Source organism: Geotrypetes seraphini, chromosome 15 (assembly GCF_902459505.1).
Source record: "Geotrypetes seraphini chromosome 15, aGeoSer1.1, whole genome shotgun sequence".
NCBI lineage: Eukaryota > Metazoa > Chordata > Amphibia > Gymnophiona > Dermophiidae > Geotrypetes > Geotrypetes seraphini.
The window spans coordinates 60,822,838-60,967,016 of record NC_047098.1 but is presented as its reverse complement, the minus strand read 5'-3'; the positions used below and the strand labels follow the sequence as shown (position 1 = coordinate 60,967,016).

Genomic DNA, 144,179 nt, shown 5'->3' with positions numbered 1-144,179 from the left:
CCCTCCAGATGCAGTTGGAGCTCATCGGGGAAGAAGATGAAGTTTTTTTTTGGGGGGGGCGGAACTGGGCAGGGCTGGAAGCGGAACAAGCCGGGGATGAGGGTGGAATGGGCAGGGTCATGTCCCCCCCCTAGAATCAGAAGTGCTAATTACAATATTCTTTTGTTTACATATAGAGTGTGAAGAAAAAACAGAATTTAAGTGCTGTTTCGTAATTGATGGCTCCGGAAGCATTGCAGGTTCAGACTTCAGTACCATAAAAGATTTCGTTAACCACGTCATGTCAAATTGGACTATTGCACCAAATGCAGTGCAAGTTGCTGCTTTTCAGTTTTCAGATACAACAAAAATGGAATATTCATTTAACAAATATTCTGACCTTCCTTCCTTAATAAATGCCACTAATAATATTTCCCAGATGAAGAGTATAACTAACATGGGTAGCGCACTGTCAATTGTAAGTGACAAGATCCAGGAGGCTGAAGCTGAACGGAATGTCTCCACAATTGTTGTGGTAATAACAGATGGACACCCCACGGATGATTTGGGGCCAGCTATTAAGAAGCTGAGGGAAATGAATATAACGATATACTGCATTGGAGTTGGCTCTGACATTAACACAACAGAGCTGCTTCTGATTGCTGGCGCAATGGCACGGGTCATTCTCATATCTGACTACGAAGTTCTGAAAACTTTTGCAAATCAATTTACGCAGCAAATCTGTACTGAAATACCTGCCACAGCTCCTCCAGGTAAGAATTTGTGTATTTTGTCCAAGCTCAGTAAAGGAGTTTGTCTTCATAAAGCCCATCACCATTACCACAAGCAACTTGTATGGGAAAACAGTCACATATGCCCAAGAAAAGATGAAAAAAACATGGAAAATGTGATCGGTAAGTCCATCAAGGGCTGGATTCTGTAAATGGCAACTAAATTGGTGGCGTCTACAAACATGGACATTGTTTGCCTGCCAATCACACTTCGGCGCTGTTTCACAGATTCGCGGCTAAGAACGCCTAAGAAAGAACTGAGGCATCTGCAATCTAGGCCAACACTGCAAACGTTTAAATTCTTTAGTGAATCACGCCCGTGTCGAGCCCCACCCCCTAACCACGCCCGCTTAGTTGTCATTACGCATCCTGCCATAGACACCTATCTCTTATAGAATCGGGTAGGTGCCTAGTTTTAATTAAAGCTCATAATTGAAGCTATTAAGCTAGTTTAATGTAGACCCCTAAATTGGAATCTAACAGCGCTTAACGCAGGTGTCCTCTATAGACTATGCCCCAATTGTCTAATGAAAATGGTCAAATAAATCCTCATAATAGAGGAGTGTGTGGCGCAGTGGTTGGATCTACAGCCTCAGCACCCTGGGGTTGTGGGTTCAAACCCCGCGCTGCTCCTTGTGACTCTGGGCAAGTCACTCAGTCCTCTATAGCCCCAGGTACGTTAGATAGATTGTGAGCCCACCGGGACAGATAGGGAAAATGCTTGAGTACCTGATTGTAAAAACCGCTTAGATAACCTTGATAAGCGGTATATCAAATCCTAATAAACTTGAACTTGAACTTAATAATGAGGAGCAAGTCCAGACACCCAAGAAAAGGCAATATAGAGCAAATACTGAACAAACAATATTGGGGGAGGGGGAACCTCTGTGAGGTCCTTGTCCGTCTGCACAGCTTTGGGAAGCTTAGGGAGAGTGAATGAAGCAAGAAGGGGTTGAATATTGCCCTGCATCACCCTCCCTACAGTCAGACAAGCAGCCTGAGATCAGCTGAAATCGGGAACTGAGAGTAGGCTGCAGCTGTGAATCTCAGACAGAACGGTGAGCTCGACTGGCAGGCCACACGCTTCAAGTTATGCAGACTATTTAGATGCTGATGGACTTACCGACTCATTTTTGGGTGCGTAGATTCCACACACACATCTGGTCATAATAATTATATTGCAAACAGAAAGTACATGAGATCAAATAGAGGGTCATAAATATAGATCTGGGAAGCTTTTTCCACTTCCTCCAACATTTCCTTCTTCCCTATGTTAACCTGTCCCCCTAGCCATAAAAGCATTCATAATCTGTGTACACACTAGCTGATGTCTCCTTCCTAGCCTCCTCTCCCCTCTGAAGTATGTGCAGCTTTTCTACCTGTCCAGTCACTGTCTGGCTTACTCCACTTTTTTCTCTTCCATGGATGTGCAAATTCATTAGCATGCTTTAAAAATGTAGTACACACAGAATTGATTTGTTGCCATTGATTTCTTGCAATCTATTTGTACACACTAAGCATTTCTAATGCATGCTTAAAATATTTTGCAGAGCATGTGAAACAAACAAAAATTGAGGAGAACTTGGAAAAAAGGCCAAGTTTTCTAAAACTGAATCAACATGTTTTGCCTGTGCTCATCACTCCCCTCTTCCTTCTCCTCTCTGCTGATACAGAGCCGTATCTGCTGCAGCTCAATGCATACATGCATGAAATCTAGACACTAGGATCACCCAATGCCTAGGTGTATCTGACATACGTATAGGCACTTCCAGGGATGGTACTTAGATGCAGAGGCGTAGCTAGACTTCAAATTCTGGGTGGTCCACTGGGCCCACTGGGTTTCCACATCCCCCCTCCCCTAGGCCAACTCAAGCCCCACCATCTGCAAGGGTCCTCCGGCAGTACAACAGCTCCCTAGACTGCTTTCTGCAGCCTGCGGCTCTGACAATGTGCTGCCGCCACTGCCCCTGCCCTTCCCTCCCCATACATGCTCAGTTTTTGCACATGCGTGAAGCTAAGCTTGTGTGACAGAGGGAGGCCAGTACTTGAACAGTGACACGTGCTAGAGCAAGTGGGAGAAGTAGCAATTTGTGTAGCTGGTTATCCAGGTACAGCACTGCAAATTAGCCATATCCAGGTAACTTCTGGATGCCACCAAACTCTTGTATATTCGGTACTGACACCCGGACAGGACTGGCACCAATGTTCCCTCTATGTGGGAATCCTCTATGCATACTGCTGCCAGTGGGGTGCAGTGATGGAAGGGGAATCTTCAATGCAAACCTCCCACGTACCTGTTCAAATCTTCTCCAGCATTGAGTAGCATCTCTAACCCGTTATTCATGCCGGTCGCAGTGGCGTAGCGCCCCTCCCTGCCCTCTTCTCCACCCCCCACTCCCAAATTCCAGATGTGCTGCGAGATGCTGGCGAGGAGGTGAGGCGCTGGTGCCAGTTGTAGACTCCTCTCCTCGCCGACACTTCTGCTCCTTCTCACCTCTCCTTCTGGCACCCCCCCCCCCCCCCCCCCACACACACACACACACACCGGTGGCAATAGGAGGCTCAGAGCCACAGCTGAAGGACATCCGCGCATGCGCAGACATCGATGTCATGATCATTGGGTCAATGTCCACACATTTCTAGGTGCGTTTCAGATGTGGCCCTGAGATTAGTGTGCTACGGCTTAAAAAGTTTACAATGCACTGTTTTAGACAATTCTACTTCTGCCTGTAAAACCTTATTTTGCTGATGGAAATCCCTTTCATTAACAACCCTCCCAGTTTGAAGGGATAAGTTCCAAAACCTGTTAAGTACAAAAAGCTGATTTCTGAATAAATGCAAGTTTTTATTTTCAAGAATTCTTTAGAAAATACTTTTTTCACTAAATATCATATACCTTATGAATAAATGCCTTTTAGCACAAATTTTACACATCCAATGGCTATCTATGAAGGCAGTCTGTTTTCAGTATGAACTAATTTTGGGGGGAAATGTACTTGATAGGTTTTGGAATTAATCTCTTCAGTTGGGAGAAAACCTTCATGTGCCAATTATCAGCCTTGTGGCCACCGTTTAAAAGTAAAACATACCTGGCTTTCTAAAGTGGTAAGAAGCCTCAATGGCATGTATACACAAGAACATAAGAGTTACCCTACTAGGTCAGACTATCCCCCTGTTTTAGCGCACATTTAGCACGTGCTAACCGCGACTAATATGCACGCGTCAGCGATTAGCGCACGCTAAAACACTTAGCGCACCTTTGTAAAAGGAGCCCTAAGGGTCCTTCTAGCCCAGTGTCTTGTTTCAACAGTTCCCAGTCCAAGTTACCTGATAAAAAAAGAGTCTTGAAAAGTGGCAACTTAATCCCAAGGCTGTGGAGTCGGTACAAGAAGTCTTCAGCTCCGACTCCTCTATTGTTCTACTGTCCAACTCCAACTCCTACTGGTGTTAGGCTTTACGGAGCCTTTCTATTAAAGTGTAGTGTGTCTACAATTTGGGTATGATTAATTTATGCATCCAGTTTAATTGTGTAACAAGCCAATTAGTGCTGATAATTGGCTGCTAACGATCAATTATTGGCACTAATAGGCAACAACTGAAATTTATAAATTCATCTTCATAATCGCTATTCTACAAAGAGGCACATGTAAACATTTCTGCTAGAATTTGAAAAGGGGGCATGGCCAAGGGAGGGGCATGGGCAGATCCAGGATCTAGATCCCTCCTTACCAGCTAATTTCCGTCCTATCGCTAACCTCCCTCTAATATCAAAACTGACCGAGAAAATTATTCACAACCAATTTGCAGAATTCATCGACAACACTCATGCCCTCCATCCACATCAAACCGGTTTCCGCTCTTCCTAATCTACTGAATTATCATTGTTAGGTCTTATTTCAACCATTTACTATTTTCTTGACCATCAGAAATCTGTCCTTCTTATTTCCCTTGATCTGTCTGCAGCATTCGATACCATTGACCACTCTCTTCTCATTACTCGACTCAAAGATTGCGGCCTCACAGGTTCGGCTCTCTTATGGTTCACCTCCTACTTTACCAAACGCAGTTTTAAAGTTCATTCAAAGGAAGAAACTTCTTCACCTATAACCCAAACTTATGGGGTTCCCATTGCCATTCTATCGCCTTTACTCTTCAATATCTTTATGTCACCTCTCCTCACTCTAGCCCAATCTATTGGATTCACTATTTTTGCCTACGCGGATGACATTCAACTACTACACCCCGTCAATAGCTCTAATATTACAGAAATACAAGAAATTAACAATAAACTAGATAAAATAAGCGACTGGCTTCATACAAATAAACTCTCTCTTAACATTGATAAATCATGCTGTCTCCTATTCCCAACAAAAAATAATGAATCTTTATCGGGGAAGATTTTTATCAAATCCTCCTCAATAAAAATGGAAACAAAAATAAAATTACTGGGAGTAATCATCGACAAAGATCTTATTTTCCATGATCATATTAGCTCAGTAGTTAAAACCTGTTTTTATAAGCTTCGCCTCATTCGTTGTCTTACCTCTATTCTAGACACGGATGCAATTACAACTCTGGTTCATTCCTTAGTCATCTCACATCTCGACTACTGTAACTCCCTATATAACGGAATTCCTCAAAAAGAAATTCGACGTCTACAGTTAATCCAAAACACAGCTATTAAACTCATCTTTAAATTAGGGAAATATGACCACGTTACCCCCCTCCTGAAAGAAGCCCACTGGCTTCCCATCTCTCACCGTGCTACTTATAAAACAATCATGCTGACCTTTAAAATTTTACTCTCCCATCAACCCTCCTACCTCGATAGGCTTCTCATTCCACAACGCCCTACAAGGTTGCTTAGATCCGCAGAACAGAACCTCCTTTCCATTCCCTCCTTAAAGGATTTCTTCTACACTAGGAAATCAAACTTTTCAGTAGTTGCCCCTACTTTATGGAATGCTTTACCATCTCATCTGTCAAGAAAAACAGCTTGATAGATTTAAGATAAGCTTGAAGACTTTCTTATTTCAAGATGCTTTCAACTGCTCTTGAATTATTTCACTCTCATTCAACCAACCGCTTCTATGAAGCGATCCCATTCCTAATGTTTTATCCTCTCCCCCCATTTTCATTCAACCCCTTTTTTTTTTTTTCTCTCCTCCCCACTCTTTTTTCTTACCTATTATGTAACTTTACCCCTCCCCTTCTCTTTTATCCTCACTCTCAAGTATGTCCTGTTTATGTTATTAATTGTACACCTCTATTACTTCTCTTTATAAGTGCTACAATCCTTTATTCCTATTTTTAATATTTTATTGTAAAGCGGCTAGATACCAGTTGATGGTCGGTATATTAAAAACTAATAAACTTGAAACTTGAAGCTTAAACATTTCTGCTAGAATTTGAAAAGGGGGCGTGGCCATGGGAGGGGCATGGGCAGTTCCGGGATGTTCCTAGAATGTGTGCACCATGTTACAGAATAAGGCGAGATCTATGCCTAATTTACGTGCAAGGATTTACACCAGGTTTCCCTTGGTGTAAAGCCTTACACCTTGACGCAGCCCAAATTACTTCCCATTGCCAGATGTATCACGTTGTCTCTTTTGCGACTACAGTGACCAAAGTAACCCACAAATCATCTGTGAACAATGTTCAGAAAAACAGTTTTATATTGGGTAACTCCAATGACAGCAGAGAATGTTTTTTTCAATACTGACCTTGCAGTACACTCTCTTAGATTATGCATGTATCGGAACTGCATAAGTTTTGTTCTTGAGGATCACAAACAGGTCACATTTTCATGATGCTGCTTTCTTTTGATATTACACAAACAGAAAGTGGTTAGCAATGCGAGTCCTAATCTGGAGACCATCACTAAATATGTAGGTTTGGTTGGCCACCAGAACTTATCTGGCTGAGCTGATACTGAGTGCTGGTACCCTGATATTATCCAAGTATCCAGCAAGTTATGATTATTGCTATCGGTGGATGTTATCAGGAAAATAGTATATAATACTGCTCATACTGGACAATACATATCTGTATTAGAGGCCCAACATACTTGAAGGGCTCTGGCCTCAGAATCGGAGCCTACGCACAGCAGTGAATCACAAACTGAGAAGATCCGCGTAGTTAATACAGCTCCTGCTCCAATCATTGGCCAGTAGTTTAATCTTTTTTTGAAAAAAATTTTTATAAAGCAATTTAATGAAGCTAAAACCCTTTCAACTTTAAAGGGGTATTATACATATGTAGTAGCCAGGATTTGAAAAAAATGTGAGACCAAAAAGACTTATCTCAGAACTTGACATGTTCAGTCACCAGTGTCTAATTTGCTGACGCGGCCACGTTTTGGTCTGAGATAAGTCTTTTTGGTCTCACATTTTTTTCAAATCCTGGCTACTACATATGTATAATACCCCTTTAAAGTTGAAAGGGTTTTAGCTTCATTAAATTGCTTTATAAAAAATTTTTTCAAAAAAAGATTAAACTACTGGCCAATGATTGGAGCAGGAGCTGTATTAACTACGCGGATCTTCTCAGTTTGTGATTCACTGCTGTGCGTAGGCTCCGATTCTGAGGCCAGAGCCCTTCAAGTATGTTGGGCCTCTAATACTGATATGTATTGTCCAGTATGAGCAGTATTATATACTATTTTCCTGATTATATTATATGCTGCTGGGGTAACTAGTTTATCGGTGGATGTTGCCATTTACATGCTGCTTTGAAGTACTGCTGGCTTTTTTACATTACTCTGATTTTATATTTCTCTGAGGAAATTCTGTGATAGCCCTCTAATCCAGCACTTTGCAGGGGCGAAACGTGGTCCACATCAGGCATTTTTTCTATGTGAGACTTCTTGTACGAAATATATATCATGCTCTTTCATGACATATGATCTGCTCCTTTTGTACACTGGTCAGTGAGATATACCCAGTTAAATCCTGCTGAATATTGGGCCTGGAATTTTTATGTTTGAAAAAAATGTAATATATGACAATTTTCTTCAAATGCCATTTTAATATGATTTTCCAAAGTGTAAGATCTTCATTTAATAACATGCATAAACACTTCTTTTGGGGTTTTTTTTATACCCAATGATTTTCAGGGAATGGTTGTGAATGTCCTGTATGCAAAAAAGTCAAGAAGGAAAACATCTTTTTCTCTTGTTCTGATACCTGTGATTCGGACAAAGAGTGCACCGGTGGTCGGAAGTGCTGCTTTGACGGTGCATATCATCGCTGTTTCACTGGAAGAGAGAAAATCTGCATGGATGGAGAAGACAACTCAAACCCCAAACCAATCACAACAGTAGCCACAATAACAACTCCAATGCCGACTACAGAGCCGACTACAAAGCCAACTCCAATGACAACTACAAAGCCGACTACAAAGCCAACTCCAATGACAACTACAAAGCCGACTACAAAGCCAACTACAAAGCCAACTACAAAGCCGACTACAAAGCCAACTACAAAGCCAACTACAAAGCCAACTACAAAGCCGACTACAAAGCCGACTACAAAGCCATCCATAACAAACAGGCATTAGAAAGGCGGTAACAGTCGATGAAAAAGTGGCAACCTGTCCTATGAGATGTAATCTTAATAAAGTAGAAACTAGCAAACCGTATTTTTGTTTAGATTTCAGTATCCTCTTCTACAGGGAACAGAATTTCTCTAAAATATTATTGGGGGGGGGGAGATTGTTGCTCAGGGCTGTTTAGTTTTGAGCCTCTTATAGCAGGAGGTCTATCAGAGAGTGAACGCACAGTGATGTTACTCCCATTCATCTCGGACCGATCTGCTGATGTGCTTCCAAACTTCTCTGCTTAATCTACATGGCACAGTCGCTTTTTCACCACAAAGAATAGGTTGTGGCAATTTCTTACTTTCTGCTTTGAGCATCCAAACTGATTTTAAATGCAAAAAAAAAAAAAAAAGAGAGAGAGAGAGAAAGAAAGAAAGAAATTAAATAGGTGTTCATTAGATGAACACTGGCAAAAAAAAAACAACAACCCCAACCCTCCTCCCTGCTCTTTTCTGTCTTCTATTCTTTGTTCAGTTCCTAGGTCTTTCTACACTGACAAATTCCTAAGTACATAAATGGACATATTGGATTCCACAGGAAATGGTATTCTTTGGCATGAAAATGCTGATTTTTCTGTAGCCTCAAAGATCTCCAATTAATTGGAAAATAAACACCTAGTTTTACACGCTCTGATATTTGTCAGGACTTAATCTAAATAGAACAAACTGCTACCCTGATATGACCAACTGACCAGGTCATGTCCAAATAATTCTGCAGCACTGAATATCCGACAGGGTTGGAGCAGACCTGGCACTGGCAATATTAAGAGTTGGTACAATTACCATATATGTAAAGAGAAAAAAGAGAACACATGACCCTGCCCCACCCCAGCCCTGCCAAACTCAGCCATATGCCAACACCAGTACGTCAGGTGACTGCAGTGGCATACCTAGTATATTTAAGATGATAAACACTTTCAATATAGATTGCTGTAGTGTCCTAAAGTAGAGTGTAAGGACAGCGTAGGCTGCATACCAATTAAAAATGAAGGGAAAAGCCTCAGAACAGGCCCTCCCACCTCCACCGAAGTGGTTTGCAAAAGGTGGTCAAGTGATAACCTCACTGGCAAAAAACCTTCAAAATATATTGGAAACTTGAGCCTTGAGCTGTGCTTCACTTATAAATAAATAACTGATAGAAGAAAATATTCAACTTATCTTCTGCTGATCAGTAACACCAACGGTGGCCAGCGTTTCACAAATAAGCTGCCTCAGGGTGTATCCCGACTGATCAGACTTCTCTCAAAAAGGAACGCCAAACTATCTCACGCATCTAAAAATGAAGGTTTTTTGCCAGTGAGGTTATCGCTTGATCACCTTTTGCAAACCACTTCAGTGGAGGTGGGAGGGCCTGTTCTGAGGCTTTTTCCTTCATTTTTAATTGGTGTGCAGCCTATGCTGTCCTTACACTCTACTTTAGGACACTACAGCAATCTATTTTGAAAGTGTTTATCATCTTATACATTTTGTTTTCATGATATCTGAGTCTTTTGTGGCTATACCTAGTATATTTGATACCCGGGGCCAATCATTTTTTAACACCTCCCCTTAAACACAGCTACGATACTACTGTATCCTAATACAAAACAAAATTTTATTTTTTACCTTTGTCATCTGGTTTCTACTTTTCTAATCTTCTCTTCACTATCTTCCTTCCTCCAGCATCTGCCCCCCCTCTCTCCCTCACTTCCATCCAGCATCTGCCCTCTCTCTCTCTGTTACATCTAGTTTTTGCCCTCTTTCTATTCCGCTTCCATCTACTGTCTGCATTCTCCTTCCCTCCATATGGCATCTGTCTTCTTTCTTTGCTCTTTCCATAAACTGAATACCCTTTTCCCCTTCCATCCAGCCTGTGACCCCTCTCTCCTTTTTACAATTCATTCCAGTTTCACCCATCTCTTTATATTTCTCTCTCCTTTCTCTGTCATCCCCTCCTCCCATGTTCTGGCATCCTCTCATTCCTTCCAAATCCCACAGTCTGGCATCTCCATCCTCTTCCCTTCCATCTCTCCTTCCCCCGGACCGAAGCACTGTGCGTGTGTCTCTCAGGCTGCTGCATCAATGCCCAGACAAAACAACAAATTTGTAAAAATCACCTGGACACCCAACAGAGCGCTGAAAAGGATGCTATGTTGGGGAAAATCTGAACATATGGTAACCCTACCTCTGAGTTCCATCCAATGTCTACACTGATCTCCCAACAGTCCCATCCATGTTCTGCTCTGTTCCCCCATCCCAGAGCTCTATTCATTTCCTGCTCTTTCCAGGATTTCTGCCCCCATTTGAAATTTCTTCTTCATCCATGCACACAATCATTCCCTCTCTGTCTGTGTCTCTCCCCTATACTCAACATCTGCACTCTTGTATCTATTACTCCTGGGTGTTGCTATCCCTTCTCTGAGCAGCACCGTCTTTTTTCTTTCATTTACACTAGATTCATCATTTCTCTCTCTCTCTCTCTCTCTCTGTCCTTCTCTCCATTTTTCTCTGCTGAACCCCTTCCCAAGATCAATCTCTTTCTCATGCCTCTAATGTCTCTCCCAATTTTTCAAAATTATTGGGGGTGCCCAATATCTACCCCTCCCCGGCCACCATCAAAAAATAGTCTTACATTTTATTGAACTTGAAGGTATGGAGAGCTCACCTCAAACTGGGATGATACCACAGAAATCCAGCACACTGAGAAGCAGCAAACTCTTACGCTGATGGCCACAGTATCCTGAAAAAAACACACTTAAAATCTATAAATCAAGCTTGTCATGCTATAACAGCGGAACCTGGAGTGACCCGCTTCCCCATAACAATCTACCTCCCATCCAACATACCTCTAACCCCTCCCAAGGAGACAAATACTCTTTAGTTGGTAAAAACCTGGCCGCAGCCCTGTTTATTGAACAGTAAACATATTCATATAACATTTAACATAATTAAATATATATTAATTAACAGCCATAAATAATACATTAACCGATTACCCAGAACAATGGTATCACCATTGTGACCTTGATCCCAAGCTACCTTAACAGATGTAACTGGCCCCCGACCCCGCCATCTAAGCAAGGGTCCGAGGGGTGGCATGTCCCACACATGCCCCATTATCCAGGGTCATCCGACCCACCAGGCACAGCGCCTAGCCAGCCCACCGCTCATCCCTTGATGAGCCCAGTAGCCAGTAGCTCGGGATACTGCAACTCTATCATTCCCATTCACCCCCTAACCTAAAGGACGGGCGGGCGGGAAGGCTGCCTTGGAGGACCGAAAACCGTTAGGGTCCTCCAAGAGCCCTTCTTTTAACCCCTCCCACCCACAATCCTCTTCAGCCGCGATGGACCAATCGAAGGTCGATCTCTCGACAAAACGACTTCCCCCAAGAACTTCCTGCTGCCTTCGACCTACCTACCCCCCCTAGACTTCCTAGCCCACGGGCGACTCAGCGGGCCACCCAGCTCCGCGTTAAAGTCGCCCATCGAGACTAGCTCGTGGGCTTTTTATTACAGAGCTGAAAGAGCTGAAACAGTAACCCTGTCTATGAAGAGGCAGCAGTTCAATAATTATCACACTGAGGTCTAGAATAACAATACACCATCACCTCCTAGGGCAGTGTCCCTCAAACTTTCTCGAGTCAGGGCACGCTAAAGATAGTAGCCATGGCTCGAGGCACTCTGAAGTGTGGAGATGTCACGCTTGCATGACATCATCACATTGACGTCCACATGTGCAGAGGCCCTCTAGATGAGTCCTGAGATGCCAGTGGGGGGTGCTAGCAGTGAAAAAAGGCCATACAGAAGGAGAGGCCCTGGCACTGGCTGATGCTTACCTATGGTACATGCCTCTCACCGCTAGAGGTACGTCCTGTAGGCAGTCAGCTGGCATCGGCAACTCTCCTCCTCCCCAGTGCGCCACTGCACACAGTTTACGATACACTGTCCTGGGGATAAAACAGCATAAGCTGCACTGCCACCAAACAGATTCTCAACAAATAAGTAACTAAAAATTTTAAATACAAATACTGTATACAGACAAAACCTGTAGCCCAGAAGACTAACCTTCTATTAAGTAGAACACTGGGGAAAAAGAAAACAGGAAGGTTTTGTACCTATTCTTCTTGTTTGAACAATAATTATACTTTTTTTTCAAATTCAATAAAACTGACCTACAACGCTTTTAGAAAACTCATAAAAACTGCCTTATTCGACAAATATATCACCTAAATAGAATCTTCACCGAACACTTCTTTCTTTTCTCGTTCCCAATATACCCCTCTGAAATCCTAATCAAACCATATTTTGCAATTCGGGACATGTCTTCTAATATGTCCCCCATGAAAAATTCTTAAACTGTATATTGTAATTTTCGATGTATTTTTTTGTAATTCGTGACCTTTTCCTAACAGGTCCTCTCGGAAATGGCTTAGCGTACTGTACATTTTATATTTTTGCATTCGTAAAGTTGATGTACTCTGTATTTCCTCTGACTATCTGCATATTGTAACTCGCTGAATGTCCAGCTCTCTTGAATGTAAACCGCCTAGAAGACGCAAGATTGTGGCGGTATAGAAAAATAAAGTTGTTATTATTGTTATTACCTTGTATATTTGACACCCGGGCTTGATCTTTTTTTTTCTGCTTATTGACCAATGGAAAGATAATATGAATAAAAGAAATAAAAACCCTGCTATTCAAGAAATCCTTAAAGACAAGCTAACACAGCAAGAATCATCTCAATAGCAACCCGCTCCACTATGTAATACCACCAAAACTGTCCAGATAACTCCTTTATGTAATCTGCCTTGAACCGCAAGGTAATGGCGGAATAGAAATCACGTAATGTAATGTAAACTATTTGCCTTTTCATAATGGATAAACTCATGTGACAGAAACACTCAATTCACATTTTGTCATTTTTATCACAAGATCTCTTTTTAGATGTAAATATTCAACAGCTTTCAGTGGGGTTTAAGACTACAGTCCATCAGAAAAACATTGATAAAAATACTTTTTTACATGCTTCAAGTTGTCATCTGAAACATAGGAAGCAGAGTAGCCCATATTCACAGTTTTGACGATATTTTTTTGACGATATTGCTGCATCTGTACTGACATTACAGATTTTAAACATCAGTCAGGAACGTTATGGGGTGAACTTTCCATGAGAGAATAGTGGCGGGGCAAAGGGTCAGCCGAAACCAAGCCCTGCTCTCAACACCGCCCAGCTGAGCGGTAACTGGAGTGAACAGAGGTGGGAGTGCTACCCAAAGCAGTCCAAACACTTTATGTCAAAACAAAAGTTCTTTATTAATCCCATTCATCGTTATAGAATCAAAATGACAGTTCATCAAAGCAACAATTCTTCCACAAAAGAAAAACACGTGGAGGGACATAATGAAAAAAACACATCTAAGTCACCAAGGCCCTAGGCGCCCAAAGTAGGCAGCAGGGAAATGTCTATTCTCGAAAAAAAAAAAAACCCACTCGAAATGTGGGTTTTTTTTTTCGATAATTGCCTACCTGTACATTCAGAAGTTTATTTGCTCAGACCGCCACTACGTCTACCTTTAAGCCCTATTCTTGAAAAAAAAAAAAATTGCTCAAGTCCCAAACACTCAAAACAAGACCGTTTACGCCTGGGAGGGACCAGTCCTTCGCCTAAAGCCACGATTCTCACGGCGTCTGTAATGGAATCATGGAACTGTCCCCCCCACCCCCCTGCAATGATCGCGGCAGGAGGGATGCCCAGTCCCTCCTAACCGGCACTCGCTACGACTCCCCCCCCCCCCCCCCGCAACATTCGCAGCAAGAGATGCCCAATCTCTCTTGCCGACACTCCCGAACCCCCCCCTCCCCCTGCAATCTTCACCAGCAGGAGAGATGCCCAATCTCTCCTGTCAACACCTGCTGTGAATCCCCCACAATGATCATGGCAGGAGAGATGCCCAACTCTTCTGCCGACGCTCACCCTCCCCCCTCTCCTGAAAGTTTGCCAGCAGGAGGGATACCCAGTCCCTCCTGCCAACATCCCCCTAAAAGTTCTCCCCCACCCGAAAGTTTGGCATTAAAACTTTATAGGTTTGCATTCACACACACATCCACACAAACATATCCTTCAGTTCCCTGTTTCCCAACTCATATCTTCCCTTACTTGAAAAACCTCAAACACACTCTTACATTTACTCTGCTCAATGGACATTTTTGACTCTGCTAAGCTTTCTCCAGTTTCAGATAGCATTTCTTCTATAAGCTATTACCTGACTGGCTTAGTCTTTGATAAGTTTTATCTGCCGGAGCTTGCCTGGTCTGTCCTTCTGCTGCATGCCTGGAAACAGTGTTCCTCCTTGCTGCATGCTGGAGCTTCTCCCTGTAGCTGGAGACTCTCCCTAACTGTGAATGAACTGTCTATTCAACCTGAGACAGCAGTGATTCTCATTGGCTGACCATGAGATTGCTTAATTAATTTTCTCACTGCTTGCTCTGTTGTATCCACCCACTCCCTCTGTAGACTGTGTTAGCAGCAGTGGGTGTCAAACCTGTCTTTGGATGTTGGTTAGCAATATGCTTGTTTAAGGGCAAACAAACACCTGACCCAGGACTATTTCTGTCCCCTGAAACTTTCAGCCTTGTCTTAGGGCAGTGTATCGCAAACTGTGTGCCACAGCTCCAGGGCAGGATTAATTCTTCGAGGGCCCCTAGGCACACAAGTACACTGGACCCCCTATCCCTGCCCCACCCATGCCCTGCCCCCAAGGAAGAGACAAGTTAATCTAATCATGTATTTTTTAATGGGTATAACATATGGACAGACTGGATGGACCGTTCAGGTCTTTATCTGCCGTCATTTACTATGTTACTATGTTAAACACGACGTCCCTCTCTGCAGCCAGCGTTCCCTAGACAGGAGCAGCACCTACCTGCCTGCAGCTCCCACCGTCCCCGGATCCCATGACATAATCCCTGGGCAGAGCCTCGCTTACCTGCAGCTCGCCTCAATCTCTGGGCTGTAACCAGCCAAAGATACCACCGTGGAATTCACTTTATAATCTAGTCCTCCCCAGAGCAGCCTGCGGAACTGCGCCCTGTGCCACTTCCAGCCACCGCCTCCTCCTCCTGCCCCACTTGGCAGCCACTTCCCCCTTCTCACTGCTGCTGCTCAATGGTATTACTAGTTATTATGTTTTATTAGTAGCACAGAACGAGAGAGGGGAGACACTGATGTCACAAGTGTCATTTTTTTTTTCCAAGGGAAAAAGCAAAACCCCAGCACAGTGGCATACCTAGCATATGTGACACCCAGGGCCCATCATTTTTTGATCCCCCCCCTTTAGTATGAAAAACATGAGTTTTAGTAACAATCCACACGTCGCACAAAAGTGTACCTAGGAAAAGGCAGCATCTTACATACTGCAGTGAGCAGTACATCAATACACCCATTGTAAAACTAAACAAGCCAGACTAGTACAGATCAATCCTGCACAGTCAATCTTAACACAAAACCATGTCTTTCGAACACACAGAACACAGAAAACACCTTTGCATAGTATGAAACATGTAATCACAAATTAACCCCTCCCCCTTTTACAAAACTATAGTGCGGTTTTTAGCCACAGTGGTAACAGCTCAGACGCTCATAGAATTCTGAGTGTCAAAGCTGTTACCATCATGGCCAGCACTAAAAAATACTCTATGGTTTTGCAAAAAGGGGAGATAAAATAGAAATACATAGACAAAGGTTAAATTGAATCACCAAGAAGCTAGACTCTGCATACAATGCAACACCACAGAAATAGCGATGCATCTCTCCTAAAGCAAAAAAAATAAATAAATAAATAAAAACATTTTTTCTACCATGTCTTCTCTGGTTTCTGCATTCCTCATCTTCTTGTAACCCTCTTCATTTCATTCACTGTCTACCCTCTCTCTGCCCCTTCTATTTGGCATCTTCTCTCCCTTCACCCCCATTGGTCTGGCATCCATCTTCTTCCCTTCCCTCCTCCAGTGGTCTGGTATCTCCTTTCCTTCCTTTCCCTCTCCCACATCCCCATGGTCTGGCATCTCTCTCTCCTTCCCATTCCAGTGGTCTGACATCTTTCTCTTCCTTCCTTCTGTCTCCAGAATCTGACATCTCTCCCTTCTTTGAGTCATCTCTCCTCTTTCCCAGTGTAACATTTATCCTTCCCTCCTCTCCAGCACTATCATGTCCAACAATTCTCCCTTTCCCCTTGTATATCATCTCTCTTTCCCTTCCACTCCATACACCTATATCCAACAATTCTCTTTTACTCTTCCCTCACCTGCCAGCAGCATCTCTCTTTCCCTCCCTTCCCACTACCAAATCCATGCATCTCTCTTTCCCTTCCTTCCTAATCCCCATCCCATGCAGCATCTGTCCTTCCCTGCCTTTCCAACCCCCCAGCCCGAGCAGCCCAAACCCCTTCCAGTTCGTGCAATATCTGTCCTTCTTGCTTTCCCATTAAAGACGACATTGTTAAAAATAAATTACAAATATTATTTATCACAGAAACCTGGCTTTCAGAAGGCGAGGAAGCTTATCTTTCCTATTGTTGTCCCCCTAACTACAACTATATATTTAACCATCGTCATTACCGAAAAGGAGGAGGCATTGCTGTCATCTATAAGAACAATACTCTAAAATTATGTGATCAATCCCCAAAAGCTGCTTCAATTGAATTCCTTCACCTAAAAGATACCATTAATAACCAATTCGATTTTCTCTTACTTTACGTTCCTCCTCCTATAAGTTCAAATAAACTTTCTCTTCTTCAAGATCTTTTATTTGATTTTTCCTCATCAACAACCAACCCAATTATCCTAGGTGATTTCAATATACATTTTGATGACCCTTACAATTCCAATACTAGGGATCTTCTAAACATTCTCACACCTCTCAATATAAAACCACAAATAAACTCCCCGACACACAAAGCTAATCATACACTTGATAATATTCTTGTCACGTTTTCCCAGCAACCGAACATTTCGAATCTTTCAGTTCTGCCAATCCCTTGGTCTGATCATTACTTCATAACCTTTTCTTATTTTTTACCTAGAAATAGTCCAACACAACTCTTACCGAAAAACAAGGTCATTACAGTCAGAGATTTTAATAAGCTGGACAATACAGACTTATCTTCATTTTTGGACTTAAATATCATAACTTCTCTTCCCGATTCCATAGAAGATCAATTAACGGCCTGGAACTCATCATTGACGTCTCTTCTTGATATAGTATCTCCATTAATATCAAAAACCATTTCACTTCGTAAAATCATCAACCCTTGGTTTACAGCAGATCTAAATATGGTTAAACAACAAGTACGTTCGCTAGAAAGGAAATGGCGACAAAATAAAACATCAGATAACTTACAAGTATATAGGGAAAAAGTTTCACTTTATAAGACAAAAATAAACCAGGCAAAAAAATCATATTACTCCAAAAAAATTGAAAAGGCAAAGAATTCTTCCATTCTTTATAATATTCTAAAAAGAATTGATCCAAAAAATACAATAAACAGTTCCATTCAAAGATCAACTTTAAAAGCTCAAGAACTATCTAATGCTTTCATACAAAAAATAAATAATATTCGCAACTCCTTTTCCCAAAACACATTAATTAATTGCATTACTACTGACCAAACAGAATTCATACCTATAGCTAAATGTTCAAACTTTAAAATCCCATCCCTACAAGATATCAATTCATTATTACAACAAGTAAACTTAAAAAATTCCCAATCTGAAATCATTCCACCTTTCTATTTGAAAAAACACTTCCTACATTTCGGTCCTTTCATACTGTCACTCATTCAAAAGAGCCTTCTTACTTCTACAGTTCCACTTCAATGGAAGACTGCATATATCACCCCCATTCTTAAAAATTACAAAAATGGTATTGATGATTTATCCAACTATCGTCCGATAGCTAATATACCTTTTATAGCCAAATTAATAGAAAAATGGATCTTCAATCAACTCTCTGACTTCATTGAGAACACAAACGCTTTGCATCCAAATCAGACTGGTTTCAGAAAATTTCATAACACTGAATATTCGTTATTAGGTTTAACATCCAATATACAATACTTCCTGGATCATCATAAATCTGTAATACTATTTTCTTTAGACATTTCAGCAGCATTCGATACCATAGATCACGAATTACTCATCAATAGGCTTGCAGAAAAAGGAATCACCGAGAATGTTTTAGCATGGTTCAAATCGTATCTTTCCAACCGTTCATCCTCTGTTAGATTTAATAATGAAGTTTCCGCCCCCCACACTTCCACATTCGGTATACCCCAAGGATCAATTTTGTCCCCGTTACTCTTTAATATTTTTCTTTCACCGCTATTAGAAATTTGCCAATCCATAGGCTTTATTCCATATTCATATGCTGACGACATACAATTAATTCATCCTCTTGATCCAAATAATACCACTGAAGTTTCTTCCATCAATTACAAACTTGAACAAATACAAGACTGGCTTACCTCAAATAAATTATCATTAAATATTAACAAAACCAAAACTATGCTATTTAATTGGAAAAAAGACATTCTATTATCAAAACCATTTGTACTTAACAATATTACTCTTAACCTAGTATCCACTGTGAAAATACTCGGAGTTTTTTTAGATGATAATCTGACTTACCATGATCACATCTCCCACATAGTCAAAAATTGTTTCTTTAAACTACGGCAGATTAGATCAATTTCCAAATTTCTAAATTTACCATCTGTAAAGATTCTAATACATTCTTTTGTTATATCGAAAATAGATTACTGTAATGCATTATTTCTTAATATTACACAAAAAGAAAAAAGAAGATTACAGACCATCCAAAATACTGCTATAAAAATAATATATAATGCAAAAAAATATGATCATGTCTCCCCACTACTCAAAGACGCTCACTGGTTACCTATAAGTCACAGAACTCTATTCAAAACAATGCTTCTCATCTTTAAGACTTTATTATACAATGAACCACAATTTATTTCAAAATCATTAATCCCTTACACAACCCAACGTCCATTACGATCATCGGAACAAAATCTGTTAACAGTACCGTCACTGAAAATCATAGGTACACGAAGAGCTGACACGTTTACAGTAATGGGGCCACAATGGTGGAATGCAATTCCCCAGTATATCAGAATGGAACAGGATATCACAACTTTTAAAAAATTGTTAAAAACGTATTTATTTAAAGATGCTTTTACTTCTGACTGACCTAAAAACGCTTTTTAATATAGGCTTGAAACTTATTGTTTTATCTTTTTTAAATTACTTACTCAAAGAGTCTTTTGATTTTTATAGCGTTTACTTCCTTTAAAGACAGATTAGCTTGTGTTCTGATATAGTTAAACCTACCCTCTTGTTTTTTTCCTTTTTCTCCGAACCCACAGTGTAACTTTATGCTATTCCTTACCCCTCATGTAGGTTTTATATTAAGTGTAATGTGTAATTTGTCAATATTTGTTATATTTTAGTCTCTTGAATACTTTTATTTTGTTAATGTACATCGCCTAGAAATTTTGTAATAGGCGATTAATCAAATGTCCAATAAAACTTGAAAACTTGAAACTTGAACTGCCCCCCCCCCCCCCATGCATCATCTGTCCTTCCCTCATTCCCAACCACGCCTCCTCTCCTCACCTGGATTCTATGGTACGACTTCTCCCCAGTTCCCAACTCCCCCACCTACCACCTCCCCGCTGCTATAATTTAAAATCTTCGGACAGCCGGCTGCACAATGAAGCGAGCCTCCTGTAATTTGCCTGCCACGGATGTGTTCTTTCTGCAGCACTTCCTCTTCCTGCGTAGGCAGGACGCTGCAGAAAAAACACTTCCAGGGCAGGCAGATGGTGGGAGGCGTGCTTCATTGTGCCACCAACTGCCTGAAGATTTTAAATTACAGTACAGTACAGTACTTCTTCACCGAAAGGGTAGTCGATCATTGGAACGAGCTACCTCAGCAGGTGATTGAGGCCAATAGCGTGTCAGATTTTAAAGAAAATGGGATATTCACATGGGATCTATAAGGGAGTAAAAGTCAGGGAGTAGGTCATTGGTATGGGCAGACTCGATGGGCTGTGGCCCTTTTCTGCCGTCAATTTCTATGTTTCTATGTTTAGTAGGTGGGGAAGTCGGGAGAGTCATACTTCTGATTGCCAATTTGGGGGGAGGCCATGCCCCCCTGCCCTACGTTCCAATGCCTATGGCCCCTCGTATCTTAATATCATCTAAAGCAGGGGTGGGGAACAAGGGCAGCAATCCAGTTCGGTTTTCAGGATTTCCCCAATGAAAATGCATGAAATCTACTTGCATACACAGGAGGCAGGTCATGCAAATAGATCTCATATTCATTGGAGAAATCCTAAAAACCAAACTGGATTGCGGCCGTCTTCCCCCACCCCTGATCTAAAGTCATGCCAAAATGAAATAAGCCAATGCTACCCCATTCTGATTGAATTCTTTGGCTAGACAATTGGATTGAGGATGTGTGCTAGGTATAATAACTTAGATTTCAGCAAAGCCTTTGACGCGGTTGGCACTTGCGCTTGTCTGTCTCAGAGCTGCTCACAATCAATGTTCCCTCCGAGGATTGACAAGATGTGTGCAAGTTGGGGGGGGAGTTGTGTTAGTAACAAGTTCTAAGAACCAGATTTCAAGTATTTTTGTGAGCAGCTATGTAAAATCTGTGAGTAGTGCTCCTAAAATGTATGAACAATTGCTCATGCGCTCTACATAGCTCACAATGTCCTCCTCTTGTTTAAGATGCACAGCTGCATTTCCAATTCAGCTCTTGGCATTCCAGTTCAAAATCCCCATTGTGAGCAGCTTTGAGAAATATATGTGCTGTGATGGACTTGGGGCAATTCACTTCTTATTCCTAGGATAAGCAGCATAAAATATGGTTTACTACCGTGTTTCCCTGAAAATAAGCCCTAGTGCGTTTTTTTAAATCCAAAATTAATATAGGACACTGTCTAATTTTCGGGGATGTCTTATTTTTTTCATGTACAACAGTCTTCTCTCCCTTCCTCTCCTCTACCCCAATTCTTCCTCTCTTCTTTCTCTCCCCCCCCCCTCCCACATGTGCAGTATCATTCCTCCCCTCTCACCCAGACCCTTGTGCAACAGAACCCCTCTAACCCTCCCACCGTGAGACTGACATACCTCCACTCAGAGGCCTCCTAAAGCAGCAGGGGTGGGGGTTGCAGAATTGACGAGTCCAATTTTTTCAGCAAATCAGGCAGCAGTAGTGTCAGGGACATTTGGGGGGGTGTCTTCAGGGATCGATCATAACTAGGGCTTATTTTTGGGGTAGGGCTTATATTAGGAGCATCTTTAAAAATCATGGAAGGGCTTATTTTCAGGATAGGTCTTATTTTCAGGGAAACAGGGTATTTGGGATTTTGCCAGGTACTTGGGACCTGGGTTGGCCACTGTTGGAAACAGGATGCCGGGCTTGATGGACATTCGATTGGTCCCAGTATGGCAACTCTTATGTTCTTATCAGTGAATGCTCTATGCAATTTTGCAGAGTCACTGTTGGTTCGAACTGTACTGTTTAAATTATAATTACTTGTTGAATTTATTTATTTATTTATTTGCAATTCTTGATATATTGTAACATAGTGGAGGGTTTTTTTCTCTCCTGTGATGTGTTGTTTGCTGTAAGCTCATTTAAGTGGATATAGCCACACAAGAGCTCTGCAGTATGGTTTGTTAAAGTTCATGGAAGATCAAAGATTAGTTCTTACCTCAATGGCTATCACATTGGAAACAATTTGTATTTATTGGAGGAAGAACAAGAGAAGATGGATCATCGCCATCATGGAGGTAGGAGAAGAAGGGGCCTATTATTGAGTTCTTTGCCAGGAGAGAGACAGAGAGGCGAGTTTAAGGAGCCAGAGGAGAAAAAGATGAAATGGAAGGCACAAAGAGGTCTGGTGTTAGGGTGGTCGAACCGCTGCCGAGAGTCACTTCATCCTGCGGAAATGGGATGTGTTGATGCCACTGAGCCTCTCTTGTTCTTCAGAACATTTACTGAATTCCCAGTTGTGTCACCACACACCATCAATTCAAAGTGTTCTTAGAGACATTGGGGCTCATTTTCATAAAAGAAAAATGTCCAAAAAGTGACATAAAGGGGCAGATGGATGGTTTTCTTGCCAAACTCTTCCAATTAACTATTTTCGAAACCCATTTTGTACACAGATTTCTATGGTGGTTGCAGTTCATCTAAATCTGAAGGAGGCATGGTTTAGGCACAATTTGGATGTTTGGGTCTAAACCTGTTTTCACAATGAATAAGTACCAAAAAGAAGCTCAAACTGACTGGATGACCACTGGAGAAATAAAGGCATGAACCCCCTCTACATTCCCCCAGTGGTCATTGACAACCCCACCCACCCCAAAGATTGAGTAGTGGCACTGACAGCCAGGAGGTGGTGTGGTATGCTGTACTAGAATGGATAGTGTGCAAGGAAAAAATTTGAATACATTGTAGATTTTTTCTACATATAAGCTACCTACTTTTCATATGATCCTGGGTAAATCTAGATAGTAATGCACATGTAATAGATAAGGCCACGCCCAGAGATTAACAGAAAAACGCTAGGGGGTACTAGGGGGAAAAAGTATAATATTCTCTGTATGTACTTTGCTGGATTAAGCAAGATCATACGAGAAATCAGGTATAGATATACATAGCACACTTATTAATCTGATTCCATCTTTCTGTCTTTCTTTGTGTCTTTGTTTAAAGTACTGAAGGTTTCCCGCTTAAAAAAAGCCTGGGTTTTTAGTGTTCTTTGTGTGGACTACCATACCCAGGGGGATCGGAGAAACCTCAGGACTTGAGTGATAACACATGTTCCTGGTATTCCAATGCTGGGTAGAAAAGCAAATCTTTCTTGAATATATTCTAAAACAGGGGTGTTCAACCTGCGGCCCGAGGGCCGCATGCGGCCATGTGAAGTATGTGCGGCCCCAGTTGAGGGCAATGCAGTGTTTTCCTCTGCTGCCCCAGGGTGTTTACTGTCTTACCGGCTCCCTCCTCTGTCTTGCTGCAGCGTTTGCACATTTGTGCAGCCCCAGAAACATTTTTTTCAGCCAATACGGCCCAGGGAAGCCAAAAGGTTGGACACCCCTGTAAAGTATTGAATATGAATGAAATATGATGTGTGGTTGAGGGTGACTGAATGGGATCCCATCTGTGACTGTGTACAGTATATGTGTTTGGACATGAGAAATTGTTTGCAAACTTTATTTTTATATATTTTAAACCTGAAGAAATCCTGAAAGGGAACATCTGTAGTTTGACCTATCTGACCTTTAAGTTAGGCAACTCTCTTAACTCTGTGACATTCCAGGAGGCCTGTTGGCTGTTTCAGGGCTCCTTTAAGCCTATATTAGGAAATTTTCATTAAGGGGGGTTATCTAGGTTTTTCTTGTGTGTGAATGTCAGTGAAACTTGAAATTGTCAGTTTTCTCCAAAGAACGAGTTCATGATAGAGAGCTGGGTTTGGATTCAAACTTTTCCTCTAATGTGTTATACATTCAGAAATTGCTGTGTATAATTTGTAAAACTTTTCTTTGTGTTAAAAGGAATTTCTTTGTTCAAAAACACACGGCCAGCCTCTGTTTGCTAGTTGGTTGATAAGGAGTGATGTCATATTAGTCACTGCGAAAGTATATATGTGACCCCAGTGGGAGTGATACTTTGAGTTTGTATTGTCCAGGAAAGATGCATTTTGTCACGCCTGGCTATATATGGCTCCATTGCACAAATGCCTTTTGACTAGAGATTTCTGTTAAATTTCAATAAACAATATTTGATTGGTAATATTTGTGCAATTATCATTATTCCTGAACACCTAAGGGCGTGGCTAGTGCAGTACGCTGCTTAAGATGTGAATGAAACAGTACATACCTGCCTGTATGATAGCTCCAGATGTTATGACCAGTCCGAGTAAATCAACAAGTAGATTCCTAGAGTAGCCTAGTGAGCAGTGCAGTGACCCATAGATATGGGTACTCAGGCTAACTACCACACTTATGGTGGAATAAGTGAACCCTCCAAAACCCACCCAAATTCTACTACACTTACATATAGGTGACACCTGCAGGCATAAGGGCTGTTGATGTGTTGTACAGTTTGGTCCAGTAGGTTTAGGGTAAGTTTTGGAAAGGGGTTATGGTGAGATAGGCCTTTTAATGTAGTTCACTGCAGTGCCCCCTATGGTGCTCCACTGCTCTGCTGGGGTGACTATGTGGCCAGTCTACTAAAATGCTGGCCCCTCCTACATCCCAGTGGCTTCTTTTGTGCATTTTTCTGTTGGATTTTTTTTGTTAATGGCTTGAAAAGATAGGCGCACTGAGGACAAATACATCTGAGAAATGGCCATTTTCAAAACAAAAAGATGTTGTTTTATTTCACAAATGGTCACTTTCATTACTGGATTATTGTGCATCTTCCACAAAATGTCCACTTGGATTTGGACATCAATACCTACTGTCTCCCATTCATTCTCCATTTTCTTTTTATGAAAGTCTATATCAGACAGTGCCCTGCCTTATTTAAATTCCTAGTCTGTAAACCTGAGAAATTTGAAATACATCTCTACAAAATTCACAGCAGGTGTCTGATCATACATTCTCCCCTCGATGATTGTTGTGTATCTCAGAGGCTGATTGCAGTAGGTCCCTCACTTCAGTGAATAGTAGATTTCCATCTCACTCTCCAACTCAGGAAGGGAATTTAGAATGGAATAACTACACCAAACTATACAACAAATACTCTAAATCTCACTGCGTCCTGGACACTTGCCCCCCAGAGATTATGAAAGCAGCGCCATCAGAATTTAAACTATCACTGCTACACTACCTAGCCCACAACCTAAAAAATGGGAATTTCCTCACTAACAATGGTCACATAATAATAACCCCTATCCCAAAAAAACGAAAAGAATCTTCAGCTCTAATAACCAACTACAGACCTATAGCATCTATCCCATTTGTTGTAAAAATCATGAAGGGATTGGTTCACACCCAATTGATGGAATATCTTAATCAATTCTCCATCCTGCATGAAACTCAATCCGGCTTTAGACCTTTATTCAGTACGGAGACGGTTATTGCCGCTATCTTAGACTATTTGCGCCTACTATTTAGCAAGGGCCACAATGCCTTGATCATGCAATTCGACATGAGCTCCGCATTCGATCTGGTAGACCACTGGAAAATGCTACAATGCCTAGACGCCATCGGTATCAGGGGCGAGGTGTTGAACTGGTTCCATGGCTTCCTTACATCCCGTACCTACCAGGTACGCTTCAACCATGATCACTCCGATACCTGGAGCAACTCATCCAGGGTGCCACAAGGGTCACTGCTTTCCCCATTGCTTTTCAATGTCTACATGTCCTCATTGGGCGGGCGACTAACCCAATTGGGAATAAAATTATTCAGTTACGCAGATGATTTTACGATCATCATCCCATTCACCGACTCTATTTCGGATACCATTCCCAAGGCATCCGATGCCATAAACGAGATGGAACAATGGATGACAGATTTCAAGCTCAAACTCAATCCAGAAAAAACAAAATTCTTTGTTGCCTCTCCTCACTCGCTTGACAAGAAAACCTCACTAAGCATCAACGAACTCAATTACCCTATTCAGCCTACCTTAAAGATACTAGGGGTAACCCTGGATTAAAGGCTAACCATGAAAGATCAAGTGGACTCCGTAATCAGGAAGGGTTTTTTTTTCACTCTCTGGAAACTCAGATCCATTAAATCTTATTTCGATATGTCAACATTCAGAATCCTAGTGCAATCCCTCGTCCTAAGTCAACTTGACTACTGCAACATAGCCTATTTAGCAATCTCCCAAAAGAATATACGACGTCTTCAAATGATGCAAAATGCTGCAGTTAGACTTATCTTCGGGCTGAAGAAATTTGATCACGTGACACCTTACTACCGACAATTGCACTGGCTGCCGACGTAAGCACGAGTAAAGTTTAAATTCTCCTGCCTCTGCTTCAAAGTACTATATGGACTAGCCCCCAAATACATAAATGACCTTTTCTCCTTTTCCACCAACAAACATAAGAGAAGCACACATTCAAACTTTGTTTCCCCTCCAATCAAAGGTTGCAAACTGAGAAAACACCATGATCACTTTCTCTCACACCAAGCAGCCTTATGGAGTAAAGACCTAGATCAACTGCTTTCGCTCACTACCTACGAGGAATTTAGGAAGCGCCTAAAAACACACCTGTTCCTGAAATACCTAAACAACTGACCTCTCTCCTCTTCCCTCTCTCCTCAATAACGGTCCTCCCAACCTCTTACCCTTTTTCTCTCTCCCCTCCTAAGTCCACATAGAACTCTTGGGTCTATGATATATACAAATTGTTATTATTATCATATCGTAATTTTTGCTGTATTTTCAGATTTGCACATAGAACTCCTGGTTCTGTGATATATATAAATTGTTATTAACGTAATTTTCGCTGTACTTTTTTATTTTCACGGCCTTCTACTAACAGGCCCACTTGGAAATTTATTCCAATCTGTATACCTATACTCTCACTCAGCAAATTGTCTATCTATAATTTTGCTTCCTTAATGTTTCTGCACTCTGTATTTCCTCTGACTATCTACACATTGTAACTCGCTGAATGTCCAGCTCTCTTGATTGTAAACCGCCTAGAAGTCGCAAAATTGTGGCGGTATAGAACAATAAAGTTATTATTATTATTTGGGTGTTAACTAGAATAGAAGCTACACACAGTGATCATTTTTTTAAATATAAACATCACCAGGTAAATGACAGTAGGGGGGGATTTATTTCCATTCTAGCTGCAAAGAGGAAATAGAACCAGGTTCAAAGAGGTGCCAAGTCAGTGACCTGTTAGAAAACCTCCACTAACTGTACAGAACTAGGCCTGACCCTTATGTAACTTCCATAGTACTGTGTATGTCTAACAAGGGGTGTGAAGGCCAACAATGTGAGCTTTGTTTGGTTTCCCAAGCTGTCTACGGGATTTTTTTATTTTATTTAGGGGTTTTGGGGTTTGTTTTTTTTCACTTCGGGGGTCCATGCCTTTTGCTCAGTAATTTAAGCTATTTTTCAATAATACGTACTGTACACACTCTTAATGACACATGTCGCCGTACATGAAGAAGGACATGGTACTTCTCGAGAGGGTCCAGAGAAGAGCAACCAAGATGGTTAAGGGGTTGGAGGAGCTGCCTCTTCTCCCTCGAACAGAGGAGATTGAAAGGGAACATGATCGAAACATTCAAGGTATTGAAGGGGATAGACTTAGTATATAAGGACAGGTTGTTCACCTCTCCAAGGTAGGGAGAACGAGAGGGCACTCTCTAAAGTTGAAAGGGGATAGATTCCGTACGAATGTAAGGAAGTTCTTCTTCACCCAGAGAATGGTGGAAAACTGGAACGCTCTTCCAAAGTCTGTTGTAGGGGAGAGCACTCTCCAGGGATTCAAGACAGGGTTGGACAAGTTTCTGCTGAACAAGAAGTGCGCTGGAAGGGCTAGTCTCAGTTAGGGTACTGGTCTTTAACCTGGGGGCTGCCGCGTGAGCGGACTGCTGGGTACGATAGACCACTGGTCTGACCCAGCAGCAGCAATTCTTATGTTCTTTTGAAATTTCAGAGTTTTTCCTGTTTTATGTTAAAATCCACATGAAACAGCATTGGAAATATCACAGCCATTTCCTAGGATTCAAACAAATGCACTTCTTTAATATCAGGTAGTTCCATATAAATGATTAGTAATAGTAGCAGCTGAGTGAGACATTGCCCAAGTGTATCTGGCTGATCCCATGCTGGATCTCCTGATCTGAGGCCATGAAGACAGCGTGAGGAAATGTTTCTACTGCTACTAATCGAAAGCCAGTAAAGCATTAAATAGCAAACAAAACCTTCTCAACATAGAGTAAAAGACCTCAGCTGCCCAGAGCCATGTACTTAAAGGGCCTGATTCTCAAAATGGTGTCCTGATTGTAGGCGGCGATAGGCATCCTACTGCCATCTAATGCATGTTTTTTTTAACTGTTATGGCGAAGGACGCCTATAATGTAGGCATCTGATTCACACCTATGGAGATGTCTAGGTATGCCTAAGGAAAACTAAGGCTGTTATAGGTGTGGCTTATGCAGGTCATAGACAGACATCCATAAGCAAGCCTAGGATGCCTTAAATGTAGGTCTGTAAAATAAATAAATGTGATTCTGGATGTGGCATCTACCGGTAATTGACACACAGTAGGCAGGCATTTTGCAGGTGCCTACTGTGGCGGGCGCCGTTTCCATAATCAGACATAAATTATCCCAAATTTTAGGTCCCAAAAGTTACCGCTCAACTAGGTCAAAAACCTCTAGGAATCACCTGTTAAGATAAGTGCTATCTTTTTACCTCCTACAAATGTGTTTAGGGGGTGAAGAACTTATATGCTCGACAGATGAGCGGGACTTGGGTGTGATTATATGTGATAATCTTAAGGTGGCCAAACAGGTTAAAAAGGTTTTGGTGAAAGCAAGATGGATGCTAGGTTGCATAGGGAGAGGTATGACCAGTAGGAAAAAGGAGGTATTGATGCCCCTGTATAAGACTCTGGTGAGACCTCATTTAGAATATTGTGTTCAATTCTGGAGGCTGCACCTTCAAAAATATATAAAAAGGATGGAGTCGGTCCTGAGGAAAGCTACTAAAATGGTACGTGGTCTTCATCATAAGGCGTATGGGGACAGACTTAAAGATCTCAATCTGTATACTTTGGAGGAAAGGCGGGAGAAGGGAGATATGATAGAGACATTTAAATACCTATGTAATGTAAATGCGCATGAGTTGAGTCTCTTTCATTTGAAAGGAAGCTCTGGAATGAGAGGGCATAGGATGAAGTTAAGAGGTGATAGGCTCAGGAGTCTTACATTAAACATCAAAAAAAATTTGGATGTCTTATAAGAAATTATTGAAAAGACATCTGTTTTGTTGTATGAAATACACAGTAAGAGATGTTGGTCGTTGAAAACCTGAGGTATATTAGGTTGCTTGAGATTGATTTTTGGTATAGGAGAAATGATTGGTGCCGTTATTGTTGTCAGGCTGGTATTTTATTTTGATTTTATGCTGAATATGATGTATATTTCTATTTTTTTGTAAGATGTCTGAACTGTGTGAGTTGTACTTCGCCTTCTAAAAGGCGGATTATAAATAAAGAAACCATAAGGAAATACCTTTTTACAGAAAGGGTGGTAGATGCATGGAACAGTTTCCCGGAAGAGGTGGTGGAGACAGAGACTGTTTCTAATTTTCAAGAAAGCGTGGGATAGGCACGTGGGATTTCTTAGAGAGAGGAAGAAATAATGGTTACTGAGGATGGGCAGACTAGATGGGCCATTTGGCCCTATCTGCCATTATGTTACTATGTTTGTATACTCTACTTTTGTATCACAATCCAAAAAATATTTATATATATAAAAAATATTCATATAAATTATTAAATAGTGCTCAGACCCACAACCATAAGTGTTTAAGTGTATAAAACAAAACAGGTTGCCATCAGACCATCATAGCACCATCATTATCTGTACCATCTAATATCTTTATAAATACATTTGTTTTAAAAAAAAAAAGAACCAAAATGAACTTATCTTATATGGTGGTAACTTTGCATTCGAAGGTCATGTGACAGGCAGCTCCGTGTTATAAAGTGCTTGTGCCAATTATAAAAGACTCCGGGAAGCCATACAATACAAATCTTCCCTTCTACTTCCTCAGGAAGGGATATATCTTAGTTTAGCCACCAGGGAGGGACCAACCCATACTGCTCCAACTACACAGGCAAACAAAGCAACAATGGTAGTGCTATGATGGTCTGATGTTTTGTTTTATACACTTAAACACCTATGGTTGTGGGTCTGAGCACTATTTAATAATTTATATGACTATTTTTATATATATAAATATTTTTTGGATTGTCATACAAAAGTAGAGTTTTAGTATACTATCACAATTATAGATTCATATCTATCCCTATTGGTAGTAGTAACTATGTTTCTATAATCATAAAGTTCTATGACATCACAATGCAGGTGTAAAGAGCTTTAGCCAATAGGGAGAGGAGGAGATAGTAGATGCTGTGGATGGACTATTTGGCCTTTATCTGCCATTATGTTTCCATGGATTTCTGCTAGCCCAGTTGAGCGGTAACTTATGGGACCTAAAATTTGGGACATTTTGAGCACATGACTGGGCATCCAAGATCTTTTCTTCTATAATGGTTTTTATGAAAATAAGGTTGAGTTTGCTATTTAAAGTTTCACTGGGGGGGTTTTTAATCACTATGTATGGGTAAATTTTATGCATTTTTGTTTTAATAAGTTTAATCTACTGCTACTAGGTCAGGAAAGTAAGGCTAGGCGACTTCAATTGCTTTGAAAAGAGAAAGGACACTCTCAGCTCCTTCTAAGGTTTATTGAACATCACAGTTTGTTTGCTAAGACAGATTGGTGCAAACTATAAGGGCTAGGCCATCTGAATCTTTATATCTAATTGCTTTTGTTGTGCAGTATGTATTTGTTTTATCCTGAGGAAATCATATGTTGCCTGAGGTTTAATTTATAAGTCAATCAAGCATTCAGTGTGAAAATCTGGCAAAGCAAATATTCGTTGTTAACTCTGGTTGACTGAGCTTTCTTTAATTTCTTTCTAGGGTAGCCACAGACACCAGCAGTTCTGGAATCATTGGGTCTCTGCAGAGTCCTGGCACCAGGACGGGTTGAGTGGAGATAAAAAAAAAAAATCAGCTGTTTCGCATTTCTTGTTTTGTTGATCTCTACAGTAAAATGGGGACACCAAGGAGCTGCGTTCTGGCGCAGTTTCCAGACTATCCCTTCATGTATCCAAGACATGGGTTTTTGGCTCCATCATAACTCATGCAAGTGTACATACATCCATTGAAACAGCACATTTGGCCATGGTCACAGTCGATGTCTGTTTTGCACGTAGATTCACATGCAACCAAAGTTGGAACACTGTCACAGTTTGGGCAACCAGGGTTTCCTGAAAAGGAAATCCAGAAACACTGTAATTTCACAGTAACACAACTGACACAGCATTCAATTTATCACAACAAGGTTTCTGTTATCGAGTTTGGATGTTTTGTACCGATTTTTACTATTGAAATCAGCTCTGATTCTATTCATAGAATAAAATACCAGTAAACGTTATTGTCTACTTTCCCAATATGCAATTAAGAAAATAGTGCATGCTGCTTAATACTGAGCCTCTAGACTTGAGCAATATCTCCTTTAGGGCACCTCATACTCATTCCAGCAAACTAATCAGATGGCTTAGAAATGGCAACCGAAAACAGCGCATCTTGCTTAGTTTCAGTGCTTTGTCATAGTTTGCAGCCTTTTGTCCTGTCTTGTTGCCTCTGTTTACTGTGGTCATACTGGACTTTTGGTTCTCTATCTCCCTTCCCCTTACCACCATTGTACCTTCCTTAAAAGGCTTTAATTTAGTCAGTATTTTGGATACTACCACCATTGGCATAGCAAGGATGAACTGTGCCCAGGGCGGTGGCACCCTTCTCCCACCCTCTTTCCCACCCTGCTGTTGCGAGGGGGCGCAAGCAGCCCTGAACTTGATGCCCACGTCGACTTCAGTGCTCTCTGATCGTCATTTCCTAGGCGTGGGATCCCGGAAGTGACGTCAGAGAGCGCCAACGCTGATGTGGGCAGCAAGTTCGTAGCTGCTCGCGCCGAAGTTAGAAAGGTATGGGGGAAGGGAAGGGAGGACTGGGAAGGGGGAGGAGAGTAGGAGGGGTGCCGGTGCCTCAAGGAAGATCATGCCCAGGGTGGACTGCCCCCTTTCCCCCCCCCGTCCTTACTATGCTGCTCTACTACCACTTCCACTGATAGGCAATTCCAGAAATGAACTATAATCTCAGTAAGGTAGGATATATCCTGAACACTGTTTCTACGTAGTGTTGCGCAGAAATCCATTATGACTCGCCATATTTATCTAATTTATTCATGTTTTTATTTCGCCTTTTTGTGAAAAAGCCACTGAGGAAACAGGACCCGCAACAGAACAAACAATACAAAACTGTGTATAAAGCTGCAAGCCTATAACTGGGAAGGTTTAATCTATGAGGGGCAGATGAAAAGTTCTCAGTTGGGGCAGTCTTCACCTTTTTCGTTCTGTTGGAAAAATACGGAATGAAAAAAAGTGGAAAATTGTTGGACTTAGGCCCAGATTCTCAAAATGATGCTGGAATCAGCTGGTGCCTGAAAAAACGGCAACAGTCGCACATCACTCAAACTACAGGACCGTTTTGAGAATCGCGGTCTGCGTCAATAATAGGTGCCAGAAATATAGGCCAAGGTTTTACAAGGCCCACATTTCTGGCGCCTATCTTCAATGTAGAATCACGCGTAGCAGCGTCAAATGTCATCTCCGCCTGTAAACGCGCCTCTTTTGACATTTCGCACTGGTAACGGTAGGCGTAGACGTGATTCTGGTGCTTTTATTTTTTTTTTGGTAGATGCCTCGCGGCACCTGTTGGTTTTTTTTTCATAATTAGTTTTTAATTGGTTTTTAACGGCACAGTCAATTAAAACACTTAGGTGACTTTTGGGTACCTACTGGCGCCTTCTGAACAGGCCTTGATGGAGACTGCCCCAACTTTGTTGGTTGGACTGAGAACTTTTCAGCGGCACATTTGCTGTGTGTACTGCAGAACACTTAACAGGATACAACTAAACCTCCCCACAACAAAAAATCTCAAGTATAGACGAATATTTCACTCCATGATCATCTTCCTGGGAGTGAAAACCTAGAATGACCTTACAGAAACAATCGGAACAGATGAGAACTATATCTCATTTCGGAAGAAACTAAACACCCTTTTTTTGAGTACCTGAATTCTACATGAAACTAAGTCCACTTCTGCTACAATCCCTCCATCTCTCCACTTTCAGAATATTCATTCTGTTATGACTAGGTCTTTCCTAATCTCAATATCCCGCTAAAATTCCTCCTACCATCCTCCCTGACCTAGGGTTGCCAGATTTTCCTTTTGGAAAATCCGGATCCCCCTAGCCCCATCCCCAGGCCCACCTAGTTCCACCCATCCCTGCCCTAATCCTGCCCCCAAGCCTTCCCTAGCCCAATACAGTTTTTCAAAACCTGGACAAAGTGCCAGGTTTTGAAAGCCATCCGACTCCCTGGATCTGTTCTCAAAAGGAGGACATGTCCAGGGAAATCCAGACGTCTGGTAACCCTACCCTGACCCTCTCATGTTCTAATGTTCTTCCTTTTTCTTCTCTGTAAATCGATTTGAGCCTATACAAATAACAGATTAGATTAGATACTTGAATTTAGGCAATCACATGTACCTAAACACATATATATCAGTTACATTAGTGCCTCCCATAGGTACTTGCCTATGTCTTATAGGAAACCTAACCCACACTGAATGAATCAAAGAATTATAACAATATATTTAGACAGAAAAATGAATGCCTGCTTCGTCTTTCACCTGTGGGACAACACTGCCACCTTGTGACCAGAGGTTAGTAAATTCAGGAAAACAAAATAATTGCTGAGAATTTTTGGAATTAAGGAAGAAATACAAATAAAGCATAATCTCCCTATTACATTGCATTACATTAGTGACTTTTATTCTGCCATTACCTTGCTATCTCTATATATATAATAGCAGAAATACTGTTTGTTCATGTAAGCAGAGTGTGGGCACATGAGTCAGGGGTCAAGCTCCAAGCACTGAAATGACAAGTTCTTGCACTACCTTGGGGAAGGAGCAGCGGGGTGGGAGAGAGTGTCCAAATCCCAGGCTGGGAAAATGGATTGGAAAGAGATACACATTAGTTCATCCATCATTTCTTAAATACCACATAATCCAGACACCCTCCCTCACCCATCAACCATCCACTACTCTACACTCTACATACACCATACACCCACCTTCACTCATTTCACATCTACTGTGTTCTGCCCCCATATTCATGGGAGCAGATTGGTTGTAATGAAATATGTAAAGAGTTTGTGTTTCATTAACTCAAACTCCCAGTGTGCATTGCTGTATGCTTAGTGGGCTTATGCCCCCCCCTCCCTCTTTTCTGCTTTTCTCCAGTCTGAGTGCAGAGAGCAGATTCCATTTTAGCTAGCACATGGCCATTGCTAAGTGGGATCCCAACAATTGGAAGGACTTTGTAAAAAGTGAAAATCCTTAAGATCAACCAATCTGTGAGTTTATTTATTTCTTTGTTTTAAGTTTTGTATTTAAAAAGTTTTATTTAAGGAATTCAGAGTCCAGTCTGTTAATTTTACTAAGCTGCAGGTTCAATGAGTTTGTGCTGATTGGGATCCTCTGGGAGAGAGTCAGTGACACACTACATACTCTGGATGCATTCATCTACTTTACCCCCACTGTTCAAGCCACCACTTAAACTCCACATTCAATATACCCCATTCCTTAACTACCACTACACCTCACCCACCATACAACCTCCCTCACTGACCACACACTCCATGCACCTCTCTATTCACTGCACATGCCACACTCCATCCACCTCACATCCCATGCATCCTGACTCGTTCATCACGTACTCCATGTAACCTTTCTTCTTGCTCCCTCACCCATGTTTCACACATAACCCTTTAGATCAGGGGTAGGGAACTCCGGTCCTCGAGAGCTGTATTCCAGTCGGGTTTTCAGGATTTCCCCAATGAATATGCATGAGATCTATTTGCATGCACTGCTTTCAATGCATATTCATTGGGGAAATCCTGAAAACCCGACTGGAATACGGCTCTCGAGGACTGGAGTTCCCTACCCCTGCTTTAGATAGTACATACCATAAACATTCATCCAATTAGCACAAATTCCACCTTTACGTGCCATGCACAGTGCATACCCCCTTCATCCACCACTCCAAATAATACTCTACCCCTACCCATAACACACATACACCTAAACACACTACAGGCCTTGACCCATTTATCAATTACATCCACCATATACTCAACACACTGCATCCCTCATCCTCTACTTGTATCCTACCAAACTCAGCACCACACATACCATGCAGCCTCCATCCTCCAGTCCCCACTACACACCCTACCCCCATTTACCACATGACACATCTTCTCTCATCACCACACATCCCATGCATCCATGTCCACTCACCATACACTGTACACTCATACATATCCACCACACACAGCAGCTCGCCCACTACATATGCTAAATGTTGCCTATCTAGCACAAATTCTACCATCATACATCCTTCATGCCACCCATCTACCAAGCATACCTATAACCTTTTTCACTCAAACCAACAGCTTGCTCCCACCCATTTCACAAACCTACTTATTCCCCCACCCTCATAAATATGATACACATTCATTCATCTACTGATGGTGGTAATTGTATTTTGCAGAATATAAGGGGCCCCATAACAATATAGATTAGATACACTTTTAGTTAGTGCTTTAAAAGACACTAATATTATAGCTGAATAAGAGCTCCTTCAGTAACCTGTGACAAGTGGCAAAGTATAAACAGAATTCGCAGAGTATATATTTTTCCTTCATAGCGCGAAATATTATGGTATAATGTCTGAAACAGGATGCTGGGGCCATAACATATCAGGCCCCTGCTAATAAGCTAAACGTCACACTGATATTGTTTAGCAAATGAAAGAGTTTCTGGAAAACATGTTGTCTCTTCCAGTAGTTGTTTAGACGGGTTAAAGAGAATAACATGTCTGTTTATGAGAACATAGTTTTCTTCCACGAACATAATTAGGGCAAATATTGATGAGCTGGTAGTTATAGAAAATCATGTGATTATTTCTGTAAATGAGATATTCGCAATAGAGAGCAAGGGTCAGCGTGACCTCAGTCTACTTCCTGCTATGGCTGACAGAGGTGAGACAATAGCATGTGACGAGAAATCTGAAGTAACCAATAGAATATTGCAATTTGTAAATGGATTGTAATTGGACAATGCACCAACTACATATGTTTAATAATGAATTAATTAATGATTTCCATTAAAATGGCCAGTCCACCTGTATTGGGTAAGTCTTTCTGACATCTCATTATTTTGGGGATGCAGAAACGCTTCTCAGAGCTTTCACTGTTACCTACACACTTGCGTGGATTTCTTTCTCTGATCTTTCCAGAAATAGACCAAAGAACTGAGAGGTATTAGGAGGCAGGTAGACAGCCTGAGTAGATGGTTAGTGCAACCAAACACTATCACATACCAGCTTTCATTCACCAAGGCCAGCTCAAAAGGTTCTGACACCCCCATTTTGAGGCTCCATTCCCTTACCCAAACCAGTTCTCTTCCAGCTGGCTTCCCTTGCCCACCTGCATCAGAATCCTTCTACTCAGCTTCCTTCTCCACCTGCCCACAGACCTGCATGTATGCGTCATATCTTTGCCCTTTACTGCCTCTTGTACCATTACAAGTTTAAATGCACGAGCAGGTACTTCCTGTGTCTTGTGAGAACCTAATCCAAACACAAAGAGGATTTGGTTTGCTTCTAGGCTTGGTACCTTCTTTTCTCTTCCCTATATACTCTTGAGAGAACCTGAAGTACCTGTTCTTGCATTTAAACTTCTAACTATTCTGGTGGCTGCACGGGGACAGTGGCAAACAACAACAGTGAAAGCACAGCAGCACACTCTTGCCATATTGCAAGGTGAAACAGAGAGACAGGCTTTTGGTGCATTTCAGTTTTATCATTCTGAACCAGAGCCTTACCTAGCCATTGCTTTATGTTTAGGTTTGCCAGATTTTCCAATTGGGAAATCCAAACCCCCCTAGACCCGCCCCCCAGGCCTGCCCAGTTCTACCCATCCCCGCCCTGTAAACATCCTAATCCTGCCCCCAGTCCCACCCTAGCCCCGCCCCTTGCTCTTGTTAGGCAGAGAGGAAATTCGCACATGCACGGATTTCCTCCCAACCCAACTTGATTTGAGGAGGCTTTTCAAAACCCGGACAAAGTGCCGGGTTTTGAAAAGCCATCCGGACCCCCAGACATGTCCTCAAAAGGATGACATGTCTTGGGGAAATCCAGACATCAGATAACCCTACTTAAGCTGGCCCTGGCTATCTAACCCACCTCATAACCAATATCGCATACAGCTTCCCTCCCCCACCACAACTGTCCCTTATCCACTGCATATTCTATATATCCTCTCAATTACCCTCCAGCCTTCATGTGTTTCTTGCAGTCTCCCTCACCCTCCATCACATACTGCTCTTAACTTCCTTAGGACTCAAGATTGTTTTGTAGTGTCTTCCCAGTGGAAAGCTCTCGAGCAAATCCCTCCACTGAGAGACTGACTACTCACGGGAGAAAGAAAGAAGCTGACTACTGAAATTGAAGAAGGGAGAATGAGAGAAAGAAAAGAGATAGTGACTGCTGAAGAAAGAGGCATGACTGAGAGAGCTGGGCACAAGAGTTGATGAAAAGAGAGAGAGAGAGGGTGCTGGGAATTGGGAGGAGAAGGCAAGGTTATTGAACAAGCCTCTCCAAGGGATTTCAGCCAGCTTTCTGTCTTTGCTAGTAGGGTGTATTACTCCTCTTCTTCGCCTTTAAACCACTTTGACCTTCTAGACTACCCTGGTAATAGAGCAAGGTTTCAATAAACATGGGGGCCAATATTCAGTACAGCTACCTCCCACAGTTGGCGTTGAACCCAAATATCCAATCTGGCCGCCAGCATTGAATTTCTGCTTCAGCGCAACTACGTCTGACCTAGCCGGCCACACCGATATTCATCAGCTGGCTAAGACCTAGTGGCCAAGAGAAATACAATGAATTTTGGTGGTGATATTGCCAGTCACCAGCCAATCTGTTGACCGGGATATTCAGTAGAAGATAGCTGGCTCTATCCTGATAAATTATCAGTGGCTAACCGGCTTAGTAGGATTTAGCTAGCTGGGATCCATTCCCGGTCAGCTAAATACCAATGAAAATTGGGCAGATAATGACAGTTTCCCCACATTTCACTATTTGTGCTTCCTTCCTTGTTCTATCCCTGTACTTTTTATTCAACCTGGGTGTTAATTAGTATCTGTGCTCACATTTTTTAATATAACTTTAATTGAAGCAATTCACCCCTATTCATAATCCACCCTGTTTAGTTTCTCCCAATAAAGGCCTTATTGCTATAGTGTCAAACCTTCTATTTGTTTTTCAGAGTCTTATCTTTTTGTCTTGACTAAATGATAAACTCAGAGACCTGTGGGCTTTTTTTGGTGTGTCTCTATACTATGTGACTATATTAAGAGTAACTATACTAATACTATGTGACTGTATTAAGAGTAATTATAGTACAAATACTAATTATGAAAAAGTTGCAAAATTCTGGCAAATCCAGCTGCGCTCTGCAGACAAAACAGGTTTTGCATTTTGTAAGAAAGCCAAAATTTGTCAGTGAGCCCCGCCCCTAAGGGTTGCAGATTAGCAACGATTAGTCAACTTTGAAACGACTGATCCTGGATAGGAAAATTAGACCAAGAAAATATAATAGTTTTAAAAGTATACTGTTGCTTGATCCACAACAGTTTGGTGACCTTTCCCAATAAATATCAGGGGAAAAGGGAAAGGGGACTTGTACACCGCCTTTTTGTCACTTTGGCATTTCAGAGTTGACATTCAAAATAGTGGGCACTGGAGGATTAAGTGACTTGCCCAGGGTCAGAAGGAGCAGCATTTGGATTTGATCCCACAACCTCTGGGTGAGCCACAGCCCTTCCTTCTTTGGATGTTTACTTAAGAATTTTTGCGATTCCAAAACTGGGGACTTTTTTTTTCTGATAAACAGGAATATTCTATTAACCACCCAGTGTCGATGTCAAAACCAGTATTCAGATCAAAAATTCCTCCTAAGTTGTGGATTTATCTTCCCGGCATCCTGAGGACCTGTTCTTAATGATTTACATTGAAGCTATGAATTATTTATCTAAAATTCCAGTTCTTTACTTTTATTATTCTTTATTTTTGTCAACTTTCATTGGGTTTGGGAGGTTTAGTATGATTCTTTCAACAAAATGTTATAAACTAAATTTTGGGGGAGGATAGGGGGGAGAGGTCAATTGGGAAAAGGAAAGGGGGGAGGATATTGAGAGATGTAATGGGTATTTTGGAAATATATTTTGAAGAAATGAAAGATATTTGATGGAAATTAATATGATGAATTTTAATTTAATGACTATTTTATTGTATTATATTATTGTATATTTACTGATTTCTTCAATAAAAATGTTATAAATTAAGAAAAGACCAAGCTATATGTTGAGGCCTTCTTCTGATTTTGCTCTGCCAGTTAGTCTGGATATTTTGAACTGTGATTGAGATGATTTAAGGTAGCATTGTTTGCTAATACACGGCTTCCCCAGTTTTTGAGGGAACAAACTTCCGGTGCAGATGGTCAAGGCCACCAGCATGCTCGACTTTAAGAATAAATGGAACATCCACGTGGGATCCCTACGTGGGTCGAGCTAAGGATCTGGGTCATTAGCACTCAGACTTGATGGGGTGGGTCAGAAGAGTGGGCAGACTTGATGGGCTGTAGCCCTTTTCTGCCGTCATCTTTCTATGTTTCTATGATACTGCTAATATGATTGTGCTGTAATTGAAGATTTTTTTAAAATGTATTTTGTCAAGAACAATTGTGAATGTTTTTACTGTTAACCACTTAGAAATAGGCGGTCTATAAATTTTAGATATAAATGAATATTTTCTGTACATAAACTTATACACAGATATTCCCCAATTGTTTGCTTTATGATCCCTTCCACTACCATCCCCCCCACCACCACACACACATACACACACTCACACACTCCTACATCAGCGGCAATTCTTATGTTCTTATCACACTCACCTGTAGTATATCACTGCTTTACCAGTCAGTGAAATGGGTTTAGTTAGAAGTACTGTATTATATTTTGAAATATCTGATTCTATGAAATATGAACATTTAGACATCTAATATGATGAAAATTATCTAACTCTGATGTGACTTACCATCCGACTGTAGATGTTCAACTCGTTGCTTCTGAAAAAGAGTCCAACCTAGGGTTACCATATCACTCCAGAAAAAGGAGGATGGATTGAGACAACCGGGTTTTACTCCCATTGCTTTCAATCCCCATGTCTCAATCCGTCCTCCTTTTTCTGGAGCCCTAATCCAACCTCCAGCAGATGCCTTAGCAAGTCTCTATAGTGGCTGTAGTGAACTCATCTGAACACTTTGCTCTGTATGTTCAGTTACCTTTTACTTGGCTGGACTCAGAGCGCAGATCCAGACAAAGAATGAAGCAGGTGAGGAGCAGGAGGGTCGCTGTGGCCTTCATGGTTCTGCCGCTGTCTGAAGAGCTCTAGCCGAGGAGAGAATTTTATACTTCAACACTGGGGTGGAGACATGACCTTTCAAGCAGGATTTGGAAAAGTTATGATCGCTGGATTGCATAATATTTTGTCATTATCAGGTTTAGCCAACGTCTTACATAATTATCATATATTTTGTTTAATGTGCAAATAAGCTCAAACTGACATTCAAGTCAAACAAGTTTAGAATTTTAAAGGGCACTGTTCATGAGTGCCAAAAGCTTTTCTTTACCACCCTCTCACTCTGATCCAGCTTTCCTCCAATGTCTCCTTTGTTTCTTCTCTTTTCTCTTCATTAACTTCTCAAAATGCTGGCCTCTGCAAGACACTGGCTGCTCTGTCTAAACAAAAAAGTTTCCAAGTTTTCTTTAAAATTTGATGAAACGCTTATACAAGTCATACTAGACTAAGACAAGACTACCACTGACAGGAACCAAAAGGAAGGAGGGTAGAACTACGATTGAAACCATATACAGTAAGGGCAAAAACAAAAGGAAGGGTAAAATAATAACCTAAAAAGGCTTGCTTATCACTGTGGAGAAGTTAATTAATTCTGGGAAAGGGCCCAGTGTTTGCCATTTGCTTCAGCTCTCAGACGCGTCATTAAACAGGAAACTTTTAACTCTCGTAGGGTTGGTGAATTTCCTAACACATGTTTTTCTGATAATGAATAATCTCTTGCTCCTTTCTATAATCAAAGCCCGGAATCTGTTACTAGGTATTATTAGTTATTATGTTTTCCTATTTGTGATGTATTCTGACATTGCGGACGAAACAAAGTTATTCAGAGTAGTGAAGACGCTGGGGGATTGCGAAGATCTACAAAGTGACATAATCAAGCTCAAGAAATGGGCAGCGACATGGAAAATGAGGTTCAATGTGGATAAGTGCAAAGTGATGGATGTCGGTAACAAAAATCTCATGCAGGAAAGAGACTTGGGAGTTCTGATTGACAAGTCGATGAAGCCGTCTGCACAATGTGCTGCGGCGGCAAAAAGGGCGAACAGAATGCTAGGAATGATAAAGAAGGGGATCACGAACAGATCGGAGAAGGTTATCATGCCGCTGTACTGGGCCGTGGTGCGCCCTCACCTGGAGTACTGCATCCAGCACTGGTCGCCGTACATGAAGAAAGGGTCCAGAGAAGAGCGACTTAAATGGTTAAGGGGCTGGAGGAGTTGCCGTACAGTGAGAGATTGGAGAAACTGGGCCTCTTCTCCCTTGAAAAGAGGAGACTGAGATAGGACTTGATCAAAACGTTCAAAATACTGAGGGGAATAGACTTAGTAGATAAAGACAGACTGTTCACACTCTCTAAAGTTGAAAGGGGATAGATTCTGTACAAACGTAAGGAAGTTCTTCTTCACCCATAGAAACATAGAAACATAGAAAGATGACGGCAGAAAAGGGCTACAGCCCATCAAGTCTGCCCACTCTACTGACCCACCCCATTAAGTCTGGGTGCTAATGACTTAGTTCTTTAGCTCGACCCTCGTAGTGATCCTACGTGGATGTCCCGTTTATTCTTAAAGTCGAGCACGCTGGTGGCCTTGATCACCTGCATCGGAAGTTTGTTCCAGTGATCCACCACCCTTTCTGTGAAGAAGTACTTCCTGGTGTCACCATTAAAGTTCCCTCCTCTGAGTTTGGTGGAGAGTGGTGGAGAGCTGGAACGCTCTTCCGGAGTCTGTTGTAGGGGAAAACACCCTCCAGGGACTCAAGACTAAGCTGGACAAGTTCCTGCTAAACTGGGACGTACACAGGTGAGGCTGGACTCATTTTAAAGCACTGGTCTTAGACCTGGGGGCCGCCACGTGAGCGGACTGCTGGATACGATGGACCACTGGTCTGTCCCAGCGGCGGCAATTCTTATGTTCTTATGACAGTACCTGATATTCTGTACAAGGTATTTTACATGGAATTTTTGCTTAAAAATTTCAATATAGAAAATAATTTTTTTAAAAAGATTTGCATGTGTCATTTCTTCATAAAACAACCAAGCTATAAACTGGCATCACAGGTTTAACATTACTGTCCAGAAGCCATGCGGCTGCGCATTTAATTTTCACATGTAGCAGCTGTGTGTACGCAGCATAATTAAATATTTTTGGCCAATTCAGCGCAAGATACCAGCACGTCGTGGGAAAACTTAGTTTTAAAGAGCTCCAAAGCAGGGTGTGAGTGGGGAACTCCCCCACTTTACTGCATAGTGTTCGCGATGCTGTTGGGGGGGGGGGCTTGGGGGGTTGGAACCCTCCATTATAGAGAAACGGAACTTTTTCCGATTTATTTCGGGAAAAGTTCCGTTTTCTCTATAATGTGGGTGGTTGCACCCCCCCCCCCCATGGCAGCGCGAACAGTAAGCAGTAAGGTTTGGGGGTTCCCCCTCACCCCCCCTGTTGGAGCTCTTTAAAAGATTGTCGGCGTGCTGGTGTCTGGCGCGTGATTGTCCCGTCATCCTGGATCTATTGGTGACCCACTGGCTGCTTTAGATGCAACAGTGAATCCGGTACAAAGCCCACCCCCCCCCCCCCCCGTGTCAGTTAGTAATATTATACATTCTGGTGAAATAACGAACAGAAATTAGGAAGGAATTTCTCTGACTTATATATGGACAATGGTGAGAAGATCTGAATCAATATTAATCTTAACAGCTTTGCAATTTGCAGATTTCACCAAGCTGACTTCTGAGAAACTGACAGAACTAGATATCAGGATTAATAATAATAACAGTTTAATAATAATAATAACAGTTTATATACTGCAATACCGTGAAGTTCTATGCGGTTTACAAAAGATTAGGAAGATACAGAATAGTTGGACTTAAGTGGGGAAAGAGGGAGTGAGTAAGAGGTCAGGAGGACTGTTATTGAGGATTAGTAGGGTGGAAAACCATTTGATTCATATTAACAGACTGCATTTAATTAAGTCTGCATTTATATAATGAGAATTATGTAATAACATTATATAACATCTTATATAACAAATAACATGAGAAGTGTAATAAGAACAATTAGGTTGAGATGATAAATAACATTTCAAAGCAGACCATTTTTATCAAATTTTTTTTAAATAGTTTTTTTAGCAATATAAAATTCATATCTGAAAGCTAAACAAGCCAAATTCCACCATTTGTCATAGCTTATTTTACCCCCCGCCTCGCTCTTTTACAAAACTGTAGCGCTGCTTATAGCGTTAGACGCGGCGGTAACAGCTCCAATGCTTATGAATGTCAGAGCTGTTACTGCCGCAGCCAGTGCTAAAAACCGCACTACGGTTTTGTAAAAAGGGGGATTAGAAAGAGCTTTCCAAGAAGTACAAAGAACTTTTATAGCAATGAACAATTATGTTCTGTGCATCAACTATTGAATCTCTTCATAATCATCATCATCATAATAATAACAGTTTATATACCGCAGGACCGTGAAGTTCTAGGCGGTTTACAATGATTAAAAAAAAAAAAAAAATGCTACAAATTGAGTAGAACTTACATAGTTGGATATTAGTGACTAACAGTTTATGAGATCAGTTGTTGTGGGAGAGATTGTGCAGATCAGCTTCCAAGGTACATCAAGAACAGATATGTTTTTAGGTGTTTCCTAAATTCACCATATTATTTGCGTGCATAAGTAATTTTTCCAGGTCTTTGCCCCATAATGCTGCTTGATAAGAGAAAATAATGGCAGTTAATAAATCCAAATAAATAAATATTTAAGATAGTTATGCACTGCATAAGAAGGTGGAAGTAGAGAATGACACGGGGACAATTTTTTCCTTGTCCCTGCAGGAACTCAATTTCTCCGTCCCGTCCCTGTGAGTTTTGTCACTCTCCATGTCCCTGCCCCATTCCTGCTCTGCCTCAATTGCACAAGCTTTGAACACTTATGATTTTAAAGTGTTTGAGGCTTGTGCAGATGAGGACAGAGCTTGCGGGAATGGGGCAGGAAAAGAACTCGCTGAGATGGAGAAAATATTGTCCCCATGTCATTCTCTAGATGGAAGCAACTAGAAAATCATTTAAGACCTAAAAATCTGAGACATTTGAATTTTCCAATATGCTACCTTCTGTCTGCTGAGATTTTATTTTCAAAATAATTGCAGGAAGTTTTGTTGATTACTAGCGCTGGGGCTAGAGGTTTATAGCACGGGCCGGTTAGGTAAATGCTCTGATGCAAATCTCTACCGCCATTTAGTAAAAACAGCCATAAGTCAAAAGAGATTTCCTTGTTTCCATGTTATTTCTTGCCTGCTAATTGGATTCAAAAGGAGAGGCAAGAAGGCAACCTAGATGTTATGGGACAGAGAACTTCTTTTAATCTTAAGTCAGTTCCTTGAAACATCTGAGGGTGTGATTAATTCTAGGGCTACTCTTCTGGTTTCTTTCTTTTCTGAGTCCGATATCAATTTTGCAAGCATATTTTAGAAAGAAAAATGTTCCTTTTCGTGGTCAGTCTATTCAGATTTTTCCTGATGTGGCCATCTTAATTTTTACATCCAGGGCCCAATCAGTTCCAGCAACTCCACTGGCATCCTCAATCCAGTTCTCTGTTCACCCATTGGCACAGTGTTCCTTTAGTATGTTTCAAGCTGGTTTGGGGACTAGCTCCTACCTACCTGCTACCTCACTTCATACTATATAGCCCTATAAGACTAACCAGAAACTGCAGTCTATTTGCATACCCAAGCGTTACTGGCTGGATAGGACTTTTATGTACCAAGCAAGCAAACAGCAAGCTTGGCTAGACAACTACATTAACGGAGCTAGATTGACCTACGACGCTTTTAGGAAAAACATAAAAACTGCCTTATTTGATAGATTTATCATCTAAACCAGGGGTGTGACCTCAATGCTCCTCCCTCCCCCAAATATGCTTCCCTCTTTTTTGACTGCTGCAGTCCTATATTGGCCTCAAAGAACCTTATGCTCCTCACAACAGAAGTCATTAGTCATTCCCTCATTTAGACAACTTTTCCTGGATTTCCATAGGAATTCAACATTCTGTGTTATGGCTCCTACTCTCTGGAATTCTTTGCCTTTTTACTGTCGTTCAGGGAAATCATTTGTAATCTTCAAGGTACAATTAAAGGCTTGTAGCTCTTAACTTACTTCCTCTTGATGGCTGCTTTTCTTTTGTGTGGGCAGAATTAAATCCAGTAAAACCTTGGATTGCAAGTGTTTTGCAAGACAAGCAAAACATTTTATTAATTTTTAACTTGATTTACAAGCAATGTCTTGCAATACAAGTGCATACATTGTACACACACATCACAACTGAGCCGGTGGTTCTTCTCTTTTTGACGCTGCAAGAGCGTAGTGACTGTTCTAAATGAGCAAAGTCTTGCAATACGAGCACATACAGTATACACGCGAAACATCATCGCAACTGAGCCGATAGTTCTTCTCTCTCTGATGTTGCAGGAGTGTAGTGACTGTTGTAAATGAGTGAGGTCTTGTAATATGAGTACGTATAGTATTTTGTATTAAAGTTTTTGGATTGTGGAATGAATCGACTAAGTTTCCATTATTTCCTTTAGGGAACTTCGCTTTGATATACAAGTGCTTTGGATTACAAGCATGCTTCTGTAATGTAATGTAATGTAATGTAATTTATTTCTTATATACCGCTACATCCGTTAGGTTCTAAGCGGTTTACAGAAAATATACATTAAGATTAGAAATAAGAAAGGTACTTGAAAAATTCCCTTACTGTCTGGAACGAATTATGCTCGCAAACCAAGGTTTTACTGTAGGGAAGGGGTAAAACGCGGACCTCACAGACCTGACGGACCTCGCGGATCTAAACCCGTACAGCCTTAAAAATCTGAGGTCCGTGTCGGTCCGTGTCCCTGCCGCTTGTACTTTCTGTCGCTGACAGACCTTGATTGAGATTTGAGCGCAGACGGATCCGTCTCAGCCTAGGGAGGGAAAAGTGTTAGGATCCATCAGCGCTAAAAATCTCTTCGTGGTCTGTCAGAGCCAGAGACTAGTGCTGGAGTTTGGAGACTTCTTTTCCATAACGCACGTCCAAAACCTATGTCCCCGCTCTCTTGGCTTCTGCTCTGCCGCTCCAGCACTAGTCTCTGGCTCTGACAGGCCTCGAAGAGATTTTTAGCGCTGACGGATCCTAACACTTTTCTCTCCCTAGGCTGAGACGGATCCGTCTGCCCTCAAATCTCAATTAAGGTCTGTCAGCGAGTCTAACATGCTTCCTTATAGAGTTTCTCCAGTCAATCCTAGGAGTACCCCCTAGCCAGTCAAGTTTTCAGGATTTCCACAATGAATATACATGAAATTAATTTGCATACACTGCCTCCATTATATGCAAATCTCTTTCATGCGTACTAATTGTGGATATCCTAAAAACCTGACTGGCAAGTGGATGCTCCAGGTCTGAATAGAGAAACACTGCACCTGCTCAGTAGATCAAAAAGTTTACACCTGCCTGTGTAGTTGATTTATTTATTGCTTTTAAAATTGACCAAGACCTCTTGTACAGAATATTGAAAAAGAAATTAAAGCAAAATGAAAATATTAAATAACATACTGTTCTTAATCAATACTATTAATCCCAAATAATTGATCCATGAATTTCTTGCGAGTGAAATATTAATAAATCACATCACATTAAGAAGAAAAGCAAATATCTAACCGCGGTAGTAGGAGTATTTCTAATTACTTTAAGTCGTTGTTACATTAAGCCCCTCAAGGCGTTTCATGGTGAGAAACCCTGTTAGCTGTGATGGATCAAAGAATACATATGTATTGGATCTATATTTGACAATACATTTGCAAGAATATCGCAAAAGAAAAACACCTCCCATCATTGTTACCCCTGGTTTAAGGAGCAAGAACTGTCGTCTACGTTTTTGGGTGTCCTTAGTCACGTCTGGGAACATCTGTATCTTTAGTCCCAAAAATTCTTTGTGTCTGTTTTTAAAGAAAAGCTTCAATAACCATTCTCTATCAGGTGATAAAATCACCGGAAGTATAAAAGTAGCAGTTTTACTAAGTCCTGTAATGATGTTTCCAAGATTGTTGTAACATCCATTTGTAATTCCATTTGGTTTTGTACTTGTGGAAAGGACTCTTCTTGTTCTTTCGTCCGAAGATTAAAATACTTGTGCAAAAGGAGGCAGCATGTCTTCAGAGATGTTCAATGTTTCAATAAGGTATTTTTTTAACTTTTCCTTCGCGGACATCATTGAAGTTTTTGGAAAGTTCAATAATCTGAGATTACTAGAGCGAGAGTTATTTTCAAGATTTTTGACTTTCCTTCTCAGATTAGTATTATCCCTAATTAGGGTAGTCTGCACTTGTTTCACTTCTAGAAACTCTTTTTCAATTTTTTCCACCTTAGTTTTCGTTATGGAAGTGTCCTGTTTAAAGCTTTTAAATTCTTCTTTTTGCTCCAATACTCTTTTTTCCAATTTCTTTATTTGTGGCAATAGTGACTGCCCCAAGCTTACGACTAGGTCCCACAGAGAATCCAGGGTAGCATTGTTGGGCTTTGAAAGAAGAAAAGTACCTGGCTGTATTGACTGAATTCCCCCAGTCACAGGGTTACTCTCCCTTCCACCTTGTCCTTTTGTCTGCTCCAGTGCTGTTTCCACCGCCGGCTGTGTCTTCCGAAGCCTGGCTCAACAAAGCCTCCCGGGAAAACGAGTCTACCTCTTTGGATAGACTGTCTTCCTTAGGTAAGCTGGCTCCCTGCGGTTGTGGAGGCAGAGTGCTGGCGTCGGGGCTCATAGTCGCTTCTAGCCCAGGAAGGTTTACTACGGCTTCACTCACTGCCGGACGATTCCCCGGCGTTGTTCGGCTGAAGGCGCCTCAAAAATTAATCTATGGTTACCAGAGAGATCTCCAGGCGCCATGAGGCTCCAAAAGTGCTCTTACCCCTCTTCTTCGGCATTTTGCAAGTACAAGGGAAAACTGGGGAAAACTTTTTGAGTGCGTCTCTCCCAAAGTCAAACAATCGTAGTCATCTTGGATCTCCTCCCAAGGTTCTTCACTTGCATGTGTATTTTATAAAATGCATGCATAGTTCAGGGCTCCGTCGACACTACTGTCAAACAGTACCCCTAATGCCCCAACATATAAGTTGAATAAAAGCATGTGCTTGTCACTATCCTTACTTTTCATGGGCATATACTGTACTGTGAGGTAAATTTTTTAAGCTGTTATAAAAAAACCAACCCCCCCCAAAGAGTGAAACAGCCAATAATAGCGAAAATCCACAATAAAGCTGTTTTAATCAAAGGGAGAGCACAAAATAGAATATTAACCACAAAACACAAGCACATACAGAGGAACAATGTGGAGAAAACCCTCAGTAACACACTCACAATAATGTGAAAGTTTCAGAGTGAGTAATTACATCACTTGTAAAAAGAAACCCCAAAAAAACCCCTTCACATGCTCTGAATGGCCCAGATGCTTAAGCTCCTCCCATAGGAGGGGCTTTAAACAACTTGGGCCAGAGCCTTAGGCCCCTCCCCAGTGCATCCCAAGATGCACCGGAAAGGGGAAGGGCCTCCATTTTGAAGAGGCAGGCCTGCTGGCTGGAGGGATTAGGCATCCCTCCAGCTGGCCTTCATAGACAAGGGGGGAGGGGAAGGGGGCATCAGAGGCATGGGGGGGTTGTCAGGGGCACAATGGCAGCAGCAGGAGGGAGTGAGCATCTCTCCCACTGCCAGGGGGGCGTCAGGGGGGTTGCTTGGCAGTGGGAGGGAGTAGGCATCTCCCGCTGCTGGAGGTGTGTGTCAGGGGCATTTGCTTGGTGGCGTGAGGGAGCGAGGTGTTGGGGGTGGTTGCTTAACAGCAGTGGGAAGAATAGGCAGCCCTCTTGCTGCTGGGGGAGGGGGCTTTTATGGTGGGGGCTGCTTGATGGCAGCAAACATTTCTGGCAGGTCTGAGCTGTCAAGCCTTACTTTCCTGACAATGTCTGAGACAATCAGCACTCAGGTATTGACCAGAAAGTAAGGCTAGGGGAGCTCAGACCTGCAGGAAAATTTTGCTCACAAATGTAGGATAGCAAGGTTAGGGAATCACCCGGTGATAATAGAGAATCGCCCAGAGTGCTTGTTTAAATATTAATGACCTCATTGTAATACATTTGCATGGCAAAGTCGGAGACTGCTAGGAAGGTCAGAAAAGACCACAGTAATCCGTTTTGATAATCTATCGCTAAAAATAGGAACCGGTTTAGCGACCACATTAAAGTTTTGAGAATCTTCCCCTCAGACACTAAACTATATGATTTGAGACCGTAGTCACTTTTCTGATTTTTGGAGGTAAGAGGGTTAAAATATACCAGAATGATTGCTTCCACATTAGCTGCTAAACTTTGGAGAATCTTGTCCGATCAGATTAGTTTAATGAGTGACTGTAAGAGCTTTAAAAAGGCCTTGAAAACTCTTTTGTTTAAGGAATATGTGTTGAGCAAATTGCAATCTCTTCCTTGACGTTTTTAATGTATTTACATACCGTTCTATTTTTTTGCATGTTAACTGCTATGAACTTCTTTGAGGTATTTGCGGTATACAAATAAAAATTGTATTGTAGCCCCTCCCTGATTAGGAATAGGATTCATCTGTCTGTTGCGACAGATTTCTCCGAAAATAAAAAGTGTGCCCCTTTGTGGTGCAATCAAAAATTGGGATTGGATTTTGTTTACCTGCCCTGTGGTGACTATTTTTTTTTTTTTTCTCCCTAGGTCTTTGGCCCTGGGGAAACCTCTGGCATCATTGTGGATGGCTGTTAAATGGTTGGAAACATTTGTGAAAATATTGCTGCTAATTACTGTCTTTCTTCTATAAGTTGTTGACCTCGTCAAAAGAGGAGAACTGATCTGTGAACTGGGTAGACAGTTCAAGTTTCAAGTTTATTAGGATTTTATATACCACCTATCAAGGTTATCTAAGCGGTTTTTACAATCAGATACTCAAGCATTTTTTCCCTCTCTGTCCCGGTGGACTCACAATTTATCTAACGTACCTGGGGCTCTGGAGGATTAAGTGACTTGCCCAGGGTCACAAGGAGCAGTGTGGGGTTTGAACCCACAACCCCAGGGTGCTGAGGCTGTAGATCCAACCACTGCGCCACATACTCCTCACATAACACTGACCAATGGCTTTGATTTGGAAAACCACATCCTTAACTGTACTGACAAAACATATCTTTATTGTAACCCATGTACTGACTAAATGTATCTTTATGGTAACCCACCTGTATCCCTTACACTGACAAAATGCACCTTGATAGTAAACCACTTGTATTGTAACCCACTTGCATCCCATGTACTGACTAAATGTATCTTTATTGTAAACCGTTTCGAACTTCACGGTATAGCGGTATATAAGAAATAAATTATTATTATTATTATCAACCTCTTGTCACTGAAAAGGTTACCCTCAAGCATGGGCACAGCCAGCAATTCACGTTGAAGGGGCTCCAGAGGTGGACTCAACCCCCCTCCCCCAGGATCCAGCAATGATCTCTGCTGCTGCATGACCTACCAAGGATGTCAGTCTCAGAGCAGATTTTAAAAAATGATCATAACATAGAACAAGCAACAACTTAGAAAGAGGAATAAAAATAACATGTCCCCCTTTACATAATACCCAATAATATGAAATTCTGTGATAGTGTGATTTTTAGCGATAAGATGGGCAGTGTCGTACTTTTCTCATTGAACCTATCCTGACTGTGAAAGTGAGGTACAGACCTGGCCAGATGACAAAACTGGTTAATGTATTAAGAGTAGATTTCAGTAAGAAGCTTTGGTTTCATTAACTCAGTCAACATTCACATTTAAAGCTTTTATTCTGAAAAATAAAATACCAAAGATCAATTTTACAGGTACTTTTCCCTCCCCCGACTCTTCTGAAATAGCACAAAATGATTTTTTTTTTTTTTTAAATAATAACAGGAGAGAGACATAACCATATCTACACATCAACAGAGTTCACCAGACAAGCTGCTACACAAAATACCAACCAACAACTCCTAGATTTCCCTTTCAAATTAACTTTTAGAAATCCTTTTTAAAATTATGGGTTTTGAAACTTAGGTCTACAACCAGACTGAAAAAAAATGTTCAATACACCACATTTGTGGCTTTGCTGGTTTTTTAATTGTACTCTGTATGGGCAGTTTTATAACAGAGTGTCTACACTTCGGCAAAATGGCGTATAAAATACTGTCATCTAGAGAATGACATGGTGACAAAATTCATCACCGTTACAGTCCCCATGGATAACTGCAGGAAACTGTCCCCGTATCATTCTTTAAGGAGATTTTGAATGGGCCCAGCCACCGACCCTCAAGCCTTGTATAGAAGAATGCTGGTGTAGAAGGACTGAGGTTGAGATAGATACTAGAGAATGCCAGTCTCTGGAATCCAGAGCAGATATTGTGATGTCATAATGTGTCATTCCACCAATAAGAGCCAAGCATATCAGTGATGTCACAATGGCTTCATTAACTTATACTTGGCTCACTTAAGAATCAGAGTACGAATGGGCCCAGCCACTGACCCTCAAAGGCTTGCATTGAAGAATGCTGGTGTAGAAGGACTGAGGTTGAGATAGACACTAGAGAATGACAGTCTATGGTATCCAGAACAGATATTCTGATGTCATAATGTGTCATTCCACCAATAAGATCCAAGCTTATCCATGATGTCACAATGGTTTCATTAACTTATACTTGGCTCACTTAAGAATCAGAGTAAGAATGGGCCCTGCCATTGACCCTCAAGCCTTGCATTGAAGAATGCTGGTGTAGAAGGACTGAGGTTGAGATAGACACTAAAGAATGACACAGGATGGTTTTCGGCGGGGAAGGGAACGGTGACGCATTTTGTCATCATGTCACCTTCATGGGTAAGTGCACACTCAAGTGCTTAAATGGCAGTAAATCAAGTAACGGCCTCTTTTACAAAGCCGTGCTAACGGCCCCCGAAGCCCATAGGGATTTAAAGGGCTTCGGGGCTGTTGCCACGCAGCAGCTGCTAGCATGGCTTTGTAAAACAGGCCGCAAGTGTCAGTCTATAATTGTGCGCATAAGTGGCAGATTCTACAAATAGTGCACAAATTTCCATAACTAAATTGGCTAATGAGTTAATTAGCACCGATAATTGGGGGTTAACAATTATTGGCCTAATATTGGTGCTGACAACAATTTGGATTTGTGCTATTTTGTAAAGATTTGCACACAACTCAAAAGGGGATTTGGACCTGGGGGGGGACGGGGCCATCAACTAAAGATGCGCAGTATTACTGAATTCTGGGGATCGATGCCTAGCTTAAGCACCACGATTTATACCAGGTTTCAGTTGGTACAAATCCTCATGCGGAAAGCTTGACACGGAAATTGGCTATAGTCACTATTCTATAAACAGTGTGCAACTCAAAGCATTCTTTACAGAATAGCACGCCGGGTGGATTTGGTTTGGCACCATTTACTGAATAGTTTGCCTATGTAAGGGGGCTTCCATACGTGTAGAGCGTGGGAGGGGCTGCCACCTACACATGCAACTTATAGAAGTTAGGAATTGGAAAAGAGGCACACAACTTATTTAGATATTAGAGAGAGAGGCAATAATATATCGCTCACCCTAGTATATATGATCTATACACCATATATCCTCATACCTCATTCACTCCAGTATTTTTAGAAACCATTCGATCCTCAGCAAGGCCACCTTCCCACTCAATATATATTCATAGTGGGTGGCTTCATACCTCAATTCGTCATTGGATCACTTATACTTTTATTCATTTATAAAATTTCCATTTTCATTTCATTCTTATCTTGAATAATTTATAATTTATCATTTTTAACCATGTTTAAGAATTATAAATTATTCAAGATAAGAATGAAATGAAAATGGAAATTTTATAAATGAATAAAAGTATAAGTGATCCAATGACGAATTGAGGTATAAAGCCGCCCACTAGGAATATATATTGAGTGGGAAGGTGGCCTTGCTGAGGATCGAATGGTTTCTAAAAATACTGGAGTGAATGAGGGATGAGGATATATGACTTATAGAAGTTGCACACCTCCTCTGAGAGCACCCAAATTTTAGGCATTGCTAATGTCAGGTTATGATGGAATTCTAGGTACCCAGATACCACTGCAGCATCAGAGTGCCTTAAAAGGGGGGGTGCCCCCTTTAAATGCTCTGGGAGAAATGCTCTAGAAGTGCCTGTGCAGTTTCAATAGTCACACTGTATTGATCTACTAATTTCAATTGAAAGTTAATATTTCTGTTTTATTAGTTATAAAATTATACTGCACACACCATAAATGCTCCCCATAAAGTGAGCCTTTAATTGTGATTGCTTTCGTCCTTTTGAGCCCACAGCAAATCTTTTGGAGAGAGGAGCCAGGTGATCACGATATGAGAGTGGAAGGGGGCAGGCTTAAAGAAGAAGAAATATATAGATCAAAAAAACAGTGTTCCATTGAGAGGGAAAAAATTCAAGAGAGCATGGGACAAGTCTAGTCGATCTTTAGGAAGAGGGCGAGAAAGAGGAGAACAAAAGTTGCACATGGATCATATTTTTTATGTTATGTTTGATAGATCAGTCTCTGGAGATATCAATATACCTATATCGTGGCAGCTTAGCGTAAGGGAGCAATCTGCCTTTGTTATCAGTCCTCAAAGCGAAAGTACCTGTGTGCATTCACTTTAAAACTTTATCTGTGGGTGAAATTTTGCGGGAAAAGTGTGTGCAAAGATTTGAAAATACAGTCTCAGCATGTACTTTGGAGTACAGTGCTCCCCTGCGAATTTACGGTCGGCGGTTTGTGGTATTTTCCGACCGCGAATCGTTGACCAGGAGAGGACAGCTGGAGAGGCAGGAGAGAGCAGCCGGAGCGCCGGTGAGTGAAGGAAATCACTCGCTGCATGCTCTGACCGCCTCTCCCTGACCTAAACATGCCTCAGGGAATGTCAACTGTTTATGTGGTTAAGGATTCACACATTCTTTTTACATTTTTAGCGGTATTGAGGAAGGGCAAATTTTTCAAAACAGCAAACCTATGGCAGTAAAGTGCTTTTTAGCCACATAAATTACTTTGAAAACTGACCTCATAAATACTAATAGCAGCAATGTGGGTTTTTTTTCCCCCTAGGGAAACCAGAGACTTGCAGGAGAGTTGTTTTAATCTACTGTTTTATATTTTATACTGTATCCTGGGCTTTCACAGTGCGTAGATTGCATATAAATTAGCATGAGATCAGGGAACTAAGTATATATGGGACTTATATGGTGGTTAAATGTAGGACACAGGAAGTCAAGGATAGCAAGGTTTAGAAAGCACCCCTGCCCCAAGAGCTTACAAGCTATAGGAGGAAGTGATAGCTGGATAGTACATATGGATGGCTAGATAGGCAGCACCATGGAGAGTTGCTCAGTTTTTAAAATGTATTCAACTGAATTTTAGTCACATATTTCAGGTTGGTATTACTGCTTACTCCTGAAAGACTGCCAAGGGCACAGCTACGCATCTTTTTTGAAAACAGACAAATACAATATTACATCTCCATCTGCAGACACATTTGGGCCCTCAAAGAAAGTCCTTTTAATTGCATACTGCTGCTTAAAAAGTGCTCACAAAGACACAAAATAAACAAAAGGGAAAGGGAAAAATGGGAACAAAATACAGTCCATGTGCTTCTCACTGCCATGTGCCAGGGGTTCCAACAATGCCCAGTCCATTTCAAAAAGCCAGATGTTCTTTCCTGAAAAGATAGAAAAACAATTAACTCATTAACTAGTGTATATTAAGTTAAAGTACGGTGGGATTTTTTTTTGACCTGGGAGGTTCCTTTTACAAACGCCCAATTTGTACAGAGAGAAAAACTATATTGCCTATGTCAGGGCTGCCCAAGTCTGGTCCTTGAGATCTACTGGAAGGCCAGATTTTCAGGATATCCACAATGAATATGTATGAGAGAGATTTGCTTACACTGCCTTCTTGGTATGTAAATCTCTCTCATGAATGTTCATTGTGGAGATCCTGAAAACCTGGCCTGCCAGTAGATCGAGGATCGGACTTGGGCAGCCCTGGACTATGTGGTTTATGATGCAGATCAAAGCAATGTCATTTTTCTTTAATCTGACACTCTCAAACTACCCAGAACAACAGGAGGAAAAAACCCAACAACTCAGATCCCCCTTTGCCACCAGTAAACTCAAAAGGGAGAATCCTCATTGGTTAAAAAAACCCTTCAACCTCCTATTGATACTCAATATTTAGTTTTACTTTTTTCTTTCCACTTCTTCTTCTACTAGGGCAGGGGTAGGCAATTCCGGTCCTTGAGAGCTGGAGCCAGGTCAGGTTTTCAGGATATCCACAATAAATATGCCTGAGATAGATTTGCATCTCAAGGAGGCAGTGCATGCAAATCCATCTCATACATATTCATTGTGGATATCCTGAAAACCTGACTTGGCTCGGGCTCTTGAGGACCGGAATTGCCCTGGACTAGGGCTACAGAGCAATTTGTTCTTTTCACATGCTTATATGTTCAGCCATCCCCTACCCATCTAGCCCACCACTCTAGCAATACACCAAGGCCAAAGGCTGTGGACTAAGATTTCCTTCACCTTGACTCTGCCCACTGTGGCAGTGATTTCGTATAAGCATATTCTGTGTGTAAAGCATGTTTCACAGGCAAAACATGTAATAAATTTGCAAGCAGGCTATACATACTTGTAAAAAGCAGACAAATTGCAACATTGTTCCTATTTCTAAGCTACATGCAGGCATTCCTGGAGGCATGGTTTGGGAGGGGTGGAGTGAAGTGAAGTGCAGCTATAATGTATGCGTGTACTCCATAAATTATGCACACACACACACACACCTCTTTGGAGTACAGTGCTCCCCTGCGAATTTGTGGTCGGCGGTTCATGGTATTTTCAAACGTGAACTGCCGACCAAGGAGAGGACAGCTGGAGAGGCAGGAGAGAGCAGCCGGAGCGCCGGTGAGTGAAGGAAATCACTCGCTGCATGCTCTGACCACCTCTTCCTGTACTAAAGTCGGGCCTCACCAATCAGGAGCTACTGCAACTACCTTTATCAAGCTATTAACTAAAAAGAAATCTGAAAACTTCAAATAATACAAAACACAGCAGTTAAACTCATCTATAAGGCCAAAAAATACAGTCATGTCGCTCCATTCCTAAAAAAACGCTCACTAGTTGCCCATATCTCACCGTATCATTTTCAAAATCTTACTCATTGTTTTCAAAACAAAACAAGAAAACTCTCCGGCATTTATCGACAGACTATTACTTCCTCATACTACTTCAGGGCTACTTCGTTCATCGCAGCAAAATCTCCTTTCAATCCCATCCATTTGTCATATAGTTTATGACACCACACACAAAGCCATTTTTTCTGTTGTTACTCCTACCTTATAGAATGCCCTTCCAAGCCATCTTGGCCAAGAAACATCCTTACCAATATATAAGACGAATTTAAAGACCTTTCTGTTTAAAGATACCTATACTATCTAAGAAGTTCTTATTCTCTATCAATACAGAACATTAGCTATATCTCCTCCCATCTGTGTGGCCTTTTCATATATTTATTTTTTTAATATTGTATTTTTGTCCCTCCCCCTTTTGTCTCCGGTCACTGTTTCTTTTGTCGGTGTATTCCAGTAATGATGTTTTCTTTTAATCCCCTGGGGTTTTTTGTTATTTTTAAATTTATTGTAAACCGCCTAGACGTAATAAGTGGTATGTCAAATAAATAAACTTGAAACTTGAATACCAACTTTAAATTAGGAGACATAGATGTAAAACCTGTAGGTCACGTCAAGTCTTTGATTCAATTTTTTCCTGAAAGCATTTCTCAGTTCATGTTCTAATAAAACATTTTTATAACCTCTCTGGAGTTTGAGTAAAAAGCCTGTCCACTCTTCTGAACCACCAGGATTCTTTTCAACTGCTACTGCTTTCTTTTCTTGCCACTAGATGGCTATTTGCTTTTTCCAAGTAGGAATGGTGCCTTGATACACTTGGCCCATATTTTGGAGTTACCTAACTACAGAAAAATCATCCCGTAAACAAGGGCCCTCCCTCTAGCAGAATGCTATTTTACAACATAAAGGCATCTGTTCTGCTGGAATATGCTTAGGATATTAATGCTTGGGTTAATGTGTATATCGGAATTTGCAAGAGCACAAATCAACACACTTTTGACTGGATTCTGGAAACGGCACCATAAGTTAGGCGCTCGTATGCGCCTGGGTCACGCCTACCAGCGCCTAATTTAATTGCTTTCATTGGTGCGGTAATTGACCACACCCTTTAAAAACTTGTTAAAAAATAGCAGACGCTAGAATCTTGCCTACAGCAATGCCCAAGGTCAAAGCAGGCATGGTTAGGGGTGGTGATGACCTTAGGTGTCGCTCTGCGTGATTCTCTGTAAAACTTAGGCGCTAGAAATGTAGGCCTTTAAAAACATGGCCTACATTACTGGCACCTGTTTTTTTCTTAGGCACTGGTAGCTGCAATTCTATTAACGGCGCCTAAGCGTGATTGACATGTGGCCGACGCTGTTTTTGTAGGCGCCATTTACAGAATCCGGGCTCTTATGCACAAACTGGCCGTGACCAGAACACAAGTTGTACCAGCTTTCCAGACGGCAGTGTTACCTTTTGTGTAAGAGAAACAGAGAACATCTGATCCACTGGTTTAGTCCTGTTAAAGAAAGCAACATAGTCAGCACTGAAAGAAAGGTCATTATGTCTGGGTTATTCTTACATAGCAATAATTTTAAAGAAGAATTTTTAGAACTAGGTTTGGAGCTTATGCTTTATTTTTCATGATAACTCACTCTGTACCACAAATGAGAATTAGCCCCAGCCTTGGGATTCAATTTCAGATACTCATTCTTATATACTGTTTATTATTATTTTTTTTTTTTTTTAATTCTTTATTGATTTTCTAAACTTCAAAAGTGCAATACACAAATATATATCATCATATAATAAGTTAATAAAAGCACATTCAACTTACAAATATGCATAACCAACCATTTTCTCCCACCCAATGATTATTCAATAAAACACAGAAACATAGATTATCCCAATAATCTTACCCTATTCAGATTAAAAATATCCTCCCACCCCGGGTGGACATACTCAAAAGTCAAATTAGGACAGAAATATCCCCCCCCCCCTTTTCTGGATGTGTACGAAAATAAACAAAAACTGACTCATAATCAAAGACCTACTATAGTGAGGTAATATATGATGTCAACGGCCCCCAAACCAGCTTAAATAAATTACTGTGCCCCCAAACTATTGGTATTCATTTTTTCATATCTATAGCTGGAGCACAAATTTTCCCACCAGAAAGGAAAATTTAGGCGGTCGTAGTTCTTCCAATTTCAGGTTACCATCTGCATGGCTATCCCGGTCATGACAAGAAAAAGACGGCATTTATAATGATCCATAGGGGGTTTAACATGTAATAAATTGGAGTAAATTGGAGGTTCTTCCGCTAAATATACATTGTCCAAAAGGATTATTTGATTCATTCCCCTTTCTTTGGAAGGAACAGGGTATAAAATATTTAGATATTTGGATTCATAAAACACTGGAAGATACAATGAAAGTAAATGAAAAATCTTTATTGCTGAAGGTCACAGAAATGTGTGAGCAATGGAACCCATTACATCTGTCTTGGTGGGGGAGAGTCCAGACGGTTAAAATGATGATCTTGCCTTTGGTTTGTTACCAAATGGGTATGTTGCCAGTTTATTTTCAGGGGTCCTTTTATAAGAAATTAAATAGTATTCTTACTAAATTTATTTGGCTGGGCAAAACTGCTGGAATTGCTTTAGTATCTTTATAAAAACCAATTGCGGCGGGTGGGGTAAATTTTCCCAATTTTTATAGGTATCATCAGGCCTATATACTGCATCAGGGTATGTATTGGATCCTCAAAAGGTATAAGAAGATGATAGTGAGGTAAATAAACCTTGACAAGTCCAAAACTCCACCTCACAATATTCAAGAAAGAGATATATGGCTGAATCCATCAACTTAGAGCAGCCACCTCCAATATATTGCACATTCAAAGTTCAGATAAAAAGTCTTCTTCAAACCATATCAGAAGTAAGACAAACCAAAAATATGGAATAATCCAATCATTTATTTTCTTCAATACAGCAGTAGCATGTCCCCGACGGGACCCGTTTCGCCCAAGAGGGCTTTTTCAAGGGTTCACAGTGGGCACTCTTTCTTCAGCGTCCTCACTCTATGACTGCTAGATCTGCCGGGAGTCTGATATGGTTTGAAGAAGACTGTTTATCTGAACTTTGAATGTGCAATATATTGGAGGTGGCTGCTCTAAATTGATGGATTCAGCCATATATCTCTTTCTTGAATATTGTGAGGTGGAGTTTTGGACTTGTCAAGTATATATTGGATCCTCCCCGAGCTCATGGAACATCTCCCTGATCGGTTATATTTAGAATGGCAATTGATGTCCCCGTTACGACTGTTTCAAGTGTTGAGTATCAGATTACCCAGACATGTTAAGGACAATAGTATTATATTTGACACCTGGAAAACTTTAAAATGTATTAATAAATTAACAGATGTTCTGGTAGAGAAATCCACTTATCAATCCTTGTGGTTAAACTCCAAGATTCAAATAGGCGGATCTGGGATCACCTGGAAGCACTGGATGCAGGCAGGCATAAGTATACTAGATGATGTTCTATCAAATGGGAAAATGCTTGATTTTTCACGACTGCAACAAACATTTGGTATTGCAAAGTCTCAAAATTATAAGTGGTTGCAGTTGAAGCACGCCATTCAGAAGGGGTTCCCCGATTGGCAAAATCTAAAAAATTATTACAGCTTGCAAGTCCTATGCTTCCAGATAGATTCGTTAGGACATCAGGCTGCTTGGTGGTATAAATTAATATCTGATTTCTTGAATAAAAAACCAAAAAATGGTCTTAGAGACATTTGGAGCATTGAGATTAAGCAGTATATTTCTGCATCTCGATGGCCATGAATTTTGACTTGGAGGATGAGATGTACAGCGTCAGCATCTATGAGACAAACGTGGTTTTTTTCTGTTACATAGATCTTTTTGGACCCCTGTTAGGTTACACAAGTTAGACAGTTCCAAATCTAATAGATGTTGGCATTGTCATTTAGACATTGGGACACTGGATCATCTGTTGTTCTATTGTCCTTTGATACTTAACTTTTGGAGGTCAACATATTGGAATCATCCATTCCATTGACATATGAGGCGGTCGTATGTGGAACATTATTACACGTTATATATATTATGTACTGTTTAGATATGCTGTAGTTCTCCCTGACCGCCCTTCCTCCCCCCCAAATAAGGGTATGTATTTCTATGTAAGAAAAATGCTAAAAATTTCAAACATGATCGAAACATTCAAGATAATGAAGGGAATAGACTTATGGCCTCTTTTACAAAGCCACGCTAGTGGCTGTGCTGCGCTAATGGCCCCGAAGCCCATAGAGATTTAAAGGAGGCAGTTAGTAGATAAAGACAGGCTGTTCACCCTCTCCAAGGTAGAGAGAATGAGAGGGCACTCTCTAAAGTTGAAAGGGGATAGATTCCGTACAAACATAAGGAAGTTCTTCACCCAGAGAGTGGTGGAAAGCTGGAACGCTCTTCCAGAGGCTGTTATAGGGGCAAACACCCTCCAGGGATTCAAGACGAAGTTAGACAAGTTTCTGCTGAACCAGAACGTACGCAGGTAAGGCTAGTCTCAGTTAGGGCACTGGTCTTTGACCTAAGGGCCGCCGCGGGAGCGGACTGCTGGGCACGATGGACCACTGGTCTGGTCCAGCAGTGGCAATTCTTATGTTCTTATGCAGAATAACACAGATCCCTGTGATTTAAGAGACGGTTTGCAATGACTTACCCCTCTTCCACTTCTTAAATTACAAGATGCATGTTAAATTTACAGGTGCAAATTTCTGAAACTGTTTCATGTCTGTCCTATTATTAGGTTTCAATTTGCTGTTTCCAAGTTTACCTCACTGATTGTATTTGGCTTTATTTGATCATTTTACTATTGTGCTGTTAATAAAACTGTAAGTTTTATGTTACACTGTACCTGCTGTACACTGCCTTGGGGTGAACCTCTTCATAAAGACATTTAATAAATCTCAATAAATAAAATAAAAATAAATATTAATTATCTGCTGTTAGTGGTTATCTCATACACATAGGGGGTAAATTCTATAACAAGGCACCTGCTATAGGCACGGGTTACAATGCCTATTTTGAGCCTATTCTATATAAAAATGGCATCTACATTTCTAGAATACTAGTACAAGTGGCAGAGAATGCATGTATATTTAGTTGATACCAGCCTTATAGCTGGTGGAAATGCCCAAGCCTAGATGCAGTGGCATAGCGAGGGTAGGTGGTGCCCTCCCCCGCCTCCCTGCTCCTTCACGACCACCCCTGTGTGCCCCCCTTCCCTTCCCCTGTACCTTAATTTTCCAGGCAAGAGCAACAGCTGCCCACGTCATGTCGGCTATCCTTCCGACGTCACTTCCTAGGTGCGGGCCCGGAAGGGATGTCAGAGAAAGGTGACACCGATGCAGGCAGCAAGGTCATAATGCTGTTCACGCAGGAAAAATTCAAGAGGTATGAGGGGAGGGAAGGCGGCAGGGGAGGGCAGGAAGGAGGAGGGAGGATAGGAGGACAGGTGCCTGCGCCCTCTGGAAAGACTGCGCCCGGGGCAAACCATCCCCCTTTTACTATGCCAGTACGCTATCATTTTCGTGCATACATCTGCACTCTGCCCAAGCTCTGTCTGTGTGCATGCCCAACAGCAAAGTATGAATCATCAACACATAGCATGTACTTATCCACTAATCGGTTTTCTATAAGAGGTTATTTACCCACATAAGCACCCACTTAGGCATGTAAATGAGTAGCATACTGTCATGTATGTGTGTTCTTTAGACGGCTCTTTATAGAATTACCCCCACAGTACCTATTTTATGGAAGCAGCTGCCCTGGGATACTTGTGAAACACACTAATTGTTGGCCAAGTTGAGTGGAAGCTCAAAATGTGCCATTTCCTAAAGGCTTATGGGTCTCAGTATGCATGGGGTATGGTAGGATGAATTTTACTGTTGATTGTAACCGGGGAATATATTGGAGAGGGTGTAATGTTTTTAATGTTTTATGACTGCTTCTCCATCAAGCACATTTATAAAATTTGCAAGTAATAAAACAAAATATATAAAAAGATATTATGTACTTACCCTGGTAAGCTCTTTTCCAGTAGATAGGTGAGACATTCTAGATAGGAAGGTTATTTTTCCACAGCCGTGTGCTGCTGCAGAAGGAATCCACTCCGGATTTTTCACTCTGCCTCTGTTATAATTCACTGGGCTCTCTAGCTCCACCTTCAGTTAGTACTCCAGCATGTAGAGCCACCTAACACACGTGAAGTAGAGGCACCTGTAGCAACAGGCTTAAACAAATTGTTCTGCTCAAAAAGTACTTAAACAGTACCATTAACTGCCAACACAGGCTTCAAAGGAGCTCAGAAACTGCTCCCCAATAAATTGAAACATATACAAATTCTTTCCAGCCCACAAGGGCTGACAGGCATCCAAGAATCAGCTTGGAGAAGCATAAATAAATTGATAATTGTAAGCAGGCACAAGAAGGACAGGGCGAGAATCTAGAATGTCTCACCTATCTACTGGAAAAGAGCTTACCAGGGTTAATTACATAATCTCTTTTTCCAGTGCAATAGGTGAGACATTCTATCTAGACAGTAGGGACACACAACAGCAGTCCCCCCAAAAGATAGGGTTGGGCTTGCTGCGCTGCTCGAGGACCCTAAAGCAGAGTCCTGTCTTGCCACCACGTCCACTCTGTACAACTTGGCAAATGTGTGGAGAGAAGACCATGTTGCTGCTCTGCAAATCTCCTCAGGAGCGACAGCTCTGGCTTTGGCCCACGAAGAAGCCACACTCCTGATAGAATGCGCCTTGATGGAAACAAGAGACTGTTTCCCAGAAGGCTGACAAAATGGCCCTATGGATCCATCTGGAAATCGTGGTCTTGGAAGCGGGAGCAACCCATATAACTGAATGAGTCAGTACAAACAAATGGTTAGAGAGACTAAACTCTTAAATGATCTCTAGATATGTAGAAGAACTCTGCGCACATCCAGTTGCTTCAGCAAACGATCATGCGTCCTGGAACCAGTAGGCTGAAAGGTGTCAAACGTACTTCCTGATTAACATGGAAAGCTGAAACCACCTTCGGCAGGAAGGAAAGAACTGGAGGAACGGTACTCTGCAAGACAGAGCCTTGTAGGTCTGACACATCATGCTAAAGTAATGGCAATCAGTAAAACGGATTTAAGCATCAAATCCAAGAGAGAAGTATCTAGAAGAGCTCAAAAGGAGCTTTGGCAAGGCTCGACAGCACTAAGTTAAGGTCCCAGGAAGGGAAAAGTAGCTTAATCAGCGGGCTGACATGAAGAGCCCCTTCATAAATCTAGTGATATCAGGATGTGGCACCAACAAGGATCGATGCTCCCGGGATCTAGAACAAGAGAGCCCGACCTCCTGGACCCAAAGAGAAGCCACAGTGAGGCTGTCATTCAAACCAGCCTGAAGAAAGGCAAGAATCAGCGAGATTGGTGCTGAATAAGGGTCCACCTGGTCCTGGGTGCATCAAAGTAGGAAGGCTTTCAATGCCTTAGCGTAAGCCAAAACCATTGATGACTTCTTAGACTTTAGAAGAGTATCAACAACCATAGCAGAATATCATTTGTGCTCTAAGGCTGCGCGCTCAAGAGCCATGCCGTAAAAGCAAAGTGACCCGGATCCTCCATGGCCATTGGACTCAGCAGGAGGAGGTCCGGATAAGCGCTAAGCCAAAGGACACAACTCCTGCACAGACTTATTCCTTGTACTTATTGTACTTATTGCATGTATTTTCTGCTCCCTTCACTTAAATTGTAGATGTATAACCAGCATGTTACTTTTATAATTGCCTTGCTCATTTTTGTTGTCAATTTCAACTGCACTATTTGTACTGAATCTATCTGCTGTGAACTCCCTGGGTATGGCGGTATACAAAATAAAATAAAATAATTATTATTATTATCAGAACAACGACCTGCAAGGCCAATCTGGAGCCAGTGTCAAGCCCCTCAATTCTGAGCTCGGATCTTCAATTAAAGAAGCGATCTGCTTCTTATTTCTTGCCATGGCCATGAGGTTGAAGCGGGCCCAACTCCAGCACCACACTATTGCTCTGAACGCCACTGCAGACAGGGCTCATTCGTTCAGATCCAAAATCTGTCTGCTGAAGACTACTTGAACATTGTCTACTCTTTTCCATGTTCACTGCCATCAGCGCCAGATGACGTTCCACCTAAAGCAGGGGTGTCAAAGTCCTTCCTCGAGGGCTACAATCCAGTCGGGTTTTCAGAATTTCCCCAATGAATATGCATGAGATCTATTTGCATGCCCTGCTTTCATTGTATGCTAATAGATCTCATGCATATTCATTGGGGAAATCCTGAAACCTGACTGGATTGTGGCCCTCGAGGAGGGACTTTTTTCACCCTTGACCTAAAGGAAACGAAGGCGAGCTTTCTGAGCCAGAGGAGTGCACTTGGTCCCTCCCTGGTGAATGGCATAGTCTACCACCGACGCAGTGTCAGAGAAGACCCTGACTGCTTGACTCACCAGAGTCTTCTGCAATCTCATCAAAGCTAGCTGAACTCTTAACTTCCAACCGGTCAATTTTCAATTTTCCATTTTCGCTGAGAGGGCATCTGACTCCCCTGAACAGGACGACGATTGCAATGGGCTCCCCAGCCTATGATCCAGGAAGCAACATGTCGCGGTATGTCCCTGCGGAGCGAGTGTTGGAGAAGCCACCAGTCCATGCTTGTATGGGCTTCCAGAGTACAAGGCAGATGGGTCTGCAAGGCCTCAGTATGCGGAACCTAGCAAGAGATCAAAACATGCTGAAGAGGATGCATGTGCGCCATCACCCAAGGAACTATATCAAGTATGGCAACTATAGATCCCAGAACTTGAAGCTAATCTCATGACGAAGGAGCCGGCTGCTCTAGAGGGAAAAAATCTGGGCACACAGCTTCTGCTTGTGGGCTTCTGGTAGATAGATGTAGACCGCTGCCATGTTGAAAACGACTCCTAGGTATTCCAGCGACTATGTGGGCATCAGATAGATCTTCTTGAAGTTGACAATCTAGCCCAGGTCCTCCAGTACCTGGAGCACCTGCTCCACTGAGTGCCATCTTTGGTCAGCGAGGGAGCTATGATCAGCCAGTCGTCCAAGCAAGAGTGAACCTGGAGACTCATCTTTCACAGGTAAGCTGCCACTTTCACCATCACCCTGGAGAAGGTCCGGGGTGCTGTCGCCAGCCCAAAGGGCAGAGCTAAGAACTGGTAACACTGTTTCAGAACATGAAAATGCAAAAATTAGCGGTGGGTCTGAAAAATGGGAATGTGCAAGTATGCCTCTGTGAGATCCAGAAAAGCAAGAAACTCTCCTGGTGCCACTGCTGCAATGACTGAACACATGGTCTTCATTCGGAAGCGGGACATCTCGAAGCTGCAATCACATGCTGACTATCCAGAATAGGCCTCCAATCTTCCGAGCCTTGCTGTGGCATGATAAAGTATATGGAGTAACTGCCTGAGCCCGAGAGGTCAGGAGGTACGGTCACTATAGCTTGAATATCCAGCAAGCACTGAATGGTGGCTTAAACCCTAAGTGCTTTATCCAGGCGACCTGAAAGAGAGTCAACAAACCAATCTGTCAGATGTCGAGCAAAATTCCAGCTTGTAGCCTGACCAAATAATATCCAAGACCTATTTGAAGAGGAGCATCTCTTGGCCTGGCGCCACTGTGCCTCTTCAACAGGGGGCGCAGAACTGAAGATGGAATGCTGGGAATGCCTGAAGCCATTATACCATCATTGGTAGCCCTGTGAAAATCTCTGTGACGTGGCACTTATCTACGTTTGGAATTGCTGTGAGCCACAAAATTAGAACAACCAGAACCTCTGGAGGGTCTGGGCCTGTTATCAGGCACAGTCTCATGGCGATGGCCATCTCAGAATCCATGAGGTCGTCCAGACCTCTGTCAAACAATAACTGCTCCTGAAAAGGCAGTCCAGCCAAAGAAGCCTTGGAAGTGGAATCACCAGCCCACTGTCTGAACCAAAGCATTCTGTGGGCAGAGAAGGAGGACGCCGACACCTTTGCCAAACTTGCATAAGGTCATACAATGCATCTACCATATAATCTGTCCCTGCTAAAATAAAGTTGAGGAGGGGGAACCACTTCCTCACTCCCCAGTGTGCACATTTGAGAGAGACAGGCGCATGTGACAAAAAAACATTGCCTAAGCAGCTTTAGTGCCTAAAGCAGCTGCATCAAAGAGCTTCCTGAGGGCCACATCCAAACAGTGATCCTGCATATCTTCTAACAGAGCAGGGCAGCATTCAGGGGGAAGATCAAGAACAGGGCAGCATTCAGGGGAAAGATAGAGCAGGGCGGCATTCAGGGGGAAGATCGAACAGGGCGGCATTCAGGGGACGATCAAGCAGGGCGGCATTCAGGGGGAAGTAGGCAGGACAGATTGCAGGGCTTTCAGTCAGAAAGACGTTTTCAACCTGTCCCCGGTAGTCGCTTCTTCAGTTGATTGGCCAGCCCAGTTGGAAAGAATTGATTGTGTTGTGAATCGCTGCCTTCCCTACTTTTGAACATCCCTCCCCCCATTTGCATGCGCGGATCGGAGGATGGTCGGCAGAGAAGTAAGTGAATCGGGCCAGAGGGGAATTTGGTCGCTAAGGGGATGCAAACCGATCGATACACGATCGTTTTGTATGACAGAGTAGTTGAAAGGAAGGATGAAACAGTGGTGCAGAGGGTGTCGGGGTCAATAGCCTGAAGGTTTCTAAACGTACTGATAGTGATTGCCCAAGTCGGGGTTGGGGGGGGAGGGTGATAAATTATGAACAGTAACAGATGATGATCAGAGAGGAGAAGAGATGAGGTGAAGAAATTGGTGATAGAGCAGTAACATGTATATGGTAACTGTTAATTGGTGCCAATTACTGCTAATTAGGGTCAATTACTGGCTATTAATTTAAATTAACAGCCAATTTTGAATTAAGTCATGCACACAACTCAAATTCTACCCCTTTAGCAGCTAATTCTGAATGTGTAACTGTGAATACAGCCAGCATTACAATTGGTCGGGAGCAGAGATCTCAAAGTCCCCCCTTGAGGGCCGCAATCCAGTCGGGTGTTCAGGATTTCCCCAATGAATATGCACTGAAAGCAGTGCATGCACTTAGATCTCATGCATATTCATTGGGGAAATCCTGAAAACCCAACTGGATTGCGGCCCTCGAGGAGGGACTTTGAGACACCTGATCTGGAGGGACTTTAAAAAATAGTTCTTGTATATTCAGCATCAATATTAAACCCTTAAGTGCTTTTCACTATCAACATCGTATATATTTTATATCATGCATTTTTTATGTGGCTGTAGATATGTATGTGATGTTATAATGCAGCTGACAGCCCCCTCAAATGTTTTCCCTTGACCCTGAAGAAAAGTTTCACTTGAAACATGTCGGGAGAGGTGAAGGAAAGTTGAGTGATAATCCACTATAAGTTAAATTACAATATTGAAGAAAACTGAAATAATTTTAAAAAAATCAATAATAATTGGACTGATGCAGATGATAGTAGCAGGAAGCTTGTAGTGTCCGGTCTAGACCAGGGCTGCCCAAGTCCAGTCCTCGAGATCTACTAGCAGGCCAGGTTTTCTGGATATCCACAATGAATATGCATGAGAGAGATTTGCCCGCACTGCCTTCTTGGTATGCAAATCTCTCTCATGCATGTTCATTGTGGATAACTAGAAAACCTGGCCTGCCAGTAGATCTCGAGGACTGGACTTGGGCAGCCCTGGTCTAGACAAAAATTCTTTTTCATTAAGTTTGTATATTCTATCTTCAGAAACAGGTGTTTATGAGTAGACACCAGAACTCTAGAGTTGGATAAAATAATTGGAGCTACGGTGTGAATCAATTGCATTGATAAATAGCAGTGGCAGCAATATACAAGACTGCAACAAAACAAAGACAGGTAGCTCTAACAAATTGTTTCTTTTAACAGTCTACTAAATTATCTACAACAGGGGTGTCCAACCTTTTGGCTTCCCTGGGCCACATTGGCCCAAAAAATTTTTTTGGGGGGGCCGCAATAACGCGCAAACGCTGCAGCAAGACAGAGGAGGGAGCTGGCAAGACGGTAAACACCCGGGGGCAGCAGAGGAAAACACTGCATCGCCCTTGATTGGGGCCGCCCAAAATACTTCACGGGGCCGCATGCGGCCCTCGGGCCACAGGTTGGACACCCCTGATCTACAACTTGCTTTGCTGTTAATTCTGCTGCTTTCAACATGAGCGTGGACCTGCAAAGCAGACAGGACAGCTCTTCAACATGTTAGACAGCAGGCACTAAGTAGCTAGAAGCTTGGTTAAAAATCACGTAAGTTCATCAGAAAGATTAGATGAGCATGCCTACAGGTGTGGGATATAGCAACACTGCACACAAGAAACAGACACCACAAATGTACCCCATGCTCACTTTATCCTGTCTCAGGACTTTTCTTCTATTGTCTTCTTAACTTTGGCTAGAATAGAAGAAACCAGAATTGGTTGGGTTTTTTTCCCCCCACAAAAAAAACATACAACTTGTTTTGCATAAGAAACAGACAGACTGATCTAAGGAAGCAACTGGAGAGCTCTTTAGTAAGTCTTTCTGAACCTCAGCGTGTTCCAGAAAAGGCTGGAGCTATGCTATCAACACAACTTCAGAAACACGTGGCTTAATTTATCCTACTCTGCCACAGCTTGAGGAACTTAGGGCTCCTTTTAGAAAGGTGCGCTAGCGTTTTTAACGCACGCGCCAGATTAGGCGGTAGCGGCTAGTGCGCTATTCCGCGCATTAAGGCCCTAGCACGCGTTTGTAAAAGGAGTCCTTAATTTCCAGTGGTTTCTTTCTTGTGTGACAGCACTACTGAGTGGTACCATCCACGTCTAGATAAGCAGGACCCAAGAATGATTATGTGAATGCAATGGTATGCAAAGCTCAGATGGTTCTTCTCTACAGCAAAATTGTTCACTTCTGAAGAGTTGAAACACCAGTTTTACAGCACACCTACTGAATGTGTAAAATAAATTAGCTGACTTAGTACACTTCTCCCTCCGGATTTGCGGGGGATAGGGGCAGAGCCAGACCGCAAATATCTTCTGGTCCGGCTCTGACCCACCCCCGCCTCCCTCCCACCTTCCCCCTGGCCTTACCTGGTGGTCTAGCAGGCTTTCGGGGCAGGAGCGATCTACCTACGCTCCTGCCCCATGCAGATTGCCAATAGGAAATGGCTGCCGTGAGTTCCCGTAGTCTCTCACTGTGCCTATCCTGGCAATGTGCTGCGGCCTGCCTCAGCTCTGTATAGTAGCTGAAATGAAAAGAAATTACTGCCTCATGCTGTGCCACTTCTTCAATGCTTATCTTTGAGCTGCCAGCCAGAAACGGCATCTGACCATATTTCCACCCCTGCGGACTAGCGTATGCGCTACAGAAAGGGGGAGGTGTAAAAATGCAGCCGTCACCCTGTGAGATACTGCTGAGTCACCTACAGGTACCTTACAGCCTGTGCTCAAACCCCTGCTAAGCTGCAGGTGAGGGGGGAAGTGGGGATGGCCCCATTCCAAAAATACATTTGCAGGCTGGCTAACAGGTACCACCAGGGATTGGCCTGTCAGCTGCGGTCTGTTTTTTCTCTAATACTGAAACTGGAAAGCTCTGAGCAATTAAACACTGAAAATAATAATAAAAAAATATCAAATAAAATAAATAAAGGGGAGAGCAGAATAGAAACACTCCTTTAGGCTCGTGTGCAGAAGAGAAAAAACTGCAGGTGGCAGTAGAGCTCCTAGTAAAGCAAGAGTGCCACAGAAAAAATCCAGAGTGAATTCCTTCTGCATATGGTTCACGGCCATGGGGAGACAACCCGCTTGTCCAGAATGACACGCCTATTACACTGGAAATTATAATAGAAACAGGATACCTGTTTCCTTATCAAGGTCATTTTAGTAACCTGGCACTAATTAAAACAAACTGATTTACCAAACTAACTCACCGAGTGAAATAAGTACATTCAGATAGAGTTCTGCTTGGCTTGCTGTACCACACACTGGAGACACGTTGTCCTTTCATTTTGTTTTCTGCATTTAAATGGTTTAAATTTTATAAATGCATTCTCCCCCCCTCCCCCACCCACATATGGCAGCATATGTACAGCCAGAAGAACATAAGAGCAGTGGCTTGAGAACCCGGGGAACTAGGTTTAATTCTCACTGCAGCTCCCTGCGACTCTGAGCAAGCCATTGATCCTTCCATTGCAACTCAGGTACAAAATAAGTACCTGTATAAGTACTTTGATTGCAACCACAGAAAGGCAGTATATCAAATCCCATCCCCTTTCCCTTTATAAGATTTCCTAGACCAAATGTCCATCAAGTAACATAGTAGATGACGGCAAATAAAAACCCAAATGGTCCACCCAGTCTGCCCAACCTGATTCAATCTAAAAATTTGTTGTTGGGTTTTTTTGTATCCAATACCAGGCAGGATCCCAAAAAGTAGCTAAATTTCATGCTCTTACTCCCTGGGATAAGCAGTGGATTTCCCCAAATCCACCTTAACAATGGTTTATGCACTTTTCCAAGCTTCAGCTCCCTCAGCCACAGAGATAGCCTCTATAATAAAACCCTCTATAATAAAACCCTAAGCGCGCATGCGCACTTAGGATTTTGTGATCCCTGACAGCGTGCTGTGTCCTTCCGTGGCCGTATTCTATTTTGGTGCACAGCGGCTTGAGGCTAGTGTGGCGGCCTGCGATGGCTTGCAATGTCTGTTGGCACGTGCAGGCATTTGAGCGACGGTGGCGGTTTCAAGAGGAACGTCTGGAGGGTGTCGTGCGGGTGCTGCGAGGTGTCCCATGCTGGTAAACATTCTCAAATGCTCAGGGAAGTGGAGGGGGAGAGGGAAAGGGGGCTTCTTTGGGGGGAGGGGTGTGCTGGGGTCAGACTGCAATCATGCTTTGCTCTGGGGGGGAAGACAGAAGGGAGACATGGAGAGACAGTCAGGCATGGCACAGTGCTGGACGGGGGAGCAGGGAAGATGTGCTGCTGGACAGGGGAGGGTGGTAAAAGGAAGGGAGAAGGGCTGCTGCTGGATGGGGGGGGAGGTAAAAGGAAGGGAGAAGGGCTCCTGCTGGACAGGGGGAGCAGGCAAGGGGTGGTGGTGGATAGCCGAGGAAAGAGAGAGAGAGAGAAAAAGAAAGAAAGACAGACAGAAAGCGGCCAAGGAGAGAGAAAGAAAGAAAGACAGACATACACATCTATTCTTGCACCCATTAATGTAACGGGCTTTAAGACTGGTCAGAAAATAAAGTCATTTAGACATTCCTGCTCTATTTCACAATCCCTTGATCACGAGCCCTTATGTTCCTGTAGCAACATGTCTAGCAGACTTACATTGGGGTTCTTTTAACGTACTGGACTGGTTTCAGCTTAAAATTTTATACTCAAAATAGTCCAGATCATCTTGTTTATTAGATTCTTGTTCTTCTTCGGTTGTGAAAATCTCTAGCCTTACATTTCAAAAAGATTTTTTCAATTGGCTAAATTATAGTCTGGCAACAGGTAACTTTCCAAAAAGTAAAGGACATATTACGATTACTCCACTTGTTAAAAATTCAACAATTCCCCTGTCAGATGTTAGTAATTACAGGCCGGTGGCTTCGATACCTCTTTTTTGTGAAATTAATGGAGGGAATAGTATACCATCAATTATTACTGATTACTTGAATTTGTTTCACTTTTCTACATGAATCACAATCAGGTTTTCAACATCTCACTTTTGAATTACAGTGATACCTTGGAATCTGAACTTAATCCGTTCCAGAACCCCGTTCGAGTTCCAAAGCGTTCGAGTTCCAAGACAATTTTTCCCATTGAAAATAATAGAAACTGGATTAATCCTTTCCTGGGTCCCACAAACTCAAATTTTAACAGGAAACACAATGGATTTTAAGGTAAAATATTAACAAATATTCCAAAGCAGAGTTCGGATTCCAAGACAAAATTTACTCCAAATAAAAGTTTGGATTCCAAGATTTCGAGTTCTGGGGCGTTTGGATTCCGAAGTACCACTGTATTTATATACAGTGGTGCCTCACACAACGAACTTAATTCGTTCCAGGAGCAAGTTTGTTATGCGAAAAGTTCGTTATGTGAAACGCGTTTTCCCATAACAATACATGTTAAAAAAAATTATTCGTTCTGCAGCATAAAATATGCTAAGATGACATAAAAAAAGATAAATTTGTCAAAATGGTGAAAATGGTGGTCTTGCTGAGGCCAAACTCTTTGACGAGGTCACACTGTTTTACCCCACATTCACTCCTTCTAATTATTTCCCGTTTCATTTCAACAGAAATCACCTTCCTGCTTTTTTTAGAAGCCATGATATATAAAAAATAATGAGTTTATCTTAAAAGGACGACTGTATACAGTGAGAGAGGGCAGAGTCTCAGCGGCAAAAACTGGGACTTAACTTTTCTTTTTCTTTTTTTTTCTAGCATCGGGGAAGCGGCGAGAGTAGCTCCGCCCCCTCCAACGCATCAGCAGTAGGCGCCGGGCCCCTCCATAAAAGGAGGCGAGCCGACGGTCCGCCACTGCACAGGGAGCCAGGCGAAGGGCTTTGAGAGAGGGCAGTTAAGCGCAGTGACTAACGACTGCCTGCAGTGCCTGCGCGGAAGGATGCAATACATCGGCAGCTCGGGCGACTTCATTGTGTGAAACGAAGTTCGTTGTATGAATCAAGACATGAAGTTCGTTGTGTGCAGCGTTCGCTGTGCGAGGCGTTCGTTATGCGAGGCACCACTGTACCTGGTTTAGTAAAGGTACTGGAGTGCTTCTACTGCCATTTGATCTCAGTTTGGCTTTTGATCTTTTAGATCACAATATCTTACTAGAATGTCTGGACACGATGAGGATTACAGGGAAGGTCCTTTCATGGTTTCAAGATTTTTTTAAATCGCGTACATTTTAATGGTTCATATTCAAACAGATGGAGTAATCCGTGTGGGGTTCCAAAGGTTCCCCATTGTCTCATGTGCTTTTTAATATCTACCTTGCCTCCTTAGTTCAAAGATATCCTCGTTTAGCTTGAAAATATTCCTCTATGCAGATTTTTATTTTATTTTATTTTTTTATTTATTCAATTTTCTATACCGTTCTCCCCAGGGAGCTCAGAACGGTTTACATGAATTTATTCAGGTACTCAAGCATTTTTCCCTGTCTGTCCTGGTAGGCTCACAGTCAATCTAATGGTGGGATTAAGTGACTTGCCCAGGGTCACAAGGAGCAGCGTGGGTTTGAACCCAGAACCTCAGGGTGCTGAGGCTATAGCTTTAACCACTGCGCCACACTCTCCCCAGATGACATTACAATCACTGTACGCATTACTTCTCGTCTTTCAACTTCTAGGACTACAATTCAGGAGATTATTTTTACAGTGAATAATTGGATGAGGGAGTACAAATTAAAATTTAGGGCCTGTTTTACAAAGCTAGCGGCTGCTGTGTGGTAACAGCCACAGAGATTTAAAGGGCTTCGGGGCTGTTGCCGCATGGCTTTGTAAAACAGGCCCTTAATAACAAAATTTTTTAATGCCTCCCCTTCCAATAAAATGATACAAAAGGAATTGGTTGTAGATGGGATAAACTATTACATTGATCCAGAAATTAAAATTCTAGGTGCTTATCTAGATAGGAATTTAACCATGAAACCATTTACAAACGCTTTGGTCAAAAAATAAATTTTTAACTCTTTGGAAGTTACGTAAGATTAAATCCTTTTTCAATCCCATTGCATCCATAATAATAAAAGGCTAAGTGCGCATGCGCTGTCGAAAATCCGTGAGTCCTGGTGGCGTGAGCTGTGCTTCTGTGCCAGTGCTCACGGCGCCTGCGCTAGCCCGTGTGCCAGCGACTCCTCCCTCCCACTGCCGGTCCTCTTCAAAGCGGCCTGCTGAGGTTCGCCAGCCATTGTAGCGAACCTTGCAGGCCACTCTAGCAAATCCAGGGAGGCGAAGGCGGGACGGAGGCTGCAATCGGCAGCGGCTGCTGCTGCTACTCCTCCAGCCGCCTAGCTCCTCTCCGCCAGCCCCGGCTGGCAGCCCCCTCTGCCCAGTCCTCTCTGCTCCGGTGGCCCGTGCAGGAGAAGGAGCGGATGAAGCAGGGAGACTGTGCAAAGTGAAACAAGGGGGTTGACGGGAAGGGGAATGGGAGGGGGAGGAAGCCGAGGAATCTCTAGCACCCGTTAATGTAACGGGCTTAAAGACTAGTTCAGAATACTTGTCCAATCTCTGGTACTTAGTATACTGGTGTATTGTAATTCCGTTCATCTGGCAGGCCTTCAGTCAAATTTACATAGATTGCACAAAATCAAGAAATACAATCATGTTACTTCATATTATAGACAACTCCATTGGTTGCCTTTTGAGGCCAGTGTTTGGTTCAAATTTGGAACTCTTTGTTACAAAGCCGTACATGGTCAGGCCTGGTTATTTATTAGAGCAATTTACACTTTTTAAGGTGGACCATCCACTAAGGATAACTTCATTGTTTGTGTTCCTTCCAGTGCGAGGATGTCTTTAAAATAAATTTTTGCATCGAATTGCATATCAGGCTGCTAGTTGGGATTCGGAACTGCATATTTTGTTTGCTTCTTTGATTTCATATATGCATTTCTGAAAACTATTGAAGACTTCCCTTTTTGTAAGATTCTTAGGAAAGTAAGGAAGATATTTCTTTTGTATTTCACTGTGATGTATAGTCTCTTGATGTAAACCGCATCGATCTGGAAGATATTGCGGTCTAGAAATTATAATGTAATTATAATGTATTATAATGTAATAAACCTGTCAACTTTTTTTTTAAATCAAAACAAAATCTCTCAGCGTATGAAAGGTTTTCCATCCCTTATGGTTAGGGTTCCCAGATTTGTTCATGAAAAGAGAGGACATATGGTCTCGTCCCGTTCTGTCCCCAGCCCTGCCCTATTCTACCTCCAGCCCCCACCCCCATTCTGCCCCAATCCAGCCCACACACAAACCTCATCTCTTCTTCCCCGAGTCTGGGTCATGCCTTGAGGGCCTCCAAGCATGTGCACATGTGTGCAACATCACCACATCTAAAACAACAAAACCATTGAGAGAACAAACTAAATTGTAGAAAAAATTAATAAAGCAATTAATTAAGTAAATGAATTGATAGTTTAAATAAGGGTAGGAAGAACGGGTTCAAGCCTGTGATGTCATCAGGAGTAGAGAAAAAACTCTTTCTTCTCTTGGAAGAAATTCCAGTACGAGATAAATTACTCCATTTTCTAAGGCTTATTCCTGTCAGTATTAATCTGGTTTAAGAAAGTCAAGAAAATTTTTTTTCTACAATCTAGTTTGTTCTCTCAATGGTTTTGTTGTTTTATATTTAACTATTTAAATAACCATTTAGTTTCGTAGATCTATGGTTGTATTGCAACATCATCACGTCACAACTGCGCATGCTCAGAGGCGCTCCCGATGAGGCCCTGATCTCGGGGCCTTCTAAAACCTGGACAAACTGCCAGTTTTTGAAAATCCGTCTGGGCACTCGGACAATCCTCTAAAAAAAGGACATGTCCAGGTTTTCCTGGACATCTGGAAACCTTAGTTCTGCCGGCACCACAGTGGTGCTCCCTGATGGCTGCCACTCTAGGTAAATACCTAGTTTGCCTAGTGATAGGTTGGCCTTGCATATCTAAAAAACAAATTTTAAAACAAACAGCTAGATAACGAACTGCAGTTATTGCTGCTCAGTTACAAGAAACTTTCCTAATCAATGTGACAATGAAGAGCAGAAGTTAACATAGTAACATAACATAGTAGATGATGGCAGATAAAGACCCGAATGGTCCATCCAGTCTGCCCAACCTGATTCAATTTAAATTTTTTAGATTTTTTCTCTTAGCTATTTCTGGGCAAGAATCCAAAGCTCTACCCGGTACTGTGCTTGGGTTTCAACTGCCGAAATCTCCGTTAAAACCTACTCCATCCCATCGAAGCCCTCTCCAGCCCATCCTCCACCAAACGGCCATTCAAAGACACAGACCGTGCAAGTCTGCCCAGTAACTGGCCTTAGCTCTAGAAACTATTCCATATAGCATAATTTCACAAATTCCTATTTTTAAAAAAAAAGACTAAATTAAACTTCCAAAGTTCACACAATCTGGTGCAGATTTCAAGATGTGCGAGATCAACTCTGCCTGGCTGTGACATCCCGAGCGAAACTTCTTGCAGCGCTTTCCAAGTTGTTGAATGTATACAGCTTCTGGGTCAGCAATCCAGCTAGACCCAGCAGAAAATCACCACTGCATTTATTCATCTTTACATGGCAGCAACAATTATTATTTTAGGATACCACAAGCATAAATATTACCAACAGGTTAGGCCTATAGATTAAGTTTTCATGATCTGCTTATTTAAAAACATTTTAAAACCACAGAGTTAAATCTTAGGAGTCACCTCTCTACTGTGGTTCAGAATGGAAAATGATCATATAAAGAATCTATGTACCAAAATAAAAATCTGTTATCTAGAGTATAATAATTTTATTCACATAGTCATGTGAGGATGGTATTCAATATAAACAAAAATATAGTTTTTAATAAAAGCTGAATGCTACAATACTGTACCTGTGGTACATCTCTGAGAAAATCTGGGAGCTGAAATTCACCTTTATAGACCTGAAAAAACAAGGTAGAGCTTTAAAAGAAAGTCATTGGCTCCCTTTCTACCATCTATATGCCGTGCGGCAGGATGGACCTGCTGGCTTACTGCAAGGCAAAGCTACTATGATGTGGCTATCTGCAATGCAGGGCTAGGGGAGGAGAAAGAGGGTCAGGTGGGGGTGTGGCCAGGCCCAGCTTTTCTTTGCTGAGTGCGTTGCCCTTTCTCGAGCCGGGGCATACTAAAGGTAATGGCCACGACTCGAGGTACTCGTAAGTGCGTGCACGTCACTGTGATGACATCATGCGCATGACATCATCATGTCAACATCCACGCATGTACAGAGGCCCTACTAGACAGGCCCTGAAATGCCAGTAGGGCATGCCAGCAGGGAACTTTCTAGCAGCCACACAGCTGTCGCTAGGATTAATTTCGACGCAGTATCATCAGGTAGCCTCAGGCCCTTTGCTAGGCCAGCCCGCCTCTGACGAAAGAGGAAGTTGCATCATCGAAACGGGCCAGCCTAGCAAAGGCCCCGAGGCTGCCTGAAGAAACCGCATTGAAATTAATCCTAGCGGCCTGCCATTTTGAAGAGGTGGGCCTTCTGGCAGGAGGCATCCCTCTTGCAGGTCTTCAATTCAAGGTATGGGGGGAGTCGGGGGAAGGAGATGTTCATGCAGAAGGGAGTGGCCATCCCTCCTGCCAATTGGGGGGGGGGGGTATCTTCTGCCTGCCGCTACTGCTGATTTCCCTGCCGGCTGAGATGATCGTGGCAGGAGAATCCCCGATCAGCTCAGTCAGCAGGACATCCTGACGCCGCTGGCTTTGGGGCTTTCCCTGCTGGCAGGATAAGCCCCCAAACAGCTGAGCACAGGGGAAGCCCCAAAGTCAGTGGCTTTGGGAAGTCCTGCTGGCTCAGCTGATCGTTGATTCCCCTGCCACGATCAGCTCAGCCAGCAGTGAGAGCTGTGGGCAGAAGAAAACATTTAAAATTTTGAAAGAAGGGGTGAAGGGAGGAGCTGTGCCTAGCGATTGCTTTTCTGAGCAGATGCTAGACACAGTTTATCCCTCTTTTACCAGGGCTGCTCCACAATCAGGCATGATTCTCTAACCGTCGCATGATTGACACATGATTGGCAGCCACTTTTAAGGCACCTGCCGACATGGGCAATGTTTAGAGAATCCAGGGGGGAAACCTTTATAAAATTACCCCATTTCTAAGGACATTATCCTTAGAAATACCAACTTTTTAAATCCACATAAAGTTTTAACCGTTTAGGCCAGACCTGAGCTGCGCTGCAACGGCAAAAGGAAGAAAGTGCCTCTTTTTATTGAAACACTTGTCTCCTTTTGCCATTGCAAAAGGCAATGATATTTTGACAGGTAACTGAATATTGGCCCACCCTCTCTCTGCCCCAAACCACAACCCTTTTCTGTATGCATAACACTGACAGTTTTGCAAATAAAACAGCCAAAGCTGGGCAAGCATCCTTTGCAATGCTTCCTTTAGAAAAGCAGTTCTACAGCGGACACTGCCACCAACCACTTAAGTGCTTTTGAAATACAACCTCAGCAAAATTAAAGAAAAGAAATAATTGATTCAGACTCAAAAGAGTCATACATCTTTGTTGTGGGCTCATGTAACAAATTGTGAGTACTCTTCGTTGTTAAGCTTATGATAAGATAAATTTTAAAACAGTTAAAATTACACAAACAGCTGAGATCCCAAAAGCACAAACTCATCTATCACTCATGTGTAAATCAGGGTTGCGCCAAATTTCAGGATAGTATATTTTCAGTCCTGTGCATACGAAAAAGCAAAATGCTCTTCAGGTAGCTGGATGGATCTTTTATTTTTGCCGATTTGAGAGAACATGCATATGTGGTGCAATGCTTTGTTTTAGCTCTCGGTACTGCGGTGTTTACATCACTGGCACGCACATGAGAGCAGAGAATGGTTCCAGTGATGAATGCACATTTGGAATGAACTGGGTCAGAATTCTAGCATATGGCAAAGTGCTCAGCCTGTAAGTGCTTTAAACGAGAACGCTATTAAGGTTATTCACAGCTATCCAGTTGGCCTTTTCCCAAAGTTATTCAGACTACTCTATCTGTTGTGATGTTTACTTCACAAGGTAACATAACATAGTAGATGACGGCAGATAAAGACCCGAATGGTCCATTAGAGTCTGCCCAACCTGATTCAATTTAAATTTTTTTACATTTTTTCTTCTTAGCTATTTCTGGGCAAGAATCCAAAGCTCTACCCGGTACTGTGCTTGGGTTCCAACTGCCGAAATCTCTGTTAAGACTTACTCCAGCCCATCCACACCCTACCAGCCATTGAAGCCTTCCCCAGCCCATCCTCCACCAAACGGCCATATACAGACACAGACCGTGCAAGTCTGCCCAGTACTGGCCTTAGTTCAATTTTTAATATTATTTTCTGATTCTAGATCCTCTGTGTTAAACCCACGCTTCTTTGATAGAGGTCCACCAGGCCAATCGGGTTTTCAGGCTAGCCCTAATGAATATGCATGGAGCAGATTTGCATGCCTGTCACTTCCATTATATGCAAATCTGCTCCATGCATATTCATTAGGGCTAGCCTGAAAACCCGATTGGCCTGGTAGTCCTCCAGGACAAGGTTGGGAACCACTGGCTTAGGCTACTTAAGCACTCTGTTATGGACCTCATTAAATCAAGGGCTATACTGATGCTTACTGGGCTCATGCAGGTGTTGCCCAGTTTCTCTAGCCTCTCATTGTACGGCAACTCCTCCAGTCCCTTAACCATTTTTGTCGCTCTTCTCTGGACCCTTTCGAGTAGTACTATGTCCTTTTTCATATACGACGACCAGTGTTAGTCACAGTATTCCAGGTGGGGGGGCGCACCATGGCCCAGTACAGCAGCATGATAACCTTCTCTGATCTGTTTGTGATCCCCTTCTTAATCATTCCTAGCATCTGTTTGCCCTATTCGCCACCGCTGCGCATTTCACGAACGGCTTCATTGACTTATCTACAAATACTCTTAAGTCTCTTTACTGGGGGGCTCTCTCCAAGTACAGTATCGGACATCCTGTATTTATGCATATAATTTTTGTTACCGACATGCACTTATCCACATTGAACCTCATTTGCCATTTGGCGGCCCATCCCTCAAGTGTGTTTATGTCTCGTTGTAGGTCTTTGCAACCCTGTGTCCTCACTATTCTGAATAACACATTGCTTTTCATTAATTACTGCACAAATCCCACAGTTAAAAAGGCTCACAGGATTATTTGTCTATCAATGTTATGTCCTCTTCTTAATAGATCCGATTTGCCATTATTTCCCTAAGTGTATTTCCTGCTGGTTAGTTTGTTTTATAGTCTTTCTAGGAACATGAGGATTATTAATTTGTTTTGCATATTATATTAGGTGTTTTTAAATTTTTTTTAAAAAACAAATACATGAAGTGTGTTATGTCAGCATTACCTTTCAAATGATGCATTTTTGGAATTTAAAAAGAACTACCCATAAGCAAGTAGGAATGAGTTTAAAGAACTCTCACTTGCGTCCAATATTGGTCTCCGTACCTTAAGAAGGATATGGCGTTACTCGAGAGGGTTCAGAGGAGAGCGACACGTTTGATAAAAGGGATGGAAAACCTCTCATACGCTGAGAGATTGGAGAAACTGGGTCTCTTTTCCCTGGAGAAGAGGAGATTTAGAGGGGATATGATAGAGACTTACAAGATCATGAAGGGCATAGAGAGAGTAGAGAGGGACAGAAAGAGAGAGAGAGAAAGGGAGGGAGAAAGAGAGAGGGAGAGAGAGAGAGAGAGAGAGAGAGAAAGAGAAAGAGAGAGAAAGAGAGAGAGAGAACACTCCCCCTTTGTACTCAACTCTGTAGATGCAGTCCAGTCTGAGCATAGCAGAAAGAGATGCAAGCAGCCATCCAGTAGGAGATGGTTCGCTTAGAAATTGGGTGTCCCAACTTGTTTGGATTGAAGAAGACAAAAAGTTGAGGAGCAGATCTGTGTGATTTGGTGTGTTCTCAGTAGAAGGCCAAAGCACGCTTGCAGTCCAGGGTATGAGGAGCTGATTCTCCAGGATGAGAATGAGGCCTTGGAAAAAAATACTAGAAGTACAATGGATTGGTTGAGATGAAATTCCAAAACCATTTTAGGTAAGAATTTAGGATGAGTGCAGAGGACCACCTTGTCATGATAGAAAACTGTGAAAGGTGGATTAGCAACTAAAGCTTGCAGCTCACTGACTCTTCGAGCAAATGTGAGGGCAATGAGAAACACCACTTTTCAAGTGAGATATTTGAGATGAGCCATATCCATTGGTTCAAAAGGAGGCTTCATCAATTGAGCAAGAACAACATTGAAATCCCAAACCACTGGAGGCGGTTTGAGAGGAGGTTTGACATTGAAAAGTCCTTTCATAAATCTGGAAACCACAGGATGAGCAGAAAGGGGTTTCCCTTTGATAGGCTGATGGAAAGCAGCAATTACACTAAGATGGACTCGAATGGCCAGAGGTAGATAAGTGCAGAAGATAATCCAAGACGGATGACAAGGAGGTATCTCAAGGCTCCTTGCTATGAGAGATGCACCACGTAGAAAATCTAGTCCATTTTTAGTGGTAGCATTGTCTAGTGGCAGGCTTTCTGGAAGCCTCTAAAATGTCCCAAACCGGTTGAGAAAACTGAAGAGGAGTCGTGTTGAGATGTACTAAGCTGTCGTGTAGAGACTTCAGGTTGGGATGAAAAAAGAGATCCTTGACTCTGTGTAAGCAGACCGAAAGAAAAGCACAGCAACATGGTAATAAGAAAATTAAAGACGAGCCGCGGTGAGAGAAGGCACGAAGCGAACTAAGTTCAGCGCAGAGCGTCAAAGACAGACTTCTCGGCTCCGCAGAAAACTGAGGAGACGCGCCCTGTGCTGGGCGGAAAGGCACTCGCGCATGAGCGGTGTGGCAGACTTGAAACTTCAGCGTTTCCTCAAGCAAGGCTGTCCGCATCCGGGCTCCGTGAATGACATCACCCACATGTGAGAACAGGCTGCTTGCTTGTCCTGGAATAAAATCCAGACATGGGTTCACCAACGTTACTTATTCAGGTACTGTCAATATTCAGACTGACATCCAGATAGGTAACTGAGTAAACTTAGGACAGTTGGCAGTCAGCAGAAGGAATATTTTTGTTAGTGGGATTTATCTAGGAAGGAGCCTTCAGAGCTGGCCAATCCCACTGAATATTCATGCAAACTTCTTTAACCCAAAGTATAATTCTGAGTTTGATGTACCTTTTAGTCTGTCCCAATATGGTAGTATGTTCTTATACTTTTTACCTGCAGGTTCAGGAAGTGTTTAAGGGATAGCCTGGGAAAGGGTTTGTTTTATGTGTGTGCTTTCGACAATTCAAGCCTGTGCATGTATTTTAATGCTGAAAAGAGAGGAAGTTCCAGGCCAGCCAGGCAGCGATTGGCTGGCCCAGAACTTCCTTTCTGACGTCAGAATTGACCTGGGCTGGAGAAAGTTGGTCGGCTTCAGTGTCCTCTTTACGGGGAAGGGAAGCAGGTTGGGCACTCCTGCTCTAGACGAGCCGCGCTCAAATGGCTAAAGAGCCACATGCGGCTCGCCGATCACTGGACTAGTACATCAAGCTCAACATCCTGTCTCCAACAATAGCAAATCCAGGTCACAGATCCCAGGGAGTACTTCTGTTTTATATTACTCACACCCAACTCCATAACTAATAAAGGTTTTGGGGTGTTTCCGAATTAAAGCCAGCTAAGCTAATTGCTTTGTCCGCATTTTATGCCAACAAATTCCACAGCTTAATTGTATAGTGAGTGAAATAAAACAATTTCTTCAATTTGTTTTATAAGTATCCCCTAGACTAGTGGTCTCCAACTCAAACCCTTTGCAGGGCCACGTTTTGGATTTGTAGGTATTTGGAGGACCGCAGAAAAAATAGTTAATGTCTTATTAAAGAAATGACCATTTTGCAGGAGGTAAAACTCTTTATAGTTTATAAATCTTTCTTTTGGCTAAGTCTTAATAATAATTTTGTAATTTATAGCTAAAGAGACATATGATCAAGAAACGGTTTTATTTTACATTTGTGATTATGATAAACATACCGAGGGCCTCAAAATAGTACCTAGTGGGCCGCATGTGGCCCCTGAGCTGCGAGTTTGAGACCACTGCCCTAGACAAAGAAAACATTGGAAAGGTGACCTGCGAAGAGGAGGGGGAGGGAGATGGGCCAACTAGGGGGAGAGGTTAAGTGGGGAGAAGGGAGAGAGAGAGAGAAGGGGCAGATGATGGAAGTTGGGAGAACTTGTGCCGTCAGTGTCAGAAGCATGTGGGAAAGCAGCAGCAGAGGTGATGGTGCAGGATAACGTGATGGAATTGGGGTGGAGGAAGAGAAGGAGAGAAGGGGGGCAGATGATGGAAGTGGGGAGAAGGGAGAGAGAGAAGAGGGCCAATGGATGTCAGTTGAGAGGGAAGAGCAGAGTAGATATGATATAAGATCTATAAAATACTGAGTGGAATGAAATGGGTAGATGTGAATCGCTTGTTTATTCTTTCTGAAATATTAGGACCAGGTGGCATGTAATGAAGCTACTAAGCGGCAGATTCAAAACAAACCGGAGAAAATGTTTCTTCACTCAACGTGTAATTAAACTTTGGAATTCATTGCCAAAAAATGTAGTATAAGCAGTTAGCCTAGTGCAATTTTTAAAAAGGTTTGGACAATTACCAAAATGTTCATAAGCCATTATTAAGATGGACTGGGAAAATCCACTGCTTAGTTCTAGGATAAGCAGCATAAAATCTGTTTTACTCTTTTGGGATTTTGCCAGAAACTTGGATCTGGTTTGGCCACTGTTGGTAGCAGAATTCTGAGTTTGATGTACCTTTTCGTCTGTCCCAATATGGTAGTATGTTCTTATACTTTTTACCTGCAGGTTCAGGAAGTGTTTAAGGGACACCCATTCCCCCTTCCTGTCATGCCCCCAACTCTTCAAGCTACCACCTTCCCCGCCCCCCCTCCCACCACTTTTCAAACCACCCTCCCAACCACCCCCACTTCCACCACTTCCCCTACACTCCTTACAACACTATACTTCACCATTCCCATAATTACAGGCCAAGGCAGATACGGTGATCTCTCTTCACGACCTAAAAAATGCCGTACCAGAAACCCTGCCAACCTCATCCCCATTCTTCCCTCTCAACAAGCCCCCCCCAGCAATACACTCAAACTGGCACTCATCAATGCAAGATCAGTTAACAACAAATCCTTCCTCCTACACGACCTCATCTGTGACAAGACTTGGGACGCCCTCATGATCACCGAAACCTGGCTCCAAGACAATGATGGGATAACACTAGGCGAACTATGTCCTCCAGGCTACCAGGCCCTAGCCTGTTCACGTACCTCTGGGAAAGGAGGTGGAGTGACTACCATTGTCAAGACCTCCGCCACACCTAAACTGATAAACTCCATCAATATTCCCTCCCTAGAAGCACTTGCGTTCACCATAGGCCACAAACACAAAATTGCCCTCATACTCCTCTACAGAACCCCTAGCTCCCCAGCAGATACCCTAGAGACCCTCCTCGAATTCATCACTGAACTATCCATCTCACACAAACACGTGACCATCCTGGGAGATTTCAATTTCCCAGACTACCCCAACACCTCAGGACAAATTGACAACTTCCTCTCCTCCCTCACCGACCTGGGATTTCATCAGGCTATAACCACCCCCACGCACTCAGCAGGCAACATCCTAGACCTGCTCTTCACCCTTAGTGACCCAACTGCAGAGCCCCAACAAACAACTTATACCACCACACCAGTCCCATGGTCAGACCACCACCTCATTGAATTCGAACTCCCACTCGAAACTACCCTAGCCCCGCGTAAAGACCCTACTCCTCCCACCCTACGTCAACTCCCTAACTCAGTCAGCCCTCCAGCCATGGCCGCGGGCATTCGCACCCTAAATGATACCTGCACCCAACATCCCCACTCCATTGACCAGGCAGCCTCCACATGGCACTCCAACATCCAATCCCTCTATAATAGCCTCGCCCAGACAAAAACAACCCAAATAATCACCAACAAAGCACCTGCTCCCTGGTACACCAGTGACCTCCGATCCATAAAACGATCGCTGAGGAAAGCAGAAAGGATCTGGGTCAAACACCCGAACTCGGAAACCAAAGCCCACTGGAATAACATATCCATCACCTACAAAGCTGCCATCCTAGAAGCAAAAAAGACCTACTACTCTCGCCTCCTACAACTAGCCCCTTCTAGATCCAAACAATTGTTCACCCTCACAAACCAACTCTTCACCAGCGCCCAAAGAAAAAGTCACAACAACCAAACAGAACTTGATAGCGAGACTCTCTCGGACTTCTTCCAGTCCAAAGTACAAACCATCCGAGATAATCTTGACACCAACACCAAACCCACTCCTATTCAACCCCAACCGATTCCAAATACCCCACCCTCCGCCGCTCTCTCCCAATTTCATATGGCCACTCATGCCGAGGTTCTCGAAACCCTGAGAGAACTCAAACCCTCCAACACCATCCTCGATCCCTGCCCATCCAGCCTCCTGCTGTCCACAGAAGACGCCATGGCAGAATCCATCCTCCCCATCATTAACACCTCTCTAACCACTGGGACTGTGCCCCTCAGCTGGAAGTCAGCTATTATCAAGCCCACTCTCAAAAAACCCACTCTTGATCCTAACGAACCCGGCAACTATCGCCCAGTCTCCAACCTCCCATTTGTCTCCAAACTCCTTGAACGAATTGTGCTCCACCGACTTCACCCCTTCATTGAAGAACAAGCTGCTCTATCCCCTGCCCAATCCGGCTTCCGAAAAGGCCACAGCACAGAGTCAGTACTCCTTGACATCATTGATGATAGCTGGGCAATACTCGACAAAGGCAGTGATGCCCTACTAGTCCTACTTGACCTCAGCGCTGCCTTTGACACAGTCGACCACCACCTCCTCACATCCAGACTCTATGACCTCGGAATCAAGGACACAGCCCTCCAATGGATCACCTCCTTCCTCCATCAAAGGACCCAGACTGTCCTACTAGGAACTCACAAATCTCGCCCCAAGCCTATAAAATATGGTGTTCCTCAAGGCGCCCTTCTATCCCCCCTCCTATTCAACCTCTACATCAGGCCTGTCATTGATATAGCGCAGAAATATAGCATTAAAATCCACTCTTATGCAGATGACATCCAGCTGCTCCTCCCACTAGGCGAGAACCGATCGTCCCAAATTACTAACCTCCAACATTGCCTCTCTGATATGAAAACTTGGATGTCAAACAACAAACTTCAACTAAACGCCACTAAAACAGAACTCTTATGGATCAGAAAAAAAAGCACCAAATTCACACGTCCTACCCTAGCATGGGACTCCACTCTACTAACGGCAACAGATCAGGTACGCAGCCTAGGAGTAACCTTAGACGGACACCTATCCCTATCTGCCCACATATCCCAAGTAATCTCCACCTCCTTCTACTACCTCCGCCAACTGAAAAAGATCAAACCCTACATCTCCACACCTGACCTCGCCCAACTCCTCTACGCATATGTCCTCTCCAGAATGGACTACTGTAACTCCCTATTCAATGGACTAACCAAAAATAATCTCAAACGCCTCCAACGTGTCCAAAATGCAGCTATCCGCCTCCTACACAACCTCAACTACCATGATCCCGTCTCCCCAGCACTCTGCGCTGAACACTGGCTCCCAATTAGCCAGCGCTGTGCTTTCAAGGCCCTAGCAGTAGCCCACAAGAGAATTTATGCCACCACCCCCTCCTACATAAAATCTAAGCTTCCCATCTACACCCCCACTCGCACCCTCCGCTCAAAATCGGAAATACGCCTATGCATTCCCCCTGGAAGGTCCCTCCTCTCAGAAACTGCCCGCAAACGATCCTACAGCCACTTCATCCCACATCTCTGGAATAAACTCCCCCCCCCAACTCAGGCAACAGAACTCTTTATTGACATTCCGTAAAATGGTAAAGACCCTCCTCTTCAACTAAAGGTCTCCCTCAGTCTACACCCCCCCTTAAACCCCACCTCTCTCTTCTCTCCCCTATTTAACTTCTCCTAAATTTCAGTATAGTCCTCTCTTAGTCTGTACTCTGATAAATTGTCTATACTCTGAAAAATTGTCTGTAGCCTGATAAATACTGCTCAATCTTGTATGTCCAAGCATCTAAACCTATTGCACATTTATTTGCCTAACTACTTCTACTGTGTATGTTTACTTGTAGACCGTTCTGAGCTACTGGGAGAACGGGATATAAATCTAAATAAATAAATAAATAAATAAATAAATAAATAAATGTGTGTGCTTTCGACAATTCAAGCCTGTGCATGTATTTTAATGCTGAAAAGGGTATTCAAAATAGTAGACGGAAATGTGAGAACATTACTTTGAATACTACCCTAGAAAAACAAAGTACATGTGCACTTTTAATATGAAAACTTGGCTGAATATATATATAGTTACAAGTGCATACAAATTCTTCACTAAAGTGGGATAGTTATCAAATTACACCCATAATGAATCAACTCTGTGGAGCTTATATTCTAGTCAAGACAAATAAGACACTGTGAAAAAAAGATGAAAAGGGTGTGTCTGGAAATAAAATTCCCCAGGGAAGGGGCAGAAGAGAGAGAAAGAGAGAAGAAGAGAGACAGTTCAGGTATGTAAAAAATTTTCAGAAATGGACTACAAAATACACTTGGCAGAATGGGGATATGATGTCAAGGTTTCGTAATGGCTGGAGTGTAATTGCAGATAGCGGAGAATTCTTTGGGTAACAGCTTAAGTGTCTCAACTTTGACACATGTTTGGAAAATGCATGCCTGAAATACTCACTAAGTCTTATTGCTTAATTGTCTAAGAAAAATCCTAGAACTTTTGGCACTGCATCGTTTACAGCTTTTCAAGCACAACCTGGTTCCAAACAAACATTTGGCATCACTAAAATGGTATATAGAGGTTATAGGAGACTAGCACTATTCTTTAAACCACACCTAAAGTTAGATACGGTTTATAGAACTGAACATAGCGCCAGGACCCAGGACTAAATTTAAGCACGACCATTTATACCAAATAAAACCTGGTCTAAATCCCCACGCCTCATTTAGGTGTAAATTGGGCATATTTTATATAACAGCACGCATAAATTATCAGACCACCCACGATCTGCCCCATGCCCCTCCCATAGTCAGGCCCCCTTTTCAATTCCAGGTGCTAAAATTTAAGTGTACCTTTTTATACAATAGGCCTAAAAAGATGAACAAATTCTAATCAAGGCCAATTAGCGCCAATAATTTCTTGTTAGTGGCCAATATCGGCGCTGACAGACTCAATAATCAACTAAGTTGCAAGCACAAATTGGATGCTTGCCCAAATTGGCACATGAAACTCAAAGCACCATATATTTTTTTTTTTATTAAAATTAGTACTAATTGTCTTTTTTTTTTTTAATTTCAATCTAATTTTTAACTAAATGTAAATTGCATTGGATTTGGATTTTGCGATCAAATCAAATATTTTAAATAAACTTGAAATATATGGAACCCAAGGGAATATGCATGAACAATATTATATATATATATACTATTCTGAAATCACAAATCTTTCCAATTGTCCTTGGGATTAATATTGTATTTGTCACATGCAGAAAGTGTGTCTGTAAATGCTTTTGCCAAGGAGATTCTACCATAGTTTTCTGAGTTTCTAGTAGGACACCCTAATGGAAGAAGCCAAGTTGAACACTCCACTAGTACCAAAAATAAAAATTAAATAAAACCTGCTAGCACTTATTTTTTTTCCTAATCTCCAGGCCTAACTTTGGAACCTTGCACACCAAGAGGAGTCAAAATAATTTTTAACTGGAATAAACGACACTTTCGGGTCTGGTAGTTTGTTCTGCAAAGCCATGTGCCAAGAAGGCTCAGTGTAATGCATTACAGATGTCAGAGGAAACTGCAGGGCCAGCCACAACACATACACAGCCAATTCTGCCTGGAATCCAAGGCAGCGACTTAAAGATACAAAAGAACCTTCAAGATCTTGCTTGATCACATTTAACTCTTGACTAGCCACAGCCAGACTGTTTCCCAGTACTAAATTTATTTGGCCTGAATGTGTTAATTTCATAAATAAACAGATAGAGGAACCAGTTCAAAAAATACTTTCCACTTTCAACGGTGCTCAGAATCCAAGATGGAATGTAAGAACTCAGAGTGGGGGATTAACCCCTACCAGAACTCTTGTGGTATCTATCATTGCACCATGACTGCTGTGAAAAGTTGTTTTGAAACATTGAATAGAATAAGTGATACTTTGTAACTTGCACACTTTCAAATTGCTTATAATGTATGAATGGTTCAAAGGTTAAGTAACTTAGCTGAAGATTGCTGCTAGCGTTAGTTTGGCTGGGTCCTGACGCGTTTCGCCTTACTGGCTTCCTCAGAGAACCCGCATACAATCTTGCATATTGTTATTTGTCCTGGTTTGAAATCAGTCAAATTTTCTTTTCCTGTCACAAAAAGAAAATTTGACTGATTTCAAACCAGGACAAATAACAATATGCAAGATTGTATGCGGGTTCTCTGAGGAAGCCAGTAAGGCGAAACGCGTCAGGACCCAGCCAAACTAACGCTAGCAGCAATCTTCAGCTAAGTTACTTAACCTTTGAACCATTCATACATTATAAGCAATTTGAAAGTGTGCAAGTTACAAAGTATCACTTATTCTATTCAATGTTTCAAAACAACTTTTCACAGCAGTCATGGTGCAATGATAGATACCACAAGAGTTCTGGTAGGGGTTAATCCCCCACTCTGAGTTCTTACATTCCATCTTGGATTCTGAGCACCGTTGAAAGTGGAAAGTATTTTTTGAACTGGTTCCTCTATCTGTTTATTTGTGATTCCGTTTTTTGGAACTAGGCTTTTTTGACCTAACCCAGTCGTTTATATTGTGTTAATTTCATGACATATCTATTCCTTTAATTTTCATTTAGCAGAGTAACTCATTAAAAAGTGACATAAGAAATTAAAGAGAAAAAAAAACCTTCTCACTGATAATGCTAAAATATCCAATAGGAATAAAAAATATTTTTAATTTCCACAAAAAATAGTTTAAACTTCTAATTATAGGCAATAGGGTAACAATAGGCCTCAACTTTTTACTCATATCTTCTATAGGCTTCATTTGCTGCAAAGGCGAGATCAACAGGCTTGTTTTCGAGGGTTTTCCAGCAAAAAAAGTAGTGATGCATAGGTGCAGCTTGGCCAATCACAATGAGCCCCTTTTACAAAAACACAGCAATTCCCAAGCAGCAAATATGGCGCAGCCCAGTCAATTCATTTGCTGCGCTGGGACTCGCTACTGTGGCTTTGTAAAAGGAGCCCAGTATGACTTGGCTCCAAAATAATTACAGTTGCTAACCTTCATTTTTCACCAATTTATTATGTACATCTGTCAGCCCACTGTTGGGAGATGCAGCAGAGGGAGATTTGGGGAATTTGCCTACACTGTATGTTCATAGTAAAACATTTGTGCCTTACTAGTCACACATACCATCTTTTGATGATGTTAATTTAATTTAAACATCTATAGACCATTTTCCAGATGGAAAATCTGCCCAATGTGATGTTAGAACTTTCTAGGGCAGGGGTAGGCAATTCCGGTCCTCGAGAGCCGGAGTCAGGTCAAGTTTTCAGGATCTCCACAATGAATATGTATGAGATGGATTTGCTTGCACTGCCTCCTTGAGATGCAAATCTATCTCATGCATATTTATTGTGGATATCCTGAAAACCTGATCTGGCTCCGGCTCTAGAGGACCAGAATTGCCTACCCCTGTTCTAGGAAAAGAAAGGGTAATATTCTGCAATTATGCTGCTGAAGTTAGAGAAAGAAAATACCAGACATGACCAAAATAGAACTCATTTCAAATCAGGTATTCTTTCTTCCACATGAAGCACACCCTTCCCATAAAAGCCTAAATAAATGTTTAAACTCACCCTTCTTGTGTTTTCCAGAACCTTTTGATCTGGCTTTCCATAGTTAGGTGGATTGGCGTAAGGGTCATAGCCGAGCTTAGCAAGCATTGGCGCAATTATGGGCATATCTCGTAAAACATCCAAGGGTATCTTCCCAACCCACTTGGACAAAGCTTCCACATTGACCGGCTTGATGACTTGATCAGTAGACCTTTCCACCCTGAAAAAAAAGTGGTGTAAGTACCTATAGTTTGATCATTTTGTAACCATGCTTTATCCATGCAGACATACCAAGAAACTACCACAGGAGTGCTGGATAAACATATCCAAAAAGCATAATTTATAGATCAGATTTTCTCTGCCTGTTCAAATGCTGTTCATATCTGTGGTCTGAAATAAGCCAAAACAAGAAATAAAAAACATCTGTATGAACAATTAGAGGTCCATAATCCCTTGATTACAACATCAAAGATAAATCAAGCTCATGCATAAGATAATGTGACCCTATCCAGCAATGAATATTTTAGCTTATAAACACACACAAAAAATCAGTACTTATTTTTGCTGTACCAGTCTCCGGGTAAATATCACATTACAGTTATTCATTTCTTCTGTTTTAAAAACAGGGCAGCAGTAAAATCAGAATGAAGAGGGGAGAAGTATATATCAATGCAATTTTTTTTGCACATGGCCACCAATGTAGATATTTGTGGCCAGAAAAAAACCCATTAGCTCCTTACAGTTTCTCTTTCCAACCTAGCCTACTGCTGCTATCTGGTTTTCCATTCTCTTGCTCCCTGCTCAATTTTTTTAAACTGTTTTTTTTTTGTTTTTTTTTTACATTTTAACCAAGCAGATTTCTCGTGCTGCTTTGGGCCAATGGCTTTGTCTGTATCAAAGGTACAGAAATCACAAGGGTGCAAAGAACTACCACCTATGGTACCAAAAAGTCAAGAATGAATGAAACTATGTTCGAAAAAAGGAGGCCTTAAAGCAGAGGTTATCAAGCCACATTAGGGGGGGGGGGGTGTTAATCGCTGGCCACTGTGATATAAACTCCGACATTCATAGAATTCCTATGAGCATCAGAGTGTTTACTGCAGTGGCCGGCAATAAAAAAACCTTAACGTGGCTTGACAAAAGGGGGCCTAAACATAAAGGACTAGATTCAGTAAATGACACTCAAATTTTGGCACCAAAAAAATGCACGCTCAGAACTATTCTATATATTGTACTCTGAGCTAGGCATCATTTACTGAATAGCTCTTAGTGCTGGGATCCTTACCCCCAACTGAAACCTGGTGTATATCTTCACTTGTACATTAGGGGGCAGATTCTATAAATGACATCTCAATTTTAGGCAGCGGTAGGAGTCCTACTGTTGTCTAACCAGCCAATCAGAAGGCAAATTTAAAAAAAAAACAACCCAAAACACACCCTTAAGGAAGGCCACCTACATTGTAAGCGTCTGTCGTGGGTGCAGGGAGATGCGTTGGGAGACTTAAGCATGGGTATGTTTTCACACAGACGTGGCCTTGAGCGGCCCAATTCTGGCCTACATTTCAAATAGATGTGGCCACTCAGCTGATCGTGGCAAGGGACTATCCCTGCCGAAATCAGCTGAGCGGCAGCGGCCGGTATCCCCATGAGAATATCTGTGGCAGGAGGGATGCCCACTCCCTCCTGCCAGCAGGCTCCCCCCAAACAAGAACCCCCAATTTATGATATTCCTAAACCCCCTACCCCAGCACCCCCCAGTTCCCAACCCATCCGACCCACCCACGATACCTTTTGTAACCATGGGATGCCTACTCCCTTGAGCTGGCAGACCCACCTCTTCACAATTGCAGGCCTTCCCTGTACATTCTGGGTGCACTAGGGAGGGGCCTAAGGCTCTGATTGGCCCAGGCACATAAGGTCCCCTCCCATAGGAGGTGCCTTGGGCATCTGGGCCAACTGGAATGTTAGGCCTCCTTCCCAGTGTATTCTGGGATGCACTAGGAGTAGCCTAAGACTTTGACTGGCCAGATACCCAAGGCCCTGGGATGGGGGGTTGGGGTCTAGAAAGTGCTGGGGTGGGGGTGGGGTCATTGATTAGGGGGGGTCTTGCTGACAGGAGGGAGTGGGCATCCCTCTTGCCTATTGGTGTTGGGGGAGTTTGTTTCGGGGCTTCTGGCAGGACGGAGTGGGCATCCTTCCTGCTGTGGATAGTCTGGGAGGGGATTTGGGGCTTCTGGCAGGAGGGAGTTGGCATCTCTCCTGCTGTGGACATTCTCAGGGGGGAGAGCATGTTCCCTGCCACAGCCGCTGCCATTCAGTCGATTTCAGCTGATAGAAATGCAATTCTCTAACCGGCACCTCTGACATGGGCATTGGTTAGAGCATTAAGGTGGTTAAGCGTCTGTCCTTTAGGACAGATGCAATTCTGTATAGGATGCTTTTGTGCGATTCTCAGATGCTACTTAGGCAGCTGCTGAGGCCAGTGTCCTATTCAGAATTTGCCCCTAGGTGCAGATCCCCCATATTCTACAATATTGTGTGCATCTTTAGTAAATAACCATGACCCACCTATGGCCACACACCCTTTTTAACTGCATGCTAAGATTTGTGTGTGCAATTGTACTTTTTTTTTATTATTATTTGAAAATCTTTATTGTCAAGTCAAAAATTTACAGAGAGCAACAGCCACAATTTCCTGCATACAAAACATGAAATGAAGAAGACAGGTAATGCATTTTTTGGTTTACAAAATTATAACACAATCCTCTTTTCGAACAGTAACACCATAACAAATACAACCCTACTCTATTTTTCTGAGCAGTGCATAGCATCCCCTCCCAATCTGCCACCACCACCCCCGGCCCTCTCTCCTTTTTATTTTTTTTTTTTGCTTACCTAAACCAAGTTTCTAGTAAGACCAACAGGCTACAAACTAAATCAACCAACAAAGAATAGTGTCCCAGTCTATAAAGGCCCAGGTTTGTTCCTGATGTTGTAAGGATGTCAATCTTTCCATGTCTACCAAAAGTCTTAAATGTTGTTTACATGCCAATAGTGGAGGAGATAAGGGTTGTTTCCAATGACACATTTAGCTGCTGCTAGTACCAATCGCTTTGCCTTCTATTGCCACTTCACTCGCAAGTCATTATGAAGTCTCAATAAGCAAATTTGAGGTGTCAAACCAATGAAGTCCGATAACATTTTAGACAGTGTCACCCCCACCTGCAACCAACAGTTATATTAAAGAGCAAGACCACCTGCACATTTCAGAAACTGATAGAAATACTTTCTTCGACCATACAGGGATATAATGCCATTGTGTTATCACCTTGTAGACATTTTCTTGAACTAACATACATAGAGATGATTTCTTAATTTCCAAAAAGATCTTAGACCATTCTGTGTAGTAAAAAATCCCACCTCAAGTCCAGTTCTCATGTCTTAAACAGAGGTTTAGTGGCTTCAAGCCCTATAGCAAGGAAAAGGGTCTTGGCATCCTTCCAAAAGTAAGCCACATATTTTCTCAGTGCTCTAGGAGTAAAAGGCTTTCATTCAACCACTCCTGGGAAGAGAGAAAGTGGCACAGTTGAAGATAAGGAAATTAATCCACTGCATACCAGAAGAGTAGCAATCCTGCAGTTTTTGAAAATCCCCTAGGAGGGGACGTGGCTTGACGAACATGGTGACCGGACGCACTTTGTGAGCTCTCTCCTCCGACAGCACCTATACAAATAATCAGACAGCCCTATTTCTTTGATTTTCCGGAGTAAATCATCCTTGGATAACAGTGATCACACAGATATCATTATCCAAACCCGGCAAACTGGATCCTCATTCTTCTCCTTTACCAAGCAGTAAGAGACTTAAAACACGACCCGGGATCACCCAATAAAATGGCACCAAAAACACTTGATTCTCAAATTGAACTACTGATATTGGATATAAGAGAATTTAAAGGCATATTGAACAAACAGGTTGAGGAGACAATTGATACGCACCGAAATCAAAACGCTAAACTCACAGTTCACCGACGCCAGACATCGTATAGATGCACATAAGGTAGTAACTAAAACTCAATCCCGGAGCATTACACGTGCTCTCAGCCAGGAGCAGACAATACACCAGTTACAGACGGATTTTGAAGATCTAGCCAATAGAAGCCGCCACAACAAGGTTCGTATTTTTGGCTTGCCTGAAAATTCAGAGGGATCCGATGCTATTGCCTTCTTGACTGACCTCATCCCATCTCTGCTTGGCCTAACGCTCACCGCACCACTTGAGATTGAAAGGGCACACAGAGTTCCATCTAGGCCTCTTACTAACCAGAATTCGCCAAGGTCCATTGTCGCAAAAATCTTGCAATACCAACACACTCTGGTGATCCTGACTACAATGGAAACCAAAAAACACCTCCTCTACCAAGGTCAGAAAATTCTCTTTGTACCGGATCTGACAAAATCGATGGCAGCCAGAAGGAAAATCTTCCTGCAACAGCGACTAGATTTAAAAGAAATCGGAGCGAGATTCGGCCTACTATATCTCGCAAGGGTGAAGATTACCTAAAACAATAAGACCCTTACATAGTCTGATCCAACCGAACTATGAAAATTCATCGATTCTATTAAAACGCAATGATACAATACTCTTTAGATCAATGCTATAATCCTTTTTATGGAAATGTCAGTAGAAATTGCTGAACACAACTCTTCTACTGAAATGCTGTCCCGAGGTGAGCCCGAATGTTAGTCCAGATAGTGTGGTTAAAGCATCTGTTTTCTTTTTCGGTTCAAGGTGACGTATTGGGTAGGTTATCTGATTTTAACGTTTTGATAGGCTCTCTGTTTGTGTTTGTTTTAGGCTTAATGGTAGGTAACCAATCAGAGTTGGAGTAGCGTGAAACAGGGGTGTGGCTTTGTATTAAGTTTCCCACGACGTCTACAGTGGTCAGAGCAGCCATTATTTGCCAGCAGTTATGTAGGAGATAGCGGTTTGGAATCCTCTGTGAAGTGTTTTATAATTATATAAACAGTTTTTGAATACACATTAGCGGATGTTCTCCTCGGTAAGCGCTGATCATTTTTATTCTTTTTATTATTTAAAGCCTGTATTAGTCAAATATTAACGGCACTTCAAGTTTAGCCAGTTTTTATGCCGTGTAAGATCTTTCATATTATTTAGCGATAGTGGCCTATTCAGAAAGGATGTTTCTCTCGGTAGGAGTTTTAGAGAGTTTTATATGGCTGTTAGGTATTTTAAAACACTTTTGCATTGTGCCTTTATGGTAATTAATGTTGGTATAAGAAAGTATACAGGCTAACTTCTTTGTCAGGTTAGTTGTGGCGATTGCCAGTATTGAGGATAAATTGTCAGCTACTGCCCCTAATGCTAAGTCGGATTGTTAACCCCTATTCCATGAATACAGTTTGCACTCTATACTAATGAGCAAGCCATGTTTGATTTGAGGGCTTATTGGTTAATTCCCCTTTTGTTTTCTTTTCATTCTTTTATTTTATTTCGTATTGCTGTTAAGCTGTAGTTTTTGCTTTCACTTGCTCCAGTTAGAAGTTTCATGGGTGTATATATTAATTGAGTGTTAATAATTTGTATTTTGCTTGCTGTAGCATTTTGACTGCAATGGTACAGGCAGATTGTGATAGTTCCAAGTTTTGCTTTTTGGATTGATTCTCTGAAAAAGCGTGGCGAAACGGGCCCGTCAGAATCACCAATATGAAATAGATGGCCTTGGAATCATCAATATGAGATAAGTGGCCTTGGCAGCTGCCATTGAAAAAATGTTTTTTATATACAGAAAAAGTGTTAAATTAGTATATATTAAAAAAACATTAAAAACATTTTTTTTTTAAATAAAAACCAACTTTTGCACAGCTGAAGAATTATAATTTTGGACACCCATAATATAGAGTTTGCATATTTTAAAAAATATTTTAAAAAATTTCATGGAAGTGGTGGAGGATGGCTGCTTTGGCTATTCCAGCTGACTTGTATATATATCAACAACTTATCTGAGATCCTTCCTCTTAAACTCTTGGGGTTGATTTATTGAATCAACATAAAATTTACTTTTTTTAATTATTTTTATGGCCTTTTGTTAATTTATAAGATCCATTTTTGGTTTTGTACTTTTACCTTGGATTGTGGTATCTAAAATTATTTGGGGGTTGTTGGGTTTAATAAATCCTGCCCTATGTGTGCAGTTTTATTCACATACAGGAGGGGAGAGCAAGTTTAGCCAAGGGTCTCAGGGCGCTGGTCTTTGACCAGAGGGCTGCCGCGTGAGCGGACTGCTGGGCATGATGGACCACTGGTCTGACCCAGCAGTGGCACTTCTTAAGTTCTTATGATATAGCTTTGAAAATTGTCCTAGGAAAGGGGATAGGAATTGATATATCATCTTCTTATTTTGTACCTGGGGCAGTGGAGAGTTAAGTGACTTGGGAACCGAACCTAGCTCCCCAGGATCTGAGGCTGCTGCACGAACTATTAGGCTATTCCTCTATTCCCAAGTATTTAAAATACAGGAGACAAACCCCACTCTTCTACAAAGAGCGCAATGGTGCGCCCGCACCTGGAGTACTGTGTTCAATACTGGTCGCCGTACCTCAAAAAGGACATGGCGGTACTCGAGGGAGTGCAGAGGAGGGCGACTAAACTGATAAAAGGTATGGAAAATTTCTCTTACGCTGACAGGTTAAAAACACTGGGGCTGTTCTCTCTGGAGAAGAGGAGGCTTAGAGGGGACATGATAGAAACCTTCAAAATCCTAAAGGGCATAGAGAAAGTGAATAAGAACAGATTCTTCAAACTGTGGGGAGCCACAAGCACTAGGGGTCACTCGGAGAAATTGAAAGGGGACAGGTTTAGAACAAATGCTAGGAAGTTCTTTTTTACCCAGAGGGTGGTGGACACATGGAACAAGCTTCCGGAGGAGGTGATAAGCCAGAACTCTGTACAGGGGTTCAAGGAAGGTTTGGATAGGTTCCTGGAGGATAAGGGGATAGAGGGGTACAGATAGAACTTGAGGTAGGTTATAGAAGTGGCCAGTAACCACTTCACAGGTCGCAGACCTGATGGGCCGCCGCGGGAGCGGACCGCTGGGCAGGATGGACCTCTGGTCTGACCGAGTGGAGGCAACTTCTTATGTTCTTATGTTCTAAAGCCGCGCTAGTGGCTGCTGAGCGATATAAAGGGCTTTGGGGCTGTTGCCGCGTGGCAGCTGTTAGGACGACTTTGTAGAAGAGGGGGAAACTGCATTTTAAAAAAGAAAACCCCTTCAAAAATAAAAAAGTAAATGTCAAATTTAACCCAATATCCTCTTCCTATTTCAAAGTATCATCTGAGTCTCTAGTACCTCTCTGTTGGACAAAATCCTGCTCTATTCTACCAGTTTCACGTCTAGAAAGCATAATCAAAACCATTGAGACATCATATTGTCCAAGTTTAAATGAAGCCGAACACAAAACTGACGTCTGGGCTTTTGAGTTAATTAAAACCTTGTTTAAGCAAAGCAAACACTTTTTTCTCTGCATACGAGTGGCACCAGAAAAATTGTGAAATAAAATGCAGCCTTCTTTTCCCGAGTGAGCGCCATTTACCATGCCCTTATGCAGCTCAGCTAAAAATATAACTCCTGACGTAGGTCCAGTCTTCTGCTCAGTTTGCTAAAGATGACTCAGCTACAAGCTGGAACTTTAGATTTCTATCACATTGTGGAACATTCAATTTATTATTGATCCCACAAACTTCAGCAAATGTGAGCAGTGACAGTGGTCACTTAGAAACATAGAAACATAGAAAAAAGTAGCAGAAAAGGGCTACCAAGTCTGCCCATTCCAAGTATCCCCTCCCCTGAATTTACTCCCTTAAAGATCCCACGTGAGTATCCCATTTTCTCTTAAAATCCGTCACGCTGCTGGCCTTTATCACCTGGAGTGGGAGTCTGTTCCAATGATCCACTACTCTTTCGGTGAAGAAGTACTTCCTGGAGTCGCCATGAAACTTCCCTCCCCTGATCTTCAGCGGATGCCCTCTGGTGGTCGAGGGTCCTATGAGCCAGAAGATATCATCTTCTGACTCGATGCGTCCCGTGATGTACTTATATGTTTCGATCATATCTCCCCGTTCAACTCCTTCAGGTAATTGTTATACTTTTAGCCTATTGGAAAGCACTTCATTTTGATATTGCACTTAATAATTTAAGTGCATAAGCAACAGCCTTACTAACATCTTGTTCAATTGCTCCTTCTTCAGTAAGATTATCCCCAAAAAGACTCAATTGGACTTAAGTTCACTTTTTACACAGCTGGAATTTGATCTTGCGTTTTTCAAGCTCTGTATAGCATTTAGTAAAACTTGGGGATCCTTTTATCAAGCTGCGGTAGGGGGTTTAACGCGCGTAATACCGTGCGTTAAACCGCCTACCGTGCTAGCCGCTAATGCCTGCATTGAGCAGGCGTTAGTTTTTTTAGCTGGCCACGGGGGTTAGCGCTTGATGAAATGTCCAACGGGCTAACCCCGCTAGCGCGGCTTGATAAAAAGACCCCTTAATATCTTAACACTAATTCAGAGGTAAAAATTAGACAAAAAGAGTTGTTCTGGCAGGAAATTCACTTACATGGCATACAAATGTAAGGGCGGTAAGGAAAACGACCTTCTAAGTAAGAAGTTTCAAGGAACAAGATGCAACTGGTTCAAAGACAGGCTTCACGAGAATAGAAAAAAACCACATTGAGATTCCAAGCAACGGGTGAAATAGGCCTTTCATGAATTGAATTATCAAGTGATGCACAAATAAAAGCTTATTGTTGAGAAGTGAGTAGAACGCACTATTAAAAAAGAGAAGAACTCTAACAGAGTTGGTCTTTAGGCCAAAATTTGATAAATGTAGAAAGTAATCCAATGTTGAAGGAAGTGGGCAAGTGATGGGTTCTAGAGAGCATGCAATGCACACCAGGAAGAGAATTCTGTCCCTTAAAGTGGTAACAGTGCTGAGTGGAAAGTTTTCTATAACAGCAGATTCAAAAGACAATATGAGTTTACTTATTTGGAGAAAGAAACTACTCTGAGTGAGTAATGTTGGAAACTGTGGCAGTTTCCACGTTTTCTTGGCTGTAAGTTCTAGGAAGAATGGAAACCAAATCTGGCAGAGAGGCGCAATTAGAATCATGGTTCCCCAATCCTGGTGAAGTTTGAGTAGAGTTTCCCCAATGAGAGGGATCGGAGGAAATGTGAACAAGTAGGGTAGGAGGGTTAACCAGACAGGCTATTCAAAATTTTTCCTTCATCAAGTATTTGTTTAGTCCTTGGAAGTTTAAAATGGGTCGAAGGCTTTTGGTCTTTTTTGATAACAGGAAATATTTTTTTTTATTGATTTTTAAATGGTTTACATATCGTTACATATATAATTCAGTAAGACAAAGAAAATCAAACAAACATTAACATATAATCATCGGAAAATCACGTAAAATGCCCATCAAAAGAACAATTGCAAAGATCAGTTCCTAGAAAAATGAATTAACAAATAACTGCGTTTTTAATAGTTTTCTGAAATTACCTTTGTCATAACATTTTTGTAATTGACCGACAAGTGAGTTCCACAGTTTGACCCCCGCACAGCAAAGACCATTTTACTGGTCTCAGCATATTTTGGATTAGCATTTGTTTTTAATAACGCTGAATTCTCAGAACGCAGAGACCTAGATGGTAAATAGTTTGACATCTTACTTTTAAACAATTCAGGTATGGTTCCATACTAGAATTGAGGGCAAATCATTATTGCTTTATATTGAGATCTTAAAACAACAGGCAGCCAATACAATTGTTGAAGATAGGGCAAGATGTGATCGTATTTAGATACGCCTGTTATCAATCTTGCTGCTGTGTTCTGCACAACTCACAATGCCCTGCATCTTGTCTTAGTTATTCCAAGATACAGGACATTGCAATAGTCAAGTCTAGATAATACCATTGCCTGAACTACTGTGCAGAAATCGTAAGAAGACAACATTGGCTTTGCGTGATGCAATAAGTGTAGAGACTTAAGCCTTTAAGGCGGAGAAGGATCAGAAGGAATGCCATATGATTCTTCTGCTGACAAGTCTGGGAGTGGTTGTCTGAATGGTAGGATATGTCTGAGTCAAACTCCTCAAAATACTCCCTCCTAGATGAAATCAGGGAGTGTGTGTCGAGAAGAGCATAGAGGCAGGGGTCGATGTTCTGACCCAGGTGATAACTCCTCTGCAAAAGATTACTCATACATGAAACAAGTCCACACCAACCCAATGTTGAGCAGCGGTATGTGACCTCATCCTCAATCGACACCTTGATGTAACCTCAGGATGGACTGAGGCAGGCATGGAAGCCTTTAAAGCCTGTGAAGACTGCAACTGCAGTAGCACTGAAAGCTCTTGTTTGAGCATAGACCAGATCTCTTCCTGAAGAGTCAGTATCTGTACCAGAAGAGACATCTGTATGGAAGCAGTCTGTGGTGCCAGTTGTCTGTGCATGGGAGACTGCAATGTTGAGACATGCCTGGGAGGAGACATGATCTGTAGCACTGGAGATCGATCCATGGTGTGTCGTCGCTGTCTATGCATTGAAGAGGTGGACGCCTGAGATGATGTCATGCCATACCTTGAAGGGGAGGAAGGGTTACGCTTCTTAGCTTTCTTACATGAAATGTCTCCTGATGTATGAGGCATGAATAAGGACAAAGAGAGTCTTGTCTCTGCAGAGAACCCAATGTTTGATGATGCAGTATCAGTGCACATGGTGTTAATACCAATACTGGTGTGTTAATGCAGGTTGAGCATCAGATCCCAAATCTCCTGCCCGCTGGATGTCAATGCCAAAAAGTTAATTACACTGAATTTGTTGGGCTTTGAGTGACCTATTTTGCATACACAGACAGAGTTCACAACATATGTCTTGATGCTCAGGACCTAGACACTAAACACACTGAAATGGTTCAATTACATTGAGTACATTTCTTGAAGCCGTTCAGCACCCTCTTTGATATGGAGGGGAAAATGGCCTTTGCAAAGTTATAAGAACATAAAAACAGCCTTACTGGGTCAGACCAATGGTCCATCTAGCTCAGGATACCGTCTTCACGGTGGCCAATCTGGATCACAAGTACCTGGCAAAACCTAAATTATAGAAACATTCCATGGTACTGATCCAGGATAAGCAGTGGCTTCCCTCCATCTGTCTCAATAGCAGATTATGGACTTTTCCTTCAGGTACTTGATCCAAACCTCTTTTAAAACCAACTATATTAACTATTCTTACCACGCTCTCTGGCAATGTGTTCCAGAGCGTAACTATTCTCTAAGTGAAAAATATTTCCCTGTAACTTCATTGCGTTTCCCCCAGTCTTTGTTATTTTTGATGGAGTAAAAATTTTTATTTTTTTTTTTTTTTTAAGGCTCGATGGCCCAGGGAGCTCTGAAAAACGTTGACGCTTTCTGGGTCAAAAAAGGGCCTCGAAGTGGCCCAAATGCCAAAAATGGAAAAATTAATAGAATTTAAACAAACTCAATGAAAACACCAGAAAACAATAAAAATAAAGAATTATGAAGAAAAGAACAATAAAATAGGAAGACACACACACACAAAAAGGACTTCAGTTTGATGCACTGAGGAGATACCAAAGACACAGCTTCCAAGCTCTTCAGAAACTTAACTGTTGGTCCCGTGTGCCAACATCGGGCAGGAAGGCACCTACATGTGGGCACTGCCTAAAAATTTAAAGTGATAGTGCACTTGGCAGTGTTCATACCAGGATCTGTGGCTGATGTTACTCGCATGTGAGATTATTATGCCCGTTTTTCTTCGGAGAAAAATAGTTATTGAAATATATTCCATGTTTATGTACTGAACTGTTTTTTCTCTTTCATGATCAAGTCAAGGTCTAGCTCTGATGACAGATGAGCTGGAAAGCCTTTTCATTACTGAGTTCCTCCTTGCCTTAAAAAAGAGTTTTACTACCCACAAGCGAGTGTTTAGGTGCCAAATGAAAGGCTACTCACACAGCACATGTTAACCATCTGTCACAAGGCCCATTTATTCTTACAACTCCTGTAGCAGATAGAATATGCTGCTGTGTATAAATGACTCTTGTAAAATATATCAGGGTAATTTTCTATAACAAATGTGGAAAAAAAGAATTTCACCCTGTACTTTATTAAGTATTATCAAGGAGGAAAAGACTTAAAAAAATGTTTCAGGAGGACACAGATAATGTTTTTTTGGCAATGTCATGTCAAGGCATTTCTGAGTTCTCTCCCTCCTCTATAACCTTTAAATACTGTGGAATACTGAAGAAGAGTAAAGACAGTAGGCGGTGCCCATGGTGTTAAAGGGGCCCAGGGGGCCCATTTCATCCTAGGTATGCCATTGGAGCACAGATAATATATAAAAAAATAATAATAAAATCGCCCCTCCAAACCAAGAACATGTTGGCCTACAAATCACATTCTATGCCAAGAGTTTTGATTAGGAAGACAAGAAAGTATTGACGTCAACAACAGAACTGCCTGTGAAACATTTCCTGCAGGTAATTCCACAATTCACATTTGTAATCAAACTCATCTTATAGTCTGCCCAGTCTTACAAACTGGTATCTTGAAAGACCCAAGTCTTTTTTTTCTGGTAGTGCTGTTAAAAATCTGGGTCTATTCAAGCTGCTTTTTTCCCTATGGCTCCATTGCATCTACCACTGTCCTAGATCTCTCTTCACATCCTGGCTGAGTTCACATATAACACTAGAGATTTCTATTCCACCATTACCTTGCGGTTCAAGGCGGATTACAAAAGAGTATTAGATGATCTCTGATTACAAAAGAGTAATAGAAGATCTCTGGTTATTTTTAGAGAGGGTAAAAAGAGGGTCAGGTTGATTTGGGGATCAGGAAGAAGATGGGGGAAGGGAGGTACTTGTGGTGTTAAGACTTTGTCAGGGATTTCTTGAAGAGTATAGTCTTTATTTCTTTTCTGAACGTCTTGTAGTCTGGGGTTGTTATCAGTAGATTGAGATTTGGTTGTCTAGTTTTGCTGCTTGGGTGGACAGGAGGCCTTTCAAATTGGGTTGGAAGTATGTATGCTCTGGCAGCCTGCATGTTCTGAGATTGAACATTATATAAGAGGAAAATCTGTCTGGCTAAGGGGAAGAGGTGTGGTGCAGTGGTTGGGGTTGTGCTCCTTGTGACCTAACTACTTGCATACATAGAGCTATTCTATGGGAATATCCAACAAGTAGTGTGAAGGGTGCAACTTCAGGTGGCCCCCTACCACTGAACGACCCTGGGCATTTTATCAGGCTCAGTCAATGTGGCTACACTCCTGCTGTCATGATTATTTTGAAAGCAAATTAGTAATTCAGATCATTCTTTTGTGCCAAGAGGGAGGGTAGATTGATGTTTATTTCATTTATAGTAAACAATTACTGAGTGCAGGGGGGGGGAAGGAGGGAGGAAGATAGGGAAGCAATCACAGAGGTAAATATTCAACTGGCAGCAGTCAATGATTTATTTGCTACCACTGCCTTTATGCCTGGATATTTAATGCAAGGATGCATTTTGTTGCCCTACTTGTTTAATTTTTATGGTGAAGCTATTTTCAGAAAAACAAATTTGGAAGAAAAGAGTGTTGTTTTTAAAGTTGGCGATCAAGATTTAAACAACCTGGGTTGTGCAGATGAGACAATGCTCATTGCCAGTAGTAAAGAAGACATGTCACTCGTACCTACTGAGAAAAGTTAAAGCCTAAAGTCATAACATGGGATTAGAACTGAATATAAAATAAAACAAAGATTATAAACATGGAAAATGATGAAGATTTTGAGCTTGAAGGTGATGGAATAGAAGTTGTAAAGAGTTTTAGTCTTTCGGGCTCTTTGGTAAACAAGGAAGCAACTAGAAGGGAAGAAATACTCCGCAGAATAGCAATTGGTTGCTCTAAAAAAAAGGCTCTTAATATTTAAAGGCAAGGAAATAACAATTAAAACGAAGATCAGACTCGTCCACACACTCATTTTCTCAGTGGTCAATTATAGATGCAAAAGCTAGACATTAGAGAAAATGACTCATTTGAACTCTGGTGCTGGAGATGGATTCTATGCAAGCCATGGACCGCCAGGAAAACTAACAAATCAATTTTGGAAGAGATCATACTAGATATGTCATTTGAAGCCCACATGATGAAGTTACAACTATCTTATTTTGGTCACACTCTTAGAGAGAGATCACTGGAGTAAGACATCTTGTCTGGGAAGACTGAAGGAACTAGGCAGAGAGGGAGACCTTCAACTAGGTGGTTTGACATGTTGACAACTACTATGGGGACCTCATCAGACTTGCACTTGACCGACTTCTTTTTGGATCTTTAACTCATCAAGTCACTAGGACTCAAATTTGAGTCAATGGCATCTAACACATACACACATTTAATGCTGGGCCATGTCCAGGCACTGGCATTGACTATCTGGGTATGTGTGAGTAGACAGCAACTATTTGGTTCAGGGTCACTGCAGTGCCCCCTAAGCTGACCCACTTCTCTGCTGGGATATTCAGACCTTAACTGGAGGATGAAGATAGAACTGTATTTTTTGCAGTCTGACTTGACCACTAAGCTTATCCAGTTAAGAGCTAGATACCAGCGTTTAACTGGATAAGTGCGGACTCTGCCCCCAGACTGCCAACATAGGTGGTTATTCGGCAGTACTACCAGGTTAAGTGCCTCTGATAATCCCTACACAGGCAATTTAACCAGGCAGGAGCCTCTTCTGCCCACTTAAATGATTGACTATCTACCCCTTAATGTTTATAAGCTAAATCCAAACATAAAAAAAAACCTCTCTGAATAAAACTTGTTGCTGTAGGAAATCTTTTCAAGGTTGTCATTTAAAATCTTTTTATCCAAGACACTTCATGTTACTTGGAATTCTGTGCTAAGGAAAATGTGGAGGCAATAAAAGCTACTTAAGCATTAATGATTTTAGGAGCAATACCAAATATAAATGCAGTGCCAATGCAGGAAAACAAAAAACAGCCAAATGTGAGGGGGAAAAATTAAAAAGGAGAAAGAAATTGCACTTACTTTGACAGTGATACACCACCTGCTTTTCCAATCATTTCCTCATGATGCAACACTGCGTTGTTCCAAGAAATGCCAAGGAACTTCAAGAGAGTCCTCATCCACTGTTCAGGATGCAACACCAGCTGCTCGTAATGTACCAGCATGCATCTTTCATAGCCAGCCTCCATGCACTGGTTGTACATTGTTTCTATGGCACGGTTCCATTTGGTCAAACAATCTCTGTAGCTATTCAAGTCAAACCCAGCAATGGTCACTTTTCTGGATATCATGGAATGAACTGAGGCACGGCCATCACGAACCATGAAAAGAAATTTGGCATTGGGGAAAATTTTGGCAAGGTAAGTTAAGGACTTTAGAGCAAAAGGATCTTTATTGCATAAGTAAGGAGCAGGCTCCCCATGTTTGACAATGATTTCCAGTAAAAAGGCCTGCATGGCTGAATCAAGAACTTCATCTGTGACTCCAGCTTCTTCTAGTCGGATTTTTTCCTTGCTCGACTTGGCCCACATCTGTTTGACTGCTAGTATCCGAGGGATTACCCTAGTTTCTTCTCCACAACGAATATCTGGATGAGCATCTAGCATAGCCCGCATGAGGGTGGTGCCACTTCTAGGTACCCCTCCAATAAATATTAAAGGCATGTCTTTGTGGTACGCGAAGGTTGCATTTGCTCTTATATCAAGTCCAGTCCTTAATGTTGTTTTTGCACTCTCTGTCCTGATAGGCTGACTGCGTTCTTCTATCCTATGGTGGCATTCCATGGCATGTTGCCCCAAATAAAATACCGTCACTGAACTGATAACCAGACATGCAAGTAATAAGTTCTGCTTCAGTTTTCCTATCATTTTGGACACAGTAGTCAGGTTTACAATGCAAACTGTTATGGTAGTCACACTTTTGCTTAGATATCCAAGCTGGAGAGACTAACTCATCAACATCTAGAGAAGGGGGGAAAAAAAAAAGAGAGATTATGTTATGTACTTTTATAATGAAATACGAGGCATTTTCTAGATGATTTACAAGAGAGTTGCAGCACTTACCGATAATGAATATGCTAGGAGCTACCATGTGAAAATGCAAAGCAAAATCATTCATAGCTCAGGCCACAAACATTCCAATATACTGTCACTCCCACACACTAGCTTATAACATTAATTCCCACCCATTTTGTCGGTTCATAGACAAAACCGCGGAAGACAAAACCGCGCGCCAACAACTGAGCGCAAGAAGGAGGCGCGCACCGAAGAAAATAACAGTTTTTAGGGGCTCCGACGGGGGGTTTTGTTGGGGAGCCCCCCCACTTTACTTAATACAGATCGCGGCGGCGTTGTGGGTGGTTTGGGGGGTTGTAACCCCCCTCATTATACTGTAAACTTAACTTTTTCCCTGTTTTTAGGGAAAAAGTGAAGTTTTCAGTAAAATGTGGGGGGTTACAATCCCCCAAACCCCCCACAACGCGGCGCGATCTGTATAAAGTAAAGTGGGGGGCTTCCCCCACACACACACCCCTGTCAGAGCCCCTAAAAACAGTTATTTTCTTCGGCGCGCGCACCTTTGTCTTCCACGGTTTTGACCTGACACCATTTTGTCTTATCCATTTATTGAAGCCAAAGAGGTAGATTTTTATTATCACAGTTTGGATGGTAATTAGGAGCACATATAAATATAGAGAAACCGAGTTCAAATTTCCACTTCAGAGAGACAAAATAAAAGATTTTGGATTCCCTTCCTCAACAGTTCTTGGCTTTTCCAATGCATGCAATGTTCACAGTTTTATAACAATTGCATCAATGGTGTGTACTTTAATGTTTTAATCCAATAGTTGGGGAATATGTCTAGTGCCGGGCAGACTTCTACAGTTTGCACCTTGAAAATGGCAAGAATATACTGTATATGTTATATTGCATCATACACTGCAAGTTTATCTCATTAGGCAGACTGAATGGACCATGCAGGTCTTTATCTGCCATCATCTACTATGTTAATATGGGGCTCATGTCTAGCAGGGCTGAAGGGTTGAAGTTGAGATTTGGGAAAAGGTTAAAACGGTTAGGGCTCTTTAGCTTGGAAAAGAGATGGTTGAGGGGAGATATGATTGAAGTCTACAAAATCCTGAATGATATAGAACGGGTACAAGTGAATTGATTTTTTTTTCTCCATCAATTATAAAGACTAGGGGACACTCAATGAAGTTACAGGGAAATACTTTTAAAATCAATAGGAGGAAATATTTTTTCATTCAAAAAATAGTTACCGCTCTGGAATTCATTGCCAGAGAATGTGGTAACAGCAGTTAACACAGATGGGTTTTAAAAAAGGTTTGAACAAGTTCCTGGAGGAAAAGTCCATCTAAGAACATAAGAACTGCCACACTGGGACAGAGCAAAAGTCCATCAAGTCCAGCTTGCTATTTCCAACAATGGCCAACCCAGGTCCCAAGTACCTAGCCAGATCTCAAGTAGTAAAATAGATTTTAAGGTGCTTATCCTAGGAAAAAGAAGGATTTCCCCAAGCCATCTGAATAATAACCTATGGACTTCTCTTTTATGAAATTTTCCAAATCTTTTTTAAACCTTGCTAATTTAACTGATTTCACCACATTTTCTAGCAGCAAATTCCAGAGTTTAATTACATGTTGTGTGAAGAAATATTTTCTCTAGTATGTTTTAAATCTACTACTTAGTAGCTTCATCGCATTGCCCACAAGTTCTAGACTGCCTTAGTGAAGACACTAAAGAAACAAGCTTTTTTCACTTTTTCCCCTCTAGTCCTCAATCTGAACTTAATAGTTTAAACAGTAAGCTGAATACCAAGGGGAGCTGGTTCAAATCCCATGACACTCCTTGTAATCTTGGACAAGTCACTTAACTCTCCATTGGTTCAGGCACATATTCAGATCATGAGTCCTCCAGAACAGAAAAATATGTATTATACCTGAATGTACATTGTTTCAATAGCTCTTGGGCTTGCAGGTGGGAGATAACCACTTAGATGCCTATTCTAGGCCCACTGTGGTATATTAAAAGTTATAAAACAAATAAATACAAAAGCCTCCAAATATTCGTGATCAGATTTATACATATTGCAGCACCTAAGCTGTAAAATTTAAGAGGACCCCTTGATTAAGTAGGGTAAAATTATGTCTTACCTGATAATTTTTTTTCCTTTTGTTGGCTATACCAGTCTGAATGTGTTATTTTCTCCTACCAGCAGATGGAGGGGAATAACAACTACATGTTCAGAACAGTGTAGTCTAAACAACAAGGAATTTAGGTTTAATAATTTCCATTAAAAACTGATGTGTAAGGTTCCTTGTAATATCAGGCGCAGGGCAGGATTAACCAATAGGCCAAGTAGGCACGTGCCTAGGGCTCGAAATAGTCAGGGGGGCCCGATAAAGGAGGGCATCAACATTGTTTTTTCCAAACGGCGATGGGCCCCTCCAGCAATGCAGCGCCCCCCCCCTCCCAATCGATGGAAATAAGACAAGCAAGCAATGCGGATAAGAAAGGCAACGGGAACTGTAATTGTGCAAGCGGTGCTTCTTGCCCAAAGCTTCCCTCTGACGCAGCTTCCTGTTTCTGCCTAGGCGCATGGTGGGGTGGGGCGGGGCAGGGGGCCCAGTGTACTTGTGTGCCTAGGGGCCCTCGACGAATTAATCTTGCCCTGATCAGGCCCTAAGCTGTAGCTTGTCTACATTGTACCTAAATCTAGCCATGTATATTATATTATATATATTTTATTGCAAACCTTTAAATCACACAGGATATAAACAGCATTGGCCACAAAGAACATGCCAAATGGGATAGAACAATCCATACTTTCTCAAAGATGTCTTAAAAGCTGAACTGGTGAAGAAAATTCTTTGCTGCTGTTGTACTAGTTGCATATATTAGCCACTTCTGACATTTTTGGAAAAGTGGAATAAACTTTAGTAGACTGTAGTAAATGGATTTGAAACCAAAAAGGTTCCTTCTTCAGATGTAAATTTGAGAAATTCAGTCACAGTACAGGAGATTTCATGCTGGCCTAATACGATGTATCAAAATTATGAAAAATTCAGGAGACTTTAGGTGAGCATGACATCAGATGACTGGGTGGGCAAATGCAGCTCTCACCAATGACTTTACTCACTGTAAATCATGTCTGATAATTGACTTAATTACAGCTAATTGCACTGTAATCATTCTGGCAACCTATTCCATTTTATGTTACAGGAGTTCAGCAATGGAAGCCTTTCAGAAAGATGTGAATCACTCATTTGTATCAAGAAAAGAATGGAAAATGTCCCTTTGTTTATGGTGACTTTCTTCCAAATGTCTTGTTCACTTACAAAACAGAAAAAGATTAGCATCTTAATGCAAGAAAACAAATAACTCTATGGGACATTCAGGGACTCGGTCAATGATTCACCTGAATGCAAATGTCAGAATCTAAGCAACTCAGGACTTTCTGTCTTTGCTAATCTTTCATCCTTGGCATTATAACTAGTTAAGCATGATGCCTTTTGTACGTGCATTTTTCATCTTGTCTGTTTTCATATTTAAATATCAAAGAAAGATCATCCATTAAAAGAAGAAGCTGTCAACTGAGTAAAATATATCAGTAAACTAGGAAGAGAAAATGACTTAATACAGAAACAGACAAATGAAGGCAGATAAAGATCATACGGCCTAACCTGTCTGCCCATCCATGCTATCTACTGTCCCTTCTTTTCACTTACAGATCCTATATACTTGTCGCATGCTTGTTTGAATTCAGATATAGTTTTTGTTTTTATCAAATCCACCACTCTCTTTCTGTAAAGTGCTTACTCGTGATACTCTTGATTCTGTGTCCCTTTTCACCTTTATCCACCTCTATCATTCCAGAACTTCCTTTCAATTTATGCCACGTAGATATTACAACATCTGTACCATACTCGTATCTCCTCTCTCCTGCCTTTCTTCCAAAGTAGACATATTGAGATCTTTAAGTCTGTCTCCATATGCTTTATATAACAATAATAATAACAACTTTATTCTTGTATACCGCATTACCATGGAAGTTCTATGCGGTTAACAGATGAAGAGACGGTACATTTACAGCGAAGTTACAATTTCGTTAATGCTGCATTTACATAATAGACTATACATTTTCAGTCATGTTACATTTACATTTACATATAAGACCATAGTTCCTCCTTTTTAACTTCTATACCAGAAGAGAGTTCATTTAAAGCTTTTCCACGTCTCTTAGGCGGGCTTTTACAAAGGTAGACTGCCAAGCAGCACATGCTTGTTAAATGCTGAGCTGCCCATAGGAATAGAATGAGTGACTTGGCAGCACACCTTTGTTATTAAAAAAAACCCCAATAAAAACCCTTAGTAATTTGGTATAGATGCTTTAGAATTCTTCACTTCTCAGAATTTTAACATAGGTTTAGTGCCATAATTTTATTAAAGCAAGGTGAATGCAATAAGGCAGTCTGAATCAGAAGTTTATGTACCTATAGAATCCCGAGTGGTATAGAACAGGTAAAAGTGAATTGTTTTTTTACCCTTTCAAAAAGTACAAAGGCTAGGGAAAGTTACAGTACATAATACTTTTAAAATATATTTATTTATTTAAAAAATTTGTCAACCGCCTATTCCTAAGCACCATTACAAAAGTAACATACATAAGGTGAAACAAACACGACTTATACACATACCTTAAAATACAAATGAATAGTTACACTTCTCCCTCTGTATTCGTTGTGATAGGGGATTAACAGAACCGCAATTACAGAAAAACCGCAAATAACTTTTTCATATGTTATTTGCTGTTTTCTATTAAAAACCATTGTGAATATAGTGCAACCGCGAATAACATGGTGGGAGACCTGGTCTGTTCCTGAAGGAGATGCAAAACATGATGAAGAAAGTGCTGGGAATCGGCGATTTTCTCTGTAAACGCTTGGAATCGGCGATTTCTCTATGCGAGCTGATGTCATTTGGGGGAAGGAGCCAGCAAGCTAAAAAACGTGAATAATCGAAACCGCGAATGCTGAAATCGTTAATATGGAGGGAGAAGTGTACATCTTAAAACCAAGATTTCATAAATCCTCACTGAATCATTCCTCTTAAAACCAGCATTAAACAACATATAATTTATTGAAAAGCTTCTAGAAATAATGTAGTTTTAAGTATTTTTTTTAACATCTGAATATCAGAAAAAAGCCCTCAGTGGTCCAGTTAATTGGTTTCACAGCGTTATTCCCATGATGGAATTAGCAGAAGTTCTTGTGCTCTCATAATGCATTTTTGAGAAGTCATAAGAACATAAGAAGTTGCCTCCACTGGGTCAGACCAGAGGTCCATCCTGCCCAGCGGTCCGCTCCCGCGGCGGCCCATCAGGTCCGCGACCTGTGAAGTGGTTACTGACCAATTCAATAACCTACCTCAAGTTCTATCTGTACCCCTCTATCCCCTTATCCTCCAGGAACCTATCCAAACCTTTCTTGAACCCCTGTACAGAGTTCTGGCTTATAAGTCCGTCAATGACAAACGTTCTGAACGTGAACTCGCAGGCCTTGAGCATGCTCAGATGCTCAAGGCCCAACAGACGAGGAGTCCGATTTTCTAGAGTTCCCAGATGAGGATAAGAAGCGGCGGGGGGGTGCCCAATTGTGTCGGGGGGGGATGTCGGATCGTGTCGGGGGCGTGCCCAATCGTGTCGGGGAGGGTCGGATCGTGTCGGGTGGGGTGCCCAATCGTGTCGGGGGGGGTCGGATCGTGGAAGGGGGGGGGGTGCCGGTTCGAGGCAGGGGGGGATGCCTGATCGCAGGTGGGGGCCTTCGAGGGGAGCAATGCCGGTTCTCGGGGGGGGGGGGAACGCATCAAAGCGAGTTTCCATTATTTCCTATGGGGATACTCGCTTTGATAAAACGATCATTTTGGATTACGAGCATGCTCCTGGAACGGATTATACTCGTAATCCAAGGTACTACTGTAATTGGAAAAGACCCATGTCATGCAGCTGGACAGGAAAGTTATTCCAAAGCTCAGTAATTTTAAAGTAAAGAGATTTCCCTAATTTTCAAATATAGATAACGCCTTTTAACGAGGGGAAAGGTAATTTAAGCTTTTGGATAGATTTGGTAATATCAGGTCTCACAGAGATCCAGAATAGAGGAATTAAAGGAGGAAGAGTGCCATGCAAGATCTTAAATGTTAGGCAGGCACATTTAAAGTAAACCCTAGAGATTACTGGGAGCTAGTGAAATTTTAACAAAAGCGGGGAAACATTATCATATTTGCTTTTTGCAAAGATCAACCTAGCTGCAGTATCCTGGATCTGTTGAAGTCTTTGAAGACTTTTCTTGGTTAGACTTAGATAGACCGAATTACAATAATCCAACCTCGAAAGAATGATTGATTGTACAAGGACAGCAAAATGTTGTTGGTGGAAGCAGGATCTCACTTTCATCAGCATAAAGAAGCTTTTTTTTTTTTTACCAGAGAATTAAGATGGTCATTGAATAAAAGTGTTGAGTCTATAATGACACCCAAAACTTTACTTGAGAATTCGATCTGCAGAGAAGATCCAGATGGCAATGAAATGAACAAAGGTAGTTGATCAGGTTTTGGGCCAAGCCACAGTAGTTTGGTTTTGGACTCATTCAGCTTCATTTGCACAGTAAAGGCCCAAGACTGAAGTTTCATTATGCATGCTATTATATTCTCAGCGAGGTTTGTGAGATTCGAATCTATTAGACGCAATTTGGCAAGTCTTTTCTTACATGAACTCAAGTAAATGATGTTACAATAATCAAGGGTGTGTAAAATGGTAGATTGTACTAATATCCTAAAGGAAGCTGAATGAAAGAAATTTTTGATGGTTCTAAGTTTCCACAAAATTGCAAAACATTTTTTGATCATTTGATCAGTATGGTTCTCTACAGATAAATGACAATCTAGTGTTACACCCAAGATTTTAATTTTATTAGCTATTTCAGTTTTGACCATTGAGTTGGATAGTGGTCTCTGTGAGTTTGTCATTGGGACTAGCTAAAAAAAACCCTTGTTTTCCAGATTGAGTTTAACTTTGGACTCCACCATCCTTTTACTAAGCCGCGTTAGGGCTTTAACGCAGGAAATAGTGAGCGTTAAGATTGCCGCCCACACTAGACCTTAACGCCAGCATTGAGCTGGCGATAGTTCTAGAAGCCTAGCACGCGGTGTAGCACACAGTAGTTTCCTGTGTGCGCTAAAAAAAACGCTTGCGCAGCTTAGTAAAAGGAGCCCTTAAACTTGAAACCTGTAACGCATATAAGTACATTGTAGGCTTTAATCACTTTGGGTGTCCTGAAAACCAGACTTATCTTAGTGGTCCTTGAGGACATTAAAAGATTTTTCTCAGTATGTACCCAAAGGGGAAATGTTATTAACATTCATTGACTCACACTATTCTTTTTAAATCTCTTGCTTTTTAAAGCAAATGCTGCAATAAAAAAAACATACTGTCTAACATTAAAATATGCCTTTGTGCTCAGGATAATAATCATATTTATTATTTCCATAGCAACATGCACAAGGTCACTTCAACATTTGAAAATCAATGCTATCTTTCCACCACCATCACCATGTCTGTCCATGAATGAATATGCAAAGAAGCAGAAAAGCTCAGGACTGGGTTATACTGTTCTCATACCTGCGTCAGCCAAAGCTGTAAATGTTTTTTTCAAGCTCCATCGCAAACAGAAATGTGCAGGTCATTTTTAACAAGCTCCTTCGTCCACGCAGCACAAGAGATTTGAGAGAAAAAAAACTCTTTAACATAAGACTTAGTAGCTAAAGACAGGTTATACACCCTCTCCAAGGTAGGGAGAACGAGAGGGCACTCTCTAAAGTTAAAAGGGGATAGATTCCGTACGAACGTAAGGAAGTTTTTCTTCACCCAGAGAGTGGTAGAGAAATGGAACGCTGTTATAGGGGGAAACACCCTCCAGGGATTCAAGACAAAGTTGGACAGGTTCCTGCTGAACCGGAATGTACACAGGTAGGGCTGGTCTTGGTTGGAGCGCTGGTCTTTGACCTAGGGGCCGTCATGTGAGCGGACTGCTGGGCATGATGGACCTCTGGTCTGACCCAACAGAGGCACTACTTATGTTCTTATGATGTGAGGCAGGAGGTTTTAGCTCCCAGCAGCTAGTTAAGAAATATATTGTTAGTCTAATAAAAAAAGGTATCAGGGGAGGAATTTTATAAGCAAGGCCTATTTAAAATTTTTTTTAAAAAAGCACCTTTTAAAAACAAAATAAAAGACAACACACATATATGCTAGGAATGATAAAGAAGGGGATCACGAATAGATCGGAGAAGGTTATCATGCCGCTGTACTGGGACATGGTGCGCCCTTACCTGGAGTACTGCATCCAGCACTGGTCGCCGTACATGAAGAAGGACACGGTTATACTCGAAAGGGTCCAGAGAAGAGCCACTAAGATGGTCAAGGGGTTGGAGGAGCTGCCGTACAGCGAAAGATTAGAGAAACTGGGCCTCTTTGCCCTCGAACAGAGGAGATTGAGAGGGGACATGATCGAAACATTCAAGATAATGAAGGGAATAGACTTAGTAGATAAAGACAGGTTGTTCACCCTTTCCAAGGTAGGGAGAACGAGAGGGCACTCTCTAAAGTTGAAAGGGGATAGATTCTGTACGAACGTAAGGAAATTCTTCACCCAGAGTGGGAAATTCTTCCCAGGTGGGAAACTGTAACGCTCTTATAGGGGAAAACATCCTCCAGGGATTCAAGACGAAGTTAGACAAGTTCCTGCTGAACAAGAACGTATGTTAGTAGGGATAGTCTCAGTTAGGGTGCTGGTCCTTGACTAGAGGACTGCCGCGTGAGCAGACTGTTGGGCATGATAGACCACTGGTCTGACCCAGCAGCGACAATTCTTATGTTCTTTATGAAAAAGGCTCCCCAAATAAGCCCCTATAGCTTACAAATGCTCTCACACAACGTTATACCTGCTCCAAGTAGCTGCAACTTGGTTCATGGATTGTGTAAAGATACAGTACATGCATATTTTATAAAATCTGCATCCTTTGCAACTTCATCCCAATTATGTGCCTCCAAGAATGCCTATGATTACTTCTCATTTTGCATGCACACACATTTTTGAAAATTTAATTTAAAAATATACATTCAATTGTATTTATTATACATAAGAATAACATAACATAATAACAGATATCTATACCGCATAACTATATTTACTCATAGCATAAGATTATGCTATGAGTAAATACAGAGATAATGCAATACGCAAGAATTAGCTAGCTACAAATTTAGAAAAAAAAAAAGTTTTCTGTAATGTTTATAAAATATTGATCTGGTCAGTAATGGGCGGAATTCTTTATCGAATTGAGCTGCTTGTTAGGAAAGACAATTCCCATGATATTTCTTATTTTTACAGCCCTTAACAGAAGGGAACATAAATAGGGCATGGGATTGTCTACTGTTCCCGTGAATCATAGTAACAAATCTATCAACAAGGCAAAAAAATAAAATGAGGAAAAAAATACTTATGCAAGAAATGATCAACCATATGCCACTGAAGGGATCCACCTAGGAAACTGAAGGGGGTGGAAAAGGGAAAAGAGGGCTGAGAGTAACTCAACCAATAAAACAGAAAAAGGCAAATATATCAGCTAGAAAATATATATGATGAGTGGAACCCTTTGCAGACAACCACAGTAGTAGGATTAATCCTTTTCTCTAGGAAAGTTTTAAGCCGACAAGTCAAAAGTCAAAAGATTTATCGTCAAAATGTATGCAGCTAAAAATAAACCGTAAAAAGAAGCCGACATCCAAAGCCAACAATTTCTTACATCTAGCAAGGAAGGCCTTGTGCCTTTGTTGTGTCAACTTTGAAAAATGAGGAAATACAGCAAGTTTTCACCCAAGAATAGCATATATAAAAACTTAACACCCAGTTCTGCTCTGGCTCGATGGCAGAAGATACCACTATTGTAGCTTTAGATGAAACCACAGACAATGAATTTTCTAGAAAATCAGTTAGATCCAGACTGACTACAAAGACATCTTTTTATACTGCTGCCTCCTGCAGCAATATAAGACATCTGACTAATAAGTATGGACTCATGGCACTTTCCCCTCTCCCATTCACGTTTTCGGCACTCTCAATTTCACATAACCCCACATAATTTTGCCTTCCCCCCGGCACCCCGGCTTTTCTTGGTGGTCTAGCGGGCTTTCAGAGCAGGAGCGATCTTTCAGAGCAGGCTTTCAGAGCAGGAACTTCTACGCTCCTGCCCCGTGTAGTTCGCCAATAGGAAATGGCTGCCGTGAGCTCCCGTCGTAGTCTCTAGAGACTACGGGAACTCATGGCAGTCATTTCCTATTGGCGATCTACACGGGGCAGGAGCGTAGAAGTTCGCTCCTACCTCGAAATCCCACTAGACCACCAGGTAAGGCCGGGATGCCGGGAGGGAGGCAGGGGTGGGTCAGAGCCGGACCAGAAGATATACGCGGGTTTTTTTATTGCAAAACTCTTTTATTGATCAAAAGCACAATCAAAATCAACAAACCAATAAATACAGCGAGACCAAATTTTCAATACCAAAAAAAAAAAAAACCCAAACCCTCCCCCCACCCAAATAAAAAATATTAAAAAAAAAAAAAAAGGGGGCATGAAATTTCAGAAGAGCACAGGACATAAACCATACCAAAAATATGCAATCAAACATTCAATACATGGCTACGAGCATCGCGGTTTTTCTTAATTCGCGGTCCGGCTCTGCCCCTATCCCCCGCGAATAACGAGAGAGAAGTGTACTTCACGGATGGGAAGGATAGTCTATATAACTGGGTGCATGAATTACAGAAGTGGTGCTTTAATTAGTACTTACGCACACAAGTGCGATATTCTATAAGGTAGTGTATAACTGCAGAGATATGCACATGGGTGAGGTATGGGAGGAGCAAAGGCACATCTCCCACTTATGTATGTAACTTAGGAGAGTCCATTTACGCATGCCACCAACCAGGCATGCAAGGTTGCATCCAAATGTAGGTACACCAACTTGAGTTTATGCTAATATTCTGTAATGACATCTTGTGCACAGACATTGTTTAAAATTGGCACTCAGCACACCTAACCGGAGGCACCAAGTTATAGACTTAAACTCATGGGGCCTGATTCTGTATAGGATGCCGGTCTCAGCAGATGCCTAAGCGGCAGCTCAGAATTGCACACAGACATCCTATACAGAATTAACCAGCCTGATTCTGTAACTGGCGCACATGTCACGGGAGCTGGTTAGAGAATTGCGTTGCTACTGAGCTGATTGCAGCAAGGGAATCTCCCTGCCGTGATCAGCTCAGCGGCTGTGGCAGGGAAATCTTGCCCCCATGAACATCCCTGGTAGGATGGTATGCCTGATCCCTCCTGCAGCCACCCCTGAAACAATCCCCAGCAGGATGGATGCCCACTCCCTCCTGCCATCCCCCCCCGAACACATGATCCCCCAAACCCCCACCCTGACAAGGTTCACAAGATTCACATTGAGTTCTCAACCAGGTTACCTCTCCCCCACCCTCTGTTCCAGCTGTCCACACTGCCAAACTCCCTTTAACCCCTGCCACCTTTTCCTTCTTTTCTGAAACCACTGAAGAGGAAACTGTACATCTTCTCTCCTCCTCCAAACCTACTGCCTGCTCCTCAGATCCGATTCCCACCTACATACTCAGTGCAATCTCTCCCATCAACCCTCCTATCTGTCACATCCTTAACCTGTAACTCTCCACTGCAACTGTTCCCAATGTCTTCAAGCATGCCATAGTTACACCTCTCCTCAAAATCCCTCACTAGACCCCACATGCTCCTCCAACTATCACCCCATCTCCTCCTCCCTTTCTTATCCAAGCTACTAGAACGTGCTGTTCACTGCCACTGCCTGGACTTCTTTTCATCTCAAGCTATTCTTGACCCACTTCATTCTGGCCCTTGCTAAAGTCTCTAATGACCTGCTTCTGGCCAAATCCAATAGCCTCTACTCTATTCTCATTCTTCTCGATCTATCTTCTGCCTTCGGTACTGTTGATCACCACATACTTCATACTCCTTGATACACTGTCCTCACTGGGATTGCAGGGTTCTGTTCTCTCCTGGTTTTCATTCCCTCTCTCCCATTGCATTTTTAGTGTATGCAATGGGGGATCCTCATTCACTGCTCTCCCACTATCAATTGGTGTACTTCAGGGCTCTATCTTGGGACCTCTCTTTTTCTCCATAATACCCACTTCCTCAGTGCACTGATCTCCTTCCATGGTTTTCAGCATCACCGAGTACAGTTTGCTGACGATCCACACCAGGCATCTCTATAGGAACTCAGGCCCAAGTCTCAGCCTGTGTATCCAACATTGCCACCTGAATGTTTCACTGCCATCTAAAATTGAATATGGCCACGACTGAGCTCCTTATCTTCCCGCCTAAACCACCTTCCCCCTCCCCCCTTCTCTATCTCTGTGGATAATATTCTTCTCCTCCCTGCCTCGTTGGCTCACAACCTTGGGATTATCTGTGATTCCTCTTTCTCGTTCTCTGCTCAGATCCAACAAGCTGCTAAACTCTGTTGCTTCTTCCTCTATATTATTATCCAAATCCAACCTCTGCTTTCTGAGCCCTCTACCAAAACCTTAAGACTACTGCAACTTGCTTCTCTCAGGTCTCGTTCAACCATCTCGCTCCCCTTCAATTCTCGCAAAATTCTGTTACACAACTTATATTCTGTGAGAGCTGCCACGCTCACATTACTGCTCTCCTCAAGTCACTTCACTGGTTCCCCATCCATTTCTGAATACAGTTCAAACTCATCTTACTGACCTACAAGTGCACTCACTCTGAAGCCCTCCAATCTCTCTCCCTTTTGCTCCCCTGTGTGAACTCCATTCATCAGGCAAGTCCCTCCTATGTCCATCCTATCCATTCTCTTTGCAAGAAATTATATGTCCTGTCTGTCCAATTATATTGTAAGCTCTTCCAAGCAGGGACCGTCTATTGCGTGTTGATTATACAGCACTGCATATGCTTTTCAGTGCTATAGAAATGCTAAATAGTAGTAGCAGTAGAAATATAAACACATGGTGAACACAGCTATATTTACCCACTCTGACAGAAGATATCTTTCAAACTCAAACATCAAGATACCTAACTCAGTGGTTAGTACCCAAATACCTACTGATAACTGTTTTTTAGAAACATAGAAACATGATGGCAGATAAAGGCCAAATGGCCCATCTAGTCTGCCCATCCGCGGTAACCATTATCTCTTTCTCTCCCTGAGAGATCGCATGTGCCTATCCCAGGCCCTCTTGAATTCAGACACAGTCTCTGTCTCTGTCTCCACCACCTCTTCCGGGAGACTGTTCCACACATCTACAGGAGGGACCCGATGCCAGATCGGTTGCGGGAGACCTCTCTGCAGAGGGGAGCAAGACTAGAAAAGGAGCCGCGGAGAGAGATTTACATCAAGGGGTCGAAGGAATCAGTTCAACTCCCTCGGAGAAGACCCTAACAGATGTCTGGAAAGTTCTCCAGGGAATGAATGGGACGATTCAAAAATCAGCTGAAGAAACAACTTCTTCGGTAAGCAAAGATGACTCTCTTACAAAAACAGTATCAAACATGAAAATTGATGATTTGAAGTTCAGTTACCGAGGACATAACTGCTCTAAAAACTGTTACAGAGACTTTGACTAAAGATAAATTAATGGTTCATAAGAAGATAGAGCAGTTAGAAAATTTCAACAGAAGATTAAACTTGAGGAAACTGAATTTTCCCAGAACATCGGAATGTTCTTCAGTAGAATTATTTAGTAAATATATGGTTCAAATATTGTTTTTTGCTCTTGAAGCTATTCCTCCACTGAATAAAATCTATTATTTACCTGGTTCAAATAAACACCAAGGGAGCGAAATACCACCGACAATTCAGAACATACAAGATCCCCAAAATCAAAATCAAGCAATGGATCAGGGAAACATATCAGAAATTTTGGAAATATCCATCACAATAATTACTGCTTAACTCTTCTTTCGTAAGGCACAGACCCCTTTCATGGGACAAAGAGTATGGATTTTCCCAGATGTAAATAAAGAAACCCAAGAAAGGAGGAAACTTTTTCTTGTAATAAGGCAAGAGACAAAAAATTTAGGTGCCACTTTTCAGCTGGTTTATCCATGCAAGTGTCTCATTAAATACTTAGGAATAAAATATACTTTTTTTTTAGCCCAGAACATCTCAGGAGCTTTCTGGACTTAAAGAAGATCTCTAGGGCTTAATGGGTTTAAGATTAAATAGGAGTGATACCCGTAAATGCCCGATTAACTAGAATTTTCTTTTTTCCTCTATAAGATAGTGAAGTCTCACATGTAAGCCGATCCCCCTAATGTCTTTAATTGGGGTCTAATGAGAATGTAAAAGTAATATTGTTTCATTATATTTTGCTTATTTGTTGCTACTGTTTCGATTTACTAACGCAAGGGTTTTACTTGTACTGATTTACAAGTTACAAATAAAGAATTTAAAAAAATAAAAAATGTTAAAGAGAACAGGCCCGAGAACAGAACCTTGAGGCACACCACTGGTAACATCCCTTTCCTCAGATCCATACATACTTCAAGTCAACCTAGATAACAATATGTACACACAAAGAACAGCAAGTACACGAGACAGTGTCATCCATACTATGCCCTCTAAGCTGAGTGGGAGTCCTTCAGCTAAAGTCTTGCCAGTATGAGTTGCTCTTTCATTATCACATTTTCAATAGCGAGAGTCAGAAAAACTCCGCAGGACTCCAGGAAACCTGCCTGATTGAAAAACACAATATTGATGCACTGCTCCCCCACTGGCAGAAACGCACAACTTAGAAAGAACAGTAGTTGTCTGGTCTCGTGAAAATGGATTCTATATATTACTTCAGTTCTCCCTTATCCACAAGTATTTCAAAGACATTTGCACAAGCTGCAAAACACATTCTCCAACTAGCTCGGCAGATATTTGACACTGTACTAATAACATTTACTTCTAGACAAGATTTCCATTTTACACATTTCCAAACTCTGAAGAAATAAGGAAACTGGGTGAAAGACTGTTTCCAAAGAATATTTTAAAAATTAAAGGTACAGAAACACAACAAAATCTTTTTCAGAGAAAGGAAAATGGTAAAACCAGAGGACATAATTTGAGGTTGAGGGGTGGTAGATTCAAAGGCAATGTTAGGAAATTCTACTTTACGGAGAGGGTGGTGGATGCCTGGAATGCGCTCCCGAGAGAAGTGGTGGAGAGTAAAACTGTGACTGAGTTCAAAGAAGCGTGGGATGAACACAGAGGATCTAGAATCGGAAAATAATATTAAATATTGAACTAAGGCCAGTACTGGGCCTTAGACTTGCACGGTCTGTGTCTGTATATGGCCGTTTGGTGGAGGATGGGCTGGGGAGGGCTTCAATGGCTGGGAAGGTGTAGATGGGCTGGAGTAAGTCTTAACAGAGATTTCAGCAGTTGGAATCCAAGCACAGTACCGGGTAGAGCTTTGGATTCTTGCCCAGAAATAGCTAAGAAGAAAAAATAAAAAAATTTAAATTGAATCAGGTTGGGCAAACTTGATGGACCATTTGGGTCTTTATCTGCCATCATCTACTATGTTACTATGTTCTTTATTATTGAGTACAGACAATACAGTTGCACAGTGGCACCAGCCAGCTACTCTGAACTCTTACAAAGAGACCGACTGGGGCCTGTTGAAAAGAGAAGGAAGAATGATTTTTTTTCCACCAGGAAACAGAACAAACATCTACTGACAAAAACTAGTTGGAAAGAAATGAATTGAAGTTAAAGAGAATGTTTTACAATATTCTAGGATACGATAGTTTGGTAGCTGTGTTAGTCCATTTTTAAAGGTAATGAATAGTATATACGATATATGATGTGCTGAAACTGACAAAAAAAATCATATGGCTCTGTTTTAAAGATGATTTATGGCTTCTTTTAAGGATAACTTTGTAGTCTGCACCATTGTGCCGACAGGGTTTTCTGACAGATGTTAACTTAATCTTTTTGATCATGCTGAATACAGAGTCACCAGTTTACCACAGAATCAGAGAACTTTCAATTCACAGCATTTCTCCTTTTGAGCTGAGCAAATACTTTGGCCCTACACTTGCGTGATGTCCTGCTTCCATTTCAGCGTCTGGCATTCAGCACCCCTACTGTGGGATAGCACAAAATTGCTCGAGAAAAGCAACATTCCTGTAACCTAAGGCGCCAGAACATTATCAGAGTCAGAAATCAATATAGATTTTTCTTTTGTTCAGATTAACTATTTTTTTTATTTACTTATTTATTTATTTAGTTCCAGAACGGGTTGAATAATAACATTCATAACAGTTAGTAAACAAGACACATAACAGTTAACAACAAGGAACAAAGACTAAGGCGATAGGGTACAGTGAGATGAGTCTAGATCAGTTGTTCTGGATTAGCAGATACTTGAAGCCTGAAGCTTGCACAGGAAGAGTCAGTATGTGCAAAGGGAGAGAGTCAGTTTGAATATCTATTAAGAATACTGTGGTTTGGGAGTAATCGTTTTAGGGTCATTCTCAATTCTGGCCTGGTCATCTGACAGTTGCTATATTTAGCAGTAGAGATAATAGACAATGATCATGTGGGTGTCCCAGGGCTGAAGATACTTTTTCATTTGCACAGTACCCACAGAATGAATGGTTTTTCTTCCCATGCAGAAAGCTATGGTTTCCCCAGTCTCCTGTGTTCCTGGCTCCTGCAGGCTTCCCATTTAGAGTGGAACCTCATATCAAAAGTAAAGAATAATGAGGGACACACACCAACAGGGGACAGATCCATCACTGGTCCGTGGATCAGCGGTTGAAGAACTGTGATCTATGTGATGAGCATGAGTGAGAAGTGTGAATGAAGTGTTTTATATAAAATATAGCACTTGAAACAAATAAAGGGACTAGGATGTGAAGTTATGAGGTGAGGTGGTACCTCTATTTGAGCCAAGGCGGGCTGAGGGTTCAGCCATGACTTTGCTGAAGTCGCTTGAAGCTACATTGTGAATTGTGACTTTCCAATATTCCTATATGTGTTAAGAGTTTTGCGATCAAACATGAAAATAGACAGACAGCAAAAATCCAGGTAGGTTATTTTATAGTGAAGCTCTAAATCAGGGAGATCACATGTGTCAAACACAAGGCCCGCGGGGCTGAATCCGGTCCACCTGGCCTTCTTATGTGGCACGCGGCAATGCTCCCGAACTTCCCCTTCTCAAAGCCCAGCATATCCTCCCTCCCGCGCCGGTCTGACATCGCCATCACGTCGGAAAGTCTGCCAGCTTCGGAAGCGATTCGCCAGTGTTGTCCATGGCTCCCCCTCCTGCCTTCCGTCTACCACAGTCCACCCGGGTGGAAACAGGAAGTTGCGCGTCACTGGAGACAGACCGCGGCAGGCGAAAAGCAGGAGGGGGAGCCACATACAACACTACCAACTCGCTGAGGCCAGCAGACTCCTCGGCTTGGCGGCAACATCGGACCGGCGCCTGAGGGAAAGACACACTGGGCTGTTAGGAGAGAGGGACCAGCGCTGGAGGGAAAGGCATGCTGAGCTGTGAAGAGAGCGAGATGAAGGGATAGAGGTTGGACCTGGGGTAGTGTGGAGAATGAAGGAAAAAGATACTTGAAGGGAGAACCGTTGGGTAGAGAAAGGGAGAAATGGTGGACCTGGGGGGAGGGAGGGAGGCAGGCAGACAGGGGGAGAGATGGGATGGGGGCAGTTTAAAAGAGAAAGGGAGAGAAGTTGGATCTGGAGATGGAGAATTGATAGGTAGCTGAAAATTTAAAAAGGAGAAGGATGAGAAAGAGGGTGAGATTTGAGTGGACAGAGGCAGAAAAGAAAAAAAGGAGAAAAGTTGAAAGGGAAAAATTAATATGTTAGAGACAGGGACTGGAGCAAGAGAGAAGAGGAGAAAAAAAATGGACAGCAGACACTGCGAAGAGAACTAGAAGATAGACAAAATCAGAAAGAGAAACTGGGACTAAAAGCAAAATAACCAAATAAAAGGTAGAAAAAATAATTTTATTTTCTGTTTTGTGATTAGAATGTGTCAGATTTGAAATGTGTATCCTGCCAGAGCTGGTGTTAGACAGCAAGCGTGAACTAGGACCTAAAAGAGAGGAAAAGTCTTTTTTAATTATTTTGTAGCTGGTGTGGGGTTGGAGGGGTTGTATCCCTATACTTCTACTGAGACTAACCCTCCTCCTTTCCTGGCACGAAGCGTGGGATTTTTGCAGCAGCGGCAATTGATCCGACGCTCACAGAAGTTTTGTGAGCGTCATCGCCGCTGGCACTGGGGCCCACGCTGTGCGTCAGCAAAGGAGTGGGGAAGTATCTTACTAAAAAAAAATCCTGCCCGTGACTTAAGTTTGACACCCCTGAGGTAGATAATCAAGGACCACTTTAGTGTAGGGAGGTATCATCGCTGAAACACAGTCATGTTGCATCCCTACACTAAAATGGTCTTTGATTGCCTACCTGATTTAGAGCTTCATTATAAAAGTAACCTACCTGGATTTATGCTTGCATCTCACTGTATTGTCTGTCTATCAACTCGTGAGGTATTGGTTGTTCCCTCTTTGTTTCCACAGAAATGAAATAAAGCATACAGATCAGACACTGTTCCACTATTGGCAACAACATGGCATTCTTCATGAAATGAGTTAGCCCTGTCTTCCATCAATTATAAAGGAAAGATGTTCAGAGGTTACACAGAATCAGCCCTCTAATGAAGCACAGTTAGCTTGCAAATGTGAGATCACTAAGATGAAACAGATATAAATACTATTATATTTATGAACAATCACCTATGTGAAACAGGGTGCTCTACTCAGGCAGCGTGCTCCAAAACAAATCAGTTGACTTTGATCGGTGTTAATTTGCAGCTTTCCTTGAAGCTGGAAGTCTTGGTTAAGAATGCGTTCTCAGATTACTGCCTACGCTGACTTTCCCCGATAGCAAAATGGTCCTACTACTATTTATCATGTCTATAGCACTATCAGGCATACACAGCGCTATATGTCAAACACGGAATAGACAAACCCTGCAGACAAGCTGGACCAAAAGGTGCATCTATACACAGTGATCAGATGAAAAATTATAGAGGGAAAGCAAGACAGGAGGGTTGAAAGCAGGTTCAAAGAAATGGGCTTTGAGCATGGATTGGAACCCCGCCAGAGATGGAGCTTGATATATCGAGGCAGGCGGTTTGTTCCAGGGATACAGTGCAGCAAAGCAGAATGGATGGAGTCTGGAGCTGGCCGTAGAGGAGAACTGTACAGATAAGAGAGACTTACCCGATGAGCAGAATTCCCAGGGAGGAGTATAGGGAGAAATGAGAGAGGAGAGATACTGAGGAGCTGCAGAGTGACTACACTTGTAGGTCAGTAAGAGTTTGAACAGTATACAGAAACAGATAGGGAGCCAATGACGTGACTTGAGGAGAGGAGTACAGTGTTTCCCCGGTGGTTCGCGGTCCCGGTCATTCGCGCTATTTTCGGACCGCGAACCGCTGACAAGGAGAGGGCAGTGGGAGAGGCAGGAGAGAGCAGCCAGAGCGCCGCGAGTGCAGGAAATCACTTGTGGTACGCTCTGACCGCCTCTTCCTGCACGAAGTCGGGCCTTATCCAATCAGGAGCTGCTTTGAGAGAGAGAGAGAGACTTTAAGCCCATTACACTAAAGGGTGCTAGATGTGTCTGTCTGCCTTTCTTTCTGTCTCTCTCTCCCTGACCCCCTGCCTATCTCTCTCTGGCCCCCCAAGCAAACCAAGATTGCTCCCTGCCCCCCAACACACCCCTCCCCCCCAAAGCAGCCCCTTTTCCTTCTCCCCCTCCACTTCTTTCTATCTGTCTCTCTTCCTGGCCCCCCGAGCAAACCAAGATTGCTTCCTGTTCCTCAGCACACCCCTCCCCCAAAGCAGCCTCTTCCCTCTCCCCCTCCACTTCTTTCTATCTATCTCTCTTCCTTCCCCCCCGAGCAAACCAAGATTACTGCCTGCCCCTCAGCACACCCCTCCCCCAAAGCAGCCCCTTTCCCTCTCCCCCTCCACTTCTTTCTATCTGTCTCTCTTCCTGGCCCCCCGAGCAAACCAAGATTGCTTCCTGCCCCTCAGCACACCCCTCCCCCAAAGCAGCCCCTTTCCCTCTCCCCCTCCACTTCTTTCTATCTGTCTCTCTTCCTGGCCCCCCGAGCAAACCAAGATTGCTTCCTGCCCCTCAGCACACCCTTCCCCCAAAGTAGTCCCTTTGCCTCTCCCCCTCCACTACTTTCTATCTGTCTCTCTTCCTGCCCCCCCGAGCAAACCAAGATTGCTGCCTGCCCCTCAGCACACCCCTCCCCCAAAGCAGCCCCTTTCCCTCTCCCCCTCCACTTCTTTCTATCTGTCTCTCTTCCTGGCCCCCCCCCCCGAGCAAACCAAGATTGCTTCCTGCCCCTCAGCACACCCCTCCCCCAAAGCAGCCCCTTTCCCTCTCCCCCTCTACTTCCCTGTGCAGCAGTAGCAGCCAGACGCCTCGCAGCACCTCGAAGACACCCTCTTGCCGTTGCTCTCACTGCCGCACGCGCCACAAGCCACAAATGGAACACGGCACAGAAGCAGAAATCACAGCGGCAGGGATCACGTCGTTACAACAGCGCATGCGCGGGTAAGGGTTTTATTATAGAGGATAACCCACCTAGGTTATAGGTAGGCCACAGTAAATGTTGGAATGCCCTCAGATGTGCTCAAAAACTCTTTTTCATTAATATCCAGAAACTAGATGGATGGCTAATATGTCTGGACTTCTTTCAGCGTTTAAAACCCTTATCTGCATATCCCATTCATCTTCCCCTCTCCTCCCTGCAGAAATTGTTGATAGGGCAAGGTTAACAGGAAGACTGTGGAGGAGAAGAGGAGCTGGGAAAAGGTTGTTCTTATGCTCTACAAGTTAAGTTTCTGCATGTGATCTGAAGGGGAGAGAAGAGAAACAAAGTCCTCCCCCACCTCCCAAAAAATGGCCAAATGCATTTCTATGAGAAGCAATCCAACAGCTGCAGGATACAAACATTGATTTACTGTAAATATAGCAATTAAGAAGTTCCATCATTCAAACAGCCATCTCCTCAACTCCGCTCCTGATTACAGACAGCGGACCAACACGGACATGAAAGGCACAAACATGCACCGACATACCAGTCCAGACACATTTCTGGGTCAGGTCTTCCAATCCTCATTATCTGAAGCATACATCAACTCACACTGGCTACCAATCCAAGAAAGGATACTATTTAAATTCTACTGTATGTTACTTAAAGCCTTAAACGGAGACAGCCCAACCTACCTGAACAACCGCCTCATCCAAACCACCTCAATCAGACAAGAAAAAACACACACCCCATTCACACACCCCTCAATCAAAGAAGCAAAACAGAAAAAAAACTATACGATGGCCTCCTGGCCACTCAAGCAGCTAAACTAGATAACCAAATCTCCAATCTACTGATGACGACACCAGACTACAAGACGTTCAGAAAAGAAATAAAAACTATACTCTTCAAGAAATTCCTGAAACAGCTCTAACTTCAAACTTACCGTCCTTCCCCCCTCCCTCTTCCCGCCAAACAGAAACTATATAACCTACTCTTTACCTTCTAGAAAGGACAAATGTTCTTCCATTGTAGCCCTCCGTTTTTTTATCTCTTTTGTAATCCGCCTTGAACCGCAAGGTAATGGCGGAATAGAAATCTCTAATGTAATGTGGGGATGCCACAGTTCCAGGAAGGGGAGGATGCAGTGAATCCTAGTTACACCAATATCTAGTGGCCAGACTGAGGTCCTGTAGTTTCTGGGTTCCAAAGGAAGCTCTGATAAAACGACCTCCATCCAATGTCCCTAGTTGCGGGCTGCTTCTGCTGCCTGCATTGAATCGGCGAAGTAAATTGAGAGAGGGACAAGGAAAATCCCTCATCAGCTGCGAATGAAGACTCAGGATGCCAGAGTTCCTCAGAGACTGGGTGTCTGGGTCTGATTGGGATTTATTAACCACCTTTATAAGCTTTGAAATGGACTTGGTTCAAGAACACTTGTTAGCAGGAGGTTTGGAACGGTGCTTAATTTAGGGATCACCTTAAAATGTTAGTGTTAATTTAAAAAAAAATGCTATGGAAGAAATTTAAGAGCAAACTGGGACATCCATGAACAAACTTTTTAGAAGTATTTCTTCTCCAAATAACTAAAACATCAAAACCTAGGGCTCCTTTTACGAAGCCGCATTAGCGGCTTCAGCGCGCGCGACTTTTAATCAGGCGCTAGCCAGAAAACTAACGCCTGCTCAAGAGGAGGCGGTAGCGGCTACCGCGGCTGGCGGTTTAGCGCGCTCTTAGGCACGTTAAACCGCTAACGCGCCTTCGTAAAAGGAGTCTCTAGAGCTTAAAGAGATTTGGGGCTCCTTTTACAAAGCCGCGTTAGCGGCGTCAACGCGCGCGACTTTTAATCACGTGCTATCCCCCGCGCTAGCCAGAAAACTACCACCTGCTCAAGAGGAGGCGGTAGCGGCTAGCGCGGCCGGCAGTTTAGCGCGCGCTATTTTGCGCGTTAAACCGCTAACGCACCTTTGTAAAAGGAGCCCTTTGACTACCAGAAAATTATAATATTGTCATATTTAATGAATTATTGCACCTTTTAAAACCTATGTTCGTTATTAAACCCATACCCGACTCACGCCTGCAACCAATCTGGATGACCTGAAGCAATATCTAGGGAAGGGGTAAAACGCGGACCTCATGGACCTCACGGATCTAAAACCGCGCGTCCTTAAAAATCCGAGGTCCGTGCCACTTTTAGTCTCTGGCTCCGACAGAGCTCTATGACAATTTAACTCTGACGGATCCTAATGCTTTTCCCTCCCTATGTTAGGATCCGTCAGAGTTAAATTGTCATAGAGCTCTGTCGGAGCCAGAGACTAAAAGTGGCACGGACCTCAAAAGTGGCGCGGACCTCGGATTTTTAAGGATGCGACGTGCAGTTCAGATCCGTGAGGTCCGCGAGGGAGCCGGGGGCCTGCGCTGAGCTGCAGGGAAAGCGAAGGCGGACTTGTCAATGCACGGACCTCGGATTTTTAAGGACGTGCGGTTTTAGATCCGCGAGGTCCGTAAGGTCCGCGTTTTACCCCCTTCCTCAATATCTAGGCTCCTCTTTACACAATTTGAAAGTTGTAGCCTGTTGGAGTCAGACTGAAAACAAATGCACGATATAAGCAGGGGAAAGGCAAAATAAAAAGCCTGCAGGCTACCAGTTTAAAAACCAACAAACAAACAAAAAATAGCAAAGCACAATCTTCTGCAACAAAATGCTGATTTCCTGGGTTTGCATTTGTAGTCGATCTACAGCAGCACATCAGATCAGGAAGACTTCTGCCTATCACCTATTCTTCACATACACCTTTGTATATAAAGCGACTAATGTAATAGGTAGAAAGATTCCGCGATACAGAAAAGAAAGCAACCATAACCCAAGACAAAGGGCTCCTTTTATCAAGCCGCGCTAGCGGTTTAACGCGCGCTAAACCGCGGGACGCGCCAGCCTGCTACCGCCTCCTCTCGAGCAGGCGGTAGTTTTTGGCCAGGGCGGGGGTTAACGCGCGATGAAAAGTCTCTCGCGCGCGTTAACTTCGCTAGCGCGGCTTGATAAAAGGAGCCCAAAGATACTAAAAGCAAAAGATTAAAGGGTCAAAATAAGGACAGAAAAGGAGAAAATCGGGGAAAAAAAAAAAAGGAAGCAACGGGGGGGGGGGGAAAAAAAGAAGAAAACGTCCACAAAGGAGGACAAAAATTAATAAAAGAAAAAGGGAGGAAGGGGAAATGAGACGCTGCCCTACCTGGGAAGGAAGGGAGAGGGCTGCCCCCGGCCTCTCTGCAGCCCGGCGCCCCGCATGTCACCGGCCCTGGGCGGGCTGCGGGCTCTCTCTGCCCCCCCGCCCGGCCGTCCCAGCGCTGCCGCTACTCCTCCGTCACCGCTGCCTCCGTCTGCTCCGCTCGTCTCCTGCGCGCGGCGACGACAGCTACTGCCGCTGCCATGGAAATGCCAGAGGCGAGCGCCGATTGGCTGCCGGGAATTCGGCTGTCTCGAGCTCGCTGATTAGTCGGCCGCCGAGGGGGCGGGGCTGGCCTCAGCGTTCCAGTGTCCAGTATTTCGTTACGGGTTGTATTTTCCCTTTGTTCCACCCTAGTCTTCTATTTCCGTCCCCCCCCCCACCCTCCCTTTTTTTTCCCGGGGCTGTTGCTGCAATAGCAGCCTTTTAGGAATGGGAGGTTTTACACTTCCTGCTGCTGTTGCATCATTTGCAGGATAGTACATGCTTCTGGCAGTCCTGCTGCTAAAATGTGCAAAACACCAGATCTGAGAATTTGAAACATACCAGAAAAATTCCCCAAGATTTGGAGGGCATTAGTGCAATCTGTTTGTGTTAAACTGGTACAAGTTGGCATATAAGAAACATTTGATCCACCCAGCTTTGTATTTCCTTCAAGTAATTTTCAGGACCCTGGATCCTCCCCTCTGATATACATACATAGCAAAGTTCAATATATTTTTACAGGAGTGTTCAGAGGTGGGTGGAATGATAATATATGTAAAGCTAATTATCAAAGTTTCAAAAAGGAAGATCTTAGGGATTGATATTTTATATGGACAAGAGATTTAATTGAAGATATTCAAAAAATAGCTGAGAAAGGGGAAGTACTACTAAGAGGTGATTTTAATATGCCAAATGTTGATTTGGGGTCTTCTAACAAGTAATTTTAATATGCCAGATGTTGATTGGGGCATCCTTACTTTGGGGTCTTCTAACAGGTGATTTTAAAATGCCAGATGTTGATTGGGGCATCCTTACTTTGGGGTCTTCTAACAGGTGATTTTAAAATGCCAGATGTTGATTGGGGCATCCTTACTTTGGGGTCTTCTAACAGGTGATTTTAAAATGCCAGATGTTGATTGGGGCATCCTTACTTTGGGGTCTTCTAACAGGTGATTTTAAAATGCCAGATGTTGATTGGGGCATCCTTACTTTGGGGTCTTCTAACAGGTGATTTTAAAATGCCAGATGTTGATTGGGGTATCCTTACTTTGGGGGTCTTCTGGATAGAAGTAGGGAGATCCTGCATTTTCTACAGGGGGAACTATTCCAGCAGTTGGTAATGGAACCCACATGGGATGGGATCATACTGGACTTGGTGTTAATGAATGGGGAATGCATTGTTTATGTTATACTGCAGTGATCTTCATTATTTTTTTTAAGCTGGAGCCACTTTGGATCCAACTCAGCTGAAGGAAAGCCACCAGCTATCTTCCCATGTGAGGCTGTGACACTGCTGACCAGTGTGTGTCAATGACATCTACTCAGCAGCCTGTCTTCAAACTTGTGTGTATGCTGAAGAAGACAGGCATTTCCAAATGCATTTTTTTCATCTCCTGAGAAGTGTCTTCTTCAAGCATGTGGCTTTTCCTCCTATCCATTTTCTCTTTTGCCACGAGCTTGGGTAGAGAGGCAAAGAGTAGCATAAAAACAGCAAGAATGATGATGAGGGCTGCCCCAAGAGGACTTCAGGGGTTGTGACTGGCAGTACATTGTTATAGTGGGTGATCTCTAAACTAAACTAAAGCTTAACTTTGTCTACCGAGTCATGATTCTGAGAAGGCTGGACTCGGTTTACAGCAATTAAATAAAGAGGGAATGATTTACAAATGATAAATAGAAGATAATAGCAAAATTTCAAAAGAATTCATTTTCAAAATGTTTGGCAAATAGAGTAGTTTTTAAAGATTTACGGAAAAATTGAAATGAACTGGAACTCCTTAAAAAAAAGGGGAGTTGAGAGAGTTTAAAGACCAAAGATTGACTGAAGATCTTGACTCCTTTAATCCCTTTTGTAGAAGGAAGGGAGAGTTTAAATTGTTGGATACCTCTTGCACAGGAGAATCGGTAAACATGACGAGCAACGAAGCTAGTGAAAGGTATGGAGAACCTGGACTACGAGGAACAACTTAGGAGACTGGGGTTGTTCTCCCTTGAGAAGAGGAGACTGCGAGGGGATCTGATCGAGACTTTCAAAATACTGAAAGGATTCGACAAAATGGAGCAGGGAAAGCAGTTATTTAAAAAGTCCAATGTGACAAGGGCAAGAGGACATAGACTGAAGCTGAGGGGGGACAGGTCCTGGACGAATATCAGGAAGTTCTATTTCACGCAGCGAGTGATGGACACCTGGAATGCTCTCCCAGAGGAAGTAATAGCAGAATCCACCGTTCTAGGATTTAAGGGTAAACTAGATGCACATAGAGTGATACGGGTAAGGGTAAATTAGATGCACATCTCCCTTGAGAAGCATACAGTGATATGGGGACTAAAACTATGCCAGGGTACACCTGGCGGTGCCTCCACGTGTGCGGATCACCGGACTTGATGGACCCAGGGTCTGATCTGGAGATGGCAATTCTTATGTTCTTATGTTCTAAGGAATAAATGGATTAAAGATACCATGTACAAAAAATACAAGTGCATTTAAATTTAATTCTAAAATAAACCGGGAGCCAATGAAGACTTTGAAATAAAGGGGTCACATGGTCAAATTTACGTTTTCCAAAAATCAGCTTCGCAGCAGTATTCTGAATTAATTGTAATCTATGAAGACAAATTTTTGTAATGCTGAGGTAAATAGCGTTACAGTAATCAAGATGAGATAATATAATTGATTGAACTAAGATAGAAAAAGATGTAAGAACATAAGAAGTTGCCTCTGCTGGGTCAGACCAGAGGTCCATCTCGCCCAACAGTCCGCTCCCGCTGGGGCCCATCAAGTCCATGACCTGTAAGGTGATCCTTGTCTAAAACCCTTTAATCCCCTTTATCCTTCTATCTATACCCTTTCATAATCCAATCCCTACCTCTATCTGTATCGCTCAGTCCCCGTATCCTTCAGGAATTTATCCAGTCCTTCTTTGAAACCCCGTAGTGTACTCTGTCCTATCACAACCTCTGGGAGCGCATTCCAGGGGCCCACCACCCTCTGAGTGAAAAAGAATTTCCTAGCATTGGTTCTGAACCTGTCCCCTTTCAATTTCTCCGAGTGCCCCCTTGTTCTTGCGGTTCCCAATAGGCTGAAGAATCTGTCCCTATCTACCTTCTCTATGCCTTTCAGGATCTTGAAAGTCTCTATCATATCTCCTCTGAGTCTCCGCTTTTCCAGGGAGAAAAGCCCCAACCTTTCTAACCTGTCTGCGTATAAAAGGTTTTCCATACCTTTTATCATTTTCGTCGCTCTTCTCTGAACCCTCTCTAGTATCGCCATGTCCTTCTTTAGGTACGGTGATCAATATTGGACAAAGTACTCCAGATGCGGGCGCACCATCGCATGATACAGCGGCATGATGACTTCCTTTGTTCTGGTTGTGATCAGTGTTCCCGCTAAGCTGCGCTGGCGTGCGCTGGCGCACAAAATATTAACTGGCAGCGCACAAGTTTCTCGTCACAGCGCACACACGTGCTTGCAGGCAGGCGAGCTGGCAGTCCATGTAACGCATCGCAAAGGTAAGGGGAGGCTGGGGGAGGAATCGGACGTCGGGGTGGGGGTGTTTTAATGTATTTATACTTTTGTGTAGAAGCTGGAATTGATAGATTGTCTAGAAATTGAAAGCATCAAACGTATTGTCTTCTGGACTGTTTTTAATTTACAGTTTACACATATGGATGTAACAGACATAACTACATTTGTTGTAAAACATTTATTAAGATATCATTTCATCCCTACAATTTCTGTAGACTGTTTTAAAATAAATTTGAGTTTTTCTGGTAAAAAAAAAAAAAAAAATTAAGAATTTTGTACTTTCAAGAATTAATGCGTTGTTTTGTGTTCTTAAAAATATTATTTAACGTTATTTAATTTAGCGTGTAGGCCTAAAATTCCTTTGAATACCTCGTCCTCATGTATCAGCAACTTTGACAACATATTTATTTGGCTCATAACTTGCTGGCGCCCGATATTTTTAGCTCACAGTGAAAAAAGTTTGCTCACAACACCCGCCCGCTTAGAGGGAATACTGGTTGTGATACCCTTCTTAATAATACCCAACATTCTGTTTGCTTTCTTTGAGGCACTTCATTGTTGTATCCACCAGCACACCCAAGTCTTTTTCAAGGTTACTTTCCCCTAGTACTAATCCCCCCATTTTGTAGCTCAACATCAGGTTCTTTTTCCCTATATGCATGACCTTACATTTCTCTATATTGAAGTTCATTTGCCATTTATTTCCCCACTCCTCCAGTTTGTTTAGGTCCCTTTGTAGGACTTCACATTCCTCCGCGGTTTTAACCCTGCTACAGAGTTTAGTGTCATCCGCAAATTTTATAACTTCACACTTCGTCCCTGTTTCTAGGTCATTTATAAATACATTGAACAGCAGCGGTCCGAGCACCGACTCCTGCGGAACACTGCTCGTGACCCTCCTCCAGTCCAAGTAGTGACCCTTCACTCCAACCCTTTGCTTTCTGTCTGCCAACCAGTGTTTAACCCATCTATATACGTCCCCTTCCACCCCATGGTTCCACAGCTTCCTAAGTAGCCAATCATGGGGTACCTTGTCAAAGGCTTTTTGGAAGTCAAGATAAATGATGTCTATGGGTTCCCCTTTGTCCATCTGGCTGTTTATCCCTTCAAAGAAGTGCAGTAAGTTCATTTGGCACGATCTTCTCTTGCAGAAGCCATGCTGGCTCGCTTTCATTTGTCCATTTTTTTCTATGTGCTCACAGATGCTGTCTTTTATCAGTGCCTCCACCATCTTGCCTGGAACTTAAGTCAAGCTTACCGGCCTGTAGTTCCCCGGGTCACCCCTTGATCCCTTTTTAAAGATAGGTGTAACATTTGCTATTTTCCAGTCCTCCGGGATCTCCCCAGTTTTCAAGTACAGGCTGCAAATTTGTCGGAGTGTTTCCGCTATTTCGTTTCTTAGTTCTTTTAATACCCTTGGGTGGATTCCATCCGGGCCTGGTGATTTGTCGCTTTTCAATCTATCTATCTGTTGGAGGACATCCTCACGGCTTACCTCTATTTGTGACAGTTTTTCCTCTTGGTCTCCACTTATGATCTCTTCGGGTTCAGGTACATTTGAAGTGTCCTCTCTTGTGAAGACTGACGAGAAGAACTTGTTTAACCTGTCAGCTACCTCTTTTTCCTCCTTTACTACTCCCTTTCTGTCTCCATCATCCAACCTTCCTCAGCATTCCAGCATTCCAGGAGCATAATTTGGGAGAGCAGAAGCAGAGTTGTGATGTATATTGCATATCTTATAAAATATGTAGGTACACATATAGGGGCTGATTCTACAAATGTGTCCGGATTGTAGGCAGCGGTAAGCGTCCTACAGTTGTCTCACTAGCCAATCGGGACGCATGGTTTTTGTTTTTTTTTTAAATCCATTCCGCAAAGAATGCCTACAATATAGGCATCTGACTCGCACCTATGGAAGCATCGAGGTACGCCTACCAATGCCCAAGGCTGGCATGGGCGTGGTTTCCATCAGAAGTGGCCTTGGCGTCCGTAAGCATCCTTATGCATCTCTGAAGGAGCGAGACAGATGCCGTACCCTTTAAAATGCTTGTCTACATTTAAGGTGTCGGTTAGAAAATAAAGACACAATTCTCTAAAGGATGCCGATGCGTGATGGCAGCCACTTAGGCGGCCGCCAAAGATCGGTGTCCTTTAGAGAATCAGGCACACATGTACACTATCTTCAAAGCCGGTGTAAATTTAAATGCCTGTTTTGTAAAGGCACACAGCTGCCTGGGTTGTCTTGTTAAAAAAAGGTGCCCTTTTGAATTTCAACATAGGTATGCTATTATAAAATTACTCCACAATGAAGACAATTTCCAAAGGCCATTTATGTGGGTAAATGGGCTAAAAATTGTTCTTTTAGTCTGGTTTCAGGCCTTATTATTTTGTTTTGTCTGCAGCAGCTTTATCAAACCCCCCACCCCTGACACTACAACCATAGTTAAATTTGTCATGTCTCAGTTTTTAGGGATTGTCCCTTATTTGGGATTAATGCAACAGCACCCTCCTGTCCCTAATTTAGCAGAGAAGAAATACTGGATTTCTCTTTCTCTCTTCTGCCCAATCTATAGCCTGAATCAGCTCACCTCTCCTCTCTCATTCAACCCCTATCACCAGCAAAAAAAGAAAAAAAAGTGGTGATTAATACCACGTCAGCAATTTGTAGAACTAAAACAGAGGGAGAGGCTCTTGGAAAGGGGGTGAGTAATGGAAAGAGAAAAAAAAAGATTGGTTAGAAGAGAGTCAGAGAGGTAGATAAAGGACTTTTGGTGAGGGATAGGGGATGAACGAAGGTAGAAAGGACCTTGGATTGTGAGGGGCTAGGGAGAGGAATCCAAAAGAATAATATAGGAAGGAGACAAAAAAAAAAAGAAAGAGAACAGAGACAGTAGAGAGGAGCAGGCTGGAAGCTCAGGAACCAGGAAATGAGAGCAGGCAGAAAGAGGAGATAAGGAGGAAATAGATCCACTCTGATGCAGAGAAGGAAGGAACAGCATTTAAAAAAAACCCACACTAGAGAGGAAACAAAACAAGAAAGATAAGACTGACTGCAGAATGTAAAAACACAGTACTGAACCAGAAAATCAAGCTAGAGACACCAGTGGCTGAAAGCCTTTATTGTATGATAGAGAATATTAATGACTTATCAATGTAAAATATCCAGGGATTCATTTCAAAGTCTTAGAAAGAGATACACCTCCCACAGACAGTTTACATGTTAGGAACACCTGGATTTTGTGGATTGATTTTAATTTCTCTGGTGCATAATGTTCTGCCCCTCGGCAGCTTTCCACTAGTTTTATGTCATAGTTCTAAGATATATTAATGCTATTCTCACTTCCTTGAACTCTAGCGCTGCAGTCATTTGTTGCCATGATATGTGAGCAATGCATCCGCTATAATAAAACCCTTAGTGCGCACTGCGCATGCGCACTTCAAACGGCGTGATCCCTGCGTCCATGATCTGTGCTTCCGTGGCCCCGCATGCGCAGTAGAGTAGAACTCTGCCTGCGGCAGTTCCCCATCGCCCTCCCTCAGCAACGCTGCCGACCGCACGGTTCCCTGCCCCACCCCTGAAAAGGCCCGCCGACCAACCCACTCCTCCTGCTGCCCAGAGCACCTACCTGACAACCCCAGACACCGAACTCCACGGACACCAGCTCCTCGCACCCGGGGCTGCCACCCAGAACTCCCCCACTTCTGCTGACCCGTGCCCCGGCCTGTCCCATAGGGCGCCCCATCAATCCTGGCCCAAAATAGCCGGCCTGGACCTAAGGCAGAGGAGACATTCGAACGCCAACAAAGCAACAGGTACTCTAATGATGCTGGATGGAGTGAAAAAGGTGGAAATAGGAAAAGTATAAGGGGAAATAGGAATATGGGTAGGTAAAAAGAAGGGAGAAGGGCTACTCCTGGAAAGGGGGAGCAGGGAAGGGGTGCTGCTGGACAGAGGGGAGGTGGAAGGAAGAAAAGCTACTGCTGGACAGGGGGGAGAGCCAGAAAGATAGGGGGGCAGCGAGAGAGGAAGAAAGACAGACATACAGAAAGAAAGAAATAAAAATTGCCTAAGTCTACATATCTATTCTAGCATCCGTTAATGTAACGGGCTAAAAAAGTTGTGTTTAATGTAGTCTCATGCATGCTGCAGCCGCTCTTGCTTACCTGTATAAGCTTCACCGCTAGTGATCTTTTCTCCTATTTCCTCCCCTCTCTCAACTGGGCTTGGATCCTTTGTTTTCCTGCTGTATCACCTCTATAACCTTTGCCCTGATGGGTCAGCAAGGGTATGACCTCTCTCTGTAACCTGTTATCAAGCTCTGTCCCTATTGGTCTCTTCTCTTTACCCCCCCCCCTCCAGCCTCGGGGATAGGGTTGCCGAATGGTTCCAGAAAACGAAGAATGGATTGAGACATCCAGGTTTTTACTTCCACTGAAAGCAATGGAAGTAAGGAAGACAGGTAGAGAGACATCTGGGCTTTAATTCCATTCGAAGCAATCCATCCTCTTTTTTTCTGGAGCCATATGGTAACCCTACTTGTGGATGTTCCTTTTGAACCCTTTGTCCCTATGAGTCAGTCATGCTTTTCCTTGTCTAGGAAGCACACATGCTTCTCGCCCCCTCCAAACAGACGCATTAATGATTCAGCCTCTCACCTCTAGAACTACCTTAATCTACCAGATGACTCTTCAAATTCTGCCATAAACCTTCGTACCCTCAGTTTCCTATCTTCATCTACTAGAGCAGCACTCTGAAATACAGAAGTCCCTTGCCCTGGGGCAACAAATTTCTGAAAACCTACTAACTGAGTAAATCAGCTACATTTATTCAAATAAAGTAAATCTCAGAAAAATTATAGAGACTTTCCGTGGGTTCGTTGATGCGCAGTAGGAGCCTTCGGCGGTTTTGTGACGCATGCGGCAGTTTCCCCAGCGATGTTCCTGCCCCGATCTCTGACGCCGACTGACTTCTGACGACGCCTCTCCTTCTCACCCCTGGACCAGCAGTGGCAGCAGCCGCGGGGCATTTGCTAGGCCGGCCCACTTCGATAATGCAAAGTGGGCCGGCCTAGCGGATGCTGTACAGTGAGCAGGTAAGGGAGAAGGGGGTACTACTGGACAAGGGGGAGGTAAAAAGAACGGAGAAGGGCTACTGTTGGACAGGGGGAGCAGGAAAGGGGTAAAAGGAATGGAGAAGGGCTACTGCTGGACAGGGGGAGCAGGGAAGGGGTAAAAGGAATGGAGAAGGGCTACTGCCGGACAGGGGGAGCAGGGAAGGGGTGCTGCTGGACATGGGGGGAGGTAAAAGCAAGGGAGAAGGGAAGATAGACAGGGGGCAGAGAGAAAGAAGAAAAAAAAAAACAAAAGACAGAGAGGGGGCAAAGAGAAATAAAGAAATGCCTAAGTCTAGCACCCATTAATGTAACGGGCTAAAAAACAAGTAAATTATAATCAAAGAGGGCGAGAGAAATAATCCACCTCAAATATTCATAAAACAAAAAAAAAATCATGTGCAAGGAAGTGGTATTAGCAGGGAATAAACATTGAAGTTGCAGCTGTAAAAAAGCTACAGGCACAATAAAACTTTGTTCTATTCCCCAGAAAAGGCATCAAATCTTGGATGTGTCATTGCACCAGCGATCATATTCTACATAGGATTCAGCTCACTGAAGCGGAAAGGTTCCAGCTGGTTGACAGCATTTTGACAGACAGGCTGCCACATACTAAGAGTGCTGGAGCACACCTCAGAGATTTAACACAGCTTTTGGTCTGTCAAGAGTGAAAGCCCTGTGGCGGCTGAGCAGTAACTTTTTGGGAGCAGTCATTTTGTGGTGCAGTAATTGAGTAGTCAGCGATGCCAGCAAGTCCCATATTTCTCACAGCTCGTTGGACTTCCTTACATCATTGTAAAGTATGGGAATTCCCAGCGACAGAAGGGATCCTTTTCAAGGCCAACCAGCTCACGTCCAGGGCTGGAGTAAGGGGCTGATGTTCAAAAGCATACCATATGAGTAAGGCTGGTTGTAGTGCCGGTGACGGGATAATTGCGCGCCAGACACCAGCGCAACGACAATTGCTGACAGTTCAGCGCAAGAAAGAAGCGCGCTGCGGGAAAACTTAGTTTTAATGAGCTCCGACTGGGGGTGGGGGGGGAAACCCCCCCCCACTTTACTGCATAGTGTTCGCGCTGCAACCCCCCCCCCCACATTATAGAGAAAACGGAACTTTCCCCCCCCAAAAATCAGAAAAAGTTCCATTTTCTCTATAATGGAGGGTTCCAACCCCCCAAACCCTCACCAACAGCAGCGCGAACACTATGCATTAAAGTGGGGTGGGTTCCCCACTCACACCCCGCTTCGGATCTCTTTAACCCTTTCAGGACCATAAGGATCGTAGGCCAATTTTTGTGGTTTTGACGACATTTTTATGGTAAAAAGGGCTTGCAGATGCCAAAAAATTGATTTTTTTTTGTGAAATATCATTATTTTTATTTAAAAAAATCACACTTCTGGCTTATGGACAGTGTGGCAAGTGAATCTTCTCGTCAATCTGGCAACGACGCTAATGAATGAATGTCGGAACCAGTTTGTTTACATAAAGGCAGTATCCTATGGAATCCGTACATATCAAATTTAGAACTGTAGACTATCCCAATCAAAATTGATAGGATTTTAAAGTTATGGGACAAATAGGTCCCTTGGTCCTGAAAGGGCTACAACTAAGTTTTCCCGCGGTGCGCTTCTTTCTTGCGCCGAATTGTCAGCGCTGGATTGTCGGCACGCTGGTGTCTCGCCCGCGACTGACTATGAACCGTAGTGCCATTCTAGCTTATACATTAGTTCAGCCTCAGAGGCACAAAAGGGTTCTCGGGGGCTTTTACCAATTTTACCAAATCTGATGACTGTAAACTATGGGGAGTGCTTTGCCAAGATAGTAGGAACTTGAAATAAAGTGGAGCAATACCATAACATATTTTAGATACCAGATAACTATCTTAAATTTAGTCAGATGGAAAAAGGCAGGCAGTGAAGAGATTTGAGGGATGGTCTCTCAGATTACAGTATGGCTGCAGTGTTCTGAGCTATGTGTAATGCACCAGTCAACAAGCAGGTACTTCCAAGCATAACAGATTACAGTAATTTATTTTTATTTGACTCATCCCTTTCATTGGTAGCTGATTTAAGTACTTCCTTATCCTCAGAGGGCATATAATTTGTTTCTGCCTGAGGCAATGGAGGATGAAGTGACTTGCTCAAGGTTGCAGGAGGTGGCAGTGGGGTAACAGAATTCAAAAATGAGTGGGGTAAACATAAAGGAATCCCGTAAGGAGGGCTTGAAAACAAACAAGCTTAGCGGTGATTAGATGACAGCACTAGTAATTGAAAAGCAATGCCAGTGCCAGGCAGACTTCTGCCATCTGTGCTCTGAAAATGGTAAGGAAAAATCAAGTATGCCTATGTAGAATCACATCACACATTATGAGTTTATAATAACATAAGAATTGCCGCTGCTGGGTCAGACCAGTGGTCCATCGTGCCCAGCCGTCCGCTCCAGCCATGGCCCTTAGGTCAAAGACCAGTGCCATAACTGAGTCTAGCCCTACCTGCCGTTCCGGTTCAGCAGGAACTTGTCTAGCTTTGTTTTGAATCCCTGGAGGGTGTTTTCCCCTATAACAGCCTCCAGAAGAGCGTTCCAGTTTTCTACCACTCTCTGGGTGAAGAAGAACTTCCTTACGTTTGTACAGAATCTATCCCCTTTTAACTTTACAGAGTGCCCTCTCGTTCTCTCTACCTTGGAGAGGGTGAACAACCTGTCTTTATCTACTAAGTCTAGTCCCTTCATTATCTTGAATGTTTCGATCATCTTGTTGGGCAGACTAGATGAATTGTACAAGACTTTATCTGCCGCCATCTGTTAATACAATATTTCAACTGCCTTTATAAGTTGTAACTTAAAATATTCGTAACCCCAGCTCTGACCTAATCAACTAAAAACAACTCTGTAGCATAACATCTGAATTCCATACGACCAAAAGAAAGGAATAGGCGATTCCTCACTGAAGAATACAACTTGGTCAAGAACAGCTGCCTATGACACCTAAAGAATTTCAGCTTTATGAAGAGCAAATTTATTTAGAGACACCTTTGGCTTACCTTCAGCCTTACACCATGATAAAAAAAAACCCCATCTGATAAGGTGCTAACTGGGAGCTACTGTAGATGTACTAGACAGGATTGGTAAGACCTCATGGGTTCCGATCCAATTTTTGGCCAATTCTAAAAGAGCTATTAATGCACTAAAAAAATTTTTGCACATGCACAGAGCCGGCAGGGGAAGCCCGAACAGCTGAGAAATAGGGGAAGCCACCTCTTGCCACTCAGATGTTTGGTCAAGCATAATAAATTCTAAATATCATATACAACTGATAGTGAATTGTAAT

General features: G+C 42.4%; 2 protein-coding genes and 1 long non-coding RNA gene across 7 annotated transcripts in view; 1 reads left to right on the top strand and 2 right to left on the bottom strand.

The window, feature by feature from the left end:
* The window catches only part of LOC117348773 (matrilin-3-like), a 40,312-nt gene extending 31,525 nt beyond the window's left edge, over window positions 1-8,787 (top strand). For both annotated transcript variants that reach the window (XM_033921230.1, XM_033921229.1), the window contains exons 2-3: window positions 177-752; window positions 7,885-8,787. In XM_033921230.1, the coding sequence (XP_033777121.1) occupies window positions 281-752; window positions 7,885-8,327 (915 nt within the window). In that variant the 5' untranslated portion in view covers window positions 177-280 and the 3' untranslated portion in view covers window positions 8,328-8,787. The remainder of the gene's footprint in view (window positions 1-176; window positions 753-7,884) is intronic.
* A 22,095-nt stretch (window positions 8,788-30,882) lies between these two features.
* Window positions 30,883-41,175, bottom strand: LOC117349396. Its single transcript, XR_004537150.1, has 2 exons — window positions 40,757-41,175; window positions 30,883-31,489 (listed from the first exon to the last, which is right to left on the bottom strand). It is a non-coding gene; the product is annotated as an uncharacterized LOC117349396 (long non-coding RNA).
* Window positions 41,176-54,128: 12,953 nt separating this feature from the next.
* Window positions 54,129-132,304, bottom strand: TPST1 (tyrosylprotein sulfotransferase 1). 4 transcript variants are annotated; one of them, XR_004537144.1, is made up of 7 exons: window positions 132,016-132,304; window positions 107,039-107,976; window positions 91,946-92,144; window positions 77,804-77,854; window positions 69,574-69,630; window positions 58,551-58,596; window positions 54,129-55,625 (listed from the first exon to the last, which is right to left on the bottom strand). XR_004537144.1 is itself a non-coding variant. In XM_033922724.1 (6 exons), exons 2-5 carry the CDS (start codon window positions 107,881-107,883, stop codon window positions 58,591-58,593), a joined length of 1,101 nt encoding a protein of 366 aa, XP_033778615.1. In that variant the 5' UTR covers window positions 107,884-107,976; window positions 132,016-132,304; the 3' UTR covers window positions 54,129-55,625; window positions 58,551-58,590. The 4 variants fall into 4 exon arrangements, 2 of the variants coding, with proteins under 2 accessions (XP_033778615.1, XP_033778613.1); XR_004537143.1 differs by having other exon boundaries at window positions 69,585-69,630; window positions 132,016-132,302; XM_033922724.1 differs by lacking the exon at window positions 69,574-69,630.
* Between the last annotated feature and the right edge of the window lie 11,875 nt (window positions 132,305-144,179).

Bases quoted from the DNA above. Each gene is read 5' to 3' on its own strand.
- TPST1 (XM_033922722.1), bottom strand. From the start codon at position 107,883: ATGATAGGAAAACTGAAGCAGAACTTATTACTTGCATGTCTGGTTATC. The intron at 77,855-91,945 runs GTGAGTTTAAAC...TTGTTTTTTCAG, and splicing joins TTCTGGAAAACACAAGAAGG to GTCTATAAAGGTGAATTTCA. The intron at 69,631-77,803 runs GTACAGTATTGT...CTTCTATTCTAG, and splicing joins TTCTCAGAGATGTACCACAG to CCAAAGTTAAGAAGACAATA.